Below are 144,179 nucleotides of genomic sequence, written 5' to 3'. Positions count from 1 at the left end.
TTAACTAGAATTATCTATCTTTAGCTAGGGTTATCAGTCTAACAGAGTTATCAGTCTTTAGCTAAAATTATCAGACTTTACCTAGAGTTAATAGTTGTAAGCTAGTTACCAGCCTAACTAGAGTTATCAGTCTTTAGCTAGAGTTATCGTCTTTAACTAGAGTTATCATTCTTTAACTAGAGTTATCAGTCTAACTAGAGTTATCAGCCTTTGACTAGAGTTATCAGCATTTAACTAGAGTTATCTGTCTACCCATAGTTATCAGTCTAACTAGAGTTATCAGTCTAACCATAGTTATCAGTCTAACTAGAGTTATCCATCTTTAACTAGAGTTATCAGTCTAACTAGAGTTATCAGTCTAACTAGAGTTATCAGTCTTCAGCTAGAGTTATCAGACTTTAACTAGAGTTATCAGTCTAACTATAGTTATCAGTCTTTAGCTAGAGTTATCAGTCTAACTAGAGTTATCAGTCCTTAACTAGAATTATATATATTTAGCTAGGGTTATCAGTCTTACAGAGTTATCATTCTTTAGCTAGAATTATCAGACTTTACCTAGAGTTAATAGTTGTAAGCTAGAGTTACCAGTCTAACTAGAGTTATCAGTCTTTAGCTAGAGTTATCATCTTTAACTAGAGTTATCAGTCTTTAACTAGAGTTATCAGTCTAACTAGAGTGATCAGCCTTTGACTAGAGTTATCAGCATTTGACTAGAGTTATCAGTCTAACCATAGTTATCAGTCTAACTAGAGTTATCCATCTTTAACTAGAGTTATCAGACTTTAACTAGAGTTATCAGTCTAACTAGAATTATCAGTCTAACAAGAGTTATCAGTCTTTAGCTAGAGTTATCAGTCTAACTAGAGTTATCAGTCCTTAACTAGAATTATCTATCTTTAGCTAGGGTTATCAGTCTAACAGAGTTATTAGTCTTTAGCTAGAATTATCAGACTTTACCTAGAGTTAATAGTCCTAAGCTAGTGTTACCAGTCTAACTAGAGTTATCAGTCTTTAGCTAGAGTTATCATCTTTAACTAGAGTTATCAGTCTTTAGCTAGAGTTATCGTCTTTAACTAGACTTATCAGTCTTTAATTAGAGTTATCAGTCTTTAATTATAGTTATCAGTCTAACTAGAGTTATCAGCCTTTGACTAGAGTTATCAGCTTTTAACTAGAGTTATCAGTCTACCCATAGTTATCAGTCTAACTACAGCTATCCGTCTTTAGCTAGAGTTATCAGTCTAACTAGAGCTATCAGCCTTTAACTAGAGTTATCAGTCTAACTAGAGTTATCGTCTTAAACTGAAGTAACCAGCCTTTTACTAAAGTTATCAGCCTTTAACTAGAGTTATCAGTCTGCCCATAGTTATCAGTCTAACTAGAGCTATATGTCTTTAACTAGAGTTATCAGTCTAACTAGAGTTCTCAGTCTTCAGCTAGAGTTATCAGACTTTAACTAGAGTTATCAGTAAACTAGAGTTATCAGTCTTTAGCTAGAGTTATCAGTATAACTAGAGTTATCAGTCTTAAGCTAGAGTTATCAGACTTAAACTAGAGTTATCAGTCTTAAGCTAGAGTTATCATTCTTAAACTAGAGTTATCAGTCTAACAAGAGCTATACGTCTTTAGCTAGAGTTATCAGTATACATAGGGTTACCATTCTAACTAGAGCTGTCCTTCTTTAGCTAGAGGTATCAGTCTTAAGCTAGAGTTATCAGTCTAACCAGTGCTATCTGTCTTTAACTAGTTATCAGTCTTTAGCTAGAGTTATTAGTCAAACTAGAGTTATCAGTCTTTAACTAGAGTTATCAGTCTTTAGCTAGAGTTATCAGTCTTTAGCTAGAGTTATCAGTCTTTAACTAGAGTTATCAGTCTTTAGCTAGAGTTATCAATCTAACTAGAGTTATCAGTCCTTAACTAGAATTATCTATATATAGCTAGGGTTATCAGTCTAACAGCATTATCAGTCTTTAGCTAGAATTATCAGACTTTACCTAGAGTTAATAGTCGTAAGCTAGAGTTACCATTCTAACTTGAGTTATCAGTCTTTAGCTAGAGTTATCATCTTTAACTAGAGTTATCAGTCTTTAGCTAGAGTTATCGTCTTTAACTAGAGTTATCAGTCTTTAATTAGAGTTATCAGTCTTTAATTATAGTTATCAGTCTAACTAGAGTTATCAGCCTTTGACTAGAGTTATCAGCTTTTAACTAGAGTTATCAGTCTACCCATAGTTATCAGTCTAACTACAGCTATCCGTCTTTAGCTAGAGTTATCAGTCTAACTACAGTTATCAGTCTAACTAAAGGTATCAGTCTTTAGCTAGAGTTATCAGTCTTTAGCTAGAGTTATCAGTCTTTAGCTAGAGTTATCAATCTAACTAGAGTTATCAGTCCTTAACTAGAATTATCTATATTTAGCTAGGGTTATCAGTCTAACAGCATTATCAGTCTTTAGCTAGAATTATCAGACTTTACCTAGAGTTAATAGTCGTAAGCTAGAGTTACCAGTCTAACTAGAGTTATCAGTCTTTAGCTAGAGTTATCGTCTTTAACTAGAGCTATCAGTCTTTAACTAGAGTTATCAGTGTAACTAGAGTTATCAGCCTTTGACTGGAGTTATCAGCATTTAACTAGAGTGATCAGTCTAACTAGAGTTATCAGTCTAACCATAGTTATCAGTCTAACTAGAGTTATCCATCTTTAACTAGAGTTATCAGTCTAACTAGAGTTATCAGTCTTCAGCTAGAGTTATCAGACTTTAACTAGAGTTTTCAGTCTAACTAAAGTAATCAGAATTTAGCTCGAGTTATCAGTCGTTAACTAGAATTATCAGTCTAACTAGAATTATCAATCTAAACAAAGTCATTAGTCTAACTAGAGTTATCAGTCTAACTAAAGGTATCAGTCTTTAGCTAGAGTTATCAGTCTTTAGCTAGAGTTATCAGACTAACTAGAGTTGTCAGTCCTTAACTAGAGTATTCTGTCTTTAGCTAGAGTTATCAGTCTTTAACTAGAGTTATCAGTCTTTAGCTAGAGTTATCAGTCTAACTAGAGTTATCAGTCCTTAACTAGAATTATATATCTTTAGCTAGGGTTATCAGTCTAACAGAGTTATCAGTCTTTAGCTAAAATTATCAGACTTTACCTAGAGTTAATAGTTGTAAGCTAGAGTTACCAGTCTAACTAGAGTTATCAGTCTTTAGCTAGAGTTATCATCTTTAACTAAAGTTATCAGTCTAACTAAAGTTATCAGTCTAACTACAGTTATCAGTCTAACTAAAGGTATCAGTCTTTGGGTAGAGTTATCAGTCTAACTTAAGGTATCAGTCTTTAGCTAGAGTTATCAGTCTTTAGCTAGAGTTATCAGACTAACTAGAGTTGTCAGTCCTTAACTAGAGTATTCTGTCTTTAGCTGGAGTTATCAGTCTTTAACTAGAGTTATCAGTCTTTAGCTAGAGTTATCAGTCTAACTAGAGTTATCAGTCCTTAACTAGAATTATCTATCTTTAGCTAGGGTTATCAGTCTAACAGAGTTATCAGTCTTTAGCTAAAATTATCAGACTTTACCTAGAGTTAATAGTTGTAAGCTAGTTACCAGCCTAACTAGAGTTATCAGTCTTTAGCTAGAGTTATCGTCTTTAACTAGAGTTATCATTCTTTAACTAGAGTTATCAGTCTAACTAGAGTTATCAGCCTTTGACTAGAGTTATCAGCATTTAACTAGAGTTATCTGTCTACCCATAGTTATCAGTCTAACTAGAGTTATCAGTCTAACCATAGTTATCAGTCTAACTAGAGTTATCCATCTTTAACTAGAGTTATCAGTCTAACTAGAGTTATCAGTCTAACTAGAGTTATCAGTCTTCAGCTAGAGTTATCAGACTTTAACTAGAGTTATCAGTCTAACTATAGTTATCAGTCTTTAGCTAGAGTTATCAGTCTAACTAGAGTTATCAGTCCTTAACTAGAATTATATATATTTAGCTAGGGTTATCAGTCTTACAGAGTTATCATTCTTTAGCTAGAATTATCAGACTTTACCTAGAGTTAATAGTTGTAAGCTAGAGTTACCAGTCTAACTAGAGTTATCAGTCTTTAGCTAGAGTTATCATCTTTAACTAGAGTTATCAGTCTTTAACTAGAGTTATCAGTCTAACTAGAGTGATCAGCCTTTGACTAGAGTTATCAGCATTTGACTAGAGTTATCAGTCTAACCATAGTTATCAGTCTAACTAGAGTTATCCATCTTTAACTAGAGTTATCAGACTTTAACTAGAGTTATCAGTCTAACTAGAATTATCAGTCTAACAAGAGTTATCAGTCTTTAGCTAGAGTTATCAGTCTAACTAGAGTTATCAGTCCTTAACTAGAATTATCTATCTTTAGCTAGGGTTATCAGTCTAACAGAGTTATTAGTCTTTAGCTAGAATTATCAGACTTTACCTAGAGTTAATAGTCCTAAGCTAGTGTTACCAGTCTAACTAGAGTTATCAGTCTTTAGCTAGAGTTATCATCTTTAACTAGAGTTATCAGTCTTTAGCTAGAGTTATCGTCTTTAACTAGACTTATCAGTCTTTAATTAGAGTTATCAGTCTTTAATTATAGTTATCAGTCTAACTAGAGTTATCAGCCTTTGACTAGAGTTATCAGCTTTTAACTAGAGTTATCAGTCTACCCATAGTTATCAGTCTAACTACAGCTATCCGTCTTTAGCTAGAGTTATCAGTCTAACTAGAGCTATCAGCCTTTAACTAGAGTTATCAGTCTAACTAGAGTTATCGTCTTAAACTGAAGTAACCAGCCTTTTACTAAAGTTATCAGCCTTTAACTAGAGTTATCAGTCTGCCCATAGTTATCAGTCTAACTAGAGCTATATGTCTTTAACTAGAGTTATCAGTCTAACTAGAGTTCTCAGTCTTCAGCTAGAGTTATCAGACTTTAACTAGAGTTATCAGTAAACTAGAGTTATCAGTCTTTAGCTAGAGTTATCAGTATAACTAGAGTTATCAGTCTTAAGCTAGAGTTATCAGACTTAAACTAGAGTTATCAGTCTTAAGCTAGAGTTATCATTCTTAAACTAGAGTTATCAGTCTAACAAGAGCTATACGTCTTTAGCTAGAGTTATCAGTATACATAGGGTTACCATTCTAACTAGAGCTGTCCTTCTTTAGCTAGAGGTATCAGTCTTAAGCTAGAGTTATCAGTCTAACCAGTGCTATCTGTCTTTAACTAGTTATCAGTCTTTAGCTAGAGTTATTAGTCAAACTAGAGTTATCAGTCTTTAACTAGAGTTATCAGTCTTTAGCTAGAGTTATCAGTCTTTAGCTAGAGTTATCAGTCTTTAACTAGAGTTATCAGTCTTTAGCTAGAGTTATCAATCTAACTAGAGTTATCAGTCCTTAACTAGAATTATCTATATATAGCTAGGGTTATCAGTCTAACAGCATTATCAGTCTTTAGCTAGAATTATCAGACTTTACCTAGAGTTAATAGTCGTAAGCTAGAGTTACCATTCTAACTTGAGTTATCAGTCTTTAGCTAGAGTTATTGTCTTTCAAATCAAATCAAATCAAATCAAATTTTATTGGTCACATGCGTCGAATACAACAGGTGCAGACATTACAGTGAAATGCTTACTTACAGCCCTTAACCAACAGTGCATTTATTTTTAACAAAAAAAGTAAAAATAAAACAACAAAAAAAAATATGTTGAGGAAAAAAAAGAGCAGAAGTAAAATAAAGTGACAGTAGGGAGGCTATATATACAGGGGAGTACCGTTGCAGAGTCAATGTGCGGGGGCACCGGCTAGTTGAGGTAGTTGAGGTAATATGTACATGTGGGTAGAGTTAAAGTGACTATGCATAAATAATTAACAGAGTAGCAGCAGCGTAAAAGGGATGGGGTGGGGGGGCAGTGCAAATAGTCCGGGTAGCCATGATTAGCTGTTCAGGAGTCTTATGGCTAGAGTATCAGTCTTTTATCAGTTATCAGTCTTTAACTAGAGTTATCAGTCTAACTAGAGTTATGAGCCTTTGACTAGAGTTATCAGCATTTAACTAGAGTTATCAGTCTAACTAGAGTTATCAGTCTAACCATAGTTATCAGTATAACTAGAGTTATCCATCAATAACTAGAGTTATCAGTCTAACTAGAGTTATCAGTCTTCAGCTAGAGTTATCAGACTTTAACTAGAGTTTTCAGTCTAACTAAAGTAATCAGAATTTAGCTAGAGTTATCAGTCTTTAACTAGAGTTATCAGTCTTTAGCTAGAGTTATCAGTCTAGCTAGAGTTATCAGTCCTTAACTAGAATTATCTATCTTTAGCTAGGGTTATCAGTCTAACAGAGTTATCAGTCTTTAGCTAGAATTATCAGACTTTACCTAGAGTTTATAGTCATAAGCTAGAGTTACCAGTCTAACTAGAGTTATCTGTCTTTAGCTAGAGTTATCATCTTTAACTAGAGTTATCAGTCTTTAACTAGAGTTATCAGTCTTACTAAAGTTATCAGCCTTTGACTAGAGTTATCAGCATTTAACTAGAGTTATCAGTCTAACCATAGTTGTCAGTCTTACTAGAGTTATCCATCTTTAACTAGAGTGATCAGTCTAACTAGAGTTATCAGTCTTCAGCTAGAGTTATCAGACTTTAACTAGAGTTATCAGTCTAACTAAAGTTATCAGTCTAACTAGAGTTATCAGTCTAACTAGAGTTATCAGTCTAACTAAAGTTATCAGTCTAACTACAGTCATCAGTCTAACTAAATCTATCAGTCTTTGGGTAGAGTTATCAGTCTAACTAAATGTATCAGTCTTTAGCTAGAGTTATCAGTCTTTAGCTAGAGTTATCAGACTAACTAGAGTTGTCAGTCCTTAACTAGAGTATTCATCTTTAGCTAGAGTTATCAGTCTTTTAACTAGAGTTATCAGTCTTTAGCTAGAGTTATCAGTCTAACTAGAGTTATCAGTCCTTAACTAGAATTATCTATCTTTAGCTAGAGTTATCAGTCTAACTAGAGTTATCAGTCCTTAACTAGAATTATCTATCTTTAGCTAGGGTTATCAGTCTAACAGAGTTATTAGTCTTTATCTAGAATTATCAGACTTTACCTAGAGTTAATAGTCGTAAGCTAGAGTTACCAGTCTAACTAGAGTTATCAGTCTTTAGCTAGAGTTATCGTCTTTAACTAGAGTTATCAGTCTTTAACTAGAGTTATCAGTCTTTAACTAGAGTTATCAGTCTTTAATTATAATTATCAGTCTAACTAGAGTTATCAGCCTTTGACTAGAGTTATCAGCTTTTAACTAGAGTTATCAGTCTACCCATAGTTATCAGTCTAACTACAGCTATCCGTCTTTAGCTAGAGTTATCAGTCTAACTAGAGCTATCAGCCTTTAACTAGAGTTATCAGTCTAACTAGAGTTATCATCTTAAACTGAAGTAACCAGCCTTTAACTAGAGTTCACAGTCTTCAGCTAGAGTTATCAGACTTTAACTAGAGTTATCAGTCTAACTAGAGTTCTCAGTCTTCAGCTAGAGTTATCAGACTTTAACTAGAGTTATCAGTAAATTAGAGTTATCAGTCTTTAGCTAGAGTTATCAGTATAACTAGAGTTATCAGTCTTAAGCTAGAGTTATCAGACTTAAACTAGAGTTATCAGTCTTAAGCTAGAGTTATCATTCTTAAACTAGAGTTATCAGTCTAACTAGAGTTGTCAGGTGCTGAGGAGGGGACAGGGGAAACGGTGCTGAGGTGGGGACAGGGGAAACGGTGCTGAGGTGGGGACAGGGGAAACAGTGCTGAGGTGGGGACAGGGGAAACAGTGCTGAGGGACAGTCCCATCGCTCCCCCCGTCCCCTCGCTCCCCTCACTCCCCCTATCCCCTCGCTCCCCTCACTCCCCTCCCTCCCCTCACTCCCCCGTCCCCTCGCTCCCCTCCCTCCCCTCGCTCCCCTCCCTCCCCTCAATCCCCTCGCTCCCCCGTCCCCTCGCTCCCCTCCCTCCCCTCGCTCCCCTCCCTCCCCTCGCTCCCCCGTCCCCTCCCTCCCCTCGCTCCCCTCGCTCCCCTCACTCCCCCCCTCCCCTCGCTCCCCTCGCTCCCCCCCTTCCCTCACTCCCCTCACTCCCCCCCTCCCCTCGCTCCCTCGCTCCCCCGTCACCTCGCTCCGATCGCTCCCCTCGCTCCCCTCGCTCCCCCGTCCCCTCGCTCCCCTCGCTCCCCTCGCTCCCCCGTCCCCTCGCTCCCCTCGCTCCCCCCCTCCCCTCGCTCCCCCCTCCCCTCGCTCCCCTCGCTCCCCCCTCCCCTCGCTCCCCCCCTCCCCTCGCTCCCCTCACTCCCCTTTCCCCTCGCTCCCCTCGCTCCCCTCGCTCCCCTCACTCCCCCCCTCCCCTCGCTCCCCTCGCTCCCCCCCTCCCCTCGCTCCCCTCACTCCCCCCCTCCCCTCGCTCCCCCCGTCCCCTCGCTCCCCTCGCTCCCCTCGCTCCCCTCGCTCCCCCCCACCCCTCGCTCCCTCGCTCTCCCCCTCTTCTCGCTCCCCTCGCTCCCCCCCTCCCCTCGCTCCCTCGCTCCCCCATCCCCTCGTTCCCCTCGCTCCCCTCGCTCCCTTCGCTCCCCCATCCCCTCGCTCCCCTCGCTCCCCCCCTCCCCTCGCTCCCCTCGCTACCCCCCTCCCCTCGCTCCATCGCTCCCCCCCTCCCCTCGCTCCCCTCACTCCCCTTTCCCCTCGCTCCCCTCGCTCCCCTCGCTCCCCCCCTCCCCTCGCTCCCCTCGCTCCCCCTCTCCCCTCGCTCCCCTCGCTCCCCCCCTCCCCTCGCTCCCCTCGCTCCCCCGTTCTCTTGCTCCCTTCGCTCCCCCGTCCCCTCGCTCCCCTCGCTCCCCTCGCTCCCCTCACTCCCCCCTCCCCTCGCTCCATCGCTCCCCCCTCCCCTCGCTCCCCTCACTCCCCTCGCTCCCCCGTTCTCTTGCTCCCTTCGCTCCCCCGTCCCTCGCTCCCCTCGCTCCCCTCGCTCCCCTCACTCCCCCCTCCCCTCGCTCCCCTCGCTCCCCCCCTCCCCTCGCTCCCCTCCCTCCCCCCGTCCCCTCGCTCCCCCCGTCCCCTCGCTCCCCCCGTCCCCTCGCTCCCCCCCTCCCCTCGCTCCCCTCGCTATCCCCCTCCCCTCGCTCCCCTCGCTCCCCCGTCCCCTCACTCCCCTCGCTACCCCCCCTCCCCTCGCTCCCCTCGCTACCCCCCTCCCCTCGCTCCCTCGCTCCCCCCGTCCCCCCCCTCCCCTCGCTCCCCTCGCTCCCCCGTCCCCTCGCTCCCCTCGCTCCCCCCCTCCCCTCGCTCCCCCCGTCCCCTCGCTCCCCCCTCCCCTCGCTACCCCCCTCCCTTCGCTCCCCTCGCTCCCCCGTCCCCTCGCTCCCCCCTCCCCTCGCTACCCCCCTCCCTTCGCTCCCCTCGCTCCCCCCTCCCCTCGCTACCCCCCTCCCCTCGCTTCCCCCGTCCCCTCGCTCACCCCCTCCCCTCGCTCCCCTCGCTATCCCCCTCCCCTCGCTCCATCGCTCCCCCCCTCCCCTCGCTCCCCTCGCTACCCCCCTCCCCTCGCTCCCCTCGCTACCCCCCTCCCCTCGCTCCCCTCGCTACCCCCCTCCCCTCGCTCCCCTCGCTACCCCCTCCCCTCGCTCCCTCGCTCCCCCCGTCCCCCCCTCCCCTCGCTCCCCTCGCTACCCCCCTCCCCTCGCTCCCCTCGCTACCCCCCTCCCCTCGCTCCCCTCCCTTCCCTTTTCCCCTCACTCCCCCGTCCCCTCGCTCCCCTCGCTACCCCCCCTCCCCTCGCTACCCCCCTCCCCTCGCTCCCCTCGCTACCCCCCTCCCCTCGCTCCCTCGCTCCCCCCGTCCCCCCCCTCCCCTCGCTCCCCTCGCTACCCCCCATCCCCTCGCTCCCCTCGCTACCCCCGTCCCCTCGCTCCCCTCGCTCCCCCCGTCCCCTCGCTCCCCCCCCTCCCCTCGCTCCCCCCCCTCCCTTCGCTCCCCTCGCTCCCCCCTCCCCTCGCTACCCCCCGTCCCCTCACTCCCCCCCTCCCCTCGCTCCCCTCGCTCCCCCCCTCCCCTCGCTCCCCTTCAGCAATTTGCATTTTTCTACTGGGTCTGACATGTTTTCATTACTGAAGGTGTGGAGATCATGAGAACGCTGCCTTGTTAGTCCTCTCTCCTGGCCCCTGCTCTAATGACTGGTCTTAACAGGGCTGCGTTAGAGAGACACCTCAGGAAGCATTGGAGTGTTCATTTGCATGGTACCAATACAGAAGGATGCTGTGCTGTGAGAGGCTTGACATGAGTGCTGCCACTGCCTGCTTGGCGAGCCCTCCTGTTCCGTTCTTAACTGCACCAGGGCCTGTTCTCGCATTCATTATGGGCCTAAAGCTTGCCTTATCCTCTACTTGGTGCAGGGATGAGTGTTTCTGAAGGCATGGCCATCTGACACTGTTCTAATGAAAAAATAGGATGTTTCTGAAGTTTATGTTGCTCAGAAATGCCTGCTTCATTTCCCCCAGGCTGACACAGGGCAGTGTAATTCCCACCTCCTGGTAGATATTTTATCTTCAGGTTTTGTGGCTCTGTGTGCCGGAGGCTCATCATAAAGATGTATTTATTATTTCATTTATTATCTCTCTGTCTCTCTGCTTGCTCAGCAAAGGGCGAGACTGGACTTTTTTGGCACATTACAAAATTGTGAGATAATAGACCTAGGATACTGTATTGTTTTGGAATGGTGGCTGTCAATATGAGCGTTTAAAACACGACCACAGATCCTCCCTGTGGTCCGCCAGTGTGCTTTGTTAGGGTTGTTTTTGAAGCTGAGGCTACTTGTCAGATTATGCCACATTTCCACTTGACTTTCATAAGCTGTTCACGCTTCAGAAAATGTGGCAATATCTTCTCTCTTGTGCAAAGGCTTTTACATATGTTGTGTTTCTGGAAATTGCTGTCCCAGTTAGAGCAATAATTTTAAAACCAATCCCACAAGGTTATATTAGTATTTATTTTCTACCATGTTTTAGTTTTTGGTTGTTTGTTTTTTTAGTACATAAGAACCGGATGGAATGGGTTTGTACATAAGAACCGGATGGAATGGGTTTGTACATAAGAAGTGGATGGAATGGGTTTGTACATAAGAACCGGATGGAATGGGTTTGTACATAGGAACCGGATGGAATGGGTTTGTACATAGGAACCGGATGGAATGGGTTTGTACATAGGAACCGGATGGAATGGGTTTGTACATAGGAACCGGATGGAATGGGTTTGTACATAAGAAGTGGATGGAATGGGTTTGTACATAAGTACTGGATAGAATGGGTTTGTACATAAGAACCGGATGGAATGGGTTTGTACATAGGAACCGGATGGAATGGGTTTGTACATAAGAAGTGGATGGAATGGGTTTGTACATAAGTACTGGATAGAATGGGTTTGTACATAAGAACCGGATGGAATGGGTTTGTACATAGGAACCGGATGGAATGGGTTTGTACATAGGAACCGGATGGAATGAGTTTGTACATAAGAACCGGATGGAATGGGTTTGTACATAGGAACCGGATGGAATGGGTTTGTACATAGGAACCAGATGGAATGGGTTTGTACATAAGAAGTGGATGGAATGGGTTTGTACATAAGTACTGGATAGAATGGGTTTGTACATAAGAACCGGATGGAATGGGTTTGTACATAGGAACCGGATGGAATGAGTTTGTACATAAGAACCGGATGGAATGGGTTTGTACATAGGAACCGGATGGAATGGGTTTGTACATAAGAAGTGGATGGAATGGGTTTGTACATAAGTACTGGATAGAATGGGTTTGTACATAAGAACCGGATGGAATGGGTTTGTACACAGGAACCGGATGGAATGAGTTTGTACATAAGAACCGGATGGAATGGGTTTGTACATAGGAACCGGATGGAATGTGTTTGTACATAGGAACCGGATGGAATGGGTTTGTACATAAGAAGTGGATGGAATGGGTTTGTACATAAGTACTGGATAGAATGGGTTTGTACATAAGAACCGGATGGAATGGGTTTGTACATAGGAACCGGATGGAATGAGTTTGTACATAAGAACCGGATGGAATGGGTTTGTACATAGGAACCGGATGGAATGGGTTTGTACATAGGAACCGGATGGAATGGGTTTGTACATAAGAAGTGGATGGAATGGGTTTGTACATAAGTACTGGATAGAATGGGTTTGTACATAAGAACCGGATGGAATGGGTTTGTACATAGGAACCGAATGGAATGGGTTTGTACATAGGAACCGGATGGAATGGGTTTGTACATAGGAACCGGATGGAATGGGTTTGTACATAAGAACCGGATGGAATGGGTTTGTACATAGGAACCGAATGGAATGGGTTTGTACATAGGAACCGGATGGAATGGGTTTGTACATAGGAACCGGATGGAATGAGTTTGTACATAAGAACCGGATGGAATGGGTTTGTACATAGGAACCGGATGGAATGGGTTTGTACATAGGAACCGGATGGAATGGGTTTGTACATAAGAAGTGGATGGAATGGGTTTGTACATAAGTACTGGATAGAATGGGTTTGTACATAAGAACCGGATGGAATGGGTTTGTACATAGGAACCGGATGGAATGGGTTTGTACATAGGAACCGGATGGAATGGGTTTGTACATAAGAAGTGGATGGAATGGGTTTGTACATAAGTACTGGATAGAATGGGTTTGTACATAAGAACCGGATGGAATGGGTTTGTACATAAGAACCGGATGGAATGGGTTTGTACATAGGAACCGGATGGAATGGGTTTGTACATAAGAACCGGATGGAATGGGTTTGTACATAGGAACCGGATGGAATGGGTTTGTACATAGGAACCGGATGGAATGAAAATGTGTAAATGCAAAAAGAAAACATTCAAAAGAATAGCATTCACTTTCTGACTTGCTTTCATGCTTTACTACAACTGTCGTGTAATTCAACTGGTGTTACCATCACCAAAGTGTCAATTCCATGAACATTTCCACCCAGTATGATTAAAATCACAAGTCTGTCCGATAGATATTGATGGCCTCTTACTCTGGAATCCAGTTATGGCTTGTGCTTTACACAAAACCCTTTAATAATGTGTTTAATGTGGACAATATCTCTTACACATGGGGCTCTTATAAATGGTTGGTAGGTGTGTCCCTGGCTCAGTGACTGTATCCGTTTGGGGGCGGTCTCTCTTAGGGGAGGATGTAACAAAGCCATGAGAAAAAACCTGGTGTGAGTCCTGCTCAAAGGCACAGATGAGTTCTGACTGGATTAACATTTATTGACCGTTTAAGCTTTTTTATTTTTTTTATTTTATTGCTCCAGGACAAAGATTCAAACTTCATTTCAGTGGCTGTTCCACCAACTGATCACCAATATGCCAACAATAGCCTCACTAATAGACGCTTCATTAAGGATTAGAAAGTCTCTATTACAAAACAAATGAAGCATGCTCTGATCATAACCTGTAGGTCGAACAGCATTACAGCAAAAGTCGAAGCTGTTAGATAGCTGAACAAACTTATTACGGGTTACCGCTGAGCAAAGCGCTTTGGGATTGATTTTACCATAGCTAGGTATGATGATTTATGGAGCGCTTGAGTCAGTACACTGTAACAAGCTGAAGGACACAGGATATCATCTCCGACGTCACTAATATTCAGCCGTTTCCTGAGCTAGCTTATCAAGTACTATCCACTACCTTGGACTATAGAGAAATACAGATGCAGACACAGCTATAGGTCACACTGTTATTATTGTGGTAAATCGTTTGAGTATGTTTCACAGCAGTTTTACACAACAGTCTATATACCAGATTTTGTTGATGCTGTATATGTACTATTTTGATTTAGGTTAAATGTTTATTTATTGTATCATTCTGTTTTTCGTTAATAAACATCTTTAAAGTGCACAATGCCCAGCCCAGTCAGTCTCTCCTCAGTCTTTATGACGCAGGGTCCACCTCACAGGGGCCAGGGTGGTACACTAGAGCCCCCTGTGGGTACATGAAAGTAATACCAGCTAAATTAGATTGCGCAAGGGACCAGGTGCAGACATGTCCCACCTTAATGTTCTTAATTTATTTGGTTTGCATGATTTTTGAACGCTCATGAGAATTATCATTTTTATATGCTAAATTTAGTTAAACCCTTTAAATGTTCATGTGGATACTTATAACAATATACATTTTAAATGTGATGAATGTAATGTTTTCTCTGTTAATAAGCGACATGTGCAATGCAGTTAAACAAAAACGACAGTTAAAAAACGACATTTAAACTCTGTTATTGAGAGTAGACAGATGTGGTAAAAGTTAACAGACTCTTGCAATGTAAGTGTTTCTCATAATGTCTCTGTTCCACCGGAAGATGTAGAGCAGGGGTATCAAACTCATGGAGGGCCTAGTGTCCACAGGTTTTTCGGTTTTCCTTTCAATTAAGGCCTAGACAACCAGGTGAAGTTCCTTACTAATTATTGGCCTTAATTCATCAATCAAGTACAAGGGAGGAGCAAAAACCTGCAGACACTCTGCCTTCCGTGGAATGAGTTTGACACGTGATGTAGAGCTTTCAAGCTGTTAAGGGTTGTCACTCAAATTAGTTCTTACTGCAGGTAATTCAATGACATTTTTTCAGAAATTCTTTGAAGTTATTAGTTTAAATTAGGTCAAATTTAGGTCAAAAACAAACATCACAAAGCAACTCACAAACATGGTTATCTGACATTACAGTCAAGAGAAAGAAATGTGCAACACTTCCTCAAAATCATTTCATTATCAACTTAACTATCATTCCAGATCATCCCATATTATCACTCCTGGAACCAGATTTCCTCTCCTGGAACCCAGATTTGCCCTCCTGGAACCAGATATCCCCTCCTGGAACCAGATATCCTTTCCTGGAACCAGATTTCCTCTCCTGGAACCAGATATCCTCTCCTGGAACCAGATATCCTCTCCTGGAACCAGATTATCCCTCCTGGAACCAGATATCCTCTTCTGGAACCAGATTATCCCTCCTGGAACCAGATATCCTCTTCTGGAACCAGATTATCCCTCCTGGAACAGATTATCCTCCCTGGAACCAGATATCCTCTCCTGGAACCAGATTTCCTCTCCTGGAACCAGATTTCCTCTCCTGGAACCCAGATTATCCCTCCTGGAACCCAGATTCTGTCCATCATCTTCTCCAGCCGAGAGGTCTGACTGGCGGGGCTGGAGCTGGGGCTGGAGCTGGGGCAGGGGCAGGGGCTGGAGCTGGGGCTAGAGCTGGGGCTGGGGCTGGAGCTGGGGCTGGGGCTGGGGCAGGGGCAGGGGCTGGAGCAGGGGCAGGGGCTGGAGCTGGGGCAGGGGCTGGAGCTGGGGCTGGGGCAGGGGCAGGGGCTGGAGCTGGGGCTAGAGCTGGGGCTAGAGCTGGGGCTAGAGCTGGGGCTAGAGCTGGGGCTAGAGCTGGGGCTAGAGCTGGGGCTGGAGCTGGGGCTGGGGCAGGGGCTGGGGCAGGGGCAGGGGCTGGAGCTGGGGCTGGGGCAGGGGCAGGGGCTGGAGCTGGGGCTGGGGCAGGGGCAGGGGCTGGAGCTGGGGCTGGGGCAGGGGCAGGGGCTGGGGCTGGGGCAGGGGCAGGGGTGTGTGGGCGGACACACTGGGTGCTGAGTAATGTGAAGCAGAGAGAGAAACCCCCAGAAAGAGACAGGCCATAGACGGAGGCAGGCGTTCCTGCTGTGACTTGGCGCACCCCACCGGACAGCTGGAGACTCAGGGAGCAGAGACGCTGCCAAACATGCCTGACGGAGCAGGGGGTTGCTGGGGCTGCAGGGCGAGGCCCAGGGTGGTTCCCATACCTGCAGCTGATCAACAGCCCAACATCTGTCATTTAATACACTTACAGTAAGTAAAGGGGGATCACACACACACACATAATTTAGGAAATATGCTTGAGCTCTGTTCTTTCAAGGTGGATTAGAGTTCTTACTGGAGTGATAGTATTATAAACAATATGAATAACAGCAGTAAATCTCCTTTTGCACTGTGGAAATGATTAATGTGTAAGGAAATGCAGATAATATGGGCAAGTATGATGACGGAGATGCTTTAAGCAAGTATGATGATGGAGATGCTTTAGGCAAGCATGATGATGGAGATGCTTTAGGCAAGCATGATGATGGAGATGCTTTAGGCAAGCATGATGATGGAGATGCTTTAAGCAAGTATGATGATGGAGATGCTTTAAGCAAGTATGATGATGGAGATGCTTTAGGCAAGCATGATGATGGAGATGCTTTAGGCAAGCATGATGATGGAGATGCTTTAAGGAAGTATGATGATGGAGATGCTTTAAGCAAGTATGATGATGGAGATGCTTTAAAACCAAACTGAGAGCAAGTAAAATAATCACATAAATGATATATAAGCTTCTCAAATGGAACAAACATGTTTACTCTTATACATTATTCATGATGCAGGTATTATCATATCTTATCTTGAAAAGGGAAATGGCATATTTTGCTGGTATGGCAGCATTTCTGAATTTCTCATATTACCTTGACGGTGAGACCTGACATACAGTATATGCAGATTAGAGAAAAGTGCTGCAATTTTCAGTGGGAAGCTCAACTCACTCATGGTGCTGTGGGATTGCAGGCTGTCCACCATCATCCTACTCTGGATAGATTATCCTATTAGAAATAATGTCATGTTAATATTCTGAATTTTGAACGACACGCTATGAAATGTGGCGTCACTTCTACTCCTCCGCTCTCTCAGGCTTTCTTCTTGATTCATCAGTTCCAGGGCCTTTTTACAACTCTGACAGCGTGCTCGGTCTGGTGATAAATAACTCTGGACAGATTTAAAACATGAGGCTCAAGTGCAAATGATCTATGCAGACCTGGTTAATAACGAGATCTCTGGTTAAAGATCTGATCTCAGCGTGATCATCATCTTTCAACCAGTCTGCATGTTTACCTACGAGACAGGGATCCTGAGACCCCCTCTGCCTAACATATGTAAAGCCTGGATTTTTGTGCCTTTAATAACCTTTTATTAGGGAGCTGACATCATGATTAAGCTTACCCCAGACACACACAATGAGGTAGTCAATTAGCCTCAGCCAGTCGCATTCACGATGAAGGAATATACACTATATATACAAAAGTATGTGGACACCCCTTCAAATTAGTGTATTCGGCTATTTCAGCCACACAGGTGTATAAAATCGAGCGCACCGCCATGCAATCTCCATAGACAAACATTGGCAGTAGAATGGCCTTACGGAAGAGCTCAGTGACTTTCAACGTGGCACCGTCATAGGATGCCACCTTTCCAACAAGTCAGTTCGTCAAATTTCTGCCCTGCAACTGTAAGTGCTGTTATTGTGAAGCGGAAACGTCTAGGAGCAACAACGTGAAGTGGTAGGGCACACAAGCTCACAGAGCGGGACCGCCAAGTGCTGAAGCGTGCAGCGCATAAAAATAATCTGTCCTCGATTGCAACACTCATTACCGAGTTCCAAACTGCCTCTGGAAGCAACGTCAGCACAATAACTGTTCATCGGGAGCTTCATGAAATGGGTTTCCATGGCCGAGCAGCCGCACAAAAGCCTAAGATCACCATGTGCAATGCCAAGCGTCGGCTGGAGTGGTGTAAAGCTCGCCGCCATTGGACTGTGGAGCAGTGGAAATGTCTTCTCTGGAGTGATGAATCACGCTTCACCATCTGACAGTCCGACGGATTAATCTGGGTTTGGTGGATGCCAAGAGAACGCTACCTGCCCGAATGCATAGTGCCAACTGTAAAGTTTGGAATAATGGTCTGGGGCTGTTTTTCATGGTTCGGACTAGGCCCCTTAGTTCCAGTGAAGGGAAGTCTTAATGCTACAGCATACAATGACATTCTAGACGATTCCAACTTTGTGTCAACAGTTTGGGGAAGGCCCTGTCCTGTTTCAGCATAACAATGCCCCCATGCACAAAGCGAGGTCCATACAGAAATGGTTTGTCGAGATCGGTGTGGAAGAACTTGACTGGCCTACACAGAGCCCTGACCTCAACCCCATTGAACACCTTTGGGATTAATTGGAATGCTGACTGCGAGCCAGGCCTAAACGCCAAACATCAGTGCCCGACCTCACTAATGCTCTTGTGGCTGAATGGAAGCAAGTCCCCGCAGCAATGTTCCAACATCTAGTGGAAAGCCTTCCCAGAAGAGTGGAGGCTGTTATAGCAGCAAAGGGGGGACCAACTCCATATTAATGCCCATGATTTTGGAGTGAGATGTTCGACAAGCAGGTGTCCAAAGATTTCACTTTAAAGAGGACTGAGATCGGTTCTTTTAAAGAGGACTGTATGTGAAAACACCCTTCGATGTTCATGGGTAGATTTGATTGACATAATTCATATCATCATTAGACCAGGTGAACAGTCAGATATGGTCCCTGGTTCTGAATAAACAAGCCACATTGAATGTCTTTATCCATCCCCCTGTCAATCACTGTGATTATCAAAACTAACAATACTGACATTTTAGGGAAATTAATTATATATTTTTATTCAATTAAAAATGTGTTGGTAGCAACTATGGCCATGATGAATAGCTGGATGGTCCATTTCCTTGCTCCCGTTCTTACTAATCTTTCCTGACAACTTAAATATTGCCTACCTGGTCATTTGCTCTACAATAATTGTTACTGTGCGATTTCCCCTGCTTTTAACAAAGATTTTAAACCCCCTCCGTAGGTGACAGAATGCAATTACAAACATGTCGTGCCCCACCGTCACTGTCCATCAGCAACTGTTTCCATTAAGGGAAAATAGGCTTAAACAGATTCTACAAACATTAGCAGAGAATACAACTTTAATTAAAAAGATATGAAGGCATTTTATTGATTAACGACATCGGTAATTAAAGTGTACGGCGGACATTTCTTTTCCTGGCTTGCTGTTTTGTTCCTCCTCAGAGATCCCTAATTGTTGCAGCCCTGTTTATGGATAACTGTGTTCGATGAATACAGATGCGCCTGTTTGGAGAGCGGGCAGCAGCACTGATGGAGCGATCATACACCAGGTTCAGACAGGAACAGCTAATGCTGCTCCATCCACTGGAACGCCATGTTTCACAGCCACCCCCGGGTGCACACTCAGGCAAACTAATATTTCCACAACCCCGTAACAACTCCCTATAAACAACTCTATCACATCACTAGAGCTCTCTGATCTCGGTTCAGCACTTAAACCTTAATTATAAGACTGATTGTTCAGGCTATATTCATTTCCCTGGTAATCCTTCAGTGATTGTGACTTTGTGTTCAATAGCGGGCTTATCCTTTAATTAAAATGATTATGAACCTTTAAAATTGAGCCATGTGGGATTACACCCTCACATGTTAGTGTCAAATCACTGAAAACAAGCTGAGATCGTGCCTCAGAACAGCCAGCCTTATGCCACACCCCCTCGGGCCTTATGCCACACCCCCTCGGGCCTTATGCCACACCCCCTCGGGCCTTATACCACACCCCCTCGGGCATTATGCCACACCCCCTCGGGCCTTATACCACACCCCCTCGGGCCTTATACCACACACCCCCTCTGGCCTTATACCACACCCCCTCGGGCCTTATACCACACCCCCTCGGGCCTTTTACCACACCCCCTCTGGCCTTATGCCACACCCCCTCGGGCCTTATGCCACACCCCCTCTGGCCTTATGCCACACCCCCTCGGGCCTTATGCCACACCCCCTCGGGCCTTATGCCACACCCCCTCGGGCCTTATGCCACACCCCCTCGGGCCTTATGTCACACCCCCTCGGGCCTTAATTATAATACAGACGATAGAATGTTAGCAGTAGCAAGGCTTTGTGACCTTTCACCCCAGGACAGTAGGTTGAAAGTCAGCCAAAGAGGAACGTGTGTAAGGACAAGGGCGGATGGCTGGAGCCACTGTACAATCATGTGTGGAGCGAGAGGACACAGGGACAGCCCTGTCAACTTTCACTCAACCTCCTCCAACACCGGACCAATAGGGACAGCCCTGTCAACTTTCACTCAACCTCCTCCAACACCGGACCAATAGGGACAGCCCTGTCAACTTTCACTCAACCTCCTCCAACACCGGACCAATAGGGACAGCCCTGTCAACTTTCACTCAACCTCCTCCAACACCGGACCAATAGGGACAGCCCTGTCAACTTTCACTCAACCTCCTCCAACACCGGACCAATAGGGACAGCCCTGTCAACTTTCACTCAACCTCCTCCAACACCGGACCAATAGGGACAGCCCTGTCAACTTTCACTCAACCTCCTCCAACACCGGACCAATAGGGACAGCCCTGTCAACTTTCACTCAACCTCCTCCAACACCGGACCAATAGGGACAGCCCTGTCAACTTTCACTCAACCTCCTCCAACACCGGACCAATAGGGACAGCCCTGTCAACTTTCACTCAACCTCCTCCAACACCGGACCAATAGGGACAGCCCTGTCAACTTTCACTCAACCTCCTCCAACACCGGACCAATAGGGACAGCCCTGTCAACTTTCACTCAACCTCCTCCAACACCCGGACCAATAGGGGAATATATTAAAGAACTGCATTATTTCGATAAAGAATGTCATGTTGTTGTATTTATGCAATGTCATATCCTCTACTTTGATCGCATCGTACCTGCCTCAATAAACCTATGAATAGCAATTGTATTTGAACAGTTAAAAACATTTGACATTTTCTGCTGAGGGACAGGGATCCTGAAACCCAAAGTCTGAGTCAAGCAGTAATTGGATTGTATTTAAGAGCAGTTTACCCATGCCAAAGTCACACTGCATTATCAAGAGCAAGTCTTCATTTGGACGTCCTAATTAGTTAATTAGTTGGTGGTTAAAGACAATATGAGCGCCTCATCAATCTCTCTATCTCTAAATATAAGTATTAGGGGATCGTTGTGGTGTGAATCATTAGAATACTGATGACTAAGGGAATTCTGTGAGGATGACAAGCTTGCTAGTGACACCCTACAACACACACACACTCACACTGAAAAGCCTGCTAGTGACACCCTACAACACACACACACTCACACTGAAAAGCCTGCTAGTGACACCCTACAACACACTCACACTGAAAAGCCTGCTAGTGACACCCTACAACACACTCATACTGAAAAGCCTGCTAGTGACACCCTACAACACACTCACACTGAAAAGCCTGCTAGTGACACCCTACAACACACACACACTCACACTGAAAAGCTTGCTAGTGACACCCTACAACACACTCACACTCACACTGAAAAGCCTGCTAGTGACACCCTACAACACACTCACACTGAAAAGCCTGCTAGTGACACCCTACAACACACACACACTCACACTGAAAAGCCTGCTAGTGACACCCTACAACACACTCACACTCACACTGAAAAGCTTGCTAGTGACACCCTACAACACACTCACACTGAAAAGCCTGCTAGTGACACCCTACAACACACACATACTCACTCTGAAAAGCCTGCTAGTGACACCCTACAACACACTCACACTGAAAAGCCTGCTAGTGACACCCTACAACACACACACACTCACACTGAAAAGCCTGCTAGTGACACCCTACAACACACACACACTCACTCTGAAAAGCCTGCTAGTGACACCCTACAACACACACTCCATAGAACAGCAATTGGAAACGCCAACATGGGTGACATTCTGTGACAAGTTATACTCATATATGTTATTTTGACATAGTAGTTGTAAGTTTCAGGATGAGAGATCTGCCAGTGACATAGTATTTGAGAGTAACTGTTGCAGGAGAGAGAGAACGATGCAGTGATTCCTTTAAAAATAACCAGAGGACATTGCATTTCAGTACTGTATACACAATATGTAGCGGTAATGTAGAGATACTGTAAAGATACTGTAGAGATACTGTAGAGGTAATGTAAAGATACTGTAGAGGTAATGTAGAGATACTGTAGAGATACTGTAGTGATACTGTAGAGGTAATGTAGAGATGCTGTAGAGATACTGTAGAGGTAATGTAGAGATACTGTAGAGATACTGTAGAGGTAATGTAGAGATACTGCAGAGGTAATTTAGAGATACTGTAGAGGTAATGTAGAGATACTGTAGAGGTACTGTAGAGATAATGTAGAGATAATGTAGATGTAATGGAGAGATACTGTAGAGATACTGTAGAGGTAATGTAGAGATACTGTAGAGGTAATGTAGAAATACTGTGGAGATACTGTTGAGATACTGTAGCGGTACTGTAGAGATACTGTAGAGGTAATGTAGAGATACTAATCTATTAAAGTGTAACGTTTACCAGCATAAATGGACTGTAAACGCTTTAGAACATAACACCCCGTTCCTCCCAAAAGGAGAAGGGGTTAATAATGTAAAAGGTTCAATCCGTGTCAAAACAAATTGTGGCCACTAAAGGAATACATTTTTGACATTTGACCTTTATCTAGAGAGAGTTCACTGACCCCGGCTATCATGTCATTCACACAGGATAAATAGCTTAAGCCACGCCCCCTTCACTTTTATGACAAGGGAGGGGAGTTTTGGATCAGGCCCCGATGTCCAACGAACCATCAAATGTATTGATGTCCCCATAGGCTTGTTATTCAGAACCACAAGTCAATAGCAAGCTGTGACAATGGAGTGATTCCAATTTCCGATGGTACAGTATTTGTGCAGTGGGGGTTCCTTTAGAGTGGTCTTTATCTTTTAATACAATAGATGCTGATCTAATTCATTATTTTTTAAGTAAAAGCATGGCAAGTCTTGAAGGCTGGTAGACTAATACTGTACATCTATATGATTGATAGATGCTCTGTGTTTATTTCAAATCACTCCAACCATGTTAGGTGTTACAGTTTGTAATATATTTAGCTATGAATGCTACACCATATTTACAAACAAATATATGGGGGATTGGAAATTATGCAGACAATTACATTGATGGAAGCTACAATATATCTGCAATATTAAAGCTGATCTACCCAAAAAAAATTTTTTAAATGCTACTCCAGGGACTGAGGATCTATCTCCACATCATGACTCCACAAGGAAATGCCACAGGGTCAACAGCATTCTGAAAGGAAACAGATCAGACACCAATGCACAGAAACAGACCAAAAATAACCCCAAGCTTGTCATCACCTCACTCAAGGAACTTAAGCTAAGAAAGTATGACACCTGCATTTGACAGATCTCATCCAGAAGCCAAAGAATAGTGAGCCGGTCAAGCTGAGGATTCCCTCCAAGCATCTGAGATGACTATCTCCACCTCGGAGAGGGGCTGTTCTGTTATCCTAGAGAGAGGAATCATGAGTACAATACTGACTTTAGATTACAGCAATAGCTGCTGCTCGTGCTGTCTCAGATAAAACACAAAGATCAGGCCTGGATTAGGAGAAAGCCACTGAACACAGTCCTCTCTCCTGCAACGCTCATACTGAACCCCTAGATCTCACACTAAGCCCCCCCCCCCCCCCCCCTGGAAATGTAATACAAAGACATTACACTTCCAGCTAATTTGGGTTTCAAAGCTGACATTGATTGGAAAACTGAGAAAAGTATCCAAAGATGGGATGATATCTTTGTGGGTAGGGCTCTGGAGAAACACATGAGTAAGATGGTGGAATAGAAGTGCATTACCTCCCTGATGACAGAGACTCATGTTGGGTCAGGAAACAGACAAACCCCCCCAAAGCCTTGTAAATGGGCTTTCCTTTTCATGTCAGTTAAACACCATGCGTGATGATCTGGGAAGCCTTGTCTCAGCGCTCTGGGAAGAGTAGTGCAGGAGATGACTGCAGTGATAAATGATGGTGTAGACAGTCTCGAGTGACGAAAGAACTGGTACACAATCTGCATGCGTTCCTCCATCCTCCTCCATCCTCCTCCATCCAGGCTCCATCCTTCTCCATACAGGCTCCATCCTCCTCCATCCTAATCCATCCAGGCGCCATCCTCCTCCATCCTTCTCCATACAGGCTCCATCCTCATCCATCCTAATCCATCCAGGCGCCATCCTCCTCCATCCTCCTCCATCCAGGCTCCATTCTCCTCCATCCTAATCCATCCAGGCTCCATCCTTCTCCATACAGGCTCCATCCTCCTCCATCCTAATCCATCCAGGCGCCATCCTCCTCCATCCACGCTCCATCCTCCTCCATCCTCCTTCATCCAAGCTCCAACTTCTTCCATCCACCTACATCCAGGCTCCATCCTCCTCCATCCTCCTCCATCCTCCTCCATCCAGGCTCCATCCTCCTCCATCCTCCTTCATCCAGGCTCCATCCTCCTCCATCCTCCTCCATCCTAATCCATCCAGGCTCCATCCTCATCCATCCTCCTCCATCCAGGTTCCATCCTCCTCCATCCAGGCTCCATCCTCCATCTAGGCTCCATCCTCCATTATCCTCCTCCCTCCAGGCTCCATCCTCCTCCATCATCCTCCTCCACCCAGGCTTCATCCTCCATTATCCTCCTCCATCCTCCTCCATCTAGGCTCCATCCTCCATTATCCTCCTCCATCCTCCTCCATCCAGGCTCCATCCTCCTCCATCCTCCTCCTCCATCCAGGCTCCATCTTCCTCCATCCAGGCTCCATCCTCCTCCATCCAGGCTCTATCCTCCTCTATCTTAATCCATCCAGGCTCCATCCTCCTCCATCCTCCTACATCCAGGCTCCATCCTCTACAACATTCGGAGAGTACGACCCTGCCTTACACAGGAAGCGGCACAGGTCCTGGTCCAGGCGCTTGTCATCTCCCGTCTGGACTACTGCAACTCGCTGTTGGCTGGCCTCCCTGCCTGTGCCATTAAACCCCTACAACTCATCCAGAATGCCGCAGCCCGTCTGGTGTTCAACCTTCCCAAGTTCTCTCACGTCACCCCCCTCCTCCGCACACTCCACTGGCTTCCAGTTGAAGCTCGCATCCGCTACAAGACCATGGTGCTTGCCTATGGAGCAGTGAGGGGAACGGCACCTCTGTACCTTCAGGCTCTGATCAGTCCCCACACCCAAACGAGGGTATTGCGCTCATCCACCTCTGGCCTGCTGGCTCCCCTTCCTCTGCGGAAGCATAGTTCCCGCTCAGCCCAGTCAAAACTGTTCGCTGCTATGGCACCCCAATGGTGGAACAAGCTCCCTCACGACGCCAAGACAGCGGAGTCACTCACCACCTTCCGGAGACATTTGAAACCCCACCTCTTTAAGGAATACCTGGGATAGGATAAAGGAATCCTTCTACCCCCCCCCCCCCCCCCCCAATTGTAAAGTGGTTATCCCACTGGCTATAGGGTGAACGCACCAATTTGTGAGTCGCTCTGGCTAAGAGCGTCTGCTAAATGACGTTAATGTGCCCTTGAGCAAGGCACTTAACCCTAATTGCTCCTGTAAGTCGCTCTGGATAAGAGCGTCTGCTAAATGACTAAAATGTAAATGTAATCCTCCTCCATCCTCCTCCTCCATCCAGGCTCCATCTTCCTCCATCCAGGCTCGATCCTCCTCTATCTTAATCCATCCAGGCTCCATCCTCCTCCATCCAGGCTCCATCCTCCTCCATCCTCCTACATCCAGGCTCCATCCTCCTCCATCCTCCTCCATCCTAATCCATCCAGGCTCCATCCTCCTCCATCCAGGCTCCATCCTCCTCCATCCCCTCCATCCTCCTCCATCCTAATCCATCCAGGCTCCATCCTCCTCCATCCAGGCTCCATCCTCCATTATCCAGGCTCCATCCTCCTCCATCCAGGCTCCTTCCTCCTCCATCCAGGCTCCATCCTTCTCCATCATCCTCCTCCACTTAGGCTCCATCCTCTTCCATCCTACTCCATCCAGGCTGTATTTTCCTCCACCCAGGCTCCATCATCTTCCATCCTCCTCCATCCAGGCTCCATTTTCCTCCATCCAGGCTCCATTTTCCTCCATCCAGGCTCCATCCTCCTCCATCCAGGCTCCTTCCTCCTCCATCCAGGCTCCTTCCTCCTCCATCCAGGCTCCATCCTCCTCCATCCAGGCTCCATCCTCCTCTATCCAGGCTCCATCCTCCATCCTCCTCCATCCAGACTCCATCCTCCATCCTCCTCCATCCAGGCACCAACCTCCTCCTTAATCCTCATCCATACAGGCTCCATCCTCCTCCCTCCTCCATTTAGGCTCCAACCTCCTCCATCCAGGCTCCAACCTCCTCCATCCAGTCTCCATCGTCCTCCATCGTCCTCCATATTCCTCTATCAAGGCTCCAACCTTCTCCTCCCTCCTCCTCCATCCAGGCTCCATCCTCCTCCTCCAGGCTCCATCCTCATCCATCCTCCTCCATCATCCTCCATCATCCTTCTCCATCCAGGCTCCAACCTCCTCCTCCCTCCTCCATTTAGGCTCCATCCTCCTTCATCCAGGCTCCATCCTCCTCCATCCAGGCTCCATCATCCTCCTCCATCCAGGCTCCATCCTCCTCCCTCCTCCTCCATCCAGGCTCCAACCTCCTCCATCCAGGCTCCAACCTCCTCCATCCAGGCTCCAACCTCCTCCATCCAGGCTCCATCATTATGTGTAATTGGAACTCATGGCGATGTTCTTCCACAGAGCCGTTGTTTAGGAATGAGGCCGCTTAAAGCCACTTCTGATAAGTCACAGAGAAAGGTTTCCAAGCTGAATATTACATGTGATAGGGTATGGAGCAATCTGCACAGGCACAAGTATTGGTGATTGTAACTGTGTGGAGTAAAAGCTGTATAGTAACATCAAGTATCTAGCTATCAGTCCAATGTGCCTGTCTGATGTTGACTAAATGACTAAAATGTAAAATGTAAAAAAAAAAAAATGATGTTGTTTGTCTGACGTTGACAGGGAACTGGAGACTCAGTGTGTGTAACATACCCACTTATTTAAAGGTATATATTGACATGCATATACAGGCTGTTATTGACAGCTGTCTGTAGAATCTGCAGTGTGTTCCATTATTGTAAACACAGTAGTTAACATTCACAGGGAGAGCTATCCGGCCTGTCAGTCTCTGATTACAGTGCTGCTCATTAGTTATAATGGGGATAACTAATGCAGGCTTGTGTAATGAGGGGAAGAACAGACCCATGCATCCTATTAGTCACCATACCGAACGTTCACTGCAACACGGTAATTCACAGTCAGTCAGTCAGCCAGAGGCAGGGACTGCCACAACAACACTTGGCAGTAAGTCAGTCAGCCAGAGGCAGGGACTGCCACAACAACACCTGGCAGTAAGTCAGTCAGCCAGAGGCAGGGACTGCCACAACAACACCTGGCAGTAAGTCAGTCAGCCAGAGGCAGGGACTGCCACAACAACACCTGGCAGTAAATCAGTCAGCCAGAGGCAGGGACTGCCACAACAACACTTGGCAGTAAATCAGTCAGTCAGAGGCACGGACTGCCACAACAACACTTGGCAGCAAATCAGTCAGTCAGAGGCAGGGACTGCCACAACAACACTTGGCAGTAAATCAGTCAGTCAGAGGCAGGGACTGCCACAACAACACCTGGCAGTAAGTCAGTCAGCCAGAGGCAGGGACTGCCACAACAACACCTGGCAGTAAGTCAGTCAGCCAGAGGCAGGGACTGCCACAACAACACCTGGCAGTAAGTCAGTCAGCCAGAGGCAGGGACTGCCACAACAACACCTGGCAGTAAATCAGTCAGCCAGAGGCAGGGACTGCCACAACAACACTTGGCAGTAAATCAGTCAGCCAGAGGCATGGACTGCCACAACAACACTTGGCAGCAAATCAGTCAGTCAGAGGCAGGGACTGCCACAACAACACTTGGCAGTAAATCAGTCAGTCAGAGGCAGGGACTGCCACAACAACACTTGGCAGGAAGTCAGTCAGCCAGAGGCAGGGACTGCCACAACAACACTTGGCAGTAAGTCAGTCATAGGGCAGGGACTGCCACAACAACACCTGGCAGTAAGTCAGTCAGCCAGAGGCAGGGACTGCCACAACAACACTTGGCAGTAAATCAGTCAGTCAGAGGCAGGGACTGCCACAACAACACTTGGCAGTAAGTCAGTCAGCCAGAGGCAAGGACTGCCACAACAACACTTGGAAGTAAGTCAGTCATAGGGCAGGGACTGCCACAACAACACTTGGCAGTAAGTCAGTCATAGGGCAGGGACTGCCACAACAACACTTGGCAGTAAATCAGTCAGTCAGAGGCAGGGACTGCCACAACAACACTTGGCAGTAAGTCAGTCAGCTGTACACTAACAACTATACATTAACAACTATACACTAACAACTATACACTAACAACTATACACTAACAACTATACACTAACAACTCTACACTAACAACTATACACTAACAACTCTACACTAACAACTATACACTAACAACTCTACACTAACAACTATACACTAACAACTATACACTAACAACTCTACACTAACAACTATACACTAACAACTCTACACTAACAACTATACACTAACAACAATACACTAACAACTATACACTAACAACTATACACTAACAACTCTACACTAACAACTATACACTAACAACTCTACACTAACAACTATACACTAACAACTCTACACTAACAACTATACACTAACAACTATACACTAACAACTATACACTCAACTAGAATGCATAGAATCCTGACATTTCATAATTTATGTTTCCAGGCCAATTCAACCCACGGCGGCAGTAATAGCAGTCACATTCTATAGATACAGACCTCGATACTGATATTCACTTTAATATGAAACTAATCATTTTCTGCTTTTTTGAAAATTAAACCTGGTGTAAATGATGTGTTAAGAACTACCTGGTGCTCTATTTTGTCACTATGGTGTTAGTAGGATGCCACCGATGACTGGGTGAGAAACTGTTGCCTCTTTAGCTATCAATTAAATTCCCTTTTTAGGGGAGCATTCTCATATTTCCAAGTCTAATAAATCATTACATATCAGACATGGTGTGGATTCCTATTTTTTTTTAAACAGGACTGTATCGGAATGCATCATAAATATGAAAGGAAATAAATTGAGACACTTAATAAAACTGAAGATTTGTTACGCTGCTACGAGGAAAGGTGATTCTGACAATCAGAAATGATGATGATAGAAGAATTGCTGTTTAATTTTCTTGGGTGAGCTTTCACCACAACCATAACTCTGCAGCAGAACAGACATGTCCCATTTGGCATGCAATTAATAACCAGGGGCTGCTGTGAGATTTGGCTATTATTTCTACAATGTTGCATGATTGTAAAAAGCACCTTTCCAGCAGTACGATTGCATTCATTTATATCTTGTTATTTCTTAAATGCTTTTCCATGCCTTTTTAATTTAAACAGAGTGAAAGAACATTTCTGCACTGCCATCAGTAACCCGATTTGAAAAAGAAAGCAGTTATTTGAGGGGTTGAATGCAGGGATAACTTCACATTCATCGCCTGCGCCTATCCATTACATGCTGCAATCTTCACTGTTGATTGTGCCTGTCGTGAAAGCGGTAATTGATTATGACACTATTATAAATTGACAGTTGTGAGAACACCATCGCGTTCGTGAGAGTGTCCCCTTTCAATGTAGTGGTCACACCAGTTTGTAGGCCAAACCGTGCGGCGCTACATACGTTTTCGTGAGAAGACCAATTTTCGTGGATGTCTCATGGTCTGACAAACACCACTGTAGCTCGGCCACCTTCCACCGCAGATGCAGAAGGCCGACAGAGATCTCTAGGTTAAACTGACGGATTTTGATGGGGATTTTTTTTTTATGTTACTTCGATTGTTTTTGATGTACTTGTATTTTGGACCATTGTTAATTATCTTAATGACTACTTTAAACGTCTTCTTCTCTAGAACTGCTGGTCCAATCTTTTTCAAGACTCCAGCAGTTCTGGAGAAGAAGACGTTTAAAGTAGTCATTAAAAGATAATTAACAATGGTCCAAAATACAAGAACATCAAAAATATTGCATGATCTGTTTGATTTTGAGTTCTGATATTTGCCAAACGTGGTCAGGAGTACAGAAGTAGCTCGTTTTAGGGCAATGAGGCCAATCTGTCCTGATGGTGGCACTATGGGGCCATGTCATGGAGGCTTGCAGCTATATTCTTTTCTTTGTTTTTCTCATAATATGCCAGGGTGGTGGCAGAACAGGTGTACATGACTGTATGTGTTGGCAAATGCTTGGATTTTTATAGTGTATTTTTTAATTGGCCACATGCTGCCTTTTGGATTATTGAGGAGTGGCTTTCCAGGTTCTTTCGTCATTGGCCAAAACAACGTGACTAGATCTAACTGAGAGAAAAGTTGTGTGTTGTAAATCAATGCTGCCAGCTGTGGCTGTTTGCCTGAGCTCATATCTTGGGAAAGAACGTTAATGCGTATTAATGTAGCAACGGTCATCAAAATTGTTAAAAGGTTTTAAGAACAATTCTAATAAATGCAACAGTTGGAAAACTTATTACATTTTTATAATCCATCAGAGTTCAGGGATTTTGGTAGGAATTCAGGTATTACATGTATTGTCAAATGTTTCTATAATTTTCTTAGAATGCACTTGTACAGTATATACATTTTCTAACTGTATCAGGTATACTTTTTTATATGTTTTTTTATACATGGTTCATTTGCATAAATACACTGGGTGTATTTTTATACATAAACACATTAACATAAAGGGGTGGAACAAGGATGCAACCACAAAACACTTGCTCTGTCTAGGCCTACCTGCACTCACCTGCACTGTCTAGACTGCCTCATTAATTACTGTTGTCACGTTCTGTCGCATAATTCAACAAGTGTGTCAATAGCAGGATACCCTCTGATTAAAAATCAACACACTTGGCTCTAGATTACACCTATCTAAATGTATACCATAGCATTGTTGAATACTCCTTCCTGATTGGCTTGAAGGGCATTCTAGAGCGTGCATTATTTCCCTATAACGCACAGTATATTTGCACGGTAGAATTCAATGGCTATAGTTCTTACATTTTCTATGTTTGAGCTGCTTCTGAAAGCAAAAATTGAATTGAAAACATTATTAGTATTGTTGAATTCGATTTTCAAACTAGGATTGATGATTTGGTTAGCTAAACTAGCAAGTCTGGATAAGAGCGTCTGCTAAATGACGAAAATGTAAATGTAAATGTAAGTCTGTTTGTTTGGTTACCAAGGCAACCACTGTCGCTATCTAGTATACTTGCTACAGTAGCTACTTCAGCCGTTGTTGAACACATTTATACCCACAAATGAACACATTTAAATGTGTTAAATTATATGCCATGGTATAAAGGGGCAATCACCTCGGGGCGCTATGCATTCCCTGGAATATAATGCAACTCTATGGAAGGTCTGTTCCACTTTGCTAGCGCCTCTTGGAAGACACCTTCCACGTCGTTCATTATTTTCCATAGAATGCATAGCCCCTCGTTGATTATCCCTTACATACTTTATATTGTTTGCGAGATCAGACATAATATCACTATAATCAGTCTGTGTTCATTTTCAGAAGTTGCTTTAATTTCAGCTAATTTGAAAACATTGCAACTGTATTAAATTACTTCATTAGATTCCACAAAAAATGAACACGCATCAAAATCTGATATAAGTGTCAAGACGGTGCTTTAAATCCCAGACAAAGCTATAGCGTTCTTAGAAATGCAACGCAAAGACAATGTATTCCATTGAGCCCATTTCAGCCATTACCAGGGGTGTGTTTCACAGGTCATCACAAACATTTCTGAGGTCTTAACATAAATACAAAAAATGACAGGCACAAGCAAGCAGTGGTGTAAAGTACTTAAGTAAAAATACTTTAAAGTACTACTTAAGTAGTTTTTTTGGGTATCTGTAATTTACTTTACTATTTATATTTTTCACTACTTTTACTTTTACTTCACTACATTCCTAAAGAAAATAATGTACTTTTTACTCCTTACATTTTCCCTAACACCCAAAAGTACATTTTGAATGCTTAGCAGGACAGGACAGGAAAATTGTCAAATTCACGCACTTATCAAGAGAACATTCCTGGTCATCCCTACTGCCTATGATCTGGTGGACACACATGCTTCGTTTGTAAATGATGTCTGAGTGTTGGAGCTTGCCCCTGGCTATCCGTCAATAAAAAAAAAAAAGAACATTGTGCCATCTTGTTTACATAATACAAGGAATTAGAAATAATTTATACTTGTACTTTTTATATACTTATGTATATTTTAGCAATTACATTTACTTTTGATACTTAAGTATATTTAAAACAAAATACTTTTAGGCTTTTACTCAAGTAGTATTTTACTGGGTGACTTTCACTTCGACTTGAGTCATGTTCTATTAAAGTATTTTTACTTTTACTCAAGGTTGACAATTGGGTACTTTTTCCACCACAGCAAGCAAGAGTATAAAATAGTCACAGGAGTAAAATGAAAGCAATCAATCCAGCGAGATTTCAATGACAAGTGGATTGTGCACCCCTCAAACACAGGAAATAGATGGCTGAAAAAACCTGATCCTCAGGTGGGCGGGGCATGCAGGTTGCTAATTAATGGAGCCTATAAAAGCAACTAATTGAGCATTCCGGAACATGCTGAGTTGGGCATCTGCTACTGACATTGTGCAGCTCCAGACCTCCACCAGGATACCTTTATTAGCTCTCTGAACTGGGCTGTAGGTCAGGTCATTAAAGGCAGGAAGGGCTTGTGCACTAAATATTGAGGAGCTATTTGCAGGGATCTTTGGTGAAAAGGTTTTCCTAAGGAAGCATTTGATAATGGAGTGGCCCTTCAAAGCTAATCCCAGTTTAAAACCATATAATTGAGCACGATAAATTCCAACCATATGCTTCCTCTTAAAATCAACATTGTTATGAATGAGTGCCACTGTGTGTTAAGAAGACCTATGCTTGTCATGAAAAAACTCACACTTGACTCATTCACACCGACAATGGCTTGAATGCTAAAATATGTGTATCTTCCTACTAACTACACAAATTGATAAAAACATTTAAGCCATAACTTTGTATCTCTATTTTGAGTACAGACCCTTGACATTACCGCATGTTAACTACCCCCCCCCCCCCCCCCCAAAAAAAAAAAAACTGCAAAGAAAATACATCTTTCAATGCAGTTTTCTTCAACCTGTACCACATATTATCTGTCCATCAATAGACTTCTCCATATGCCTGCACCCTGCCTGCTCCAACAGTCTCCCTGCTCTCTGTCTGTTTGGGAAACTGCATGCACAGAGCCTTTCTCAGGTACCCCAAAGTGGTGAACAAAAAAGGTCAAGCACATTCCATTACGGTGGCCAACTCCTGGCCAGTTATTAAAGAACCATAAGCGCTTTGATTGTAAATCTCAGTGACCTTGAAGACACCAGCGGAAGCACACATCTGTAAACCAATCGTCGCACGGCTGCCCGTGTCAGCCACGCTCCCTCACAGCCGCTGACTGCCACTGGTGATGGAGAGGTAAAGAGGGAGTAGATAGAGGGGGATGGAGGTAAAGAGGGAGGAGATAGAGGGGGATGGAGGTAAAGAGGGAGGAGATAGAGGGGGATGGAGGTAAAGAGGGAGGAGATAGAGGGGATGGAGGTAAAGAGGGAGGAGATAGAGGGGGATGGAGGTAAAGAGGGAGGAGATAGAGGGGGACGGCGGTAAAGAGGGAGGAGATAGAGGGGGATGGAGGTAAAGAGGGAGGAGATAGAGGAGGATGGAGGTAAAGAGGGAGGAGATAGAGGGGATGGAGGTAAAGAGGGAGGAGTTAGAGGGGGATGGAGGTAAAGAGGGAGGAGATAGAGGGGGATGGAGGTAAAGAGGGAGGAGATAGAGGGGGATGGAGGTAAAGAGGGAGGAGATAGAGGGGATGGAGGTAAAGAGGGAGGAGATAGAGGGGGATGGAGGTAAAGAGGGAGGAGTTAGAGGGGGATGGTGGTAAAGAGGGAGGAGATAGAGGGGGATGGAGGTAAAGAGGGAGGAGATAGAGGGGATGGAGGTAAAGAGGGAGGAGATAGAGGGGATGGAGGTAAAGAGGGAGGAGTTAGAGGGGGATGGAGGTAAAGAGGGAGGAGATAGAGGGGGATGGAGGTAAAGAGGGAGGAGATAGAGGGGGATGGAGGTAAAGAGGGAGGAGATAGAGGGGATGGAGGTAAAGAGGGAGGAGTTAGAGGGGGATGGAGGTAAAGAGGGAGGAGATAGAGGGGGATGGAGGTAAAGAGGGAGGAGTTAGAGGGGGATGGAGGTAAAGAGGGAGGAGTTAGAGGGGGATGGAGGTAAAGAGGGAGGAGATGGAGGGGGATGGAGGTAAAGAGGGAGGAGATAGAGGGGGATGGAGGTAAAGAGGGAGGAGATAGAGGGGGATGGAGGTAAAGAGGGAGGAGATAGAGGGGGATGGAGGTAAAGAGGGAGGAGATAGAGGGGGATGGAGGTAAAGAGGGAGGAGATAGAGGGGGATGGAGGTAAAGAGGGAGGAAACAGAGGGGGATGGAGGTAAAGAGGGAGGAGATAGAGGGGGATGGAGGTAAAGAGGGACGAGATAGAGGGGGATTGAGGTAAAGAGGGAGGAGATAGAGGGGGATGGAGGTAAAGAGGGAGGAGACAGAGGGGGATGGAGGTAAAGAGGGAGGAGATAGAGGGGGATGGAGGTAAAGAGGGAGGAGATAGAGGGGGATGGAGGTAAAGAGGGAGGAGACAGAGGGGGATGGAGGTAAAGAGGGAGGAGATAGAGGGGGATGGAGGTAAAGAGGGAGGAAACAGAGGGGGATGGAGGTAAAGAGGGACGAGATAGAGGGGGATGGAGGTAAAGAGGGAGGAAACAGAGGGGGATGGAGGTAAAGAGGGAGGAGATAGAGGGGGATGGAGGTAAAGAGGGACGAGATAGAGGGGGATGGAGGTAAAGAGGGAGGAGACAGAGGGGGATGGAGGTAAAGAGGGAGGAGACAGAGGGGGATGGAGGTAAAGAGGGAGGAGATAGAGGGGGATGGAGGTAAAGAGGGAGGAGATAGAGGGGGATGGAGGTAAAGAGGGAGGAGATAGAGGGGATGGAGGTAAAGAGGGAGGAGATAGAGGGGGATGGAGGTAAAGAGGGAGGAGTTATAGGGGGATGGTGGTAAAGAGGGAGGAGATAGAGGGGGATGGAGGTAAAGAGGGAGGAGATAGAGGGGATGGAGGTAAAGAGGGAGGAGTTAGAGGGGGATGGAGGTAAAGAGGGAGGAGATAGAGGGGGATGGAGGTAAAGAGGGAGGAGATAGAGGGGGATGGAGGTAAAGAGGGAGGAGATAGAGGGGATGGAGGTAAAGAGGGAGGAGTTAGAGGGGGATGGAGGTAAAGAGGGAGGAGATAGAGGGGGATGGAGGTAAAGAGGGAGGAGATAGAGGGGGATGGAGGTAAAGAGGGAGGAGTTAGAGGGGGATGGAGGTAAAGAGGGAGGAGATGGAGGGGGATGGAGGTAAAGAGGGAGGAGATAGAGGGGGATGGAGGTAAAGAGGGAGGAGATAGAGGGGATGGAGGTAAAGAGGGAGGAGATAGAGGGGATGGAGGTAAAGAGGGAGGAGATAGAGGGGGATGGAGGTAAAGAGGGAGGAGATAGAGGGGGATGGAGGTAAAGAGGGAGGAGATAGAGGGGGACGGCGGTAAAGAGGGAGGAGATAGAGGGGGATGGAGGTAAAGAGGGAGGAGATAGAGGAGGGTGGAGGTAAAGAGGGAGGAGATAGAGGGGATGGAGGTAAAGAGGGAGGAGTTAGAGGGGGATGGAGGTAAAGAGGGAGGAGATAGAGGGGGATGGAGGTAAAGAGGGAGGAGATAGAGGGGGATGGAGGTAAAGAGGGAGGAGATAGAGGGGATGGAGGTAAAGAGGGAGGAGATAGAGGGGGTTGGAGGTAAAGAGGGAGGAGTTAGAGGGGGATGGTGGTAAAGAGGGAGGAGATAGAGGGGGATGGAGGTAAAGAGGGAGGAGATAGAGGGGATGGAGGTAAAGAGGGAGGAGATAGAGGGGATGGAGGTAAAGAGGGAGGAGTTAGAGGGGGATGGAGGTAAAGAGGGAGGAGATAGATGGGGATGGAGGTAAAGAGGGAGGAGATAGAGGGGGATGGAGGTAAAGAGGGAGGAGATAGAGGGGATGGAGGTAAAGAGGGAGGAGTTAGAGGGGGATGGAGGTAAAGAGGGAGGAGATAGAGGGGGATGGAGGTAAAGAGGGAGGAGATAGAGGGGGATGGAGGTAAAGAGGGAGGAGTTAGAGGGGGATGGAGGTAAAGAGGGAGGAGATGGAGGGGGATGGAGGTAAAGAGGGAGGAAATAGAGGGGGATGGAGGTAAAGAGGGAGGAGATGGAGGGGGATGGAGGTAAAGAGGGAGGAGATAGAGGGGGATGGAGGTAAAGAGGGAGGAGATAGAGGGGGATGGAGGTAAAGAGGGAGGAGATAGAGGGGGATGGAGGTAAAGAGGGAGGAGATAGAGGGGGATGGAGGTAAAGAGGGAGGAAACAGAGGGGGATGGAGGTAAAGAGGGAGGAGATAGAGGGGGATGGAGGTAAAGAGGGACGAGATAGAGGGGGATTGAGGTAAAGAGGGAGGAGATAGAGGGGGATGGAGGTAAAGAGGGAGGAGACAGAGGGGGATGGAGGTAAAGAGGGAGGAGATAGAGGGGGATGGAGGTAAAGAGGGAGGAGATAGAGGGGGATGGAGGTAAAGAGGGAGGAGACAGAGGGGGATGGAGGTAAAGAGGGAGGAGATAGAGGGGGATGGAGGTAAAGAGGGAGGAAACAGAGGGGGATGGAGGTAAAGAGGGACGAGATAGAGGGGGATGGAGGTAAAGAGGGAGGAAACAGAGGGGGATGGAGGTAAAGAGGGAGGAGATAGAGGGGGATGGAGGTAAAGAGGGACGAGATAGAGGGGGATGGAGGTAAAGAGGGAGGAGATAGAGGGGGATGGAGGTAAAGAGGGAGGAGACAGAGGGGGATGGAGGTAAAGAGGGAGGAGATAGAGGGGGATGGAGGTAAAGAGGGAGGAGATAGAGGGGGATGGAGGTAAAGAGGGAGGAGATAGAGGGGGATGGAGGTAAAGAGGGAGGAGTTAGAGGGGGATGGAGGTAAAGAGGGAGGAGATAGAGGGGGATGCGTGTTTGTCATCTTTATAAGAGTCTACCTATTGTTGTTGTTCCATGTCATATTGATCAGAATACAGGTCAATGTATCCTATATTTGTGCAATTAGGTGCATGATTCCCCCACCACTCTACCTCTTTTACACTGCCGATCCATCCTCAATACTAAAAGTCTGCTCTGAAGAAAATAATGGAGTGTTTAATGTGAATGAGAATTTTGAACGTTGAGCATTTAGATTCCAGCTACAATACGATTTTGTATTCATTAATACATTGGAATGATGTCTGTGGAAGCAAGCAAAAGGATCAACTATTTTACAGCAACCCTTCTGTCTCAAGCTACACTGAGTGAACAAAAAATTAGGAACGCCTGCTCTTTCAATGACATAGACTGACAAGGTGAGTCCAGGTGAAAGCTATGATCCCTTATTGATGTCACTTGTTAAATCCACTTCAATCAGCGTAGATGAAGGGGAGGAGACAGGTTAAAGAAGGATATTTAAGCATTGAGACAATTGAGACATGGATTGTGTATGTGTGCCATTCAGCTATTCCCATTTTATTGCTTCTCTGTTTATGTAGTTGGTGCAAATGCTTTGTGTCGTAATGTAGAACCTCCAAGCAGAGTGAGGTTCAACCAACCTTGCCCCTCCCTGTTCACTCTCACAGCAGACAGTAGGCTACAGGTAGGTGTCCAACATGGTCTCAGACCATTTCATATGATTCTGTACGTAAATCCTTGACACCCCATTTAGTATGATATGTTACGTTTCATATGGTATGTATTAATTTGTGGATGTCCATCACCCATTTCGTATGATATGTTACGAATTACAATTTGTATAATGTGTTACAAATTTGCATAATGTATGATATGTTATAAATTCCAGCTAGGTGCCTAGGTGGCTAACGTTAGCTAACTGGCTAACGTTAGCTAGGCTAGGGGTTAGGGTTAAGGGTTAGGGTTAAGGTTAGGGTTACATTTAGGAGTTAGGTTAAAGGGTTAAGGTTAGGGTTAGGGGAAGGGTTAGCTAAAAGGGTTAAGGTTAGGGGAAGGGTTAGGTTTAGGGTTAGGGGAAGAGTTGACTAACATGCTAAGTAGTTGAAAAGTTACTATTTAGCTAAAATGCTGAAGTTGTACGTTATGAGATTCGAACTAGCAACCTTTGTGTTGCTAGATATTTGCATTATATGTTTTTCCTTAAGTAACAATCTGTCTTATGTAACCATACCAAACGTAACATATCATACTAATTTGAGTGTCCCGGAATTTACATTTACTATGTTACGTCTACTCTATGAGACCGGGCTGGGGTGCCTGCTTGTAGAGTTGTTACAGACCAGTCAGGATGATGATACTGCAAGCCTGAACACTTCTTATCTCAATCCAATGGCCCTGCTTACCAGCAGCACAAAGATCACTGTTATTATGGATTTGTGGAGAAAATCTATTTTGTGAATACTAATGTACTTCAAATCTTTGCATTCTCTGAGCTGCACCATCAAGAGCATCCTGACTGGTTGCATCACCGCCTGGTATGGCAACTGCTCGGCCTCCGACCGCAAGGCACTACAGAGGGTAGTGCGTACGGCCCAGTACATCACTGGGGCCAAGCTTCCTGCCATCCTGGACCTCTATACCAGGCGGTGTCAGAGGAAGGCCCTAAAAATTATCAAACACTCCAGCCACCCTAGTCATAGACCATTCTCTCTGCTACCACACGGCAAGCTGTACCGGAGCGCCAAGTCTAGGTCAAAAAGGCTTCTTAACAGCTTCTACCCCCAAGCCATAACACTTCTGAACAGCTAATCATGGCTACCAAGACTATTTGCATTGCCCCCACACCCATGATTCACCTAATTATATTTTGAAGGAGGAAACAAAGTACTTTAAGCATATGTTTTCGTTTCAGTCGCCTCCATCTCCTCTAACTGAAGCAAATTGTAGAGATGTTTTTTCTATTGATAATGTAAAATTAACAGCCATGCAGAAAGACTCATGTGAAGGTGAAATTACAGAGGAGGAACTTCTGGATGCAATTAAAGACTTTAAGTCCGGGAAAACTCCAGGGTTGGATGGCATACCAGTCAAGGTATACCAAACCTTTTTGATGTACTCAGAGGACCGTTATTAGCATGTTTTAACCACTCCTATGTAAATGGTAGATTTTCAGACACTCAAGAAGAAAGTCTGATTTCATTATTACTGAAACAGGATACAAGTGGAAAATATAAAGATCCAGTCCATTAAAAAAATTGGAGGCCCCTTACACTTCAGTGTTGTGATGGCAGCCTCGGGAACTGCCGTTCTGCTGCCAACAAGGCAGAGTTCATCTCAGCCTATGCTACCCTCCAGTCCCTCGACTTCTTGGCGCTGACGGAAACATGGATTACCACTGAAAGCACTACTACTCCTGCTGCTCTCTCCTCGTCTGACCATGTGTTCTCGCATACCCCGAGAGCATCTGGTCAGTGGGGTGGTGGCACAGGAATCCTCATCTCTCCCAAGTGGACATTCTCAATTTTTCCCCTGACCCATCTGTCTATCTCCTCATTTGAATTCCATGCTGTCACAGTCACTAGCCCATTTAAGCTTAATATCCTTGTCATCTATCCAGGTTCCCTTGGAGAGTTCATCAATGAGCTTGACGCCTTGATAAGTTCCTTTCCTGAGGATGGCTCACCCCTCACAGTTCTGGGGGATTTCAACCTCCCTACGTCTACATTTGACTCATTTCTCTCTGCCTCCTTCTTTCCACTCCTCTCCTCTTTTGACCGCACCCTCTCACCGTCCCCCCCTACTCACAAGGCAGGCAATATGCTTGACCTCATCTTTACTAGATGCTGTTGTTCTACTAATCTCACTGCAACTCCCCTCCAAGTCTCCGACCACTACTTTGTATCCTTTTCTCTCTCCCTCTCCTCCAACACTACTCACTCTGCCCCTACACAGATGGTAATGCGCCGTCGCAACCTTCGCTCTCTCTCTCCCGCTACTCTCTCCTCTTCCATCCTATCATCTCTTCCCTCTGCTCAATCCTTCTCCCTCCAATCTCCTGATTCTGCCTCCTCAACCCTCCTCTCCTCCCTTTCTGCATCCTTTGACTCTCTATGTCCCCTATCCTCCCGGCCGGCTCGGTCCTCCCCTCCAGCTCCGTGGCTTGATGACTCATTGCGAGCTCACAGAACAGAGCTCCGGGCAGCTGAGCGGAAATGGAAGAAAACTAGACTCCCTGTGGACCTGGCATCTTTTCACTCCCTCCTCTCTACATTTTCTTCCTCTGTTTCTGCTGCTAAGGCCACTTTCTATCACTCTAAATTCCAAGCATCTGCCTCTAACCCTAGGAAGCTCTTTGCCACATTCTCCTCCCTGCTGAATCCTCCTCCCCCCCCCTCCTCCTCCCTCTCTGTGGATGACTTCGTCAACCATTTTGAAAAGAAGGTTGACGACATCCGATCCTCGTTTGTTAAGTCAAATGACACTGCTGGTCCTGCTCACACTGCCCTACCCTATGCTTTGACTTCTTTCTCCCCTCTCTCTCCAGATAAAATCTTGCGACTTGTGACGGCAGGCCGCCCAACAACCTGCCCGCTTGACCCTATCCCCTCCTCTCTTCTCCAGACCATCTCCGGTGACCTTCTCCCTTACCTCACCTCGCTGATCAACTCATCCTTGACCGCTGGCTATGTCCCTTCCGTCTTCAAGAGAGCGAGAGTTGCACCCCTTCTCAAAAAACCAACACTCGATCCCTCTGATGTCAACAACTACAGACCAGTATCCCTTCTTTCTTTTCTCTCCAAAACTATTGAGCGTGCCGTCTTTAGCCAACTCTCTTGCTATCTCTCTCAGAATGACCTTCTTGATCCAAACCAGTCAGGTTTCAAGACTGGTCATTCAACTGAGACTGCTCTTCTCTGTGTCACGGAGACTCTCCGCACTGCTAAAGCTAACTCTCTCTCCTCTACTCTTGTCCTTCTAGACCTGTCTGCTGCCTTTGATACTGTGAACCATCAGATCCTCCTCTCCACCCTCTCTGAGCTGGGCATCTCCGGCGCGGCTCACTCTTGGATTGCGTCCTACCTGACCGGTCGCTCCTACCAAGTGGCGTGGCGAGAAGCTGTCTCCGCACCACGTGCTCTCACCACTGGTGTCCCCCAGGGCTCAGTTCTAGGCCCTCTCCTATTCTCGCTATACACCAAGTCACTTGGCTCTGCCATATCCTCACATGGCCTCTCCTATCATTGCTACGCTGACGACACACAACTAATCTTCTCCTTTCCCCCTTCTGATAACCAGGTGGCGAATCGCATCTCTGCATGTCTGGCAGACATATCAGTATGGATGACGGATCACCACCTCAAGCTGAACCTTGGCAAGACGGAGCTGCTCTTCCTCCCGGGGAAGGACTGCCTGTTCCATGATCTCGCCATCACGGTTGACAACTCCGTTGTGTCCTCCTCCCAGAGTGCGAAGAGCCTTGGCGTGACCCTGGACAACACCCTGTCGTTCTCCGCTAACATCAAGGCGGTGACCCGATCCTGTAGGTTCATGCTCTACAACATTCGGAGAGTACGACCCTGCCTTACACAGGAAGCGGCACAGGTTCTAATCCAGGCACTTGTCATCTCCCGTCTGGATTACTGCAACTCGCTGTTGGCTGGGCTCCCTGCCTGTGCCATTAAACCCCCACAACTCATCCAGAATGCCGCAGCCCGTCTGGTGTTCAACCTTCCCAAGTTATCTCACGTCACCCCGCTCCTCCGCACACTCCACTGGCTTCCAGTTGAAGCTCGCATCTGCTACAAGACCATGGTGCTTGCCTACGGAGCTGTGAGGGGAACGGCACCTCCGTACCTTCAGGCTCTGATCAGTCCCTACACCCAAACGAGGGCACTGCGTTCATCCACCTCTGGCCTGCTGGCTCCCCTTCCTCTGCGGAAGCATAGTTCCCGCTCAGCCCAGTCAAAACTGTTCGCTGCTCTGGCACCCCAATGGTGGAACAAGCTCCCTCACGACGCCAGGACAGCGGAGTCACTCACCACCTTCTGGAGACATTTGAAACCACACCTCTTTAAGGAATACCTGGGATAGGATAAAGTAATCCTTCTACCCCCCCCCCCCCCCCCCCCCAAAAAAAAAAAAAAATAATAATAATAATAATTGTAAAGTGGTTATCCCACTGGCTATAAGGTGAATGCACCTATTTGTAGTCGCTCTGGATAAGAGCGTCTGCTAAATGACGTAAATGTAAATGTGATGCAAAAATTCTAGCAAAATGTATAGCGCATAGAATTAAAAAGGTATTGTCGGACATTATTCATTCTAATCAGACAGGTTTTTTACATGGGCGATACATTGGAGATAATATAAGGCAAGTACTGGAAACAATAGAACACTATGAAAAATCTGGGAAACCAGGCCTACTATTCATAGCAGACTTCGAAAAGGCATTTGATAAAGTACGACTGGGGTTTATATATAAATGCCTGGAGCATTTCAATTTTGGAGAATCTCTTATAAAATGGGTTAAAATCATGTATAGTAACCCTAGGTGTAAAATAGTAAATAATGGCTATTTCTCAGAAAGTTTTAAACTGTCAAGAGGAGTGAAACAAGGTTGTCCACTATCAGCATGTCTATTTATTATGGCCATCGAGATGTTAGCTATTAAAATCAGATCCAACAATAATATCAAGGGATTAGAAATCCAGGGCTTAAAGGTGTCATTGTACGCTGATGATTCATGTTTTCTTTTAAATCCACAACTTGAATCCCTCCACAGCCTCATAGAGGATCTAGAGACATGTTCTAACCTCTCTGGATTACAACCAAATTATGATAAATGTACTATTGGATCACTAAAAAATAAAAAATTTACATTACCATGTAGTTTACCAATAAAATGGTCTGATGGTGATGTGGATATACTCGGAATACATATCCCAAATGAAATAAATGATCTCACTCCAATACATTTTTATAGAAAGTTTGCAAAAATAGATAAGATCTTGCTACCATGGAAAGGTAAATACCTGTCAATTTGTGGAAAAATCACCCTGATTAACTCTTTAGTATTATCCCAGTTTACCTATTTGCTTATGGTCTTGCCTACGCCTAGCGAACAGTTTTTTAAATTATATGAGAAAAAAAGATTCCATTTTATTTGGAACGGCAAGCCAGACAAAATTAAACGGGCCTATTTATATAATGAATATGAATTCGGAGGACAGAAATTATTAAATATTAAAGCATTAGACCTATCACTAAAAGCTTCAGTCATACAAAAGTTATACTTAAATCCGAACTGGTTCTCTAGCAAATTAGTAAGATTGTCTCACCCAATGTTCAAGAATGGCCTTTTTCCCTTTATTCAGATTACAACCTCTCACTTTAAGTTATTTGAAAAGGAAATAATCTCCCAAATATCACTATTTCTAAAACAAGCCATAGAAAGTTGGTTGCAATTTCAATTTAATCCTCCAGAAACGACAGAACAAATAATACAACAAATATTGTGTTAAACTCAAATATACTAATTGATAAAAAACATTTTTTTTCGTAAATGATATTATCGGTAGGACTGGTGGAGACTTACGTCTCACATGCAGCTAACAAAAACATATGGAAATGTCTGCTCTACTCAGAATTACAACCAAATAATTGCAGCATTACTGCAAAAATGGAAAATGAAAGTGGAAGGGGAAAAAAGTAATGAACTTGTCTGTCGGCCTTGCATTAAAGAATATAATTGGTTAAAGAAAATTGTGATAAATAAAAAAGTATACCAGTTTCATTTAAGGACCAAAGGATTGACAGCCATCCCATATAGATTGCAAAATAGTTGGGAAGAGATTTTTGACGTACCGATTCCATAGCATAGTGTTTATGAATTGATACGCAAAACGACGCCGGATTCAAAACTTAGAATTTTTCTATTTAAATTATTATATAAAATTCTTGCTACCAATAGAATGTTATTTATATTGGGGATACAATCTTCCCAGCTCTGCAGATTTTGCTTCGAAGAGACAGAATCATTAGGTCATTTGTTTTGGTACTGTCCATTTGTAGCTTGTTTTTGGACACAGGTCCAGGAATGGCTAAAGGATTGCAATATTTACCTGGAGCTAACCCTGCAGATAGCACTACTGGGTGATGTGAAAAGTCATAGTCAATCGATCAACATAATAATACTTTTAGCAAAAAAAATTATATTCAATTTACGATCTGTAGAAACAATGAGAATAGAAAGGTTCAGAACTTTTGTAAAACATCACAGTACAGTTGAAAAAGATATGGCAAATAGAAATCCAATATGGATGGTATTAAGAGATAGATGGGAGGTGTTGAATGGAGCTGAAGGATGGGACAAATAACAACAACTAATAACAACAAGATAACTAATGTAAAGCATACTGTGTCCATAATAAGTCTGTAGGTTATAGGTTGAGAGTTTTTGTGAAAGAGCACAGTTAGAAAAATATGGCATATAGAAGCAAACCAGATGGACATCATGAAAATGATCGGAGGAAGTTCAGGAGTAAAAACAAACAAAATATAATTATTGTAGAATTTGACTGTGTCCATAAAATGTATATAGTATGTATGGGCTGAAAGTAGAGGCCTAAGCGTTGTTGTTCACTAGTTTACTCCAATTGGGGAAGGGGTGGTAGGGTTGGAAAGTAATGAAGGGAAATATAATTTTAAAGAGGATGTGTGTGTGTATGGATGTATGTATATATATGTATGTATGTATACATATGTGTGTGTATGTATGTGTATATGTGTATGTGTATGTGTGTATATATATATGTGTGTATGTGTATATATATATATATATATATATATATATATATATATATATATATATATATATATATATATATATATATATATATATATATATATATATGCGAGAGAAAAAAAATATATGGGGGATTGGAAGTGATGCAGACAATTACCTTGATGGAAGTTACAATCTATCTGAAATATTAAAGCTGATCTACCCCCTAAAAAAAAAAAGGGAAAAAAAGACTCCAGCCACCCTAGTCATGTTTATTATTTATGCATAGTCACTTTAACTCTACCCACATGTACATATGACCTCAATTACCTCGACTAGCCGGTGCTCCTGCACATTGACTCTGCACCGGGACCACCCTGTATATAGCCTCCCTACTGTTCTTTTATTTTACTTATTTGCTATTTGTTATTTTGTTTTACTTATCTTTTTTCTTTTTTACTGCATTGTTGGTTAAGGGCTTGTAAGTAAGCATTTCACTGTAATGTCTACACCTGTTGTATTCAGTGCATGTGGCAAATAAAATTAGATTTGATTTGAGAAAGCATATCTATTGGATATTTTAAGATGATTTCCAGCTGTATCACTGAGCTGCCTGTCCCCCTCCCACAGTACCATGGATTATTGGACCGGCTGCTTGAAGGCCATCTAGAAGACAGCCCTTAAAATGATAAAGTAGATAGTGAACATGCCATTTCAGATGAACATGAGTTTGGTGGTAAAGAAGATGATAGTAACCAATAAGGGTTTGTTAGTAAACCACAGATAAACTCCAGTTCCCATGGCCTTGTCAGACATATGAGTGGGTCTATAAACACTATATTTGTGCATCCAGAGCTAGAGATTAGCATGGAGCCATCAGCAGAAGCAGCGCTGCCTGCAGTCCTTCCTTCTCTGGCCTGCCTCCGCTGTCAGGGCGCCTCGCCTCCTCCCAGTAATCAGGAGCTCCGGCGAGGAGCTGTAAAAATCATTTTACCCTCTCCTTAACAACAACAAAAACAACACGCACACACCCTCGGCTGAGGTGGCCACATTTCTGAGGGCCTCTGACAGGACGTGCTGAAGGCACAAATTGTCATTCATAAAGGTTAAGAGGGGGTCAATGCCTTTTATTATGAGTCTGAGTGCATCCAGCTTGATGGGGCCGGCATGCAAATGGCATGTCTCTGAGGGTTCTATGCAACACCACGGGGAGAGCAGTACGTACCTTGTTGGACGAGGGAGGAGTCAGGAGTCAGGGCAGGGACTGGGCAGTACGTACCTTGTTGGACGAGGGAGGAGTCAGGAGTCAGGGCAGAGACTGGGCTTTCTTCACCTTACACAGCCCCCCCCCTCCCCTGTTAATTAGACACTAGGACAGTGACCTGTCTGTCTAGCTGTTGCAATTACTACATTGCTAAATGTTCCTACTTCAAAATCCTATGCTTTTGGCTGTATAGCATACATAGTATTGTATGTATCATGTAGCCTATACATGATTGAAATATGAGTTTACAACAAAAAACATTGTGCACACGTTGTCAATTCATTCTGTTGCCTTGTAAAGAAGGGATATAGTCCTAAATACCACGTGCATCGAATACATTAAATACAATTGGAATATGGCCTATTTATTGCCTTACCTCCATAACTTACTACATTCGCACACACTGTATATATATTTTCTGTTGTATTTTTGACTTTATGTTTTGTTTTACCCCATATGTAACTCTGTGTTGTTGTTTTTATCGCACTGCTTTGCTTTATCTTGGCCAGGTCGCAGTTGTAAATGAGAACTTGTTCTCAACTGGCTTACCTGGTTAAATAAGGTGAAATAAAAAAATAAAAAAAATGTATGGAATATTAAATTCAGTCAATAGTGGATATGATCATGTAAAAATGATGACAGCATGACAGTGAGAACGAAGCGTACGAAATTCCTCTAGTGAATTGAAGTCCTCTTGACTGCTGATAACAAAGGGCTACGATCACAGACATCACATTAGTCTCAATTGCACTCTCTGCTGGACTTGAATCCCACTGACTACATTCAGGGACAAGGGACTGCAATGATACACCAGAGGACATGTTTTTAATGTGTAACACTATGGTGCATGACACTGTGATAAATGATGTAATGATGATGACATCAAATCCCTTAAATAGAAATACTTTAGCTTCAATATAGAATGTATTATATGCTATAGACATGACATGTAACATGATATGACTGTCAACATGATCCTACATTTCAGGTTGTTGAACTGATTATAACAAAAAAAAATGAACCTATGTCCTTCTATTCCACATGGAAAGCTTGTGTTCAATATACCAGAACACATCTAAATGTAATTAGATCAACGTCCCTTTGGTAGATCAGAATACACTGAAGCTCAGTGCTAGTCTGTGTAAATAAAGACATTCTTATTTAATCTGAACTATATGGATCCTACAGTGACTGTTGATTCTGTTATTTCCAATAAGGGCGTCGGAGGTTCATGTGCTACATGAGTAACACTGGTTCTACTCATGAGATCAAGAGGCTATGATTATGACTTCAACAAAATAGTTACAATTTCGCATTAACACTGGAATGATAGACGTGCAAAAGATGATGTGCAAATAGAGATACTGGGGTGCAAATTAGCAAAATAAATAACAATATGGGGATGAGGTAGTTGGGTGGGCTAATTTCAGAATGGCTGTGTACAGGTGCAGTGATCGGTAAGGTGCTCTGACAACTGATGCTTAAAGTTAGTGAGGGAGATTACCTCATACCCTGGTACATTGACTCGGTACTGGTACTCCATGTATAGTCTTGTTATTGTTTTCATTGTGCTACTATTTCCTTTTTTATTTAGAAAATATTTATCTTACTTTTAAACTCTGCAATGTTGGGAATGGGCTCGTTAATAAGCATTTCACTGTAAAGTCTACACCTGTTGTATACGGCACATGTGACCAATAAAACATGATTTGATTTAATGTGCACAACAATTAGTGCCAATTGCCTGTTGCCTAATTCAGCATATACTGTAAAGCACAGGAGGTTGGCGTCACCTTAATTGGGGAGGACGGGCCATGGTAATGTCCGGAGCAGAGTAGGTGGAACGGTATCAACAACATCAATCACATTGGTTTCCATGTGTTTGATGCCATTCCATTTGCTTTATCTTGGCCAGGTCGCAGTTGTAAATGAGAACTTGTTCTCAACTGGCTTACCTGGTTAAATAAAGGTGAAATAAATAAATAAAATAAATATAAATAAATTTGCTCCATTCCAGCCATTAATATGAGCCGTCCTCCTCTCAGCAGCTAATTAAAAGTATCCCTAAATAATCCCATCAATGATAGCCTAGTCCTGTCAATATCAACCATTCAATCATATTTGTGTCTAATGCTGATATTCTCTAAGCCAGACGTTCTGAGGAAAATAAGTTGATTCTTCCTCTGTTTGTGCTATTTCTTTCGATTATAATGTATTGTTTTAATATTTAGACTAGACAATAGGCAGACCTATTAAAATGGGTTGGCCTCTACATAAAAGCCCTACATAAGTTTCATTAATGGAGCTCCCGATTATTTTCATGGTAAATTAACTAGAACAATCTTTATCGATGACAATTACATGTACAGGGTTTCATTCATGGTTTCTTTAGGTGACATTCGAAAATTGATCTGGTTTAATAAAGTTATAGTGAAATGACCTTGCGTTGTGCTGTATCGCATTAGTGGAAACCAAGACTGTTCTCAGGGCAAGTCTGCCGGTTTTGACTAGCAGAAGTGACTTTTTGCAGCAGGTTAGGAGAATTAACATGACAGAGTAGGATAATTACCGTAGCAGATTAGTAGAATTAGCTAAAATGTTAAAATTGCACCGGAAGCGACTCGAACATATCTAGCTACAACCAGGCCTGCCCTGGGAACAGTCTTGTTTTCCACTAATGCGATGCCGCTTTCATTTGTCGCAAAATCTTCATCCGGGAATCTGTAAACGCCGATTTGCGCGGTCGCAGTACTGTACGAAAGATTTTTTATAACTAACCCAAGATAGACCACAGCCTGTCGTTTCCAATGGGAGCAAACGAATCATAGTGGGCAGAACAAGCAAGGAGGTGGGCAGAGCCAAGCACGAACTAGTGAGATCCTATTGGCGCGTTCTTCCATTTATTTGCATATTTCCTGTAGGGAACGCCTAGTCTGTGCGTGTGCAATAACTCAATTCGCCCTTGCACTCCTAAACAACGCACTTTTTTGGGCAAAGGGTAAGTATACAAAGTTTATAAAACGCAGTCCACTCTGTTTGTTACATAATCTAGTTTTGAAAACAGAAAACTCTATGGAGATCAAATGTTTAATCGATGAGAAAATGAGCTGAATGTCGGCCAAAATCCATCTCGCTCCATCTTCTCCCACTGCCGGCCACTGGGCTTCCTCTCATCACCATATTTGGTATTGAGTGGAAACCCCCCAACCGGATGCTTCACATTTATATATACGGGGAAATATCTGGCTCGTTGTTCTATCTGTGACTGCTGTGGTTCGACCTTCTGCAGTCGGTAAGTGTCTGAAGGGGGGCTATCTAAGAATTGTCCGCTGTAAATCCTTGTTAATCCTTCTTTAAAACAACACGTAGCACAATACAAGTGAGGGGTGCATATTGTACGGATTATTGTGTGCATTGGGCTGTCATTATTTTTACGGTCGTGCGTTTACAAACCTATTGACCTTATATCTGTCTTGTTGCAGAAAGACCCGGGCTTCAATCAAATTTGACCGACCAGGATAAAACAGACTCAATTGAAAATGTACGCCTGTGCAAAGTTCGTCTCCACGCCGGCTCTGGTGAGTTATTTTCCTCAATATGGTTAACCATGTTTATCTTACATCTGAAATCATATTCTCCGGTTGTATTCGGATGGGCCTGTGTTGAACTTGAATGGAACTGTCTGGCAAGGGTATTGGCTAACTAGCCAACGAACTTTAAATGGCTAACAGTAGCAAGTAAGCTTAGGTTTATGATTATGTAAGTGACATTATTTTAGTTTCCTAGCTGTTTGTGCACATTCGAGACTAGACCCTGAACCGGAGTTAGCTAGCCAGCTTGTTAGCTATAGCCTAACGTTAATTAGCTATGAATAAGGTCAACATGACACTTGGCTTGCTTCAGCATCCAAGTCTATCTGTAACGTTAATTTACCTAGTTAGTGACTTAACTAACTAGTTAACTCTCCGGCCTGCTTTTTTTCTTGAGCTGTCGCCTTCCATTTTGGGGTTTGGAGCTCTCTGCCCAAGGTCATGTTTTACTTTATTAGAAACATTGCATGTTCAGGTAAAACATGCAACATGTCTAACAGGTTGTTTTACTGGTAAGGTAACTGTTTATGACATTAGCTTGTGCAAAGTGCACTCAGAAGGTGAGAGGAGTGGTGTTTTATCCTTGTACTGTTACCAGGTGGTGTTGAGGAATGACATGAATCTTAAATGCTTTTTGATGACTAAGCAGCTATGTTGGAATGAACAAGTTGTAATGTGTTGTTGTGGGTATGCATGTCTTGGTACAGCTCTATGATATTCCCACAACCTCAATGACAGTGGCTCGCTACTGTCAAGGTGCCTCCCACAGGCCATGGTGCACTTGTGCTACCTTTCACAAGGGGAACCATAACACTTAGGCGTCTACTTGTCTTGAACTTTTTCTGTATTTCCTTCAAGATCTCCCAATAAATATATATATATATATATATATATATATATTATTTTATTTTTTCACTCAGTTATGTCATTTGTCCCTGCTGCAGGTCCGTGCTGGTTCCCGGGCCCTTTACAGACCCCTGTCTGCCTGTATGATGTCCAGGCCCGAGGTCAACACAGAGGTGAGGAAAGACTGTCTTCTTGCAGTAGAGTAGGCTTTATGCTCTTCACTGTTGAATATAACTCAAGGTTTTCAGTCCCGCTAATGGTCATTGATGTAGGAGTGCTTTTCCCATCACTAAGAAGAGGCACGTTTTTTTGTTTTTCAGAACAATGTAGCCGTCATGCCACAGAGCCCCTTCACCCAAGTAGCACTGAGAGGCTTCCAGACCAGTGCTGTGAGCAGGGACATTGACACAGCCGCCAAATTCATTGGCGCTGGAGCAGCCACAGTCGGAGTGGCTGGATCCGGTGCTGGAATTGGAACAGTGTTTGGAAGTCTCATTATTGGATATGCCAGGTAAGTACACTTCTACAAAATAGATGACTAGATGTGTGCTTGTCAATGTCAGCTTTCAGGAAAAACTATGATTCAAAGCTGACTTTTTACATAGAAATGGTTTTGTGTTGTTTTGCAGGAACCCATCTCTGAAGCAGCAGCTGTTCTCCTACGCTATCCTGGGATTCGCCCTGTCTGAAGCCATGGGTCTATTCTGTTTGATGGTTGCTTTCTTAATCTTGTTTGCTATGTAACACATCTACTGTCCATAGAAACACTAATTACAGATGTGACTACATATTTTATTGTGGCTACCAAAAAACGTTACGTGTTGGTGTCATGGAAATGTATATTTTCAAGTCTGTCAGACAGTCAAAATAACCAAAAACATGTTTTGTAAAAATGTAAGAAATTACATAATTAAAATGCATGTATTTGACTATTTACAATATGGCAGTACGTTTTCTGTTTCGGAATCATGTTTCACCACAATCAAGAAGACGACTAGCTTCTGTTGAATGTCACCATGGGATTATACAAAGGAACTGCTTAATTTACTGTAAATCAGTCTGCTGCATTTGCCATTTTTCCAATGCATCATATGTTCACTTCTGTGGGTCCACATTGACGCTTTCGTTGGTTCAAGTGCAGTTCTATAGAAGTATGTAAGTAGGCAGCAAGTGAGCGCTTGCTTTTGTAAATGGCATTAAATAAATCTAGACAAATTTGATGGTGCTAAATAGTGGTCACTGGTCCAGTTTATTTGGGATGCTCTCTGAATGAAGGTGCGTAGTCTGTCAAAAAGCCTGCAGGTCTTGAAATGATTCACTTGACAATTGTACATTAGTGTTGGGTCCACGCTAAGCTTGCATAATGTTGGCTTATCCCTTAGTGACATATTCTAGAGCTTTAAGACACTTAAGAACACCAGATCCAACACATTGCCAAATCAGATGAGTCCCAGAAGAAATGGATCCATAGTGCAACGATTTCAAAAGATAATTCCAACATTCTCATACAAATGCCATAATAGATCACAGCATTTGTAAAAGGAATATGTGTGTAGTTCCTGGAGATGGGTCACCCTTCATACCCAGGCTCCTGGTCGTCACATTTTCAAGACCTCGGGTTGTGTTCATTTGGCACAGAACAGAAAACATTTAGAAACTGAGTATGGTACTACCTGATCTTGTCCAATAAGATTTCTCCTTTTCGCTTTCAGTTCGGAGATGTTTTGCCCTTTGTGTTTACCTGTGTTCCAGTGGAGGTAATTTCTCCATCCCACAGATCATTATAATACCATTTACCTTTTGTCACCTGGCTTTCCCTACCCTGGGCAGTATGTAGGCGACTTCTGTAATCAATACTCACTGTTCTGGTTGGATTCATTTCCCACTGCCTTCAACTGTGGTTGTAGTTTGTTCTACCAAAGACCGAAGAACCCCCTGTTCACCTGGACTCCCATGTCGATCGTTCCTTTACTCACCAAGCACTTCATACAAGATTGGATGCTCTAATAATCTGGACACCTTTATGTGTGTGAGCTTTATGGCATTTTTTTGTTTCGTTGTGGTTGTCTGGCATTGACCCAGCACACTATCCACCACATCTATGCTGTCATATCCACATAAGGTCGTTGGAATTATCACAGCATTTCTTCTCATGACTAGCTATAAAGATAATTGAAATCGAGTATATTCTCAAATGTATTGTGAACAGATTTTTCTGCATTTATATAAAATTGCTGTTGCTGTCTGTAGTGAATAACTTACACGGAAGAGATACTGCTCTCGCGAGAGTTGCACAGACGAGGGATTTCGATACCAAGGGTTGCGCCGGTGGGTAAGTGTCCACAAACTCAAGGCGATTGTACACAAAGATATCGCACGTGTACCGATTTCTTGGCATTAGTTGGGATTTAAGCGTTAAGAAAAATGTGTCTGATAAATGCACATCCTTCCTGTATTAACATGAGTAAATATAGCTACGGTACTATGCTTGCAGATGCTAAGTTACCCTGACTGAAGGCGGTGTGGATAGGACTAGCAAGCAAGCTAGTTGGTGATGCTGAGGAGGGGTGTGTAAACAAAACCACGCACATTGTGTTGTTAGCTTGCGCTGAATTTATTTCAACAATTCAAAATGATTGGGTTTCAACAGTTTTTTTTCTGAATAAGCGCACTATGGCGTTGAGTGTCATCTTTCATAATTCGAGTTTCCCACTAACCATTTTGATAGAGATCTTTTTTCTATGACCAGCAATGTCTCTCACTCATCCTCCTGATTGAAAAATACCATGCATTTATTTACAAGAGAGGCAGTTGCCAACTTGCCATCAATAAGCTTTGTCCCCAAGATAAAATCTTTGAAAGAGCCTATAAGGTGATGATAATTGATCTGGGATGTTCTACCTACTAAAGTGCCAATCATAATTTTTTATTCCAGGTATAAAAGGAATTCCTAAATATGAGTGATGACAAACCGTTCTTATGTTCTGCTGTTGGGTGTGGTCAGGTATGTTTTTAAAAAAGTCCCTGTGGTTTGCTTTGTGGTTATATATGAAAAGTGCAGTGTGTAAATGATATATGTATCATCTTTCCATAGCGATTTACAAATGAAGACCATTTGGCTGTCCACAAACACAAGCACGAGATGACACTAAAGTTTGGTCCAGCAAGAGACAACAGTGTCATAGTGGCCGGTAAGCACTACAAGAGGCATCAAATCAATTACTAAGTGGCAGTGGTGGAAAAAGTACCCAATTGTCATACTTGAGTAAAAGTAAAAGATACCTTAATAGAAAGTTAATCAATAAAAATGAAATTCACCCAGTAAAATACTACTTGAGTAAAAGTCTAAATGTATTTGAGTTTAAATATACTTAAGTTTCAAAAGTAAATGTAATTGCTAAAATATACTTAAGTATCAAAAGTAAAATTATAAATTATTTCAAATTCCTTATATTAGGCAAAGCAGAAGGCACCATTTTCTTGTATTTTTATTAATGGATAGCCAGGGGCACATCAACACTCAGACATTATTTACAAAATATGCATTTGTGTTTAGTGAGTCTGCCAGACCATAGGCAGTAGGGTTGACTACGTGTTCTCTTGATAAGTCCATGAATTTCACAATTTTCCTCTCCTGCTAAGCGTTCAAAATGTAACGTGTACTTTGGGTTGTCAAGGAAAATGTAAGGAGTAAAAAGTACAATATTTTCTTTAGGAATGTAGTGAAGTAAAAGTTGTCAAAAATATAAATAGTAAAGTAAAGTACAGATACCCTCAAAAAACAACTTAAGTAGTACTTTAAAGTATTTTTACTTAAGTACTTTACACCACTGCTAAGTGATAGTATTCGTTCAAGTGATGTGTGAGAGAGATTGCCTTCTGTTGCAGACCAAACGCCAACACCTACACGCTTTTTGAAGAACTGTGAGGAAGTTGGACTCTTCAACGAGCTTACCAGTCCTTTGGTGCATGACTTCAAAAGAGCTGCTGTGTATGACATCAAAAAGGTGACTAGTTACTAGTCAGTAGTTCTATCAAGAATAACGCTCTTTACATTCGTAGCACAGTTTGCATCAGATTTGATCTTATCTGATCTGTTGGCATTTGTTTCTGACGTGTAGATGCCCTTGGATTTGTCACCTCTTGCCACACCGATGATCATACGAAACAAAATTGAGGACCACTCAGTTGTGGCAGCACATCGGGACAGCCCTCTGCCCCATCCGGAATCTACAACAAGTGATGACAAGGTAAGGAATTTGGTATACTTCATACAGTGATATCCAGGTGAATTAGTTTATATAAATGTAGGCTAGATCCTAGTTTTAGTGTCTAGATCCTAGTTTTCAATATTAGTTACTTGTGACACAGGCATCCGTTGTCTGTAGGGCAATTAATAATAATAATAATAATAATAATAATATGCCATTTAGCAGATGCTTTTATCCAAAGCGACTTACAGTCTTATGTGCATACATTTTTACGTATGGGTGGTCCCGGGGATCGAACCCACTACCCTGGCGTTACAAGCGCCATGCTCTACCAATTGAGCTACAGAGGACCACAATTCTAGGTCTTGACATACAGTGGGGAGAACAAGTATTTGATACACTGCCGATTTTGCAGGTTTTCCTACTTACAAAGCATGTACAAAAATCCAGAAAATCACATTGTATGATTTTTAAGTAATTAATTTGCATTTTATTGCATGACATAAGTATTTGATACATCAGAAAAGCAGAACTTAGTATTTGGTACAGAAACCTTTGTTTGCAATTACAGAGATCATACGTTTTCTGTAGGTCTTGACCAGGTTTGCACACACTGCAGCAGGGATTTTGGCCCACTCCTCAATACAGACCTTCTCCAGATCCTTCAGGTTTTGGGGCTGTCGCTGGGCAATACGGACTTTCAGCTCCCTCCAAAGATTTTCTATTGGGTTCAGGTCTGGAGACTGGCTAGACCACTCCAGGACCTTGAGATGCTTCTTACGGAGCCACTCCTTAGTTGCCCTGGCTGTGTGTTTCGGGTCGTTGTCATGCTGGAAGACCCAGCCACGACCCATCTTCAATGCTCTTACTGAGGGAAGGAGGTTGTTGGCCAAGATCTCGCGATACATGGCCCCATCCATCCTCCCCACAATACGGTGCAGTCGTCCTGTCCCCTTTGCAGAAAAGCATCCACAAAGAATGATGTTTCCACCTCCATGCTTCACGGTTGGGATGGTGTTCTTGGGGTTGTACTCATCCTTCTTCTTCCTCCAAACACGGCGAGTGGAGTTTAGACCAAAAAGCTATATTTTTGTCTCATCAGACCACATGACCTTCTCCCATTCCTCCTCTGGATCATCCAGATGGTCATTGGCAAACTTCAGACATGCCTGGACATGCGCTGGCTTGAGCAGGGGGACCTTGCGTGCGCTGCAGGATTTTAATCCATGACGGCGTAGTGTGTTACTAATGGTTTTCTTTGAGACTGTGGTCCCAGCTCTCTTCAGGTCATTGACCAGGTCCTGCCGTGTAGTTCTGGGCTGATCCCTCACCTTCCTCATGATCATTGATGCCCCACGAGGTGAGATCTTGCATGGAGCCCCAGACCGAGGGTGATTGACCGTCATCTTGAACTTCTTCCATTTTCTAATAATTGCGCCAACAGTTGTTGCCTTCTCACCAAGCTGCTTGCCTATTGTCCTGTAGCCCATCCCAGCCTTGTGCAGGTCTACAATTTTATCCCTGATGTCCTTACACAGCTCTCTGGTCTTGGCCATTGTGGAGAGGTTGGAGTCTGTTTGATTGAGTGTGTGGACAGGTGTCATTTATACAGGTAACGAGTTCAAACAGGTGCAGTTAATACAGGTAATGAGTGGAGAACAGGAGGGCTTCTTAAAGAAAAACTAACAGGTCTGTGAGAGCCGGAATTCTTACTGGTTGGTAGGTGATCAAATACTTATGTCATGCAATAAAATGCAAATTATTTACTTAAAAATCATACAATGTGATTTTCTGGATTTTTGTTTTAGATTCCGTCTCTCACAGTTGAAGTGTACCTATGATAAAAATTACAGACCTCTACATGCTTTGTAAGTAGGAAAACCTGCAAAATCGGCAGTGTATCAAATAATTGTTCTCCCCACTGTACATTTTGACATTTTATAAACAACTATTGTCTCACCTTTTTAATATCCAGGGTTATATTAAACCTTCAACAGTTTGATTTAATTTAGAACAGTGTTACTTGAATGTTGAGCAACACTGCAGATGTGATTACTGAAAAAAAGTTGTCTTTGCTACCATGTAGGCTAACTAGACAGACGTGCTGCCATAATTATGGTCATACAGTATCCATGAACCCCCGTTGAATGGCTTATCAGAGATGTTGCTCAACAACATTGCAATAAGCTCCGAGTGAATTGTTCTCCAAAATGACCACCCAGTGTAACGGAGTTGATCTACTGTTTAAAATATTTTGTCATCGCAGCATGAGATTTACCCACTTACGGTCATTTGCAGCACCTTTGAATAGTTTATTCACAGACTAACCACTTTTACTAGGAGCTTTGTCTTTTGTTGAATAGTCTCACTGTAAGGCTTCATCCGATGAAACACTGATTTTCTTCCACTCTGCTTTGATTGATGGTTTCACTCCTTCATAAAAATAAGACAATACTGCCAGAACTGTACAAATGGTTTGGATAAAGAAATCACATTGGGCTATATTTTGTACACCAGACCCATAATAACTAGTCTATTATCAGTTAGTAATCTATCTTTTAATCTGTATTACAGGAATTAGACAAATCCAGGGCATTGTTTCGTAGTTGAAATCTAGAGAATGGTTTTCATTGAGCTACTAATGCAGCCAAGGTCTCGTATGATGTTTTCAGGAGGTATCTTTGCAGCCGACCTCACTGCCGACCTCTACTATAGTCCATCCTCCATCCCTCCACGTCCCCAATGTACTCCTAGCAACCTCAGATGCTAGTGTTGTTATACAGCAAGCTCTCCCATCGCCAACGTCTAGCTCTGTAATTACCCAAGCCCCATCCACTAATAGGCCAATAGTGTAAGTAACTCAAAAATGTAACTTTATTTTGTAGATTTTTATTTTTATTTTTTACATTTTTTGTTTTAGCTTGAATTATTTTTGTGCTATTATGTCTTTATGATATTGCATTTCATGGTCAGATGGTTCATCGAAAAGTATAATCTTTGGTTTGTTGTCATTGACCAATACTGGTACCTTATTGTATTAACACAAATCCATCTAATTAGGCTGTTAAGTTACATGATGTTCCTTTGATTGCCTGTTAAGTTATTAAAAAAAAAAAATGTTGTAGTGTAAAGTGTATGATAATGTTCTTAAATTATATATTCTTTTAAAACTACATAATTGCTATTTGTTGTGTAACCCATAGTGTTTCTTCTCTCCAGTCCAGTCTCTGGCACGTTCCCTGTAATCTTTCAGCTGCCTAATGGACAGACTCTGCCCATCGCTATCCCAGCAACCATCGCATCCAGTCTGCACATACCAACCGCCATTCCTGTAAGTATTGCAAGTCATGCTTTATGGCGTTCCGTTGTGTATTTTGAATGTATGGAATTCCAACGAGCTGCACAATCACTCAGGCACATTTCCACTGGGCCAATACCCAGGCTCCAGGAGTTAATGTCATGTATCACCACTCTGCCCCTAGAGGCTCACTATTTACTGCTTTGGCACTAGTGTCTTTGGCATGTGTTGCATAGGCAGGTGACGATGGGTGAACTAATGTGCCTTTTAGAAGAGAGCAGCTGTATGTTACCATGGCAAAGACCGTGAGTAGGCCAAACGGTGACTTGGCCCCATCCAGAGTGCCTCACTGCCATTTGTCCTTGTACAATTTGAATCACCACACTTGACTTCTGGCAGACTGGATGGACTATGCCTGATGTTTGTCGCAATCAATTAACATGGTGGTCTGGATATTACGTTTCAGTGTCCCTTGAGGACATTAGTTAATATATCCATATTAGAGGTGCTATAGAAGTCTCTCTGTCCCTAGTTCCCCCAGAGCCACGTCTCTTTGTCCCTAGTTCCCCCAGAGCCACGTCTCTCTGTCCCTAGTTCCCCCAGAGCCACGTCTCTCTGTCCCTAGTTCCCCCAGAGCCACGTCTCTCTGTCCCTAGTTCCCCCAGAGCCACGTCTCCCAGTCCCTAGTTCCGCCAGAGCCACGTCTCCCAGTCCCTAGTCTGTGGGGAGCTGCTGATGAAAAAGGAAGAGAAGAGATCTCACTGCTGGGCCTCCTCTTCTCTCCCTCCTTTCATCCACAATTGTCTCTCTTTTTCCTTTCATCTCATTGTCAGGAGATGGTAGAATAGTCCCAGCTCTGGCCTTCAAGCTCGTCTCTCTCCACCCTTCTCCTTTTGCTCAGCCCCTTTGTCAATGCTCTCAACACAGACAGGCAGGAGGTCATTAGCGTACATGGGGCATCTCCATGTGCTCTCAACACAGACAGGCAGGAGGTCATTAGCGTACATGGGGCATCTCCATGTGCTCTCAACACAGACAGGCAGGAGGTCATTAGCGTACATGGGGCATCTCCATGTGCTCTCCACACAGACAGGCAGGAGGTCATTAGCGTACATGGGGCATCTCCATGTGCTCTCCACACAGGCAGGCAGGAGCTCATTTGCGTGCATGGGGCATCTCCATGTGCTCTCCACACAGACAGGCAGGAGCTCATTTGCGTGCATGGGGCATCTCCATGTGCTCTCCACACAGTAGCAGGCCATCCAGTCTAATTTACATTTTAGTCATTTAGCAGACGCTCTTATCCAGAGCGACTTACAGTTAGTGAATACATCATTTTTTTTAATACTGGCCCCCCGTGGGAATCGAACCCACAACCCTGGCGTTGCAAACGCCATGCTCTATCAACTGAGCTACATCCCTGCCGGCCATTCCCTCCCCTACCCTGGACGACGCTGGGCCAATTGTGCGCCGCCCATGAGTCTCCCGGTCGCGGCCGGCTGCGACAGAGCCTGGATTCGAACCAGGATCTCTAGTGGCACAGTTAGCACTGCGATGCAGTGCCTTAGACCACTGCGCCACTCAGGAGCACACACTAATGAGGCTGAGATATGAGGAAAACTCTGAGCGTACAACGCTGTGTGTGTGAACATTGGGAGGGGATGGGGAAGGAGACTGATTCTCCTTGTGCTGGTCTCTGTGTGTGTGTGTCTGTGCGGTCAGCTTGTCAGACCCATCACCATAGTGCCTAACGTCCCCGGGATCCCTGGACCCCCCTCGCCACAAGCCGTCCAATCAGAAGCTAAGCTGGTAATGTTTCACTCGTATACCTAACATCAAGTGTTCCGTGCACATGTCTGCATGCCCCAAACTTCCTCAAATGTATAATATCAAATGTATCCACAAAATAATGTTATGTACTCTACATTTACAGTACAGACAATGGTGGTGAATACTGTAGGCTAATTCCACCTCAAAATGTAGTGTCTCTAGTCTCTGGCCCTGTGTATTAGTAGTGTCTCTAGTCTCTGGCCCTGTGTATTAGTAGTGTCTCTAGTCTCTGGCCCTGTGTATTAGTAGTGTCTCTAGTCTCTGGCCCTGTGTATTAGTAGTGTCTCCAGTCTCTGGACCTGTGTATTAGTAGTGTCTCTGGCCCTGTGTATTAGTAGTGTCTCTGGCCCTGTGTATTAGTAGTGTCTCTAGTCTCTGGCCCTGTGTATTAGTAGTGTCTCCAGTCTCTGGCCCTGTGTATTAGTAGTGTCTCTAGTCTCTGGCCCTGTGTATTAGTAGTGTCTCTAGTCTCTGGCCCTGTGTATTAGTAGTGTCTCTAGTCTCTGGCCCTGTGTATTAGTAGTGTCTCTAGTCTCTGGCCCTGTGTATTAGTAGTGTCTCTAGTCTCTGGCCCTGTGTATTAGTAGTGTCTCTAGTCTCTGGCCCTGTGTATTAGTAGTGTCTCTAGTCTCTGGCCCTGTGTATTAGTAGTGTCTCTAGTCTCTGGCCCTGTGTATTAGTAGTGTCTCTGGCCCTGTGTATTAGTAGTGTCTCTAGTCTCTGGCCCTGTGTATTAGTAGTGTCTCCAGTCTCTGGCCCTGTGTATTAGTAGTGTCTCCAGTCTCTGGCCCTGTGTATTAGTAGTGTCTCTAGTCTCTGGCCCTGTGTATTAGTAGTGTCTCCAGTGTCTGGCCCTGTGTATTAGTAGTGTCTCCAGTCTCTGGCCCTGTGTATTAGTAGTGTCTCTGGCCCTGTGTATTAGTAGTGTCTCTAGTCTCTGGCCCTGTGTATTAGTAGTGTCTCTAGTCTCTGGCCCTGTGTATTAGTAGTGTCTCCAGTCTCTGGCCCTGTGTATTAGTAGTGTCTCTGGCCCTGTGTATTAGTAGTGTCTCTAGTCTCTGGCCCTGTGTATTAGTAGTGTCTCCAGTCTCTGGCCCTGTGTATTAGTAGTGTCTCTGGCCCTGTGTATTAGTAGTGTCTCTGGCCCTGTGTATTAGTAGTGTCTCTAGTCTCTGGCCCTGTGTATTAGTAGTGTCTCTGGCCCTGTGTATTAGTAGTGTCTCTGGCCCTGTGTATTAGTAGTGTCTCTGGCCCTGTGTATTAGTAGTGTCTCTGGCCCTGTGTATTAGTAGTGTCTCTGGCCCTGTGTATTAGTAGTGTCTCTGGCCCTGTGTATTAGTAGTGTCTCTAGTCTCTGGCCCTGTGTATTAGTAGTGTCTCTAGTCTCTGGCCCTGTGTATTAGTAGTGTCTCCAGTCTCTGGCCCTGTGTATTAGTAGTGTCTCTAGTCTCTGGCCCTGTGTATTAGTAGTGTCTCTAGTCTCTGGCCCTGTGTATTAGTAGTGTCTCTAGTCTCTGGCCCTGTGTATTAGTAGTGTCTCTAGTCTCTGGCCCTGTGTATTAGTAGTGTCTCTAGTCTCTGGCCCTGTGTATTAGTAGTGTCTCCAGTCTCTGGCCCTGTGTATTAGTAGTGTCTCCAGTCTCTGGCCCTGTGTATTAGTAGTGTCTCTGGCCCTGTGTATTAGTAGTGTCTCTAGTCTCTGGCCCTGTGTATTAGTAGTGTCTCTGGCCCTGTGTATTAGTAGTGTCTCTGGCCCTGTGTATTAGTAGTGTCTCTAGTCTCTGGCCCTGTGTATTAGTAGTGTCTCTGGCCCTGTGTATTAGTAGTGTCTCCAGTGTCTGGCCCTGTGTATTAGTAGTGTCTCTAGTCTCTGGCCCTATGTATTAGTAGTGTCTCTAGTCTCTGGCCCTGTGTATTAGTAGTGTCTCTAGTCTCTGGCCCTGTGTATTAGTAGTGTCTCTGGCCCTGTGTATTAGTAGTGTCTCCAGTCTCTGGCCCTGTGTATTAGTAGTGTCTCTTGCCCTGTGTATTAGTAGTGTCTCTGGCCCTGTGTATTAGTAGTGTCTCTAGTCTCTGGCCCTGTGTATTAGTAGTGTCTCCAGTCTCTGGCCCTGTGTATTAGTAGTGTCTCTGGCCCTGTGTATTAGTAGTGTCTCTGGCCCTGTGTATTAGTAGTGTCTCTAGTCTCTGGCCCTGTGTATTAGTAGTGTCTCCAGTCTCTGGTCCTGTGTATTAGTAGTGTCTCTAGTCTCTGGCCCTGTGTATTAGTAGTTTCTCTAGTCTCTGGCCCTGTGTATTAGTAGTGTCTCTAGTCTCTGGCCCTGTGTATTAGTAGTGTCTCTAGTCTCTGGCCCTGTGTATTAGTAGTGTCTCTAGTCTCTGGCCCTGTGTATTAGTAGTGTCTCTAGTCTCTGGCCCTGTGTATTAGTAGTGTCTCTAGTCTCTGGCCCTGTGTATTAGTAGTGTCTCCAGTCTCTGGCCCTGTGTATTAGTAGTGTCTCTGGCCCTGTGTATTAGTAGTGTCTCCAGTCTCTGGCCCTGGGTATTAGTAGTGTCTCTGGCCCTGTGTATTAGTAGTGTCTCTAGTCTCTGGCCCTGTGTATTAGTAGTGTCTCTAGTCTCTGGCCCTATATATTAGTAGTGTCTCTAGCCCTGTGTATTAGTAGTGTCTCTGGCCCTGTGTATTAGTAGCGTCTCTAGTCTCTGGCCCTGTGTATTAGTAGTGTCTCTGGTCTCTGGCCCTGTGTATTAGTAGTTCTCTGGCCCTGTGTATTAGTAGTGTCTCTGGCCCTGTGTATTAGTAGTGTCTCCAGTCTCTGGCCCTGTGTATTAGTAGTGTCTCTGGCCCTGTGTATTAGTAGTGTCTCCAGTGTCTGGCCCTGTGTATTAGTAGTGTCTCTGGCCCTGTGTATTAGTAGTGTCTCTTGTCTCTGGCCCTGTGTATTAGTAGTGTCTCCAGTCTCTGGCCCTGTGTATTAGTAGTGTCTCCAGTCTCTGGCCCTATGTATTAGTAGTGTCTCCAGTGTCTGGCCCTGTGTATTAGTAGTGTCTCCAGTCTCTGGCCCTGTGTATTAGTAGTGTCTCTGGCCCTGTGTATTAGTAGTGTCTCCAGTCTCTGGCCCTGTGTATTAGTAGTGTCTCCAGTCTCTGGCCCTGTGTATTAGTAGTGTCTCTAGTCTCTGGCCCTGTGTATTAGTAGTGTCTCCAGTCTCTGGCCCTGTGTATTAGTAGTGTCTCCAGTCTCTGGCCCTGTGTATTAGTAGTGTCTCTGGCCCTGTGTATTAGTAGTGTCTCTAGTCTCTGGCCCTGTTTATTAGTAGTGTCTCTGGCCCTGTGTATTAGTAGTGTCTCTAGTCTCTGGCCCTGTGTATTAGTAGTGTCTCCAGTCTCTGGCCCTGTGTATTAGTAGTGTCTCTGGCCCTGTGTATTAGTAGTGTCTCTAGTCTCTGGCCCTGTGTATTAGTAGTGTCTCCAGTCTCTGGCCCTGTGTATTAGTAGTGTCTCTGGCCCTGTGTATTAGTAGTGTCTCTAGTCTCTGGCCCTGTGTATTAGTAGTGTCTCCAGTCTCTGGCCCTGTGTATTAGTAGTGTCTCTAGTCTCTGGCCCTGTGTATTAGTAGTGTCTCTAGTCTCTGGCCCTGTGTATTAGTAGTGTCTCTAGTCTCTGGCCCTGTGTATTAGTAGTGTCTCTAGTCTCTGGCCCTGTGTATTAGTAGTGTCTCTAGTCTCTGGCCCTGTGTATTAGTAGTGTCTCTGGCCCTGTGTATTAGTAGTGTCTCTAGTCTCTGGCCCTGTGTATTAGTAGTGTCTCCAGTCTCTGGCCCTGTGTATTAGTAGTGTCTCCAGTCTCTGGCCCTGTGTATTAGTAGTGTCTCTAGTCTCTGGCCCTGTGTATTAGTAGTGTCTCCAGTCTCTGGCCCTGTGTATTAGTAGTGTCTCTGGCCCTGTGTATTAGTAGTGTCTCCAGTCTCTGGCCCTGTGTATTAGTAGTGTCTCCAGTCTCTGGCCCTGGGTATTAGTAGTGTCTCTGGCCCTTTGTATTAGTAGTGTCTCTAGTCTCTGGACCTGTGTATTAGTAGTGTCTCTAGTCTCTGGCCCTGTGTATTAGTAGTGTCTCTAGCCCTGTGTATTAGTAGTGTCTCTGGCCCTGTGTATTAGTAGTGTCTCTAGTCTCTGGCCCTGTGTATTAGTAGTGTCTATAGTCTCTGGCCCTGTGTATTAGTAGTGTCTCCAGTCTCTGGCCCTGTGTATTAGTAGTGTATCTAGTCTCTGGCCCTGTGTATTAGTAGTGTCTCTAGCCATGTGTATTAGTAGTGTCTCTGGCCCTGTGTATTAGTAGTGTCTCTGGCCCTGTGTATTAGTAGTGTCTCTGGCCCTGTGTATTAGTAGTGTCTCTGGCCCTGTGTATTAGTAGTGTCTCCAGTCTCTGGCCCTGTATATTAGTGTCTCTAGTCTCTGGCCCTGTGTATTAGTAGTGTCTCCAGTCTCTGGCCCTGTGTATTAGTAGTGTCTCTGGCCCTGTGTATTAGTAGTGTCTCTGGCCCTGTGTATTAGTAGTGTCTCTGGCCCTGTGTATTAGTAGTGTCTCCAGTCTCTAGCCCTGTGTATTAGTAGTGTCTCCAGTCTCTGTCCCTGTGTATTAGTAGTGTCTCTAGTCTCTGGCCCTGTTTATTAGTAGTGTCTCTGGCCCTGTGTATTAGTAGTGTCTCTGGCCCTGTGTATTAGTAGTGTCTCTAGTCTCTGGCCCTGTGTATTAGTAGTGTCTCTAGTCTCTGGCCCTGTGTATTTGTAGTGTCTCTAGTCTCTGGCCCTGTGTATTAGTAGTGTCTCTGGCCCTGTGTATTAGTAGTGTCTCTAGTCTCTGGCCCTGTGTATTAGTAGTGTCTCCAGTCTCTGGCCCTGTGTATTAGTAGTGTCTCCAGTCTCTGGCCCTGTGTATTAGTAGTGTCTCTAGTCTCTGGCCCTGTGTATTAGTAGTGTCTCCAGTGTCTGGCCCTGTGTATTAGTAGTGTCTCCAGTCTCTGGCCCTGTGTATTAGTAGTGTCTCTGGCCCTGTGTATTAGTAGTGTCTCTAGTCTCTGGCCCTGTGTATTAGTAGTGTCTCTAGTCTCTGGCCCTGTGTATTAGTAGTGTCTCTGGCCGTGTGTATTAGTAGTGTCTCTAGTCTCTGGCCCTGTGTATTAGTAGTGTCTCTGGCCCTGTGTATTAGTAGTGTCTCTAGTCTCTGGCCCTGTGTATTAGTAGTGTCTCTAGTCTCTGGCCCTGTGTATTAGTAGTGTCTCTGGCCCTGTGTATTAGTAGTGTCTCTGGCCCTGTGTATTAGTAGTGTCTCTAGTCTCTGGCCCTGTGTATTAGTAGTGTCTCTAGTCTCTGGCCCTGTGTATTAGTAGTGTCTCTAGTCTCTGGCCCTGTGTATTAGTAGTGTCTCCAGTCTCTGGCCCTGTGTATTAGTAGTGTCTCTAGTCTTTGGCCCTGTGTATTAGTAGTGTCTCTAGTCTCTGGCCCTGTGTATTAATAGTGTCTCTAGTCTCTGGCCCTGTGTATTAGTAGTGTCTCTAGTCTCTGGCCCTGTGTATTAGTAGTGTCTCTAGTCTCTGGCCCTGTGTATTAGTAGTGTCTCCAGTCTCTGGCCCTGTGTATTAGTAGTGTCTCTAGTCTCTGGCCCTGTGTATTAGTAGTGTCTCTGGCCCTGTGTATTAGTAGTGTCTCCAGTGTCTGGCCCTGTGTATTAGTAGTGTCTCTAGTCTCTGGCCCTGTGTATTAGTAGTGTCTCTAGTCTCTGGCCCTGTGTATTAGTAGTGTCTCTAGTCTCTGGCCCTGTGTATTAGTAGTGTCTCCAGTGTCTGGCCCTGTGTATTAGTAGTGTCTCCAGTCTCTGGCCCTGTGTATTAGTAGTGTCTCTAGTCTCTGGCCCTGTGTATTAGTAGTGTCTCTAGTCTCTGGCCCTGTGTATTAGTAGTGTCTCTAGTCTCTGGCCCTGTGTATTAGTAGTGTCTCTGGCCCTGTGTATTAGTAGTGTCTCCAGTCTCTGGCCCTGTGTATTAGTAGTGTCTCTGGCCCTGTGTATTAGTAGTGTCTCCAGTGTCTGGCCCTGTGTATTAGTAGTGTCTCTGGCCCTGTGTATTAGTAGTGTCTCTTGTCTCTGGCCCTGTGTATTAGTGTCTCCAGTCTCTGGCCCTGTGTATTAGTAGTGTCTCCAGTCTCTGGCCCTGTGTATTAGTAGTGTCTCCAGTGTCTGGCCCTGTGTATTAGTAGTGTCTCCAGTCTCTGGCCCTGTGTATTAGTAGTGTCTCTGGCCCTGTGTATTAGTAGTGTCTCTAGCCCTGTGTATTAGTAGTGTCTCTGGCCCTGTGTATTAGTAGTGTCTCCAGTCTCTGGCCCTGTGTATTAGTAGTGTCTCTGGCCCTGAGTATTAGTAGTGTCTCTGGCCCTGTGTATTAGTAGTGTCTCTTGTCTCTGGCCCTGTGTATTAGTAGTGTCTCTGGCCCTGTGTATTAGTAGTGTCTCTAGTCTCTGGCCCTGTTTATTAGTAGTGTCTCTAGTCTCTGGCCCTGTGTATTAGTAGTGTCTCTGGCCCTGTGTATTAGTAGTGTCTCCAGTCTCTGGCCCTTTGTATTAGTAGTGTCTCTAGTCTCTGGCCCTGTGTATTAGTAGTGTCTCCAGTCTCTGGCCCTGTGTATTAGTAGTGTCTCCAGTCTCTGGCCCTGTGTATTAGTAGTGTCTCTAGTCTCTGGCCCTGTGTATTAGTAGTGTCTCCAGTCTCTGGCCCTGTGTATTAGTAGTGTCTCTAGTCTCTGGCCCTGTGTATTAGTAGTGTCTCCAGTCTCTGTCCCTGTGTATTAGTAGTGTCTCTGGCCCTGTGTATTAGTAGTGTCTCTGGCCCTGTGTATTAGTAGTGTCTCCAGTCTCTGGCCCTGTGTATTAGTAGTGTCTCTGGCCCTGTGTATTAGTAGTGTCTCTAGTCTCTGGCCCTGTGTATTAGTAGTGTCTCTAGTCTCTGGCCCTGTGTATTAGTAGTGTCTCCAGTCTCTGTCCCTGTGTATTAGTAGTGTCTCTAGTCTCTGGCCCTGTGTATTAGTAGTGTCTCTAATCTCTGTCCCTGTGTATTAGTAGTGTCTCCAGTTTCTGGCCCTGTGTATTAGTAGTGTCTCTGGCCCTGTGTATTAGTAGTGTATCCAGTCTCTGGCCCTGTGTATTAGTAGTGTCTCCAGTCTCTGGCCCTGTGTATTAGTAGTGTCTCTGGCCCTGTGTATTAGTAGTGTCTCTGGCCCTGTGTATTAGTAGTGTCTCTGGCCCTGTGTATTAGTAGTGTCTCCAGTCTCTGGCCCTGTGTATTAGTAGTGTCTCCAGTCTCTAGCCCTGTGTATTAGTAGGTTCTCCAGTCTCTGGCCCTGTGTATTAGTAGTGTCTCTGGCCCTGTGTATTAGTAGTGTCTCCAGTCTCTGGCCCTGTGTATTAGTAGTGTCTCTGGCCCTGTGTATTAGTAGTGTCTCCAGTCTCTGGCCCTGTATATTAGTAGTGTCTCTAGTCTCTGGCCCTGTGTATTAGTAGTGTCTCTGGCCTTGTGTATTAGTAGTATTTCCAGTCTCTGGCCCTGTGTATTAGTAGTGTCTCTAGTCTCTGGCCCTGTGTATTAGTAGTGTCCCTGGCCCTGTGTATTAGTAGTGTCTCTGGCCCTGTGTATTAGTAGTGTCTCTGGCCCTGTGTATTAGTAGTGTCTCTGGCCCTGTGTATTAGTAGTGTCTCCAGTCTCTGGCCCTGTGTATTAGTAGTGTCTCTAGTCTCTGGCCCTGTGTATTAGTAGTGTCTCCAGTCTCTGGCCCTGTGTATTAGTAGTGTCTCCAGTCTCTGGCCCTGTGTATTAGTAGTGTCTCTAGTCTCTGGCCCTGTGTATTAGTAGTGTCTCTGGCCCTGTGTATTAGTAGTGTCTCTAGTCTCTGGCCCTGTGTATTAGTAGTGTCTCTGGCCCTGTGTATTAGTAGTGTCTCTAGTCTCTGGCCCTGTGTATTAGTAGTGTCTCTGGCCCTGTGTATTAGTAGTGTCTCTAGTCTCTGGCCCTGTGTATTAGTAGTGTCTCCAGTCTCTGGCCCTGTGTATTAGTAGTGTCTCTGGCCCTGTTTATTAGTAGTGTCTCCAGTCTCTGGCCCTGTGTATTAGTAGTGTCTCCAGTCTCTGGCCCTGTGTATTAGTAGTGTCTCTGGCCCTGTGTATTAGTAGTGTCTCTGGCCCTGTGTATTAGTAGTGTCTCTGGCACTGTTTATTAGTAGTGTCTCCAGTCTCTGGCCCTGTGTATTAGTAGTTTCTCTGGCCCTGTGTATTAGTAGTGTCTCTAGTCTCTGGCCCTGTGTATTAGTAGTGACTCTAGTCTCTGGCCCTGTGCATTAGTGGTGTCTCTAGTCTCTGGCCCTGTGTATTAGTAGTGTCTCTGGCCCTGTGTATTAGTAGTGTCTCTGGCCCTGTGTATTAGTAGTGTCTCTAGGCTCTGGCCCTGTGTATTAGTAGTGTCCCTGGCCCTGTGTATTAGTAGTGTCTCCAGTCTCTGGCCCTGTGTATTAGTAGTGTCCCATGTCCCTGTGTATTAGTAGTGTCTCTGGCCCTGTGTATTACTAGTTTCTCAAGTCTCTGGCCCTGTGTATTAGTGGTGTCTCTAGTCTCTGGCCCTGTGTATTAGTAGTGTATCTAGTCTCTGGCCCTGTGTATTAGTAGTGTCTCCAGTCTCTGGCCCTGTGTATTAGTAGTGTCTCTAGTCTCTGGCCCTGTGTATTAGTAGTGTCTCTGGCCCTGTGTATTAGTAGTGTCTCTGGCCCTGTGTATTGGTAGTGTCTCCAGTCTCTGGCCCTGTGTATTAGTAGTGTCTCTGGCCCTGTGTATTAGTAGTGTCTCTAGTCTCTGGCCCTGTGTATTAGTAGTGACTCTAGTCTCTGGCCCTGTGTATTAGTAGTGTCTCTAGTCTCTGGCCCTGTGTATTAGTTGTGTCTCTGGCCCTGTGTATTAGTAGTGTCTCTGGCCCTGTGTATTAGTAGTGTCTCTGGCCCTGTGTATTAGTAGTGTCTCCAGTCTCTGGCCCTGTATATTAGTAGTGTCTCTGGCCGTGTGTATTAGTAGTGTCTCTAGTCTCTGGCCCTGTGTATTAGTAGTGTCTCTAGTCTCTGGCCCTGTGTATTAGTAGTGTCTCTAGTCTCTGGCCCTGTGTATTAGTAGTGTCTCTGGCCGTGTGTATTAGTAGTGTCTCTAGCCTCTGGCCCTGTGTATTAGTAGTGTCTCTAGTCTCTGGCCCTGTGTATTAGTAGTGTCTCTGGCCGTGTGTATTAGTAGTGTCTCTAGCCTCTGGCCCTGTGTATTAGTAGTGTCTCCAGTCTCTGGCCCTGTGTATTAGTAGTGTATCTAGTGTCTGGCCCTGTGTATTAGTAGTGTCTCCAGTCTCTGGCCCTGTGTATTAGTAGTGTCTCTGGCCCTGTGTATTAGTAGTGTCTCCAGTCTCTGGCCCTGTGTATTAGTAGTGTCTCTGGCCCTGTGTATTAGTAGTTTCTCCAGTCTCTGGCCCTGTGTATTAGTAGTGTCTCTAGTCTCTGGCCCTGTGTATTAGTAGTGTCTCTGGCCCTGTGTATTAGTAGTGTCTCCAGTCTCTGGCCCTGTGTATTAGTAGTGTCTCTAGTCTCTGGCCCTGTGTATTAGTAGTGTATCCAGTCTCTGGCCCTGTGTATTAGTAGTGTCTCTAGTCTCTGGCCCTGTGTATTAGTAGTGTCTCTGGCCGTGTGTATTAGTAGTGTCTCTAGTCTCTGGCCCTGTGTATTAGTAGTGTCTCCAGTCTCTGGCCCTGTGTATTAGTAGTGTATCCAGTCTCTGGCCCTGTGTATTAGTAGTGTCTCTGGCCCTGTGTATTAGTAGTGTCTCTGGCCCTGTGTATTAGTAGTGTCTCCAGTCTCTGGCCCTGTGTATTAGTGGTGTCTCTAGTCTCTGGCCCTGTGTATTAGTAGTGACTCTAGTCTCTGGCCCTGTGTATTAGTAGTGTCTCTAGCCCTGTGTATTAGTAGTGTCTCTAGTCTCTGGCCCTGTGTATTAGTAGTGTCTCTAGTCTCTGGCCCTGTGTATTAGTAGTGTCTCTGGCCCTGTGTATTAGTAGTGTCTCTGGCCCTGTGTATTAGTAGTGTCTCTGGCCCTGTGTATTAGTAGTGTCTCTGGCCCTGTGTATTAGTAGTGTCTCTGGCCCTGTGTATTAGTAGTGTCTCTGGCCCTGTGTATTAGTAGTGTCTCTGGCCGTGTGTATTAGTAGTGTCTCTAGTCTCTGGCCCTGTGTATTAGTAGTGTCTCCAGTCTCTGGCCCTGTGTATTAGTAGTGTCTCCAGTCTCTGGCCCTGTGTATTAGTAGTGTCTCCAGTCTCTGGCCCTGTGTATTAGTAGTGTCTCCAGTCTCTGGCCCTGTGTATTAGTAGTGTCTCCAGTCTCTGGCCCTGTGTATTAGTAGTGTCTCTGGCCCTGTGTATTAGTAGTGTCTCTAGCCTCTGGCCCTGTGTATTAGTAGTGTCTCCAGTCTCTGGCCCTGTGTATTAGTAGTGTCTCCAGTCTCTGGCCCTGTGTATTAGTAGTGTCTCCAGTCTCTGGCCCTGTGTATTAGTAGTGTCTCCAGTCTCTGGCCCTGTGTATTAGTAGTGTCTCCAGTCTCTGGCCCTGTGTATTAGTAGTGTCTCTGGCCCTGTGTATTAGTAGTGTCTCTAGTCTCTGGCCCTGTGTATTAGTAGTGTCTCTAGTCTCTGGCCCTGTGTATTAGTAGTGTCTCTAGTCTCTGGCCCTGTGTATTAGTAGTGTCTCCAGTCTCTGGCCCTGTGTATTAGTAGTGTCTCCAGTCTCTGGCCCTGTGTATTAGTAGTGTCTCCAGTCTCTGGCCCTGTGTATTAGTAGTGTCTCTGGCCCTGTGTATTAGTAGTGTCTCTAGTCTCTGGCCCTGTGTATTAGTAGTGTCTCTAGTCTCTGGCCCTGTGTATTAGTAGTGTCTCTAGTCTCTGGCCCTGTGTATTAGTAGTGTCTCTAGTCTCTGGCCCTGTGTATTAGTAGTGTCTCCAGTCTCTGGCCCTGTGTATTAGTAGTGTCTCTGGCCCTGTGTATTAGTAGTGTCTCTGGCCCTGTGTATTAGTAGTGTCTCTGGCCCTGTGTATTAGTAGTGTCTCCAGTCTCTGGCCCTGTGTATTAGTAGTGTCTCTAGTCTCTGGCCCTGTGTATTAGTAGTGTCTCTAGTCTCTGGCCCTGTGTATTAGTAGTGTCTCTAGTCTCTGGCCCTGTGTATTAGTAGTGTCTCTAGTCTCTGGCCCTGTGTATTAGTAGTGTCTCCAGTCTCTGGCCCTGTGTATTAGTAGTGTCTCCAGTCTCTGGCCCTGTGTATTAGTAGTGTCTCCAGTCTCTGGCCCTGTGTATTAGTAGTGTCTCCAGTCTCTGGCCCTGTGTATTAGTAGTGTCTCCAGTCTCTGGCCCTGTGTATTAGTAGTGTCTCTAGTCTCTCATTCATCTATGAACATAGTCATGATTCTCATATCCATGTAGTTTTGGTTTCAACTCAAACATAAGATCTCTACATTGCAGAAAGGTTTTATCTCGTGTCTCGTGTTCTTTTCTCCCCCTAGAAGCTGAGAGCCGTAGTGAGCCAGCAGCTCCCTCAGGTAACCAATGAAGATGCTGGTGTTGTCCAGAGCAGTGCTGTGACCCACATTGCAGCCCTGGCTCCAGCCTTGACCCCTTCCCCTGGTCCAGCCACATCACCTGCCCCTCCCCCGGTCCCGCCTGAGGAACCCAGCCCCCAGCCCCTCCAGCAGCCTGCCACCTCCACCACTGAGACGCCTGTGAGTACAATACCACAACTGGCCATCAGAGGGGGCTATGCTTACTTCGGCCATTCCACAACTACAGTCATTGAAGTACTTGTATCAGTGTATAGTATTACCTTGACGAATTCTACATGATTTCACTCTATATCAGTGGTTCCCAAACTGTGGGGCACAGGAACTCCTGCTCTATGCAACCCTCTGTGATTGAGGGTTTGTTTTTCCGTGATGTTGTTGTCTGTTAAAGAGCTTTGATAGTTTGGTTGTGATGTTTGCTGCTCTTTCTGTTCCCTATGGTGTCCAAGACGCCCCCTGCCCAGCACACCCCGATCACAGGGGGCCGGCGGCGCAGAGCCACCAGCGAGGACCCGGACGAGAAGAGGCGCAAGTTCCTGGAACGCAACCGAGCAGCGGCGTCCCGCTGCAGACAGAAGAGGAAGGTCTGGTTGTCTTCACTGGAGAAGAAGGCTGAGGACCTCAACTCTATGAACGGACAACTACAGGTATACTCCCAGTCGGTATTAGACAGAGGTGAGACCAAGTCACTATTATTAGAGTTTCAATCAAGTCACAAGGTCCAAGTCTCGAGTCAAGTCCAAGTCGTGCATTTAAAGAGCGAGTCGAGTCACACGTTTTTTCAAGTCAAGTCTCAAGTCTAGTAAAAAAAATAAAAATAAAGGATACATGCAACGACTTGTTCAACTACAGATGTTTGTCTATTTATTGAGGCTACCAGACAGCCCTTTTCATGATTTTAGTCTACAACACATTTTGATTATGTAATTGTTAAATAGGGGAACTTGTAGCATTCATAAGGGCATGAAATCAGCAGAAGTCAAGGCAGGTTGACGTGCTCAGAGTGTAGATTTATTTACAGGTCTTGGTGATCTAATGGTGAAAGAGCCAAATCATTCATAATATATAAGTAGATTTACCAAATATACACGGGCAATAGCCCAAAAGAAATATCCTCTGTATCAGGCTTAACCTGTCCTATCTGAACGGACACAGGTAGAGGGAAAGACTGCACAGCCTCCCCTTGAGAAACCAAATGGAATCTGTCAGGAGCTCGACAGGTACATATCAGCACTTGGCCCTTCCCAGGACCAAACAATTACCCAATTGGCAATTACAACCAATAAACTGGTTCTACAATGTAAAAGGCAATTTCAAAATCCATTGGTACATTCGTCTTAATCAGATTTAACGATTATTAATTATATTTCATCACCATTCATAAAACAACAATCATTTTCTCTTATTCATGTACTGACTCCAAAGCGTGACGCGGAGGCCACGTAATCTATTTCTATGCGCACTGAGTTGCCTGCGCTCCTATTTCTCACAACCAGTAGCAACCCGCATGCCCCGCCCACCTGAGGATCTGTCTTTTTCAGCAATCTATTTCCTGTGTTTGAGGGGTGCAAAATCCACTTGTCACTTAAATCTCGCTTAATTGATTGCTTTCATTTTACTCCTGCAACTCTTTTATACTCTTGCTTGTGCCTGTCGTTTTTTTTCTTCCCATTAACGTTACGACCTCAGAAATGTTTGTAATGACCTGTCAAACACACCCCTGGTAATGGCTGAAATGGGCTCAATGGAATACACTAGCTGTGTTCGAATACCCATACTAACATACTGTATACGAATACTTAATGAGTATATACTATATACTAATAGTTCGTTTTAGTATACTGTAAACAAACAGTTTCCTTTCAAATTGAGCCTACTAGAGCTTCGCCTGTCTAACAGAAGTTGATGCTGTTGCTATGCAACCTCTTGCTAGCTTGTTAGCATAACAAATTACTAGCTACACATTTTACGACTTCGGGTGTGTTTCGTAAATTCAATCTGGAGTGGCAGAGTGCGCTCTGGTCGTTCGTAAAATTAGAGCATTGTCCGTTCGTAAAATTCAGAGTGTTTCGCTCTCGGCGCGTTCACACTGGACGCTCTGGCCGAGGAGTAGGGTTGACCCGAGCGTTCTGACCTTACAACAGCAGTCAAGCACCCAAGCTAACTGGCTAACTTGTTAGCTACTTCCTCACTATGACCATTTAACTCACCCTAGCAGAGCTGGTTAGGCTGTTTTCATGTTATCCAGAGCGTTGGTGACTAACTGTGCTTCTGGCAACAATTTAATTACGATTTTCTGCCGACGTTTTAGTGACACCGGTCATATTCAACGGGTGTTGAGTGTTCGTAAATTATTCTGCGCTCTGGTACACTCAGACGAGAGTGCTCTGAAATCGGAGTAGATAGAATGAGCGAATTTACGAAAGCACCCGAATGTCCATTGAGAATGCACAACGACTATACCACTTAGCTAAGCTAAGAATGACGGGAATAATCAAGTCAATAAATGTTGGATAGTTAGTTAGATAGCATATAGTTAATATACTGGCAAGTTCGATGTATTAGTAGCCAACTAACAACGTTACTTAGATTGCTAGCTAACACACCGGTACATACTGCTGTAATGATATGCTATGCGGTTCGTAAGGATAGCGTAGCTAACAAATTGTCAGCCAACATGACGTGTAACGTAACTTATTTGAAAAGTCATTACTTTACTACATTGCTCAACATTTTCTTAACATTTGTCATAATTAAAGCAATTAATTTGTATCCGTTCTCGTCGGACTTCGGCTGCATATTTTCAACCATTTTCTTCAAATCGGAAAATGTTGTGAAGCCACACCCATTTTTGGAAGAATTGCCTTATGGGCCCTAAAAGCACGGAAATATTGTCCACTGCTTGTATACTTCGTATTTTGGCGAATGTAGTACGACATCCGGGAACTTTTGGCATACTAACTATATCCATACTATGACCAATAAGCATACTACATACTCAATTTACGTCACAAATAGTGTATTCGAGTATTCGACAGTCGTGAAGAGGGCACGACAAAACCTAAGGAGACTGAAAGGAGACTGAAAAGATTTGGCTTGGGTCCTCAGATCCTCAAAAGGTTCTACAGCTGCACCATCGAGAGCATCCTGACTGGTTGCATCACTGCCTGGTATGGCAACTGTTCGGCCTCCGACCGCAAGGCACTACAGAGAATAATGCGTACGGCCCAGTACATCACTGGGGCCAAGCTTCCTGCCATCCAGGACCTCTATACCAGGCGGTGTCAGAGGAAGGCCCTAAAAATGGTCAAAGACTCCAGCCACCCTAGTCATAGACTGTTCTCTCTGCTACCCCTCTTTTACGCTACTGCTACTCTCTGTTTATTATCTATGTATAGTCACTTTAATAACTCTACCTACATGGGCATATTACCCCAATTACCTCGACTAACCGGTGCCCCCGCACATTGACTCTGTACCGGTACCCCCTGTATATAGCCTCGCTATTGTTATTTTTACTGCTGCTCTTTAATTATTTGTTACTTTTATTTCGTATTATTTTATATTGTATTTTTTTGTGGTATTCTTTCTTAAAACTGCATTGTTGGTTAAGGGCTTGTAAGTAAGCATTTCATTGTAAGGTCTGTTGTATTCGGCGTATGTGACAAATAGAATTTGATTTGATTTGAACACAGCTATTGTCTTTCCGTTTTATCTACAAGAACGGTTAAGTAACGGTAACGGCGTCTGATTTAACGCATCGCAAGAAAGAGAATAAATACTTTATTTTAATGGGTGTCATTTTTGGGGTGGAATTTTAAAAAGTAATAATTGAATACAGTTGAAATGTTTGCAAATTAGTTGCGCTGAAATGAAAGCAACTTCCGAAAATTAACACTGGGATTATAGTGATATTATTTCTGATCTCGCAAACAATGTAAAATATGTTTAGATAGGTGTAATCTAGAGCCAAGCGTGTTGGTTTTTAATCAGAGGGTATCCTGCTATTGATACACTTGTTGAATTATGCAACAGAACGTGACAACAGTAATTAATGAGGCAGTCTAGACAGTGCAGGTGAGTGCAGGTAGGCCTAGACAGAGTATGTTTTTGTAGCACATATGCAAATACATTCACACAAATGAAGCACATATAATTTCCTTTATTTTTACACAGAATATGAAGGAAATACCTGATTACATTAGAAAATGTATATGAGTGCATTCTAAGAAAATATAGTTACATTTTACAATAGATTGTATACCTGAATTCCCACCAAAATCCTTGAACGGCATTTATTATTTGTCCGTGCCAGGAAAATGTTTTCTGTGCTGTAATTCAGTCTCCACTGCCTTTGGTGCCTCTGGTGCCTCTTCGCACACAGTAATAATACATTTTAACAACAAATTCCAAATGCTTCATCAGTAAATTATCAATTTCAAGCAATTGTTACATACTAAAAGAGCAGTATGCTAGTAATTGATGCCCCATTGCTGGTGAGCTTACAAAGTAAACAGTTAATATTCTTGAACACCAAACCATTTTTTGGAGATGCATATTTATTTGTGTCAATCCACTCTCCCTGCAATTTGACGTTTGCGCTGCATCCGATCCAATAGCTGTACGGCAAATCAGCAGTCTGTTCGCTAGCGAACCCCACCCTGTGTTGATTTGACAGTTTTCTGGTCCAATCAGAGGGCCGAGTGTGTGTTTTCATTAGCCAATCTGTTGCATGTTTTCTTTTGCAAGGGCGATGCTGCGACTATCGTCTCTGGCTGCGTGGAGAGTAACCCACAGAGTGACTAAACTTTACAAAAGCCTGACCAGGTCATTTCAAGTCATCAGTCTCAAGTCAAAAGCCAAGTTCCAAGTTGTTTTTATTTTCTATCAAGTCGAGTCTCAATTCATCAACTTTGTGGGCTGGAGTCAGACTCAAGCAATAATGTCCATCTGCAGACTGCGGTAACTACATGCCGTGCACACTGCCATTTGATGCTCTGGCCCACACTCCAGCACAGTAGGTGGCGGTAATGCACCAACGTTGGATGCCAACCGCCGAAAAAAACGCCAATGAAGGAGGCTGCTAGCTAGCTAGGGGACACCGGTACACAGTGTCCTTTGCCCCCACCTGCCGAGCGCTGCTTTCCTGCAGTTCTGTTAACGTTACGGTGAGGGAATTACAGTGTCTTCAGAAAGTATTCAATCACACCCCTTGACTTTTTCAAAATGTTGTTGTGTTACAACCTGAATTTAAAATTTTACATTTACATTTGAGTAATTTAGCAGACGCTCTTATCCAGAGCGACTTACAGTTAGTGCATACATTTTCATACTGGCCCCCCTGTGGGAAACGAACCCACAACCCTGGCGTTGCAAGCGCCATGCTCTACCAACTGAGCTACAGGGGACTGCCCCTAAAATGGATTCAATTGAGATTTTTGGTCACTGGCCTACACACAATACCCCATAATAAGTTGAATTATGTTTTTAACAAATTAATAAAAAATGAAAAGCTTACATGTCTTGAGTCAATGGGTGTTCAACCCCTTTGTTATAGCAAGCCTAAATAAGTTCAGGAGTAAAAATGTGCTTAACAATTCACATAATAAGTTGCATGGACTTACTCTGTGTGCAATGATAGTGTTTAACATGATTGTTGAATGACTACTCTGTACCCCACACATACAATTATCCCTAAGGTCCCTCAGTGGAGCAGTGCATTTCAAACACAGATTCAACAATAAGACCAGGGAGGTTTTGAATTTCCCTTTGAGCATGGTGAAGTTATTAATTACACTTTTGTATATATTCTTTTTAAAGAATTTTCTTTTACAATTTAGTACAAAACAAAAACACACAACAAAATAACAAAAAACTGCTGCCAGACATATGAAATGAAGTATTGCTTAAGCAAGACATGGGACAAGAATAGAGCAACAATGAACAGGTACAACAACAATAAGCATTCCTAGTCAGTGTTCACAATCAAGTCCCTGTCCCAAAGGTCCAGAAATTGACCCTAAATCTTGAGAAATCTGCTGGAGGAGTTAGTCCTGAAAAAAAACAAATATTTTCTAAGTTAATGGTGTTAATCATTTCAGTTTGCCATCTACGGAAGCAAGGGGGGGGGGGGGGTGACTTCCATTCTGGATAATGTTTTTTTGCAGCCACCATTCCAAACACCATACACTGTTGTTCCTCATAGGACGATCTTAGAGCAGCCAAAGAGAGCGAGTTCTGGGTCAGGTTCAATGGCCCTCTCATGTACCTTTTGAGGACCAATCAAAGATGTTCCTCCAGGCATCCCGAGTGGCGCAGCAGTCTAAGGCACTGCGGTGCTTGAGGCGTCACTACAGATCCGGGTTCGATCCCGGGCTGTGTCGCAGCCGACCGCGACCAGGAGACCCAATGAGGCGGCGCACAATTGGCCCAGCGTCGTCCGGGTTAGGGGAGGGTTTGGTCGGCTGTGATGTCCTTGTCCCATCGCGCTCTAGCGACTCCTTGTGGCGGCCGGGCGCATGCACGCTGACTTCGGTCGCCAGCTGTACAGTGTTTCCGGGTTAAGCTGGCAGTCTTGTCAAGAAGCAGTGCGGCTTGGCGTGGTCGTGTTTCGAGAGGACGCATGGCTCTCGACCTTCGCCTCTCCCGAGTCCGTACGGGAGTTGCAGCGATGGGACAAGACTGTAAAAAAAACTACCAATGGGATATCACGAAAAAGGGTTGTAAAAAGTACCCAAATAAAATAATACATGTGATCTTTTGAAACAGGTCCTATAGGCTACGCCAGAGGTATTTGCCACTTTAGTTGTGAATAATGCAAAGCTTAGAATGTCTTAGAAATCAAAACGTATATGGGCTGCATGATGCCACTATGGGCTATTGATGATTTGAGAAAGTAGCAAAAAAAAAGCTTGCGCTTTGTTCCTTGCCTCAGGCTGCACACATCTCATCAAGTGATCATATTATCACCCATCAGACTATTCTCAATTTAATATTGTCTTTACTAATACTGTATGTTAAAATTGTTAAGATTTAGAATGGCCCATTATCAAATGGGCAGGAACAGGGCCAGGGGGAAAAAACAGGTACAAGGCCAAATAAAAACATTTTTTATTTTTTTTAAACACGTCATCCGCCTATGCACTCCAATAGCGAATGGAAGCCGCTTTCCCGCCTGTTGTTCGTTCGGGTAGGCTACTCTCTCTGGTTATTTCACTCCACACATCAACCACTGTTTGAGGAGCATGCAGCCTCTCCGCGACAGGTGATATTCCGACCAAACTCTGTATGCCACGGGCTCTCCAACCCTGTTCCTGCAGCTACCCAGTGGTTAATTTGGGAAACCATGTGAAATCTGTTCGGAAACATCAAAAGTAACACGTTTTCACAACAAAACATATTTAATTAAACTGTTGACATCTCCTCTCCCTGTAAAGTGTTGACAGCTAATCTCCCTGTAAAGTGTTGACAGCTCCTCTCCCTGTAAAGTGTTGACAGCTAATCTCCCTGTAAAGTGTTGACAGCTAATCTCCCTGTAAAGTGTTGACAGCTCCTCTCCCTGTAAAGTGTTGACAGCTAATATCCCTGTAAAGTGTTGACAGCTAATCTCCCTGTAAAGTGTTGACAGCTAATCTCCCTGTAAAGTGTTGACAGCTCCTCTCCCTGTAAAGTGTTGACAGCTAATCTCCCTGTAAAGTGTTGACAGCTAATCTCCCTGTAAAGTGTTGACAGCTCCTCTCCCTGTAAAGTGTTGACAGCTCCTCTCCCTGTAAAGTGTTGACAGCTCCTCTCCCTGTAAAGTGTTGACAGCTAATCTCCCTGTAAAGTGTTGACAGCTCCATTCTCTGCTTGAGAAAGTAATGAAGGAGAGGGGGGAGGAGAAACGCACATTGGTAGCTAAAGGTAGCATATTGTTAGTAATTTAATTACATTTAAAAATGAATTATTAAATTATAAAAAAATGCAAAAATACAAATACAAATTCACTATAACTCTGTAAGCCATACTGCACAATCAATGGACCAACAGCATCACCTAGGGATGGCTATACCTAAGCCCATACTTTCTCTCCCAGACTCAGGAATATAAACTTTGGAGTAGCATAAGAGAACCAGTCCATCCAGTATGCATAATAATACAGTCCACACTCAAAGGTAATTACTAGAATTTGTTTAATTTTGGAAAATAGGCTAGACCAATTAAGATCAGTTTTTTGTATGTTTTTTCTGCGGTGCGTAATATGCGGTAGCATATGTATTTAAATAAAATTAAATTGTATTTGTCACATGTCCTTAACCAACAATGCAGTTCAAGAAATAGAGTTAAGAAAATATTTACTAAATTAAAAATTAAATTAAAAATTAACACAATAAAATAACTATAACGAGGCTATATCCCATAGGGCGGCGCACAATTGGCCCAGCGTCGTCCGGGTTTGGCCGGGGTAGGCCGTCATTGTAAATAAGAATGTGTTCTTAACTGACTTGCCTAGTTAAATAAAGGTTAAATAAAAAAAAATATATATATATACAGGGGGTACCGGTACCGAGTCAATGTGCGGGGTTACAGGTTAGTCCAGGTAATTTGTACATGTACAGTGACTTGCGAAAGTATTCACCCCCCTTGGCATTTTTCCTGTTTTGTTGCCTTACAACCTGGAATTAAAATAGATTTTTTGGGGGGTTTGTATCATTTGATTTACACAACATGCCTACCACTTTGAAGATGCAAAATATTTTTTTTTGTGAAACAAACAAGAAATAAGACAAAAAAACAGAACTTGATCGTGCATAACTGTTCACCCCCCCCCCCTCCTTCAATTCTGACCAGTTTCCCAGTCCCTATCGATGAAAAACATCCCCACAGCATGATGCTGCCACCACCATGCTTCACTCTGGGGATTGTGTTCTCGGGGTGATGATAGGTGTTGGGTTTGCGCCAGACATAGCATTTTCCTTGATGGCCAAAAAGCTCAATTTTAGTCTCATCTGACCAGAGTACCTTCTTCCATATGTTTGGGGAGTCTCCCACATGGCTTTTGGCGAACACCAAACGTGTTTGCTTATTTCTTTAAGCAATGGCTTTTTTCTGGCCACTCTTCCGTAAAGCCCAGCTCTGTGGAGTGTACGGCTTAAAGTGGTCCTATGGATAGATACTCCAATCTCCACTGTGGAGCTTTGCAGCTCCTTCAGGGTTATCTTTGGTCTCTTTGTTGCCTCTGATTAATGCCCTCCTTGCCTGGTCCGTGAGTTTTGGTGGGCGGCCCTCTCTTGGCAGGTTTGTTGTGGTGCCATATTCTTTCAATTTTTAAATAATGGATTTAATGGTGCTCCGTAGGATGTTCAAAGTTTCTGATATTTTTTTGTAACCCAACCCTGATCTGTACTTCTCCACAACTTTGTCCCTGACCTGTTTGGAGAGCTCCTTGGTCTTCATGGTGCCGCTTGCTTGGTGGTCCCCTTTGCTTAGTGGTGTTGCAGACTCTGGGGCCTTTCAGAACAGGTGTGTATATATACTGAGATCATGTGACAGATCATGTGACACCTAGATTGCACACAGGTGGACTTTATGTAACTAATTATGTGACTTCTGAAGGTAATTGGTTGCACCAGAACTTATTTAGGGGCTTCATAGCAAAGGGGGTGAATACATATGCACGCACCACTTTTCCGTTATTTATTTGTTAGTATTTTTTGAAACAAGTTATTTATTTTTTATTTCACTTCACCAATTTGGACTATTTTGTCCATTACATGAAATCCAGTCTTATGGCTTGGGGGTAGACGCTGTTATGGAGGAGGAGGATAGCAGGAGGATAGCATTATTGTCAGATTTGCCAAATGGAGGGCGAGGGAGAGCTTTGTACGTGTCTCTGTGTGTGAAGTAAAGGTGGTCTAGAGTTTTTTTTCCTCTGGTTGCACATGTGACATGCTGGTAGAAATTAGATAAAAGTGAGGAGCCCATGGAGCAGGACTAGGACCTCAGCATCCATCTGACTATTTAGAACATCTGTCCTCAAGTCACCGGTTGTTTTTGAATTAATCATCACCTCAGAAAGCGCTGTCCGTTTCCTTGTTAGGCTTTGAAACAACATCCACAAAGACCGTGTTTTCCACTCAGTTTCAACCTGTTGTTGAACGTCTTTCTTCAAATTGATCAATCACAGTGAGGTGAGTTTTAAAAGCACAATACTGTTTTGATGATAAGGGTTTGATGTGATTTTCAATTGCATTGATGTCAGAGTGGTTAGAGGGACAATAGAGCCCTGAGTACCAGGCCATTAGGACCTGATGGTTAGAGGGACAGTAGAGCCCAGAGTACCAGGCCATTAGGACCTGATGGTTAGAGGGACAATAGAGCCTGAGTACCAGGCCATTAGGACCTGATGGTTAGAGGGACAATAGAGCCTGAGTACCAGGCCATTAGGACCTGATGGTTAGAGGGACAATAGAGCCTGAGTACCAGGCCATTAGGACCTGATGGTTAGAGGGACAATAGAGCCCTGAGTACCAGGCCATTAGGACCTGATGGTTAGAGGGACAATAGAGCCCTGAGTACCGACCTGATGGCCATTAGCGAGTTGGAAACTGCCAACGGATAAAAGGAGATTACCGTGACTCAACGGTCAAGTGGAATTTTACTGCGGTCATGACTCATGACTGCCGGTGTGGCGGTAATACGGTCACCGCAACAGCCCTAGTAACAACAGCCCTAGTAACAACAGCCCTACATAGGTATGCTTGTAATCATTAAGGACTGGGGAGTTTTTCAGGATAACAAAGAAACAGAATGGACACAAGCACAGGCAAAATCCTAGAGGAAAACCTGGTTCAGTCTGCTTTCCACCAGACAATGGTAGATGAATTCACCTTTCAGCAGGACAATGACCTAAAACACAAGGCCAAATCTACACCGGAGAAGACAGTGATTGTTCCTGAGTGGCCGAGTTAAGAGTTTTGACTTTAATCTACTTGAAATCTATGGCAAGACCTGAAAATGGTTGTCTAGCAATGATCAACAACCAATTTGACAGAGCTTGAATCATTTTTTTTATAGCTGCCAAAGGTGCTTCTACAAAGTATTGACTCAAGGCTGTGAATACTTATGTAAATTAATTATGTCTGTACTTAACTTTCAATTTATTTGCTAAAATTTCTAAAAACATATTTTTCACTTTGTCATTATGGGTAATTGTGTGTAGATGGGTGAGATTTAAAAATTATATTTTATCCATTTTAAATTCAGGCTGTAACACAACAAAATGTGGAATAAGTCAAGGGGTATGAATACTTTCTGAAGGCAACTGTCCCACAATTTCCCCCTCTCCCCTGAATAGCCTGAAGCCACAGAGATCTACTCACTACGTGCATTACAAAATGGATCTGGATTTTTGACCCGGTTTGATGTACATTGTAAAACACAGCAGCTTTTCAGCATAGATTTCGGTTTCTGTATAATAAAAAATCAACAGAGAAGTTGGCTTTTTTAAAAATGGGGGTCAATGGGGAAGATGGATTGTTTTCCCCCAAGGTGGGCGTGGTCTAGGGGAATTCCTTCTTATGACTTGAATATTGACTGGGAGTACATGTACCTCACCGCTAACCCTCCATAACCCTCCATATAGTTACTGAGTATATACAGAATGTACCTTACATTTACATTTTAGTCATTTAGCAGACACTCTTATCCAGAGCGACTTACAGTTAGTGAATACATCTTTTTTTTATACTGGCCCCCCGTGGGAATCAAACCCACAACCCTGGCGTTGCAAACGCCATGCTCTATCAACTGAGCTACATCCCTGACCTCTAACCCTTCATAACCCTCAATATATACTGAACAAAAATATAAACGCAACGATTTCAACGATGTTACTGAGTTACAGTTCATATAACCAAATCCGTCTATTGAAATAAATTCATTAGGCCCTAATCTATGGATTTCACATGACTGGCAATACAGATATGCATCAGAAAACGAGTCAGTATCTGGTGTGACCACCATTTGCTTCATGCAGCGTGACACATCTCCTTGGCATAAAGTTCATCAGGCTGTTGATTGTGGCCTGTGGAATGTTCTCCCACTCCTCTTCAGTGGCTGCGGGAATTGGAACACGCTGTCGTACACGTCGATCCAGAGCATCCCAAACATGCTCAATGGGTGATGTCTGGTGAGTATGCAGGCCATGGAAGAACTGGGACATTTTCAGCTTCCAGGAATTGTGTTGCTGAAACATGAGGTGATGGCTGCGGATGAATGGCAAGACAAAGGGCCTCAGGATCTCATCACGGTATCTCTGTGCGTTCAAATTGCCATCGATAAAATGCAACTGTCCGTAGCTTATGCCTGCCCATACCATAACCCCACCGCCACCATGGGTTACTCTGTTCACAGCGTTGACATCAGCAAACCACTCGCCCACACGACGCCATACACGCTGTCCACCATCTACTCGGTACAGTTGAAACCGTGAAGAGCACAGTTCTCCAGCGTGCCAGTGGCCATCGAAGGTGAGCATTTGTCCACTGAAGTCGGTTACGACGCCGAACTGCAGTCAGGTCAAGACCCCTGTGAGGACAACGAGCATGCAGATGAGCTTCTCTGAGACGGTTTCTGACAGTTTGTCCAGACCTTCTTCAGTTGTGCAAACCCACAGTTTCAATAGCTGCCCGTGTGGCTGATCTCAGACAATCCCGCAGGTGAAGAAGCCGGAGGTGGAGGTCCTGGGCTGGCGTGGTTACACATGGTCTGCGGTTGTGAGGCCGGTTGGACGTACTGCCAAATTCTCTAAAATGATGTTGGACGCGGCTTATGGTAGAGAAATTAACATTACATTTTCTGGCAACAACTCTGGTGTACATTCCTGCAGTCAGCATGCCAATTGCAAACTGCCTCAAAACTTGAGACATCTGTGGCATTGTGTTGTGTGACAAAACTGCACATTTTAGAGTGGCCTTTTATTGTCCCCAGCACAAGGTGCACTTGTGTAATGATCATGCTGTTTAATCAGCTTCTTGATATGTCACACCTGTCAGGTGGATGGATTATCTTGGCAAAGGAGAAATGCTCACTAACAGGGATGTAAACAAATTTGAGAGAAATAAGCTTTTTGTGCTTATGGAACATTTCTGGGATCTTTTATTTCAGCTCATGAAACATGGGACCAACACTTTACATGTTGCATTTATATTTTTGTTCAGTGTTATGTTGTTGTATAGTGGTATTAAACACTTTGTATTGTAGGTATCAGTGGTGTAAAGACTTTAAGTAAAAATACTTTAAAGTACTACTTAAGTATTTTTTTTGGTATCTGTACTTTACTATTCATATTTTTCACAACTTTTACTTTTACTTCACTACATTCCTGATGATAATGGTGTACATTTTACTCCATACATTTTCCCTGACACCCAAAAGTACTCGTTACATTTTAAATGCTTAGCAGGACAGGAAAATTGTTTAAGTCACACACTTATCAAGAGAACATCCCTGGTCATCGCTACTGCCTCTGATCTGGCGAACTCACTAAACACATGCTTCATTTGTAAATTATGTCTGAGAGTTGGAGCGTGCCCCTGGCTATCCGTAAATAAATAGAAAACTAGAAAATGTGGCCATCTGCTTTGCTTAATATAAGGAATTTGAAATGATTTATACTTGTACTTTTACTTTTGATACTTAAGTATATTTTATCAATACATTTACTTTTACTACATAAGTATATTTAAAACTAAATACTTTTAGACTTTTACTCAAGTGGTATTCTACTGGGTGACTTTCACTTTTACTTGAGTCATTTTCTATTAAGGTATCTTTACTTCTACTCAAGTATGACAATTGGGTACTTTTTCCACCACTGGTAGATATGTAGTGGTGTAATAATGTTATATGACGTACCATTTTATTTATAATGTTTTGTGTGATGTAAGTGTCTTAATGTGTTTGGACCCTAAGAAGAGTAGCTGCTGCCTTGGCAGAACTGATGGGGATCTCTAATAAAAACAAATACCTGCACTGGAGGGCTGATGTTCTAAACTAAAGTATTCAGACCCTTTACTCGGTACTTTGTTGAAGCACCTTTGGCAGCGATTACAGCCTCGAGTCTTCTTGGGTATGACGCTACAAGCTTGGCACACCTGTATTTGGGGAGTTTCTCCCATTCTTCTCTGCAGATCCTCTCAAGCTCTGTCAGGTTGGATGGGGAGCGTCGCTGCATTTTCAGGTCTCTCCAGAGATGTTTGATCGGGTTCAAGTCCAGGCTCTGGCTGGGCCAATCAAGGACATTCAGAGACTTGTCCTGAAGCCAGTCCTGCGTTGTCTTGGCTGTGTGCTTTGGGTCATTGTCCTGTTGGAAGGTGAAACTTTGCCCCAGTCTAAGGTCCTGAGTGCTCTGGAGCAGGTTTTCATCAAGGATGTCTCTGTACTTTTCTCTGTTCATCTTTCCTTCGATCCTGACTAGTCTCCCAGTCCCTGCCACTGAAAAACATCCCCACAGCATGATGCTGCCACCACCATGCTTCACCGTAGGAATGGTGCCAGGTTTCCTCAAAACGTGATGCTTGGCATTCAGGCCAAAGAGTTCAACCTTGGTTTCATCAGACCAGAGAATCTTGTTTCTCATGGTCTGAAAGTCCTTTAGGTGCCTTTTGGCAAACTCCAAGCGGGCTGTCATGTGCCTTTTACTGAGGAGTGGCTTCCGTCTGGCCACTCTACCATAAAGGCCTAATTGGTGGAGTGCTGCAGAGATGGTTGTCCTTCTGGAAGGTTCTCTCATCTCCACAGAGGAACTCTGGAGCTCTGTCAGAGTGACCATCGGGTTCTTGGTCACCTCCCTGACCAAGGCCCTTCTCCCCTGATCGCTCAGTTTGGCCGGGCGGCCAGCTCTAGGAAGAGTCTTGGTGGTTCTAAACTTCTTCCATTTAAGAATGATGGAGGCCACTGTGTTCTTGGGGACCTTCAATGCTGCAGACATTTTTTGGTGCCCTTCCCCAGATCTGTGCCTCGACACAATCCTGTCTCGGAGCTCTACGGACAATTCCTTCGACCTCATGGCTTGGTTTTTGCTCTGACATGCACTGTCAACTGTGGGAACTTATATAGACAGGTGTGTGCCTTTCCAAATCATGTCCGATCAATTGAATTTACCACAAGTGGACTCCAATCAAGTTGTAGAAACATCTCAAGGATGATCAATGGAAACAGGATGCACCTGAGCTCAATTTCTAGTCTCGTAGCAAAGGGTCGGAATACTTATGTAGATAAGGTATTTCAGTTTTTTATTTGTAATACATTTGCAAAAAATTCAAAAAACCTGTTTTCGGTTTGTCATTATGGGGTATTGTGTGTAGATTGATGAGGGAAAAAAAACTATTTTATCAATTTTAGAATAAGGGTGTAACGTAACAAAATGTGGAAAAAGTCAAGGGGTCTGAATACTTTCCTAATGCACTGTATGTCTGTATGAGGGTGTTCGGCAGTCAGGTCTCCAAAGTGGCCATTTTATTGATTGTGTGTTGTCTGTTTCCCTCTGGCAGAATGAAGTCACCCTGCTGAGAAATGAAGTGGCTCAGCTGAAGCATCTTCTTCTGGCTCATAAAGATTGCCCTGTAACCGCCATGCAGAAGAAATCAGCCTATCACAGTGAGTAATGTTCCATTTCCCTCACCACGGGGCCGCCCCACAAAATACATCCAAAACGAGCCCTGCTAACCGCTCGCCAGAGGGACACGTCTCGCTCATCGCCTAGCCCAACACTTCCAGAGCAAGGGACACATTAGACCGTTCTCCCTTTGACAAACTTCCGAGAAGTTGAGCTATTCATATGCCTTTTTGTATCCAGGTGTTTTGAGGTGTCATTTCAAGTCATAATGTTTTTAAATGTGGTTTACCTTCACCATTATGGAAGCCTACATGCAGAGGAAAGGCATCGAAAAGATACACATTAAAGCTCCAAGCTTTACGTTTTTATTCTTTTAATGATGCCTTTTTTGAAATGTGCAAATCTGTGCATCGTGTCTGCCATATGCAGCCTCTTCATTTCAATTCGCTGTTGTCGGTAGAACGGGCTGCTGGGATGCAATGGTTGACTCGCTTTGCCCAGCAGTGGCTGTTCCTCAGGTGCTTGTTTTAAAACGTAATGGCTGCCAGGTTTCACCCAGTCACTCCGGCACTTCATTAAGAACAGGCTAATACTTTTTCATTTCCACCATTTCAGCCCCATTTGCCTCTCCGTATTTTAGAATCTAGATTTTTGTCAGTTCAGCTTTGAGCTCATACCTCACCATCTCTCTTAAATATGCAGAACGTGTACACAGAGCCACGTCTCAGCAGTGCTCAGGAGTCTGCCGCTGACGTGTGTTGACAACGATTGCCTCCAAAAAATGAGTCCATTATAGCTGAGAGGAGAGCTTGACTAGACCGTGGAGCTTTCTCAATGAGAGGTGCCGCAGCCACGAGGTCCACTGTTCATTATACATTCCTGTTGTTAACCATAGCTGACACGCCTCATGCTTATTATGAGACTAATGGATGAATGGCTCCCAGGCTGTATTGACCTGTCACAGACAGGGATCATTTGGTTGTCTGGATTGTTTTGATTACGATTTGCAGATGAGTTGGGTCATCTTTCTCAGGTATATAGAATTTCCCCCCAGCTTCTTAGACCTCTGTGAAGGATGATCACTTGCACCCCGTTGATACAGTGGAGAAAATACAGCCTAGACTCATTCTGTTACTTTACGGAAGCATTCTATTTTTGAAAGGTGAGGTTAAGGTAGATGACATCAGCCTGTACATACTATACTATGCTGTCAATACTGTGACAACAAAAGGCAGCTTGCTCCATCTGTCTGGTAACATGTTTCATTATCCAGGCCCAGGCTCCCAGTATCCTCCATCTCTGTCTGGTAACATGTTTCATTATCCATCCCCAGGCTCCCAGTATCCTCCATCTCTGGTAACATGTTTCATTATCCATCCCCAGGCTCCCAGTATCCTCCATCTCTGGTAACATGTTTCATTATCCATCCCCAGGCTCCCAGTATCCTCCATCTCTGGTAACATGTTTCATTATCCAGCCCCAGGCTCTCAGTATCTTCCATCTCTGGTAATATGTTTCATTATCCATCCCCAGGCTCCCAGTATCCTCCATCTCTGGTAACATGTTTCATTATCCATCCCCAGGCTCTCAGTATCTTCCATCTCTGGTAATATGTTTCATTATCCATCCCCAGGCTCCCAGTATCCTCCATCTCTGTCTGGTAACATGTTTCATTATCCATCCCCAGGCTCTCAGTATCCTCCATCTCTGGTAACATGTTTCATTATCCATCCCCAGGCTCCCAGTATCCTCCATCTCTGTCTGGTAACATGTTTCATTATCCATCCCCAGGCTCCCAGTATCCTCCATCTCTGTCTGGTAACATGTTTCATTATCCAGGCCCAGGCTCCCAGTATCCTCCATCTCTGTCTGGTAACATGTTTCATTATCCATCCCCAGGCTCCCAGTATCCTCCATCTCTGTCTGGTAACATGTTTCATTATCCATCCCCAGGCTCCCAGTATCCTCCATCTCTGTCTGGTAACATGTTTCATTATCCATCCCCAGGCTCCCAGTATCCTCCATCTCTGGTAACATGTTTCATTATCCATCCCCAGGCTCCCAGTATCCTCCATCTCTGGTAACATGTTTCATTATCCAGCCCCAGGCTCCCAGTATCCTCCATCTCTGGTAACATGTTTCATTATCCAGGCCCAGGCTCCCAGTATCCTCCATCTCTGTCTGGTAACATGTTTCATTATCCATCCCCAGGCTCCCAGTATCCTCCATCTCTGGTAACATGTTTCATTATCCAGGCCCAGGCTCTCAGTATCCTCCATCTCTGTCTGGTAACATGTTTCATTATCCAGCCCCAGGCTCAGGCTCACAGCTACAGCAGGTGGGAGGAAATTACCATACAAACATACAAGGCCATGCTTCGTCTTGGCACACCAAACTGTCCATCTGCTTCTGTTAGAAACCACACAGAGCTGTCCATCTGCTTCTGCTAAAAGCCACATCAGAAATTAAGAGAAAGAAAGGCTGCTTAGGGGAACCAGTAAAGCTGCGTATGCCGCTCCTGTGCTTAATGCCATTAGGAGTAATAATACACAATGGAATATGGAACAAAAAGACCAGGCTGATTTACTCTGGGATCAGCCTTATGATTTACTCTGGGATCAACCTAATGATTTACTCTGGGATCAACCTTAGGATTTACTCTGGGATCAACCTTAGGATTTACTCTGGGATCAACCTTAGGATTTACTCTGGGATCAACCTTAGGATTTACTCTGGGTCAGCCTTAGGATTTACTCTGGGATCAACCTTAGGATTTACTCTGGGATCAGCCTTTCTGGTAGTTGACTGGTAAACTTTTAAAGTGTCCTGTAATATACCCTGTATTTGCAACCCTACTCCTGATCCTGTTTTGGAATATCAGCATAGTGTTGTGAATATAGACTATGCATTTTGATGAATTGAGTGTTGTACTTTAACAAGCACTATTGCTGCAGTAGATGTACTGAATAAAACATGTGATGATCAAACCACAATAACCATAATAGGCTTTTTGAGACACACTGTGGCTCAGTGTGCGCGTGTGTGTGTTTGCAGCGTCTGAGAAGGAGGATAGCTGTGAGGAGATGTCAGTCCCGGACAGCCTTCAGAGCGAGGTCATCCAGCACAGCTCCGTCAGCACATCCAACGGAGTCAGCTCCTCCTCCACGACCCCTGCTGCCTCCGCCCCTGCTTCGGCCCACGTCCCAACCACAGCAGACCAGAGCACGGAGGAAGGTCAGCCCCAGGGGGGTGGTTCCCTGTTCACCGCCCAGACTCAGCCCTCGGGAAGCTGATCACCGCCACCGCACCACAGGCAGTGGCCCACCCTCACTGGGGAAAGGAACTCTCACTCAGCTTCACTTTGGACTATACTGTCTCTGTCCACTGTTTCCTTTCTGTTTCTTTTGACTTTTAAAGTTTAAACTATGAATTTTTAATGGTGAGCGAGCGTTGCGCCTTTTCCTGTCTTTTTATTTTGTTGAAATTCAATGTTCCTGAAAAACTCAACACGATATTTTGAAATGCAATATTCCTGAAAAACACAACACGATAGTTTGAAATGCAATATTCCTGAAAAACACAACACGATAGTTTGAAATGCAATGTTCCTGAAAACACAACACAATAGTTTGAAATGCAATGTTCTTGACAACACAACACGATAGTTTGAAATGCAATGTTCCTGAAAACAACACGATAGTTTGAAATGCAATGTTCCTGAAAACACAACACAATAGTTTGAAATGCAATGTTCCTGAAAAACACAACACGATAGTTTGAAATGCAATGTTCCTGAAAAACACAACACGATAGTTTGAAATGCAATGTTCCTGAAAAACACAACACGATAGTTTGAAATGCAATGTTCCTGAAAAACACAACACGATAGTTTGAAATGCAATGTTCCTGAAAACACAACACGATAGTTTGAAATGCAATGTTCCTGAAAAACACAACACGATAGTTTGAAATGCAATGTTCCTGAAAAACACAACACGATAGTTTGAAATGCAATGTTCCTGAAAAACACAACACGATAGTTTGAAATGCAATGTTCCTGAAAAACACAACACGATAGTTTGAAATGCAATGTTCCTGAAAAACACAACACGATAGTTTGAAATACAATGTTCCTGAAAAACACAACACGATAGTTTGAAATGCAATGTTCCTGAAAACAACACGATAGTTTCAAATGCAATATTCCTGAAAACAACACAATAATTTGTATGAAATTGACAAATATAACAGAGAAGACAGTACATTAGAAAATGGAACTGATTGTCTTATTCCCACTCTTGTATGTGTTTTATTTATTGACTGTGTACACGTCCTTTTTGTTTTGGACCTCTGTGAGCTATGGAGTTCTAATGATTGAATCAGTGCATTGTCAATGAGACTTTACCAAAGTGTGTTGTGGCTCACTTGGAAAGTATTTGTTTTTAATGTCCTTTTATGAGTATCTTTATCTATCTGTATCTCATGAAGAGACATAAGAAACCGTCACTTTTATTGTTTTTTTGCTTCATAACGAAAGATTAGGGTTCACCTTTGTAGTGTTTGACTGTTCACATGAGAAGTACTGGCAGCTTTTAGAGGTAGATTTTAAATACCTGTCTCATTACAAAACTTCAATGGTTCAATTAGATTTTAACTGACAACCTTTTTGTGAGTAGTTTGGCTGCATCTGGCTGTAGCATAATGTGGTTTGAATGATTCCTCCACGTGTAAAATAGTCTTCTTCGGGGGGAGCTTGGGTAGAATTCTGTGTGTATTCTTTTACCAACATTCCATCTGTAGTCTGATTGTTCCATGAAGCAGTGATTGTACGAATGCGGTACATTTTACATGACACAAACATGTTGATGTTGACTTAACCATGTGCCATTAATGTTAATTATCACACAGGGAGTTCCCATGTACGTAATTGCTTGGTATAGAGATATCATGCTTCTGAATAATGTTTCTGCTTACTAAGTGACTGTCTATTGCTTTCATGTTTGACCCTGAACACTCTTGAGGAAATATTACTCAAATATTACAGTTACTCCTTAAGATAAGAATATGACACTTTTAGGAAACATTATAAATAACATTATTACTGATACACTCGGGCTCCCGAGTGGCGCAGCGGTCTAAGGCACTGCATCTCAGTGCTCGAGGCGTCACTACAGACCCCCCCTGGTTCGATTCCAGGCTGTATCACAACCCGGCCGTGATTGGGAGTCCCATAGGGCGGCGCACCATTGGCCCAGCGTCGTCCGTCGTTGGCCGGTGTAGGCCATCACTGTAAAGAAGAATTGGTTCTTAACTGACTTGCCTAGTTAAATAAAGGTTAAATAAAAATAAATTGGGATCTTTCCAGATGTCATGACATTTTTTGATAGAATAGTTTTAATATTTTATTAGAGTCCTAATAAGGACTTAATTTTTTATCAATGAAAGAGGAACCTTTATTGGCCTGCAACCTAAAACTAAGGCTCTGTATGTCTTTATGTAGTACAGTACCTTTAAAAACATTGAACGTGTGAATAGAATCACTTACTGCCGCGCCAGAAACCTAATGAGGAATCCAGGATGTATGTTTTTTAAGTTGAGCTAATACTGCTTTTAAGCATAGTGACAAATTAGAAAAATTATTGTAGGTTGCAAATGTCACCATTATTTTTGAATCAAATTGTATTTTCTCTGTATTGGCTTACTACTGTGTAGTTTGATGAGACACTACTGCGTCGTTTTATTCAGATTTTTATCATTTATCGGACGCTGGAGAGACTTACAGTAGTGAGTGCATCCATTTATCATATTTTTTATTTATTTTTTGTACTGGTCCCCCATGGGAATCGAACCCACAACCATGGCGTTGTGGGCACTATGCCCAGATATAATCTATTCCTCTTTATTGAACTTGTTTTGTACTGTCACTATTGTGTGCTCTCTGTGTGATTAAATAATTATCTGAGAGAATTAAACTGATATTAAATTATGTCTCAGTCTAAGAAGTAACATTGAACATGTTTCACCTTGAGTTGTAAAGGTTTGTCCATTGTTTTACCTCTGCTTAAGTACTTAAAGGGTGTGTGATATTGTGTTGGCAGTAAACTTGTAACTTGTGAAAGCCAAGTAAAGTATTATAAATGAATAAGATGTAATAAATATTTTAATATCTCTTTAAATCCATTTTTGCCTCCTAGGTTTTTCTGTATTGATGACATAGAACCAGTTTGGAGTGCAGACTAGATGATTTCTTCTTTCTGACTCAAAAGTGTTCTTTCTTTTGACCATATCACCATTTCATTATTTGCTTGTTTATTGTAAGGTGGAAGGACAGGAGTTGAGAACAAAGATCTAACATCTGAAGGAAGGCAAGCCCCTGCTCCACCACCAGGAGGTGTACCGGCACAAGGAGTGATTGAGGAGGGGTGACCCGGTAGCAGGTCTACAGTCAGCCATTGGAGGTGTGACAGGCAGAGATGTCAAGCAGGGAACCATTGAATTATCTGTATACAACCAGTTGGAGTGCAGACTATATAGTTGCTTTCTTTGGACCATATCAACATTTCATAATTTGCTCCTTTAGTGTAAGTAACTGCTGGCTGACAGTAGTCTGTGTAAGTTTGTTGTGTTGCATTCTGCCACCTGGTGGATATTTGGGTAATTACGTTTACTATGGGTCAGTGAATACAGAAAAACCTGCAACAAACCCCCTCAAAACATACAGTGAAATATATGTTTCAGTGACACATATAACAGATAATACAATTGTTTTTGAACCATCCAAATCACATACAGTATGTAATAAACGTATAATATGATAATGAAGGGTAATTGCAACCCAAGTATGGTAACATGTAGATAATAATAATATGCCATTTAGCAGACGCTTTTATCCAAAGCGACTTACATTCATGTGCGCATACATTTTTTACGTATGGGTGGTCCCGGGGATCGAACCCACTATCCTGGCGTTACAAGCGCCGTGCTCTACCAGCTGAGCTACAGATTGTTTAGTGTGCAGGTCTATGGCTTCAACCTCATCCAGCTGATAGGTGCCAGTTTGGGAACTGTTTGAATCCCAGAGCTGCCATCAGACATTGGTATCCCAGCACAGGAGTAGCCACAAGGATCCGACTCTCGTTCATTTCTCTCGAGTCGGGAACGGTGCTGTGCTGGAATGTGGACAGCCGGTGCCTGGCAAGGTATATGGCTAGGAAAATGTCGTTGTACTCCTAATCATCCTGAAATGATGAAAGGTGAATCGAGAAGATTGAAATACTGCTCGTTTTTAATTAAACTGTCATTTTTGTCAGCATGCTAGGCTAGCTAATGCTAAAGCAACCCATTGGATTCAACAACAATTCCGGTAGCTACTCACCCCAACGCTAGGCGTCGCATTTTCATGGAATACAATGGGCTGCTATAGCATTAGCTAGCCTAGCATGCTGGCGAAAACGGACTACACTTTCCACACATACAAAATAGGGTGTTGAGGGCCGTAGGTCATTTGACGTTGATGAACCAACAATCTAGCTCTTGTATCAAACTTGGTCACACATTACTGTTTTGTCAAAGCTATTCGCTGCTCTGGCACCCCAATGATAGAACAAGCTCCCCCACGACGCCAGGACAGCGGAGACCACCTTCTGGAGACACTTGAAACCCTACCTCTTTAAGAAATACCTGGAATAGTATAAAGTCATCCTTCGCCCCCCCCCCAAAAACAAAAGTGGTTGTCCCAATTTGTAAGTCGCTCTGGATAAGAGCGTCTGCTAAATGATGTAAATGTCTGTCGGCTTTCTCCATTCAATGACAGCAGAGCTGGAGGTGACCGTCCTGTGCTAATATGTTGATGACCACCTGATTGTACTGTGTGTGCATGCATCGTTGACGGTGATGTCCTTAGCAGGGGAAGATTTGGCTGGAGTTGAGCTTTACACTGGTATTGATGCGATGGGTTTTGTTTCCAATATTCCAACTGCTGATTGCTTTGGGTATTGCTGTGACTGAAACGTTGTGTGTATTTTTGATGATCACGACAAGAGTAGCAGTCTGGTTCTCCCCTCTGCCTGTATTTCCTCCCTGTTGACAATGTTTAGCTCTGACAGCCATGTCTTGCTTTGGAACTGACATGGGGGAGTGCATCACTGCACATGCTGTCAGGGCTCTGGATCAATGCACTGCTTATTGACATATTAGTCATTTAGCAGACGCTCTTATCCAGAGCGACTTACAGTTAGTGAGTGCATACATTATTATTATTTTTCATACTGGCCCCCCGTGGGAATCAAACCCACAACCCTGGCGTTGCAAACGCCATGCTCTACCAACTGAGCTACATCCCCTGCCGGCCATTCCCTCCCCTACCCTGGACGACGCTGGGCCAATTGTGCGCCGCCCCATGGGTGCTTATGGCATCCAAGTAGTGCCCTCTCAGGGTTTCAGGTTTGGAGCACCTCACAGAAACACTGAGACGTCCGTTTCTGCTCGTCTCATCTTTTTAGGCAAAATATCCTGCAGTTGCAGTCCCATGGGTTCTCATCCAAGTTGAAATATGACAGCCGAAGGCTACTTTCCAGTGCCCTTGGACTAAAGTGGGAGAGTGTTGCGGTTCAGTTTCAGAACCCTTAGATGTGTTGAACCCAAAAAAGCAGAATCATTGATCGAGGAGACCAAATTGTCACTGAAGTCAATTTCCCTGATGCGAGTACAGAGACTGAAAGCATGCTTCCTGATTTTCAAGATAAGATTTCCATTCAGCCTAAAATCCAAAATGCTAGATAGAGTAAAGAGCCACATTTTAAAACATGTTTACTGCAGTGTTACAGAGAGGACAGGGATTGCTTTCAGTATGCACAGTGGCCAGAGGATGGCAGTGTAATTCAAAATCTGTGACAGAGGGATAACCTGACTTACTCTACAAATGTGGGATCTTAATTTGAGCAATCTTGCTACAGCAGGAAAATAATCATGCAGCAACAAGACATTTGAATTATAATTAATGGAAAAATAATTGTAGGGGTTGATACATTTTTCGTTAGCAAATCAAGTCTTACATTTTAAAGTGGAAATTACAAACTTTAGAAGCCTTTTTAAACCTTAACTACACTGCAAGTTTGCATTTCCTGCTAAAATTCTCAGCAAATAAGGGTGTCAAATTAAGATCCTACATCTGTATATGATAGAGGTAGGGCTCTTCTATAAAGTCAATTTAAAATCGGAACTTTCGGTTTAAGGTGTTTCCTGTGCAAACTGAGAAGAGACCATCTGTCTGAATAATCACAAGAGACTCAATGATTATAAGGGTTTTATTATGGGTCAAAAATCAAAATAAAAGCCATGCACGAAAAAAGGACAATTGAAACTTTTCTAAAATCCACTCTACCAACCAATCCTTTTCACACTAAATGTATTTCATCTGCAGCCACACTCATCCACCACCATGTCCTGGTAGTGACGTAGGACTACGTTGTCGTTGTTGTCGTAGTAGAGCATGGAGACCGGTGACAGGCGGATGGGTACGCAGCAGGGCTGGGGTGTGCCGCGGGGGTCCAGGGAGTGCACCAGTGTCTGCAGGATGGCGTGGTTGGTGCCGTTCAGGCTCTCGCTCAGTGGGAACGGGCACTCTCCGTGGCAGTAGTTGGCCAGGTAGCCCTGCGGAGCGATGATCCAGTCCTGCCAGCCCACATCCTTGAAGTCGATGTAGAGGCGGCGGGGCTTACACACGTTGCTGGGAGTCACCGGGAGGTAGACGGCGCTCCTCTTCTGCCGAGAGCGGCACTGGAGCGGGTTCAGGGATACAGCCACCAGTGAGGCATGGAAATCTGGGAGGGTTACGGTCGGCCCAAACGGGACGGCGTTCGCCAGGTTCTGGGCCATGAAGATGTCCGTGGTCAGGGTGTGGACTGGATGTGGCTGCAGCTCCAGCACCAGTCCGTAGTTATGACCCGGTTTACGCCAGTTCTCTGCCAGCGCCGTGAGGTCCAGGGTGAGGGATCCGGGCTCTGGTTCCAGCTGCACCGACTGGGACAGCACCAGCCTGCGGTTGGCCTCGTGGCTCGCTCCCCTCAGGGTCGCACGCAGCACCTTGTACAGGGATACGCTGAGCGCCTGTGGGCCCAGGACGAACCTTGGTGTGCGGAACATGTCCCACTGAAACTTGATTTCCAGCTGCGCCAGAGAGAGCTGCTCCACAGGCTGCAGGACGGACATGTTGAAGAACAGATGTTTCTCCACACAGCCGTGGCAGCTGCCGCTCCAGCCTGACACCAGTCTACCTGAAGAGGACAGACAAAAAAAAAAAGACATTAAGTTCACACTCTAGAAGTAGGACCTACGTTTCATTTTACAACTTAATTTGCATTGTGAGTCAGTAGCCTATAGGCAATAAACAGACCAAATGTTCTGACTTTGTCCACCTCGTTTCTCTTTCATTGGTAAATTTTGGCCCCAAAACAGGAAGTGAATGAACTCCAGATGCAATTGTTTTGAAAAAAAAAAACAGTACCTCTTAAATATAAAAAATATTTTTAAAAAATGGATTGTGTATGCCTATGTAGCTCAATAATTACTCTTAAACTGTAATTCTGATAATATTTTAAAACCAGATATTCCTCCGTCATCCACTGATCGTACATTTTTTACATTTTACATTTTAGTCATTTAGCAGACGCTCTTATCCAGAGCGACTTACAGTTAGTGAATACATTTTTTTAAATTATACTGGCCCCCCATGGGAATCGAACCCACAACCCTGGCGTTGCAAACGCCATGCTCTATCAACTGAGCTACATCCCTGCCAGCCATTCCCTCCCCTACCCTGGACGACACTGGGCCAATTGTGCGCCGCCCATGAGTCTCCCGGTCGCGGCCGGCTGCGACAGAGCCTGGATTCGAACCAGGATCTCTAGTGGCACAGTTAGCACTGCGATGCAGTGCCTTAGACCACTGCGCCACTCAGGAGCTCGTAAAGGGGCAATCTGCATTTCCAACAATAACAAAGTGTATACCCGCCACCTTTTAGGTAAACAGCTGAGGGATGTGGCTTTGGAAATGTAGCCTAACCACTCAAATTCATACAGACCTACGGATGCAATGAAGGCCCATCCAAGATATCAAAATGATAGCCTGAAAACATGGTTAAAAACTACAGTGGTTTACAACAGAAACATTTTGGCAAACAGAGTAAGACTAGCTTATGTTTTGGTGGAGTACAACCGTTTAACTAAACTCATGGGCTTTATTTATAAGTTATATTCTTCAAGAATCAATGAGTAGCCTTAATATCGTTCATTTAAAAAAATGGAAGTAGTAATCGCAGATTGACCCTTTTAACCACACAGAACGAAGTCCTATGGGGGAGATGCACGATGGAAGGAGAGCCAGAAATAAAGCTCACCTTGGTCCTGCACAAATCGAACAATGTTCCCGCGAACTCCATACTCGGATACCATGCACGGGTCGCTTTCGTGGGTGTCGTTGTCCCGGGTGCTGGTACTTTTGAACATCCTCCACAACACGGAGGGAACGCGGCGGTGTGCTGACGGCTTCGGCCGAGCGGAGAGGCCCAACGAATTTAAAAACAAGCGCTCCTGAGTCTTCAAATCTTCTCCATTTCCTAAAGCAGACGCACTAATGGATAAAATAGCAAAGGCTAAAATAACCAAAGTCTCCATTCTTTGCGTTTGACCTGGACCTAGGCTTTACTACAAACGAACTAGCCTACACTACCGCGTGTTATACTTTTCTTTCTCGTTCTGTCCCACATTTGCTTGTGAATTTAAAAGTCCCTGCGTGACGGGTGTGTGATTGATCGTCGGCGCTGATTGATTGGCAGATTAGCGTGCTTCCCGGATGGTTTCTACCGACACCTAGGTGCGAGACTGCATAGACAAGCTATGCTAATGAGGAACTAGCTCAAAGATAAAGAGCATTTCATTAAAATCTACAAAAGTTACCTTCAAGTTAGCCTGCCTCAATTATTCCCGCTTTTCTTGAGTTTCTATCACTATGACAGAGAGTGAAAATATTTTTTTTTTCTTCTGCTGTCTCTATCCAAATTAATCTCTGAGGATCTTGACACGAACTGTCTCCAGATGTGATGTTGCATATTTCTAGGGACACTAGGTCTGTTTCTTGCCACTGATGGGTGCCTGCTCTTTGGGCTTCTAGGCCAGGTTTACCAAATTGGGTGCAGGGATCCAATGGCAATCATTCAGATATGATTTCCTGCATCAGTTAACAAGACCATGGCAATGGCTGCCTCCTCTGGGCCAGAGACAAACTGGTCGTAGACCAAACAAACCACTTCTTATCAACAGTGATGTGAGTTATTTAACTCCCTACAGATTTGTGAAATATTATCAACAGTGAGTGATATGTTATCTCCAGCAGGGCCATAGCTGTATATGAGTCATTTTTATTAAAAATAAAATAAAATATATATTAGGGACTCAGTCTGGGTCTCAAATTACTGTTCAGAGTTAGAATAGTAGAATGCACAAGGTGCAATTTCAAAACTTGGTTGTGCTTCAGCAGTTTTACTCTTGATATACGTCACTCAATTAGCCCATGTCAGTAAAACATTTTTAGATTGGTAAATGAGTCTAGTTAGTCTAGCCGGCTATCTAAACTTAAGTAGTACTTTAAAGTATTTTTACTTAAAGTCTTTACACCACTGATACCTACAATACAAAGTGTTTAATACCACTATACAACAATATAACACTGAACACAAATATAAATGCAACATGTAAAGTGTTGGTCCCATGTTTCATGAGCTGAAGTAAAATATCTCCGAAATTTTCCATATGCACAAAAAGCTTATTTCTCTCACATTTTGTGCACAAAATTGAGTGATGAGTGGTGCATGGTGGTACAGTGAGGGAAAAAAGTATTTGATCCCCTGCTGATTTTGTACGTTTGCCCACTGACAAAGAAATGATCAGTCTATAATTTTAATGGTAGGTTTATTTGAACAGTGAGAGACAGAATAACAACAAAAAAATCAAAAGAAACGCATGTAAAAAATGTTATGAATTGATTAGCATTTTAATGAGGGAAATAAGTATTTGACCCCCTCTCAATCAGAAAGATATCTGGCTCCCAGGTGTCTTTTATAAAGGTAACGAGCTGAGATTAGGAGCACACTCTTAAAGGTAGTGCTCCTAATTTCAGCTTGTTACCTGTATAAAAGACACCTGTCTACAGAAGCAATCAATCAATCAGATTCCAAACTCTCCACCATGGCCAAGACCAAAGAGCTCTCCAAGGATGTCAGGGACAAGATTGTAGACCTACACAAGGCTGGAATGGGCTACAAGACCATCGCCAAGCAGCTTGGTGAGAAGGTGACAACAGTTGGTGCGATTATTCACAAATGGAAGAAACACAAAATAACTGTCAATCTCCCTCGGCCTGGGGCTCCATGCAAGATCTCACCTCGTGGAGTTGCAATGATCATGAGAGCGTTGAGGAATCAGCCCAGAACTACACAGGAGCATCTTGTCAATGATCTCAAGGCAGCTGGGACCATAGTCACCAAGAAAACAATTGGTAACACACTACGCCGTGAAGGACTGAAATCCTGCAGCGCCCGCAAGGTCCCCCTGCTCAAGAAAGCACATATACAGGCCCGTCTGAAGTTTGCCAATGAACATCTGAATGATTCAGAGAAGAACTGGGTGAAAGTGTTGTGGTCAGATGAGACCAAAATGGAGCTCTTTGGCATCAACTCAACTCGCCGTGTTTGGAGGAGGAGGAATGCTGCCTATGACCCCAAGAACACCATCCCCAGGTCTGGGAGGAGATCCCTCAGGAGACCATCCGCCACCTCATCAGGAGCATGCCCAGGCGTTGTAGGGAGGTCATACAGGCACGTGGAGGCCACACACACTACCGAGCCTAATTTTGACTTGTTTTAAGGACATTACATCAAAGTTGGATCAGCCTGTAGTGTGGTTTTCCACTTTAATTTTGAGGGTGACTCCAAATCCAGACCTCCATGGGTTGATACATTTGATTTCCATTGATCATTTGTGTAATTTTGTTGTCAGCACATTCAACTATGTAAAGAAAAATGTATTTAATAACATTATTTAATTCATTCAGATCTAGGATGTGTTGTTTAAGTGTTCCCTTTATTTTTTTGAGCAGTGTATATACAGTGGGGAGAACAAGTATTTGATACACTGCCGATTTTGCAGGTTTTCCTACTTACAAAGCATGTAGAGGTCTGTAATTTTTATCATAGGTACACTTCAACTGTGAGAGACGGAATCTAAAACTATAATCCAGAAAATCACATTGTATGATTTTTAAGTAATTAATTTGCATTTTATTGCATGACATAAGTATTTGATACATCAGAAAAGCAGAACTTAATATTTGGTACAGAAACCTTTGTTTGCAATTACAGAGATCATACGTTTCCTGTAGGTCTTGACCAGGTTTGCACACACTGCAGCAGGGATTTTGGCCCACTCCTCCATACAGACCTTCTCGAGATCCTTCAGGTTTCGGGGCTGTCGCTGGGCAATACGGACTTTCAGCTCCCTCCAAAGATTTTCTATTGGGTTCAGGTCTGAAGACTGGCTAGGCCACTCCAGGACCTTGAGATGCTTCTTACGGAGCCACTCCTTAGTTGCCCTGGCTGTGTGTTTCGGGTCATTGTCATGCTGGAAGACCCAGCCACGACCCATCTTCAATGCTCTTACTGAGGGAAGGAGGTTGTTGGCCAAGATCTCGCGATACATGGCCCCATCCATCCTCCCCTCAATACGGTGCAGTCGTCCTGTCCCCTTTGCAGAAAAGCATCCCCAAAGAATGATGTTTCCACCTCCATGCTTCACAGTTGGGATGGTGTTCTTGGGGTTGTACTCATCCTTCTTCTTCCTCCAAACACGGCGAGTGGAGTTTAGACCAAAAAGCTCTATTTTTGTCTCATCAGACCACATGACCTTCTCCCATTCCTCCTCTGGATCATCCAGATGGTCATTGGCAAACTTCAGACGGGCCTGGACATGCGCTGGCTTGAGCAGGGGGACCTTGCGTGCGCTGCAGGATTTTAATCCATGACGGCATAGTGTGTAACTAATGATTTTCTTTGAGACTGTGGTCCCAGCTCTCTTCAGGTCATTGACCAGGTCCTGCCGTGTAGTTCTAGGCTGATCCCTCACCTTCCTCATGATCATTGATGCCCCACGAGGTGAGATCTTGCATGGAGCCCCAGACCGAGGGTGATTGACCGTCATCTTGAACTTCTTCCATTTTCTAATAATTGCGCCAACAGTTGTTGCCTTCTCACCAAGCTGCTTGCCTATTGTCCTGTAGCCCATCCCAGCCTTGTGCAGGTCTACAATTTTATCCCTGATGTCCTTATACATCTCTCTGGTCTTGGCCATTGTGGAGAGGTTGGAGTCTGTTTGATTGAGTGTGTGGACAGGTGTCTTTTATACAGGTAACGAGTTCAAACAGGTGCAGTTAATACAGGTAATGAGTGGAGAACAGGAGGACTTCTTAAAGAAAAACTAACAGGTCTGTGAGAGCCGGAATTCTTACTGGTTGGTAGGTGATCAAATACTTATGACATGCAATAAAATGCAAATTAATTACTGAAAAATCATACATTGTGATTTTCTGGATTTTTGTTTTAGATTCACAGTTGAAGTGTACCTATGATAAAAATTACAGACCTCTACATGCTTTGTAAGTAGGAAAACCTGCAAAATCGGCAGTGTATCAAATACTTGTTCTCCCCACTGTATATATATATATATATATATATATATATATAAACATGGGGGATTGGAAGTGATGCAGACAATTACATTGATGGAAGTTACAATCTATCTGCAATATTAAGCTGATCTACAACAACAACAAAAAAAATATATATAAAAAAGACTTGAAGATGGCTGTCTAGCAATGATCAACAACCAACTTGACAGATCTTGAAGAGTTTTAAAAAGAATAATGTGCAAATATTGTAAATTCCAGGTGTGCAAAGCTCTCAGAGACTTACCCAGAAATACTCACAGCTGTAATCGCTGCCAAAGGTGATTCTAACGTGTATAGACTAAGGGGGTTGAATACTTATGTAAATGTCATATTTATGTATTTCATTTTCAATAAAAGGTGACATTCTATAATGTCGCCTCATATGAAAATGTTGATCTCAAATCCAAAATGTTGGAGTAAAGAGACACATTTTAAAACATGCTTACTGCAGTGAAACAGAGAGGACAGGGATTGATTTCAGTGTGTGCAGTGGCCAGAGGATGGCAATGTTATTCAAAATATGTGACTGAGGGATAACCTGACTTAACAAACGTAGGAATCTTAATTTGAGCCAGTTTGCTACAGCAGGAAAATAATCATGAAGCAACAAGACATTTGAATTATGTGGATTATAATTAATGGACTTTTTTTTTGTAGGGGTTGATAAATTTTCCGTTAGGGCAAATTCTGACATTTTAAAGTGGAAATTACAAACTTTAGAATCCTTTTTAAACCTTGAATACACTACAAAATTCTCAGCAATGAAAGAGTAATCAAATGAAGATCCTACATCTGTATATGACAGAGAAGTAAGTCTCTTCTATTAAGTTAATTTAAAATCTGAACTTTCGGTTTAAGGTGAAAAGTGTGCCTGTGCCAAACTGAGAAGAGACCATCTGTCTGAATAATACCAAAGCCAACCATTTACCATCCAACCAACAACCCACTCCATCTTTTATTGTTTAGTGTTGTAGAGATCTGCTGAGAAAAGACATGGAGTCCATCTTTTATTGTTTAGTGTTGTAGAGACCTTCTGAGAAAAGACATGGAGTCCATCTTTTATTGTTTCGTGTTGTAGAGATCTGCTGAGAAACGACATGGAGTCCATCTTTTATTGTTTAGTGTTGTAGAGACCTTCTGAGAAAAGACATGGAGTCCATCTTTTATTGTTTAGTGTTGTAGAGATCTGCTGAGGAACGACATGGAGTCCATCTTTTATTGTTTAGTGTTGTAGAGATCTGCTGAGGAACGACATGGAGTCCATCTTTTATTGTTTAGTGTTGTAGAGACCTTCTGAGAAACGACATGGAGTCCATCTTTTATTTTTTAGTGTTGTAGAGACCTTCTGAGAAACGACATGGAGTCCATCTTTTATTGTTTAGTGTTGTAGAGATCTGCTGAGAAACTACAGGGAATCCATATTTTCACTATCACATTTATCTACAGTGGCCAGATGAGGGCAGTATAACTACATAACAATATGTACAGTGGCCAGATGAAGGCAGTATAACTACATAACAATATGTACAGTGGCCAGATGAAGGCAGTATAACTACATAACAATATGTACAGTGGCCAGATGAAGGCTGTATAACTACAATGTGGGAGATGGACTGTGGGTTTTTGGTGAGAATGGTGAAAGGCGAGAAGGAAACAGGAATGTGTACATAGCTGGGACATACAACAGTTTCTGGGACACACAATTTCTATCAGTCTGTGAGCATACACAGTCACACACGGGTTACTATACTCGGGGCTTTGCTGCATTTTAGTTTTAATACAGAAGTTTGAGGGAGGGCGACATTGCCTTGGCTAAGACCTCAGTATCTCAACAGGGTTTGGCAAAGTGTGTCCTCTCCCTTTTCTGAGACACAGTAGCCAGACATAGATCTTATTCACTGAGCCAAAACACAGTGTGAAGAGGAGGGTGAGGGAGGAAGGAAAGCCTATGTCAAGACATCAGCAGGTTGTGGTGTGCCTAGTTCATCAATCTCTACTGATGTGACTGTGTCCACTCCAGGCTCGGGGCTAGTCCAGCTAGCAGAGCCCACAGTCAGAGTCCATAGTCTGGTCTTAGAACAGCTACTTTGGGTCCCAACCAACCCTGGAGCTCCAGAACAGCGGTGCCCCACAGAGGTCTGGGCCAAGAGGTGGTGGTGGTGACGGTAGTCGGGGTTGACCAACCACCAGGGGGTCACGTAGCATTGATCTCCAGAACGTGGTCATCCGTAGAGGGCAGCACCAGGACCTGGCATCCCTGGCTGTGGTTGAAGACCTGTCCCCGGCTGAAGGGCTCCAGGCGAGGCATGGGGAGACCCCTGGGCTGCTGCTCCCCGCTGCCCACAGAGTGGACACTTCCCCGGCTACGGATGCTAGCCGTGTCCCCCTGGTCGTCCAGAGGCCGGTCCAGCAGGGAGAGGGTGTCGTTCTCTACACAGCCGTCTGTGGACAGAAGGGTAAAGGGGGAGTTAACACCTGACACAATGCATAAAAATAAAAATAAATACATACATTCATGTCAATGGTATATCTGCATGAATATTGAAGTCACATGCACACGTCAAGTTAGGACTTAACCCTGTGAGAGCCAAGCCTCAGTGAGAGGAGGAGAGAGCCTGAAGGACGGAGGTAGGACTCACCTGTATCAGGTTGGCTGGCGGAGTTAGCACTGGGAGGCAGGTACTTAAACACCTTGATGTCAGGGAATGGCAGGTGGCCAGCGAACAGGGGCATCAACTCAACCTGTACCCTGTGGTTGGCATTAGCATCCGCTGGCATGGACACCAGTCCTGAGCTTCTCCCACACACCACCCAGCTACCGCCGCTGTCTGCCACTGGAGGACAATAGAGACGCATTTAATGTGCACACCTCTCACTCTCTCACTCTCTCACTCTCTCACTCTCACACTCTCACACTCTCACACTCTCACACTCTCACACTCTCACACTCTCACACTCTCACACTCTCACACACGACTATAATCCACCACTTGAAGTAAACCCACTTTATGGATTTATGCACACTTACCTTCATACATGAGCTTGGAGGAGCAGACCTCATCGGTCTCTCCATCATTCTCATCATCATCATCATCATCATCATCAGGTTCAGCCAGTCGTGTGATGGACATCTCCAGCCCACAGAGGGAGCCAGAGTGACAGTGTTTTTCACCAGCCGCAGGCGTGATCTCAGCCCTCACGCTGTACAGCGTCTGCAACACAACACACCAGGGTTGGGGTCCATTTGGCAACGCAACACACCAGGGTTGGGGTCCATTTGGAAACAACACACCAGGGTTGGGGTCCATTTGGAAACACAACACACCAGGGTTGGGGTCCATTTGGAAACAACACACCAGGGTTGGGGTCCATTTGGAAACAACACACCAGGGTTGGGGTCCATTTGGAAACAACACACCAGGGTTGGGGTCCATTTGGAAACAACACACCAGGGTTGGGGTCCATTTGGAAACACAACACACCAGGGTTGGGGTCCATTTGGAAACACAACACACCAGGGTTGGGGTCCATTTGGAAACACAACACACCAGGGTTGGGGTCCATTTGGAAACAACACACCAGGGTTGGGGTCCATTTGGAAACAACACACCAGGGTTGGGGTCCATTTGGAAACACAACACACCAGGGTTGGGTCCATTTGGAAACACAACACACCAGGGTTGGGGTCCATTTGGAAACACAACACACCAGGGTTGGGGTCCATTTGGAAACACAACACACCAGGGTTGGGGTCCATTTGGAAACACAACACACCAGGGTTGGGGTCCATTTGGAAACAACACACCAGGGTTGGGGTCCATTTGGAAACACAACACACCAGGGTTGGGGTCCATTTGGAAACAACACACCAGGGTTGGGGTCCATTTGGAATTGAAGGCAGTCAATTCAGCAACTGATTTGAATTTAAAATAAAAATAAAATGGAACAACTTTTGAAATAAATATCTTCTACTTTTCAGTTTACTAAGAAGTGATTGAAAATAGATGCCCTATTATTGAATAGGAGTTCCGGTTTACTTTCTGAATTGACTGACTTTAATTCCAATTTACCCCAACTCTGCAGAACACAGATATAGAGTAGAACACAGTAGAGTAGAACACAGATGTAGAGTAGAACACAGATGTAGAGTAGAACACAGTAGAGTAGAACACAGATGTAGAGTAGAACACAGTAGAGTAGAACACAGATGTAGAGTAGAACACAGTAGAGTAGAACACAGATATAGAGTAGAACACAGTAGAGTAGAACACAGATGTAGAGTAGAACACAGTAGAGTAGAACACAGATGTAGAGTAGAACACAGTAGAGTAGAACACAGATGTAGAGTAGAACACAGATGTAGAGTAGAACACAGATGTAGAGTAGAACACAGATGTAGAGTAGAACACAGTAGAGTAGAACACAGATGTAGAGTAGAACACAGTAGAGTAGAACACAGTAGAGTAGAACACAGATATAGAGTAGAACACAGTAGAGTAGAACACAGTAGAGTAGAACACAGATATAGAGTAGAACACAGTAGAGTAGAACACAGTAGAGTAGAACACAGTAGAGTACAACACAGATATAGAGTAGAACACAGTAATAATAACTCATTAGATTGAGTGGCTTGTATCAGAGTATTAAAGGCCGTAGCCATTTTTATCGCACTATCAAGTCATTTCTTGGTAACAATAAAGATGGTAAAAAAGAAACAAAAATAACTGTTTAGCAAAAAGCTAAAGCAATAATTTTGCTCTGTCTGGGAGTGGTCTGAATGAGGGGCCTAATTGGATGAGCCTAATGGGAGGGATATGTAACCTGAAAACGAGCTGTTATTGGCAGAGAAACTCTGTTATTGGTCTATAACTTATACCGCCTGTTTCCAGGCAAGCCAAAACTACACCCATGCAAACCTGCTGATTAGTAGGTCCTGTGTAGATTGTATTTTCAATCAGAAATGATCATGAAATAACACTGATGAAAATGTTTCACACTTTTACAGTGTTAGTTTCATCAGCTGTTGTACAATACGATACAAAAACACAGGTAAAATATAAATTTTGACTACACTGGGCCTTTAAGCTGATAGGATCAGGTAGGTACCAGGTACATTAGGCTACTCACTGTCACTCTCTCCAGTTGAAACTCGTAGTGGTAGGGTTTGAAGGCTGAGACTTCCTCAGAAGCGGCAGAGAAGCTGGCAGAGAACACACACTGTAGACAGAGTGCCATGTCTTCCTTCCACCTCACATCCCATAGGCAGTACACACTCTGCTGACTGCACACCAACTAGAGAGAGAGAACCACGTGACAAAAGTCAAGATCTTTAAATCTGTGATAAAAATAGGGCTATTGGAATATTGCTGATATTGAGCCTTGTCCGAGCTTATGGCTCTTATGATGGTTCATTGTTAAAGTTACCTGTTGTGCTTTAGTGTTGAGAGACTGCAGCTCCAGAGAGGACTCCTGATGTTTCTCCGTTAGCCTCTGGTCCATCAGGTGAAAGTTCATATCTGACACGTTCTGCAGACACACCTGGATGTACTTCCTGTGGGTCAAGTCAAGGGGTAAGAGGTCAAAAGGTCAGGTCCTTTCAGATCTACAAACAGAAAACCAGCAGTACTCTGGACCTCGTAGGGTAAGATTTGAATACCCCTGGGCTAGGTGTTGTTTTTGTCCCCGGGTTTACCTGTCCCCTGCTGATAGTAGTGAGGGTTTACCTGTCCCCTGCAGAGAGTAGTGAGGGTTTACCTGTCCCCTGCAGAGAGTAGTGAGGGTTTACCTGTCCCCTGCAGAGAGTAGTGAGGGTTTACCTGTCCCCTGCTGATAGTAGTGAGGGTTTACCTGTCCCCTGCTGATAGTAGTGAGGGTTTACCTGTCCCCTGCTGATAGTAGTGAGGGTTTACCTGTCCCCTGCTGATAGTAGTGAGGGTTTACCTGTTCTCTGCTGATAGTAGTGAGGGTTTACCTGTCCCCTGCTGATAGTAGTGAGGGTTTACCTGTCCCCTGCAGAGAGTAGTGAGGGTTTCACCTGTCCCCTGCTGATAGTAGTGAGGGTTTACCTGTTCTCTGCTGATAGTAGTGAGGGTTTACCTGTCCCCTGCTGATAGTAGTGAGGGTTTACCTGTCCCCTGCTGAGAGTAGTGAGGGTTTACCTGTCCCCTGCTGATAGTAGTGAGGGTTTACCTGTCCCCTGCAGAGAGTAGTGAGGGTTTACCTGTCCCCTGCAGAGAGTAGTGAGGGTTTACCTGTCCCCTGCTGATAGTAGTGAGGGTTTACCTGTCCCCTGCTGATAGTAGTGAGGGTTTACCTGTTCTCTGCTGATAGTAGTGAGGGTTTACCTGTCCCCTGCTGATAGTAGTGAGGGTTTACCTGTCCCCTGCAGAGAGTAGTGAGGGTTTACCTGTCCCCTGCTGATAGTAGTGAGGGTTTACCTGTTCTCTGCTGATAGTAGTGAGGGTTTACCTGTCCCCTGCTGATAGTAGTGAGGGTTTACCTGTCCCCTGCTGATAGTAGTGAGGGTTTACCTGTCCCCTGCTGATAGTAGTGAGGGTTTACCTGTCCCCTGCAGAGAGTAGTGAGGGTTTACCTGTTCCCTGCTGACAGTAGTGAGGGTTTACCTGTTCTCTGCTGATAGTAGTGAGGGTTTACCTGTCCCCTGCTGATAGTAGTGAGGGTTTACCTGTCCCCTGCTGAGAGTAGTGAGGGTTTACCTGTCCCCTGCAGAGAGTAGTGAGGGTTTACCTGTTCTCTGCTGATAGTAGTGAGGGTTTACCTGTCCCCTGCAGAGAGTAGTGAGGGTTTACCTGTCCCCTGCAGAGAGTGGTGAGGGTTTACCTGTCCCCTGCTGATAGTAGTGAGGGTTTACCTGTCCCCTGCAGAGAGTAGTGAGGGTTTACCTGTCCCCTGCAGAGAGTAGTGAGGGTTTACCTGTCCCCTGCAGAGAGTAGTGAGGGTTTACCTGTCCCCTGCAGAGAGTAGTGAGGGTTTACCTGTCCCCTGCTGATAGTAGTGAGGGTTTACCTGTCCCCTGCTGATAGTAGTGAGGGTTTACCTGTTCTCTGCTGATAGTAGTGAGGGTTTACCTGTCCCCTGCTGATAGTAGTGAGGGTTTACCTGTCCCCTGCAGAGAGTAGTGAGGGTTTACCTGTCCCCTGCTGATAGTAGTGAGGGTTTACCTGTTCTCTGCTGATAGTAGTGAGGGTTTACCTGTCCCCTGCTGATAGTAGTGAGGGTTTACCTGTCCCCTGCTGAGAGTAGTGAGGGTTTACCTGTCCCCTGCAGAGAGTAGTGAGGGTTTACCTGTCCCCTGCAGAGAGTAGTGAGGGTTTACCTGTCCCCTGCTGATAGTAGTGAGGGTTTACCTGTCCCCTGCTGATAGTAGTGAGGGTTTACCTGTTCTCTGCTGATAGTAGTGAGGGTTTACCTGTCCCCTGCTGATAGTAGTGAGGGTTTACCTGTCCCCTGCAGAGAGTAGTGAGGGTTTACCTGTCCCCTGCTGATAGTAGTGAGGGTTTACCTGTTCTCTGCTGATAGTAGTGAGGGTTTACCTGTCCCCTGCAGATAGTAGTGAGGGTTTACCTGTCCCCTGCTGAGAGTAGTGAGGGTTTACCTGTCCCCTGCAGAGAGTAGTGAGGGTTTACCTGTTCTCTGCAGAGAGTAGTGAGGGTTTACCTGTTCCCTGCTGACAGTAGTGAGGGTTTACCTGTTCCCTGCAGAGAGTAGTGAGGGTTTACCTGTCCCCTGCAGAGAGTAGTGAGGGTTTACCTGTCCCCTGCTGACAGTAGTGAGTGCTTGGCCTTAAAGGGGATGTAGAAGGTGAGTGCTTACCTGTCCCCTGCTGATAGTAGTGAGTGCTTGGCCTTAAAGGGGATGTAGAAGGTGAGTGCTTACTTGTCCCCTGCTGATAGTAGTGAGTGCTTGGCCTTAAAGGGGATGTAGAAGGTGAGGGATATAGTAGTGGAGTAAATGGACCAGGGACAGTCTATGGAGATCTGTGGACAGAGAACAGACAGAGACAATGACTGAAGATGTTACTTCTCTCCATTCAAAATAAGCCATTCAATTCTTTATAAATTAAAGAAAAATAATATTTGATTGACAATGCATAACAAATCCTGAAAGGCATTGAAAGCACTATCTACATTATTTATTTCTGCATTACTATCAACAAGATAATGTATTGTCTGAAACATAGCTCTGTCCTCAGTACCCTCTGGTTGATGGCGGTCATGTGGTTATCGGGGTGGCTGTAGCTCCGGGGCCGGTGGCGTATCTCCCCGTTTGTGAGTCTCTGGTTCCCGGGCCGGTCCGGGCCGGAAGGGATAACACACAGCACCTCCAGCTGGAACTCCAGGGTGTGATAGGGAGGGGTGGGAGGTAGAGAGATACTGGTCACCTTCTCAGACGACTGGACGGACAGAACACTCTCACCCACACGCTCTGCAGAGGGGAGGGGGAGGAAGAGGAAGAGAGATACTCGGTGAGGGATGAGGAAGGATGATTGGTGTGGAACTAAATAGAGAAGCAAGACATGGAAGAGGCAGGAAACTATAGTTAGGGTCAGGAGGTCAACGTAGGGTGCTTTCACATACCCTCTGTATGATCCGGATCCTGGAGCATTTAGTGCCCTGATCCGAGATATAAAGCATGTGTGAAACGCAAACGAACCCTGGCTGAAACGAGTGGCAGGTATTGTGACGCGGCGGCGCAAGTCGCGTGTAACTTTTCGTTCATTGTAAACAAACATCATTCTACATCATGTAGAATATGCGTCTCGCAAATCGCATCCTGAAACTGTTATTTTCAGGGCTTGTGGAAGCAAAACGTATTTTGTAGAATTCTAGAATTTTTTTGGTAGAAACGCTCCAAGATACCGAACCAGGGAACTGAATTTCATATGTGAAAACAACATTTCTCACGATTTCTCTGTTCTGACCTGCAGTGCTGTTGAGGATGGTAGCAGGGCAGGAGGAGGTGGAGAGGATGGCCATGGTGTCCATGTTAGTGAGCTGCAGGGCGTCTCCCTTCTTCACAGTGTAGTGACCTGTCTGCAGCCTGACCTTTGCCCTCTGGGGGAGGCCTGCCAGCAGCTGGTCTGAAACAGAGACAGTGTGTGTTTTTGAAATGGTCCTTTCAAAATGGTATTTTATATTTCCAATACATGACAGTCACCAACAACAACACAAAACATACAATATACAAAAGAAAACACAAATGCATAACACAAAACAACAGCAATGAAATATTTCCGTCATCCTCTTGGTACATCGACTTCAATACAAAACCTAGGAGGCTCATGGTTTACACCCCCTTCCATAGACTTACACAGTAATTATGACTACTTCTGGAGGACGTCCTCCAACCTATCAGAGCTCTTGCAGCATGAACTGACATGTTGTCCACCCAATCAAAGGATCAGAGACGGAATATAGCACTGAAAGCATAAGCTACAGCTAGCTAGTACTGCAGTGCATAACATGTGGTGAGTAGTTGACTCAAAGAGAGAGAAAGACAATAGTTGAACAGTTTTGAACAAATTAATTTCTTCAAAAATGAAGGAGAAGTGAGAGAGAGAGAGCTAGCTATATTTTGTTTAAAAAATAAAAAATAGTTTACCTTTCACTTACTTAGCTAATGCAGCTCATTTAAGCCTACTCAACAACCTGACTCAAACAGAGAGGATTGCTATATATGTTGGCTAGCTAGCTAGCTGGCTAAGGCTATCCAACACGGCAACTCGTCCAAGTCTAGGTAAGCTTTCGGTTTTATTAATTTATTGCCACCCGGGCTAAACTGCTTGCTGTACACTGTAATGCGTGATTGTACACATTGATTGGATTGTGGGTTTACTAAATGCGTTAGTTTTAGTTTGTTGACTATAACGTTAAATATGGTGACAACAATGTAAGCTGTGTAGCGGTTAGCGTTTATGGTATGAAGGTTTGGCTAGGAGAGGTTTTTGCGCCTGGTCACAGACAACTGTTGTGTTGTGCCCTGAAGTCCACAAGCGAAGGGAAAAAGGTGAGAGGAGGAGAGCGCGTAGATGCGAGAAATAATTATACAATGAGCAAAGAGATGATGCTGTTTGGCTGCTATGAAAGTGAACTGTGTGCGGGTGAACAGGGGTGTATTCATTCCGCAGATTCTGTTGCAAAATGTTTCTCAAAGGGATACTTCTGGATTTTGTCAATGAGGCCCTTTATCTACTTCCTGAGAGTGAGCAATGACTGGAAGTCTACGGGTATCTGATTGGCTCACGAAACTACGTCTAACTTCCTTCATATTCGACACACAGACATAAAAATGGTATCCACATGTTCATCTGACTCTGAGGAAGTAGATAAAGGGCCACAATCCCAAAGTTTCCCTTTAAAGGAAGCAAATGGAACGAAACGGGGAGGCACCTACCTAAATTTGAAACTCTTGTTTGAGTGTGTAACGTTTTGCAACTGTTTGGACAAATGATTACACCCCAGATCTGCTGGAGTCAAAATGCAAGCCGAGATCTACCACTAAGATTAATTTTTAAACATTACTTAAAAATGTAAGCCTATGCAACATTAACCAATTAAAAACAGTTTTGTAGCAGTGAGCTTTGTGCAGTAGGCTATAGGTCCAGTACATTATCACTGCATTTTGGCTACGCTTGAATTGCCCTGCCAATGTTGTTCTTCTCAGACTATTTAGAAATTATATTTCAACATGTTAGGTGTATGATCACACTGGTAATAGATCGTTTGTTGTATTACTTGTGGAGGCACAACTGAGTGAGCAGAATCATTTATTTTTATTTATACACAAAAATGTATGCATGCATGACTGTAAGTCGCTTTGGATAAAAGCATCTGCTAAATGGCATATTATTATTATTATTATTTTTTTTTTAACTGGACTAATGGCCTGCATCTGATAGTCAGTCTGAGGTGAGGGAGGGAGCAGCGGTGAGGCTGCCTCTCACCCGACTCACCGTCCCTCCCTCCCTCCCTCCCTCCCTCCACTGAGAAAAGGGGACAGTCTTCCAGCTGATGGCGAAACTCACACTGCATTATTTCTGCCTCATGCACTTATTCATGTTGTTACTTCCTCGATATTAAAAAAAAGACACAAGCCACAAATAATAACAACGCAAGCTTATCGGAACACTTTGCGATACTCATTCATTGCAGCTGCAGTACTGGTTGTAGCGTGAGTGGAAGTAGGGAGAACACACATTTTATGGCTTATAAAGGTGTTGAACAAAGTGTTAACAGTGCTGGATAACAAATTAAACAGGAACATGCTGATAATATCAGCAGCTCTTTGCTGTATTTATTGAGTCTCTCTCTAGTCATGGTTTTAAACGTTTTTAAATCTCACAGTTTCAACTTTGCTGTGCGTTCAAGGTTTCTTTTTCACAGTCTATTGAGTGAGGAAACTGTGCAGACACGGTGATCTGAGCTATCTGATTGGCCAGCGGTATGGCCTGTAGGTGCACTTGATTTGCTCTCTGGGCCTGCCGGGTAGGCGGAGTTCTACCTTCAGATACAGTGGGGAAAAAAAGTATTTAGTCAGCCACCAATTGTGCAAGTTCTCCAACTTAAAAAGATGCGAGAGGCCTGTAATTTTCATCATAGGTACACGTCAACTATGACAGACAAAATGAGGGAAAAAAATCCAGAAAATCACATTGTAGGATTTTTTATGAATTTATTTGCAAATTATGGTGGAAAATAAGTATTTGGTCAATAACAAAAGTTTCTCAATACTTTGTTATATACCCTTTGTTGGCAATGACACAGGTCAAACGTTTTCTGTAAGTCTTCACAAGGTTTTCACACACTGTTGCTGGTATTTTGGCCCATTCCTCCATGCAGATCTCCTCTAGAGCAGTGATGTTTTGGGGCTGTCGCTGGGCAACACAGACTTTCAACTCCCTCCAAAGATTTTCTATGGGGTTGAGATCTGGAGACTGGCTAGGCCACTCCAGGACCTTGAAATGCTTCTTACGAAGCCACTCCTTCGTTGCCCGGGCGGTGTGTTTGGGATCATTGTCATGCTGAAAGACCCAGCCACGTTTCATCTTCAATGCCCTTGCTGATGGAAGGAGGTTTTCACTCAAAATCTCACGATACATGGCCCCATTCATTCTTTCCTTTACACGGATCAGTCGTCCTGGTCCCTTTGCAGAAAAACAGCCCCAAAGCATGATGTTTCCACCCCCATGCTTCACAGTAGGTATGGTGATCTTTGGATGCAACTCAGCATTATTTGTCCTCCAAACATGACGAGATGAGTTTATACCAAAAAGTTATATTTTGGTGTCATCTGACCATATGACATTCTCCCAATCCTCTTCTGGATCATCCAAATGCACTCTAGCAAACTTCAGACGGGCCTAGACATGTACTGGCTTAAGCAGGGGGACACGTCTGGCAATGCAGGATTTGAGTCCCTGGCGGCGTAGTGTGTTACTGATGGTAGGCTTTGTTACTTTGTTCCCAGCTCTCTGCAGGTCATTCACTAGGTCCCCCCGTGTGGTTCTGGGATTTTTGCTCACCGTTCTTGTGATCATTTTGACCCCACGGGGTGAGATCTTGCGTGGAGCCCCAGATCGAGGGAGATTATCAGTGGTCTTGTATGTCTTCCATTTCCTAATAATTGCTCCCACAGTTGATTTCTTCAAACCAAGCTGCTTACCTATTGCAGATTCAGTCTTCCCAGCCTGGTGCAGGTCTACAATTTTGTTTCTGGTGTCCTTTGACAGCTCTTTGGTCTTGGCCATAGTGGAGTTTGGAGTGTGACTGTTTGAGGTTGTGGACAGGTGTCTTTTATACTGATAACAAGTTCAAACAGGTGCCATTAATACAGGTAACGAGTGGAGGACAGAGGAGCCTCTTAAAGAAGAAGTTACAGGTCTGTGAGAGCCAGAAATCTTGCTTGTTTGTATGTGACCAAATACTTATTTTCCACCATAATTTGCAAATAAATTCATTAAAAATCCTACAATGTGATTTTCTGGATTTTTTTTTCTCAATTTGTCTGTCATAGTTGACGTGTACCTATGATGAAAATTACAGGCCTCTCTCATCTTTTTAAGTGGGAGAACTTGCACAATTGGTGGCTGACTAAATACTTTTTTTCCCCACTGTACATGAAATGGTTCAAAATTGGAACAGTTCACCTTCCCGGCGCCAGGGCTGCTGAATCAAGTGCACCTACCGCCAACAGCGCGAAACGAATAAAACAAATAGGAACGCAAGGCTTTATCGTTGTTGTTTTTTACAGAAATGTTTGGTGATCGACCAGGAATGGCTTGGGGATCGACCGGTTGGGTGACCACTGAGCTAGATGCAGCCAAGAGTATGCAAGGCGGTATTGAACGCGTCAATGTCTGTCACCTTGATGACTCCAATTTGTCTCTGGTCCTGTGCACCTACGTTATAAACTTTCAATTGTACGCTATATATGGGCAAATTTGAGTATCATGTTACCTTGAGCTGGGTGAATGGAATATGAATGACAGTCATCCAATATGCTGTAATAGAAATAAGGCCACACTCATTCAAAAATGTATTGTCCTCCCTCATCTTAAACGGCACAGACCGCCACTGGTGTGTGGTAGTACAGGGTGTGATTATACCAGTCATTTGAACTGTGTGTATCATAGACAAAAGTTTGAGTGTTTCAATTAGTAGGTTTTGTTATCTGTTTAAACAAACCTGTTTTATTTTTGTACTTAAAGATTGTATATTGTTTTTTTGTGGTGTGGTTTTCATATAATAATTAGTCATTTAGCAGACGGTCTTATCCAGAGCGACTTACAGGAGCAATTAGGGTTAAGTGCCTTGCTCAAGGGCACAGACAGATTTTTCACCTAGTCGGCTCGGGGATTAGAACCAGCGACCTTTCGGTTACTGGCACAACGCTCTTAACCACTAAGCTACCTGCCGCCCATATCAGCCCCTTGGGCTTCCAACCACACCTGCACACCCTTTTATTAAAATGACTTTTTATCTGTTTTGTTGTCTATCACTTGTTTTCTTTGGCGTAAATAACTAAAACTAAAACTAAATGTGTCAGAGAGAGAGAGAGAGATACCTGTGAGGGGCTCCACGGTGAGCTGGGGCTCCTGAGAATAGACCTCGTACTGGACCAGAGGAGAGATGTGAGGCAGGACAAACTGGACCTGGCCCACTGTGGCACACAGCTGACGCAATGTGTAGGTACCCGGCTCCTGACTCTACACCAGGAGGGGAGAGAGAGAGGGAGAGAAAGAGAGAGAGAGAGAGAAAAGAGTCAATGGACAATCTACAATCTCAAGTGATAATGACGTCCTGTAGTTACACTAACAGCCCTGTACTGTGGAAGAATACAATCACAGCATTATATTAATAGTCTTACTGGCACACTGAAGACAATGCTGTTGTTGCCTGGCAGCAGAGTGACATCACCGCTCATTAGAATCTGTGCCCCGTCATCCACGACAACAGGAACTGGGCTGAGAAGGTTGGGCGTGTCCGGTGACGGGCTGCTGTCATGACGACGCATGACCAGGTGTGTGTTCTTACACACCATGCCGGCGGAGTTGAGCGTACGAGGGTCTGAGGGGCTGCGGTCCTGGATCTCCTCCAGCTCCAGAGAAGGACCAGCAGTGGAAGGGGGCATCCCTGAGGAGTTATCCAGGGGGAAAAGCACCGTCCCTGGGTATGGCCGTCTCTGTGGCCCCCTGGTCTTCCCATTAGTCCCTCCCTGCTCCAGGTTTAAGTGAACACTGACAGACAGCTGCTCCAGAGGCACAGCCACAGGCATCAGGCTGCGCAGACACAACTCCACCTGCAGGGCGGCGCCAGAGTGCACCGTGGCTGTTGCCGGGCGGAACTGCAGCTGCGTGAGCTGGGCGAACAAACTCATACTGAGCGCCACCTTCTGGGCTGCAGAGGGATAAGATGTGAAGGGAGAGAGACAGGGGCACGGGTGAAATATAATAACGTGTCAATGGATGAATCTACATCAGGGCATCCAACCCTAATCTAGCACACCTGATTCTGGTTGATAAGATTAATCTGTGGCACGTTCAGCAGGACGCAACATTCTGGAACTTTCCGAAAGAAATATGTTATGTAGAACAAGCATGCCTCTCTGACATGTAGAATAAGGAATCATGTCAGCTCCAATCAATGGCATTTCTATCTGCAACATTCGAAAACGTTTGGCAACAGAACGAGGCCCAGGTTAGTTAAAACTGGGGTTGGAGCGAAAACCTACAGGACAGGAGGGTAGCTCTCCAGGAACAGGGTTGGACCTAAACCGTGATGACTAACTCAAATAATCTACTATGACTAGCTGCTTACCCTTGCTGTCTGTTGATTGGTTGGCGAAGGTCAGGATCTCCTGACAGAAGTGGATCCTCTCCTCATTGGTCAGATTGGCATCACCTGCCAACAAGGCGCTTGTCTGCAGGTAGCTAAGGGTGGGTTGTCAAGGAAACCGGCAGCCAATGGGCAATGAGAACATGAGCTACGAGGAAGACATTGGTCCTTCATACTACCCTATAGCAGTAAACATCCTTTGCTATTTGTTGTTGGTTTCTATTTGTATTTTTTAAATATTTTTTTATGTGATATGTGTTATGACTGCTGCAAAATGAATTGCCTCTCTGAGGACATCAAAGTTCTCTGAATCTGAGTATAGAAGAAGTGAATGACATTCATTCAAAGTGATCACATAATGGCAACAACTGACATCTTTGGTATTACACTTTTCCACTCATTTACATCCAGTGAAGGTTCCTCTCTAGGTTTCTTCCCAGGTTCCTGCCTTCTAGGCCACATGAGTCTGGTTCCTCTCTAGGTTTCTTCCTAGGTTCCTGCCTCTTAGGGACTTTTTCCTAGCCCCTGTGCTACTGCCTCTGCATTGCTTGCTCTTTGGGGTTTCATTGATTGACTGATTAAAGGATACTTCTCTGTCCTCCCCAGCAGTTTCTGGCACTCAGCCATCTGCTTCCTGGTGTGAGTGACAGGTATGCTCCACCCCTCTGACACGTATGACCTCAGAGCATCCTGCAAGAAGCCCTCCGCCTGCTCAGGGTCACCCTTCCTCCTTATTACACACACACACACACACACACACACACACACACACACACACACACACACACAAAATGAAGTTCCTACAGGTCATGTACTTGACTTGTTGACTGTGCAGAAGCTGGTAGAAAGACATTTCCAGGCAGCAGATTGTTGAGAAGTGGAATGACGACCAACGTCCATCACGGTCTCTTACATGTAGAACTCTGCCAGGCTCTTTCCAACGAGCAGCGCTGACCTCATCCTGCCGATGGCCCTGTACATCTCCACAGCAGCATGAGACAACTCCTGATGGACAGATGGAGGGAGGGAGGGAGGGAGGGAGAGAGGGAGGGGAGGGAGGGAGGGAAGGAGAGGGAGGGAGGGAGGGAGGGAGGGAGGGAGGGAGGGAGGGAGGGAGGGAGGGAGGGAGGGAGGGGAGGTGAGGGAGGGAGGGAGGGGGGGATGGGAGGGAGGGAGGGAGGGAGGGAGGGAGGGAGGGAGGGACGGAGGGAGGTGTGGCACAGGGGGATAAAATTGATGCTGTTTAGTTTTAAGAATCAAGCCGACAGACTTTTTATCTGAAAGACTGTCACCACATACAAACCAACATGTTTCATATCTGAACTTACAAGATAGTGTCTCTCAAACGCCTCCACAGAAGACAGGGCCTCCTTCAGTTTTTTATACGGGCTCTGCAAGCTGTGGACTGAAAGAGAGGAGAGAGAGAGAGAGAAGAGGAGGAGGAGTCCTCTGTACCATTTGGCTCAGAACCCTATCCTCTACCTCATCCCATCTGCTTCATCAATGGCAATGTACTGAGAGCCTATGTCAAGTTAATGTCGTTTCCAATTAAAATGTTTAACGTTTTTATTCCTGCCTATAATTGTTATACTCCCCAATGACACCCTAACCCGCCCCCCCCCCCCCCACCCCTCCCACCCCCTCACCAGTCTCAGGCTTCTCATCCCCCAGTCCAGCCAGCAGGTCCACAGTTCTGTTCAGCTCCAGAGACAGCGGACCCTTCTCTGACACCAGACCACACATATAACCCAGAGACTTCAGCTGGGAAAGAGAGGGAGGGAAGGAAGAGTTGAAGAAATTAAGAAGAAAGAAAAACAATATGAAAAGTTCAAGGGGAGTAGTGATGAGGTATAGTTATAGTAGTTATAATATACAGTGCTTTGCAAAAGTATTCATCCCCCTTGGTGTTTTTCCTATTTTGTTGCATTACAACCTGTAATTGAAATTGATTTTTATTTGGATTTCATGTAATGGACATACACAAAATAGTCCAAATTGGTGAAGTGAAATGAAAAAAATAACTTGCTTCAAAAAATTCAAAAAAATTAATCACGGAAAAGTGGTGCATGCATATGTATTCACCCCCTTTGCTATGAAGCCCCTAAATAAGATCTGGTGCAACCAATTACCTTCAGAAGTTACATAATTAGTTAAATAAAGTCCACCTGTGTGCAATGTAAGTGTCACATATATATATACAGTGGGGAGAACAAGTATTTGATACACTGCCGATTTTGCAGGTTTTCCTACTTACAAAGCATGTAGAGGTCTGTAATTTTTATTATAGGTACACTTCAACTGTGAGAGACGGAATCTAAAACAAAAATCCAGAAAATCACATTGTATGATTTTTAAGTAATTAATTTGCATTTTATTGCATGACATAAGTATTTGATACATCAGAAAAGCAGAACTTAATATTTGGTACAGAAACCTTTGTTTGCAATTACAGAGATCATACGTTTCCTGTAGGTCTTGACCAGGTTTGCACACACTGCAGCAGGGATTTTGGCCCACTCCTCCATACAGACCTTCTCCAGATCCTTCAGGTTTCGGACTTTCAGCTCCCTCCAAAGATTTTCTATTGGGTTCAGGTCTGGAGACTGGCCAGGCCACTCCAGGACCTTGAGATGCTTCTTACTCCTTAATTGCTCTGGCTGTGGAAGACCCAGCCACGACCCATCTTCAATGCTCTTACTGAGGGAAGGAGGTTGTTGGCCAAGATCTCGCGATACATGGCCCCATCCATCCTCCCCTCAATACGGTGCAGTCGTCCTGTCCCCTTTGCAGAAAAGCATCCCCAAAGAATGATGTTTCCACCTCCATGCTTCACGGTTGGGATGGTGTTCTTGGGGTTGTACTCATCTTTCTTCTTCCTCCAAACACGGCGAGTGGAGTTTAGACCAAAAAGCTCTATTTTTGTCTCATCAGACCACATGACCTTCTCCCATTCGTCCTCTGGATCATCCAGATGGTCATTGGCAAACTTCAGACGGGCCTGGACATGCGCTGGCTTGAGCAGGGGGACCTTGCGTGCGCTGCAGGATATTAATCCATGACGGCGTAGTGTGTTACTAATGGTTTCTTTGAGACTGTGGTCCCAGCTTTCTTCAGGTCATTGACCAGGTCCTGCCGTGTAGTTCTGGGCTGATCCCTCACCTTCCTCATGATCATTGATGCCCCACGAGGTGAGATCTTGCATGGAGCCCCAGACCGAGGGTGATTGACCGTCATCTTGAACTTCTTCCATTTTCTAATAATTGCGCCAACAGTTGTTGCCTTCTCACCAAGCTGCTTGCCTATTGTCCTGTAGCCCATCCCAGCCTTGTGCAGGTCTACAATTTTATCCCTGATGTCCTTACACAGCTCTCTGGTCTCTGCCATTGTGGAGAGGTTGGAGTCTGTTTGATTGAGTGTGTGGACAGGTGTCTTTTATACAGGTAACGAGTTCAAACAGGTGCAGTTAATACAGGGAATGAGTGGAGAACAGGAGGGCTTCTTAAAGAAAAACTAACAGGTCTGTGAGAGACGGAATTCTTACTGGTTGGTAGGTGATCAAATACTTATGTCATGCAATAAAATGCAAATTAATTACTTAAAATCATACAATGTGTTTTTCTGGATTTTTGTTTTAGATTCCGTCTCTCACAGTTGAAGTGTACCTATGATAAAAAGTACAGACCTCTACATGCTTTGTAAGTAGGAAAACCTGCAAAATCGGCAGTGTATCAAATACTTGTTCTCTCCACTGTATGTATTCACCCCCTTTGCCATGAAGCCCCTAAATAAGATCTGGTGCAACCAATTACCTTCAGAAGTCACATAATTAGTTAAATAAAGTCCACCTGTGTGCAATGTAAGTGTCACATATATATATATATATATATATATATATATATATATATGTGACATATGTGAATAGTTATGCACGCTCAAGTTCTGTTAAAAATGTGAATAGTTATGCACGCTCAAGTTCTGTTAAAAATGTGTTTTAAAAAATGAATAGTTATGCACGCTCAAGTTCTGTTAAAAATCTGTTTGAAAATTTTTTTTTGCATCTTCAAAGTGGTAGGCATGTTGTGTAAATCAAATGATACAAACCCCCCCCAAAACAATAAATTTTAATTCTAGGTTGTAAGGCAACAAAATAGGAAAAATGCCAAGGGGGGTGAATACTTTCGCAAGCCACTGTAATAGTGTTGTGCTACCTTCAAATCAATCAAATATATTTTATGAAGCCCTTTTTACATCAGCGGGTGTCACAATGTGCTTTACAGATACCCAGCCAAAACACCAAAGAGCAAGCAATGCAGAGGCAGAAGCACAGGGGCTAGGAAACACTCCATAGAAGGCAGGAACCTGGGAAGAAACCTAGAGAGGAACCAGGCTCATATGGCCTAGAAGACAGGAACCTGGGATGAAGCCTAGAGAGGAACCAGGCTCATGTGGCCTAGAAGACAGGAACCTGGGAAGAAACCTAGAGAGGAACCAGACTCATGTGGCCCAGAAGACAGGAACCTGGGAAGAAACCTAGAGAGGAACCAGACTCATGTGGCCTAGAAGACAGGAACCTGGGATGAAGCCTAGAGAGGAACCAGACTCATGTGGCCTAGAAGACAGGGACCTGGGATGAAGCCTACCTTGTCAGTAGCATAGGCCCACAGGCCCACCGTGTGGGAGACATTAGCCTCTAGCTGGGCCTGGTCACAGCAGCCTTCTATACGGTGCAGAACCTCCAAGCAGCTGAGGAAGACCCAGCAGTCTAACGCCCCCTCTAGCATAGACACCTACACAACAACAACAACAACAACAGTTTAGCTAACAGCACACTGCAAATTTGCTTGAAATTTACCCATAGAAAAATACAAAATCTGTGAAAAAGAGAGAGGAGAGGGAAAGAGAGTGAGAGTAACCGTACACCATCCCATCATCACCCAGTAACCGTACCCCATCCCATTACCACCCTATAACCATACCCCATCCCATCACCACCCAGTAACCGTACCCCATCCCATCACCACCCAGTAACCGTACCCCATCATCACCCAGTAACCGTACCCCATCCCATCACCACCCAGTAACCGTACCCCATCACCACCCAGTAACCGTACCCCATCATCACCCTGTAACCATACCCCATCCCATCACCACCCAGTAACCGTACCCCATCATCACCCAGTAACCGTACCCCATCACCACCCAGTAACCGTACCCCATCCCATCACCACCCAGTAACCGTACCCCATCACCACCCAGTAACCGTACCCCATCATCACCCAGTAACCGTACCCCATCCCATCACCAACCAGTAACCGTACCCCATCCCATCACCACCCAGTAACCGTACCCCATCACCACCCAGTAACCGTACCCCATCATCACCCAGTAACCGTACCCCATCCCATCATCACCCAGTAACCGTACCCCATCACCACCCAGTAACCGTACCCCATCACCACCCAGTAACCGTACCCCATCATCACCCTGTAACCATACCCCATCCCATCACCACCCAGTAACCGTACCCCATCATCACCCAGTAACCATACCCCGTCATCACCCAGTAACAATACCCCATCATCACCCTGTAACCATACCCCATCCCATCACCACCCAGTAACAGTACCCCATCCCATCACCACCCAGTAACCGTACCCCATCACCACCCAGTAACCGTACCCCACCCCATCACCACCCAGTAACCGTACCCCATCATCACCCAGTAACCGTACCCCACCCCATCACCACCCTGTAACCGTACCCCATCATCACCCAGTAACCGTACCTCATCATCACCCAGTAACCGTACCCCACCCCATCACCACCCAGTAACCGTACCCCATCATCACCCAGTAACCGTACCCCATCATCACCCAGTAACCGTACCCCATCCCATCACCACCCAGTAACCGTACCCCATCCCATCACCACCCAGTAACCATACCCCATCATCACCCAGTAACCGTACCCCACCCCATCACCACCCAGTAACCGTACCCCATCACCACCCAGTAACCGTACCCCATCCCATCACCACCCAGTAACCGTACCCCATCATCACCCAGTAACCGTACCCCACCCCATCACCACCCAGTAACCGTACCCCATCCCATCACCACCCAGTAACCGTACCCCATCCCATCACCACCCAGTAACCGTACCCCATCATCACCCTGTAACCATACCCCATCCCATCACCACCCAGTAACCATACCCCATCACCACCCAGTAACCGTACCCCATCACCACCCAGTAACCGTACCCCATCCCATCATCACCCAGTAACCGTACCCCATCCCATCACCACCCAGTAACCGTACCCCATCCCATCACCACCCAGTAACCATACCCCATCACCACCCGGTAACCGTACCCCATCATCACCCTGTAACCATACCCCATCCCATCACCACCCAGTAACAGTACCCCATCACCACCCAGTAACCGTACCCCATCATCACCCAGTAACCGTACCCCATCATCACCCAGTAACCGTACCCCATCCCATCACCACCCAGTAACCGTACCCCATCACCACCCAGTAACCGTAACCCATCATCACCCAGTAACCGTACCCCATCCCATCACCACCCAGTAACCGTACCCCATCATCACCCTGTAACCATACCCCATCACCACCCTGTAACCATACCCTATCCCATCACCACCCAGTAACCATACCCCATCACCACCCAGTAACCGTACCCCATCCCATCACCACCCAGTAACCGTACCCCATCATCACCCAGTAACCGTACCCCACCCCATCACCACCCAGTAACCGTACCCCATCCCATCACCACCCAGTAACCGTACCCCATCACCACCCAGTAACCGTACCCCATCCCATCACCACCCAGTAACCATACCCCATCACCACCCAGTAACCGTACCCCATCACCACCCAGTAACCGTACCCCATCATCACCCAGTAACCGTACCCCATCCCATCACCACCCAGTAACCGTACCCCATCCCATCACCACCCAGTAACCGTACCCCATCATCACCCAGTAACCGTACCCCATCCCATCACCACCCAGTAACCGTACCCCATCACCACCCAGTAACCGTTCCCCATCCCATCACCACCCAGTAACCGTACCCCATCTCATCACCACCCAGTAACCGTACCCCATCCCATCACCACCCAGTAACCGTACCCCATCATCACCCAGTAACCGTACCACATCCCATCATCACCCAGTAACCGTACCCCATCATCACCCAGTAACCGTACCCCATCATCACCCTGTAACCATACCCCATCCCATCACCACCCAGTAACCGTACCCCATCCCATCACCACCCAGTAACCGTACCCCATCCCATCACCACCCAGTAACCGTACCCCATCCCATCACCACCCAGTAACCGTACCCCATCTCAACACCACCCAGTAACCGTACCCCATCCCATCACCACCCAGTAACCGTACCCCATCATCACCCAGTAACCGTACCCCATCCCATCACCACCCAGTAACCGTACCCCATCATCACCCAGTAACCGTACCCCATCATCACCCTGTAACCATACCCCATCCCATCACCACCCAGTAACCGTACCCCATCCCATCACCACCCAGTAACCGTACCCCATCACCACCCAGTAACCGTACCCCATCCCATCACCACCCAGTAACCGTACCCCATCCCATCACCACCCAGTAACCGTACCCCATCACCACCCAGTAACCGTACCCCATCACCACCCAGTAACCGTACCCCATCACCACCCAGTAACCATACCCCATCATCACCCTGTAACCGTACCCCATCATCACCCTGTAACCGTACCCCATCCCATCACCACCCAGTAACCGTACCCCATCACCACCCAGTAACCGTACCCCATCACCACCCAGTAACCGTACCCCATCACCACCCAGTAACCGTACCCCATCATCACCCAGTAACCGTACCCCATCATCACCCAGTAACCGTACCCCATCCCATCACCACCCAGTAACCGTACCCCATCCCATCACCACCCAGTAACCGTACCCCATCATCACCCTGTAACCGTACCCCATCCCATCACCACCCAGTAACCGTACCCCATCCCATCACCACCCAGTAACCGTACCCCATCCCATCATCACCCAGTAACCGTACCCCAACCCATCATCACCCAGTAACCGTACACCATTCCATCACCACCCAGTAACCGTACCCCATCACCACCCAGTAACCGTACCCCATCATCACCCAGTAACCGTACCCCATCCCATCATCACCCAGTAACCGTACCCCATCACCACCTAGTAACCGTACCCCATCCCATCATCACCCAGTAACCGTACCCCATCATCACCCAGTAACCGTACCCCATCATCACCCAGTAACCGTACCGCATCACCACCCAGTAACCGTACCCCATCATCACCCAGTAACCGTACCCCATCCCATCATCACCCAGTAACCGTACCCCATCATCACCCAGTAACCGTACCCCATCACCACCCAGTAACCGTACCCCATCATCACCCAGTAACCGTACCCCATCCCATCACCACCCAGTAACCATACCCCATCCCATCATCACCCAGTAACCGTACCCCATCCCATCACCACCCAGTAACCGTACCCCATCATCACCCTGTAACCATACCCCATCACCACCCAGTAACCGTACCCCATCACCACCCGGTAACCGTACCCCATCCCATCACCACCCAGTAACCGTACCCCATCCCATCATCACCCAGTAACCGTACCCCATCACCACCCAGTAACCGTACCCCATCCCATCATCACCCAGTAACCGTACCCCATCCCATCACCACCCAGTAACCGTACCCCATCATCACCCAGTAACGTACCCAATCACCACCCAGTAACCGTACCCCATCCCATCATCACCCAGTAACCGTACCCCATCCCATCACCACCCGGTAACCGTACCCCATCATCACCCAGTAACCGTACCCCATCCCATCACCACCCGGTAACCGTACCCCATCACCACCCAGTAACCGTACCCCATCATCACCCAGTAACCGTACTCCATCCCATCACCACCCAGTAACCGTACCCCATCACCACCCGGTAACCGTACCCCATCACCACCCAGTAACCATACCCCATCACCACCCGGTAACCGTACCCCATCATCACCCAGTAACCGTACCCCATCACCACCCAGTAACCGTACCCCATCACCACCCGGTAACCGTACCCCATCATCACCCAGTAACCGTACCCCATCACCACCCAGTAACCGTACCCCATCCCATCATCACCCAGTAACCGTACCCCATCACCACCCAGTAACCGTACCCCATCCCATCACCACCCGGTAACCGTACCCCATCCCATCACCACCCGGTAACCGTACCCCATCCCATCACCACCCAGTAACCGTACCCCATCCCATCATCACCCAGTAACCGTATCCCATCACAACCCAGTAACCATACCCCATCATCACCCAGTAACCGTACCCCATCCCATCATCACCCAGTAACCGTATCCCATCACCACCCAGTAACCGTACCCCATCACCACCCAGTAACCGTACCCCATCCCATCACCACCCAGTAACCGTACCCCATCACCACCCGGTAACCGTACCCCATCATCACCCAGTAACCGTACCCCATCACCACCCAGTAACCGTACCCCATCCCATCATCACCCAGTAACCGTACCCCATCACCACCCAGTAACCGTACCCCATCATCACCCAGTAACCGTACCCCATCCCATCATCACCCAGTAACCGTACCCCATCACCACCCAGTAACCGTACCCCATCCCATCATCACCCAGTAACCGTATCCCATCACCACCCAGTAACCGTACCCCATCATCACCCAGTAACCGTACCCCATCCCATCACCACCCAGTAACCGTACCCCATCACCACCCGGTAACCGTACCTCCAGCAGGCATAGCTCCTGGACACAGTTCTGCAGCAGCTCCAAGGCTCTCTGTGTGACCTCCCAGGGCCTCTGGAGGAAGATGAGCAGGGTACACTGCCGACAGAACAGGTAGCTGCGTAGCTCCAGCAGGCTAGCTTGGCCGCGCTGGATCCCATCTCTCTTCTCCATGTCTATGGGCTGCCGCAGGAGCAAGCCGGTCCAGCTCTTCACCGGGGAGCAGAAGGATCCCAGCCAGTTGGCCCCATCTACACAAAGACACAGAGACGAGCAGAATAAAAAAAAACTAGATGTTTATTTTAATGTATTGAATCGCTGACTTATAAAGCTTGAGTGATTATTATTTTATTTTTATTTTTATTTTATTAGGATCCCCATTAGCTGTTGCAAAAAACAGCAGCTACTCTTCCTGGGGTCCACACAAAACATGAAACATGACATAATACAGAACATTAATAGATAAGAACAGAACAAGGACAGAACTAAAAAGGCAGACGTGGCCAACATATCAATGCATACACACAAACTATCTAGGTCAGATAGAGGAGAGGCGTTGTGCTGTGAGGTGTTGCTTTATCTGTTTTTTGAAACCAGGTTTGCTGTTTATTTGAGCAATATGAGATGGAATGGAGTTCCATGCAATAATGGCTCTATATAATACTGTACGCTTTCTTGAATTTATTCTGTATTTGGGAACTGTGAAAAGTCCCCTGGTGGCATGTCTGGTGGGGTAAGTGTGTATGTCAGAGCTGTGTGTAAGTTGACTATGCAAAATGTTTGCATTTTCAACACATGAATGTTTCTTATAAAAAGAAGAAGTACTGCAGTCAGTCTCTCCTCTACTGTTAGCCAAGAGAGACTGGCATGCATAGTATTAATATTAGCCCTCTGATTACAATGAAGAGCAAGATGTGCTGCTCTGTGAGAGGGAGAAGTGCTGCTCTGTGAGAGGGAGAAGTGCTGCTCTGTGAGAGGGAGTTTGTGGCTATACATGTATGTGGTCCTTTCGCTCAGTTGGTAGAGCATGGTGCTTGCAACGCCAGGATTGTGGGTTTGATTCCCAGGGCCACCCGTCCGTAAAATGTATGCACGCATGACCGTAAGTCTCTTTGGATAAAAGCGTCCGCTAAATGGGCACATAATATTATATATATTAGATGACTTATAAAGCATGAGTGAGTTTGGGGCTAGACACGTACCTCCAGCCCCGAAGTTAAGGACATACTGAGTGAAGAGCGCATCCAGCTCGTCATACTGGATCAGAGCATCCTCAAACTGCTGCAGCATCTCAAACACAAAGGCCAACTCCTCCTGCACACAACAAAAACACAGATCAGATACACACACACACCACACGTGATCAAACCTACAGCTCAGAAACTGATATAGACTCATATACACACACACAATACATACACATCCTCTTCTTCCTGTATACAACCACATATTCACACCGGAGACATGCTCTCACATGAAACACACACAGACAGACAAGCACGGACCTACCTGTACCATGAAGTAGTCACAGAAGCTCCAACCGGGCTGATTGCGTTTCTCCCGGAGTGTGCGCATGTCATCCTCGAAGCGTCCCAGGTTCTGAGTGAAGGACATCAACAGCAGAGTCCTCAGCTTTAGCAGGAAGGCACTCCACGACTCCTGAGACCTGGACGAGTCCTTTAGAGGGTCTGACAGAACCACACACCTAGGAGGGAGGGAGAGAGAGAGAGAGAGAGAGAGAGAGAGAGAGAGAGAGAGAGAGAGAGAGAGAGAGAGAGAAGGCAGAGATTTCCACCAGTCATTTTGTTCTGATCTGTCAGATCAAATCTGTCTTGTGGCTATTTGTGTTTCTCATTTCCAGCCTCCATTTTGTTTGTATCCTGTGTTGTAATGTGTGTCCATTTTGTTTGTATCTTGTGTTGTAATGTGTGTCCATTTTGTTTGTATCTTGTGTTGTAATGTGTGTCCATTTTGTTTGTATCCTGTGTTGTAATGTGTGTCTCACCGGTCGTTCTGCTTGTTACAGAAGTCATTACGGATCTTGTCCACTAAGGAGGAGCGAGGCAGGATGTTGGTCTTGTTCTTCTTCTTGGCATCGCTGGTCTCCACAACAACGATGACCCAGTCAGCTGACCCGTGGAGCCGCAGGTTGCCCTGCCACCTCATCATGTCGTCCCTCACTGACGCCTTGTACACCTCTGTGTCCTAGAGGGTTTATTGACGGTTCATTATTAATTCATAATGTTGTTTAGAAATCATTTATAAATCAGTTATAACTCATTGGTTAGTCCTTTCTCAACCCCTAATAATAATAATAATAATAATGAGGTATGTTTTGTGTGTTCACTGTTCAGACATTGATACAGACCATCATAAAGTAACTCTCACATTACGAGTCAAATAAACGGTATCTCCAGTCACTTTTCAGGGCATCAAATGCCAGGAAATACTACTGATGCAAACCGCTACAGGAGTCATTAACAGTGGCGGTCAGTGCCGTTTAAGATGAGGGAGGACACATTTTTTTTTCATGAGCATGGCCTTATTTCTATTACAGCATATTGGATGACTCTCATTCATATTCCATTCACCAAGTTCAATGTAACAGCGTTAGGTTTAGGCTACTACATGATACTCGAATTTTCCCTGTACCCATCATGAGGTTGCTACAACCTAGCCTATGAATGAAAGTTTACAACGTAGGTGCACACAGGTCGAGAGACAAATTTGAGGTCACAGGCAGTGACACATGGACAGACAGTCACATTCAATACCGCCTTGCACACTCTTGCCTGCATCTAGCTGATCTAGGTTGTAATCATTAGTCCAACAGTTGCAAACAGTCTCTATTGGACAAATTCAGGTATGTTTATCCCCGTTTTGTACCGTTTGCTTCCGTTTAAGAAAAGTTTTTCAACAGAATCGGCGGAATGAATACACCCCTGATCACACGTAAAACACAGTTTACTTTCATAGCAGCCACGTTGTATTCCTTGTCGCATCTACGCGCTCTCCTCCTCTCACCTCTTCCCTTTCGCTTGTGGACATCAATGCACAACACATCAGCTGTAGGTGGCTTAGTGGTTAAGAGCGTTGTGCCAGTAACCGAAAGGTTGCTGGTTCTAATCCCCGAGCCGACTAGGTGAAAAATCTGTCGATGTGCCCTTGAGCAAGGCACTTAACCCTAATTGCTCCTGTAAGTCGCTCTGGATAAGAGCGTCTGCTAAATTACTAAAATTTAAAATGTCTGTAGGTGACCAGGCGAAAAAACTTTTCCAAACAGCCTACATCGTTGTCACCATATTAGCTAAAGTAACGTCATAGTCAGCATTGCTAATAGAACTAACGCTTTAGTAAACCCACTACAATCATGCAGTAACGTTACAGTGTACTGTCAGTAAGCAGTTTAGAAGTTACACCCGCGAGGCCCCGGTGGCAATAAATTAGTAATACCAAAAGCTTACCATGACTTGGAAGAGTTCCAGTGTTGTGTTGGAAAGTCATAGCCAGCTAGCTAACATAGCAACCCTCTGTTTGAGCAGGGTGTTTCAGTAGGCTCAATTAGCTGCATTTGCTGGCTAAGTAAGTGAAAAGAAATGACAAAATCTCTCTCTCTCGCTCCTCCTTCATTTTGGAATAAATTGATTTGTTAAAAACTGTTCAACTATTGTCTTTCTCTCTCTTTGAGTCAACTACTCACCACATTTTATGCACTGCAGTGCTAGCTAGCTGTAGCTTATGCTTTCAGTACTAGATGACTTCTCTGATCCTTTGATTGGGTGGACAACATGTCAGTTCATGCTGAAAGAGCTCTGATAGGCTGGATAGACGTCCTCCTAAAGTTGTTATAATTACTGTGTAAGTCTATGGAAGGGGGTGAGAACCATGAGCCTCCTAGGTTTTGTATTGAAGTCAATGTACCGAGAGGAGGACGGAAGCTAGCTGTCCTCCGGCTACACCATGGTGCTACCCTACAGAGTGCTGTTGAGGCTACTGTAGACTTTCTTTGCAAAATAGTGCGTTTTAATCAATTATTTTGTGACATGTGATTATTTTTAGTATAGTTTTATCTAAAAAGGATAACTTTTTTTTTATGTTTTACAATTTTAATTTTTATGAAATTCACTGAGGAGGATGGTCCTCTCCTTCCTCCTCTGAGGAGCCTCCTCTGGTCATTGCTATATCGTCCTTCAATGTCCTGGATGAACGCTTGTGAATGACATCTTTAATGAGTCCAACAGCCTTGAGATACTAAAGAACTAAAGAGCTTCTAAAACAAAAGGCTCCCTGCAATAGCTATCCGTTACGCAATGTTTCCTACGTCGGTCACGAGTCGCTGACTGGACCGTTACGCAATGTTTCCTACGTCGGTCACGAGTCGCTGACTGGACTGCACTTCATTAAACAAGTAAACTGCCCTTTTAGTACATCAACCGCTGTTTCTGTTTCCTAAGCACTTTTCCACTGAACTGCTCTCTCCCTCATCCCCCTGAACAAACTGAGGGGCCAGCCAGTTTACACTCATTAGGAGAACAAACAGACAAACAGACACACACACACACACACACACACACACACAAGACACAGACACAGACACAGACACAGACACAGACACAGACACAGACACAGACACAGACACAGACACAGACACAGACACAGACACAGACACACACAGACACACACACACACACACACACACACACACACACACACACACACACACACACACACACACACACACACACACACACACACACACACACACTAAGGAGAATAGTAGAGGAATCCTCCTGGGACTAAACGCAAACAATATGTGGACCAGCTTGAATACACAACATGTAATGTGTTTTGTCTGTCAGCCATCCATCTGCTGCCTGTTCATAGGACCTTGTGCACTAATAATCCACTCTGGATCAAAATCATCTAGATATGGTGGGATGTAACAGACTATGGACAGTAGAATTGATGTGTGTGTGTGTGTGTTTACATGAAACGGGCACGGCACCACTCACACAGCAGTCTGTCCAGTAGATATGGAGGAAAGGGAAGGTGAGGAGAGTTTTGTTTCCCTCTTTAGGGAGGAGCTCCTCTTTGAACTGGACAAAGTTGGCCTCTAGATGGATCATCTTTGGTGCTCGTCCATACGACCTGGAGATTTAAAAAACTATTATGATATAGACGGTCTATAAGGAGTTTATACATTATAATGTGTATACACTGAGATGCTCTTATCTAGCATGGACCATTAAACCAACATATAGGTCGACAAATCCATTCAGCAGTACCAAAAAAAAAAAACGGTTTCAATTAGACCAATTACATCCTGGCACATCTTGTCAACACTCACCTCCTCCACTCCATTGGTTCCCTGGGAAGCTGCTGGGCCAAATGGGTGTAGAGAGATGTGAACAAGGTCTGGTCCCCAGCGCCTGGTGGAGAGAGGGGGGGAGATTAGGGAAGAGGAGGAAGAGGAAAGGAAGGAGGAGAGAGAGAGAGAGAGTGAGCAGAACAGAAAATCCCCTGATACCCAATAAGAGCCTGTCAACACAGGATTATATGTTCATTTAAAATAGCAAGTCGAACTTCAGGACTGGAATTGAATAGCCCTTCCCTACAATCCAGCTCCACACTCAATACGGCCTGCCGGCTGTCACCCCTCTCTCCTAGTGTTCTGTTCCCAGACACATACAGTGGGGGAAAAAAGTATTTAGTCAGCCACCAATTGTGCAAGTTCTCCCACTTAAAAAGATGAGAGAGGCCTGTAATTTTCATCATAGGTACTCGTCAACTATGACAGACAAATTGAGAAAAAAAAATCCAGAAAATCACATTGTAGGATTTTTAATGAATTTATTTGCAAATTATGGTGGAAAATAAGTATTTGGTCACCTACAAACAAGCAAGATTTCTGGCTCTCACAGACCTGTAACTTCTTCTTTAAGAGGCTCCTCTGTCCTCCATTCGTTACCTGTATTAATGGCACCTGTTTGAACTTGTTATCAGTATAAAAGACACCTGTCCACAACCTCAAACAGTCACACTCCAAACTCCACTATGGCCAAGACCAAAGAGCTGTCAAAGGACACCAGAAACAAAATTGTAGACCTGCACCAGGCTGGGAAGACTGAATCTGCAATAGGTAAGCAGCTTGGTTTGAAGAAATCAACTGTGGGAGCAATTATTAGGAAATGGAAGACATACAAGACCACTGATAATCCCCCTCGATATGGGGCTCCATGCAAGATCTCACCCTGTGAAGTCAAAATGATCACAAGAACGGTGAGCAAAAATCCCAGAACTACACGGGGGGACCTAGTGAATGACCTGCAGAGAGCTGGGAACAAAGTAACAAAGCCTACCATCAGTAACACACTATGCCGCCAGGGACTCAAATCCTGCAGTCCCAGACGTGTCCCCCTGCTTAAGCCAGTACATGTCCAGGCCCGTCTGAAGTTTGCTAGAGTGCATTTGGATGATCCAGAAGAGGATTGGGAGAATGTCATATGGTCAGATGAAACCAAAATATAACTTTTTGGTAAAAACTCAACTCGTCGTGTTTGGAGGACAAATAATGCTGAGTTGCATCCAAAGAACACCATACCTACTGTGAAGCATGGGGGTGGAAACATCATGCTTTGGGGCTGTTTTTCTGCAAAGGGACCAGGACGACTGATCCGTGTAAAGGAAAGAATGAATGGGGCCATGTATCGTGAGATTTTGAGTGAAAACCTCCTTCCATCAGCAAGGGCATTGAAGATGAAACGTGGCTGGGTCTTTCAGCATGACAATGATCCCAAACACACCGCCCGGGCAACAAAGGAGTGGCTTTGTAAGAAGCATTTCAAGGTCCTGGAGTGGCCTAGCCAGTCTCCAGATCTCAACCCCATAGAAAATCTGTGGAGGGAGTTGAAAGTCCGTGTTGCCCAGCGACAGCCCCAAAACATCACTGCTCTAGAGGAGATCTGCATGGAGGAATGGGCCAAAATACCAGCAACAGTGTGTGAAAACCTTGTGAAGACTTACAGAAAACGTTTGACCTGTGTCATTGCCAACAAAGGGTATATAACAAAGTATTGAGAAACTTTTGTTATTGACCAAATACTTATTTTCCACCATAATTTGCAAATAAATTCATTAAAAATCCTACAATGTGATTTTCTGGATATTTTTTCTCTCATTTTGTCTGTCATAATTGACGTGTACCTATGATGAAAATTACAGGCCTCTCTCATCTTTTTAAGTGGGAGAACTTGCACAATTGGTGGTTGACTAAATACTTTTTTTCCCCACTGTACACTGCTGAAAAAAAAAAAAGCACAGGTGTTGAAGATACTGACATGACAAAAGGAAGCCCATACCCCACTAGACCCCCAGAACCAACCTTTCCCTGTGTGGTTAAAGGGTGATATGAGGGCAGGTACCCCATACCCCACTAGACCCCCAGAACCAACCTTTCCCTGTGTGGTTAAAGGGTGATATGAGGGCAGGTACCCCATACCCCACTAGACCCCCAGAACCAACCTTTCCCTGTGTGGTTAAAGGGTGATATGAGGGCAGGTACCCCATACCCCACTAGACCCCCAGAACCAACCTTTCCCTGTGTGATTAAAGGGTGAAATGAGGGCAGGTACCCCATACCCCATGAGACCCCCGATTTATGATGGAGTTGAGCGGCGACTAGTGTGGGCGGACTAGTGCTCTGACATCACATAAAATGACGTTTTTTTATTTTTTTTAAACTACTGATTTCAGCACCCAAAGAATACATTTGACATTTTAGTAATTTAGCAGACGCTCTTATCCAGATTGAAGATACTGACATGACAAAAGGAAGCCCATACCCCACTAGACCCCCAGAACCAACCTTTCCCTGTGTGGTTAAAGGGTGATATGAGGGCAGGTACCCCATACCCCACTAGACCCCCAGAACCAACCTTTCCCTGTGTGGTTAAAGGGTGATATGAGGGCAGGTACCCCATACCCCACTAGACCCCCAGAACCAACCTTTCCCTGTGTGGTTAAAGGGTGATATGAGGGCAGGTACCCCATACCCCACTAGACCCCCAGAACCAACCTTTCCCTGTGTGATTAAAGGGTGAAATGAGGGCAGGTACCCCATACCCCATGAGACCCCCAGAACCAACCTTTCTTTCCCTGTGTGGTTATAGGGTGATATGAGGGAAGGTACCCAATATCCCATGAGACCCCCAGAACCAACCTTTATTTCCCTGTGTGGTTATAGGGTGAAATGACAGAAGGTACCCAATCCCCCACCAGACCCCCCAGAACCAAACGTTCCCTGTGTGATTAAGAGTGGCGAGGGAGGGGGGAAAGAGCAACACCTGTTCCGAAATGTGATGATGAGACAAATTCTGTCTCTTGGTAACAGCACTCTTGTTGTAAACTGACTACAGCAAAGCAAAGCCCACTGCTGGGCATTCAGGACTAAGAAACATAGCAAGGCTTGACATAATTAAGCTGTGGGAATATTCTAACACACTGTCCGTACACATGCAAAGGGAGAATGTAGCATTTCCTGGTGAGGCTTCTATTGCTGCTGTTTTGTGTGTCTGTCACAGGCAAACAGCCATTGGACTTCTAATCTAATTGACCTTTCAGTCATACAAACGCTGCAAGTGTGCTGCCCAATAAAGCTGAGACTTTGCCCTTGTGAATAGGGCTGTTCAGGGACCGACGCTGTATAGCTCTACTAGTAAATCCTGTTGTTGCCTCTAATAGTATGTACAGTGGGGGGAAAAAGTATTTAGTCAGCCACCAATTGTGCAAGTTCTCCCACTTAAAAAGATGAGAGAGGCCTGTAATTTTCATCATAGGTACATGTCAACTATGACAGACAAAATGAGAAAATAAAATCCCACATTTTTTTTTTCTTCTCATTTTGTCTGTCATAGTTGACGTGTACCTATGATGAAAATTACAGGCCTCTCTCATCTTTTTAAGTGGGAGAACTTGCACAATTGGTGGCTGACTAAATACTCCCCCGGAGAGAACCGCAGCTCATGAACAGACAGTAGGTTTTCTGGCTATGATGGGAATGGTGACAGCTCTTATCAAGCATACCTCAAAAGGTCATTACATTTCCATTTGAATCACTGACTTACAAAATCAAATCACATTTTATTTGTCACATACACGTGTTTAGCAGGTGTTATTGCGGGTGTAGCGAAATGCTTGTGCTTCTAGCTTATCCTCATCTATTTGTCCCTCAAACGGAGTGTAGTAAACTCGTAGCCGACTAAACTCAACTCCACGATTTATGATGGAGTTGAGCGGCGACTAGTGTGGGCGGACTAGTGCTCTGACATCACATAAAATGACGTTTTTTTATTTTTTTTAAACTACTGATTTCAGCACCCAAAGAATACATTTGACATTTTAGTAATTTAGCAGACGCTCTTATCCAGAGCCACTTACAGTTAGTGAGTGCATACATTTTCATACTGGTCCCCCTGTGGGAAACGAACCCACAACCCTGGCGTTGCAAGCGCCATGCTCTACCAACTGAGCTACACGGGATTACACGAAACAATCAGTCGTTTTTTATTTAAAAAAAACATAATTTCATGTGACGTCCACCCACACTAGTCGCCGCTCAACTTCATAATGGAGTTGAGTTTAATCGGCTGCCAGAAGTATAGTATATTAAGCCCATAGGCTACCAGCCCAGACAGGTCACCTGTGATACAAGTCAGTATTTGACATCCATCCATGTCTGAGGACGTTGGGAGATTACGTGAAAAACCGGCCACTAGGGGCAACAGTGAGCACTGTTGCCTTCAAGTAGGTTTCAGTTTTGCTATGATGTTGTGGATGGTGATGGCTGATGGGCGTCTTTGTCTGGTGCCAAAGGTTGCATGTTCGAATCCAGTGATAGAAAGTAGTTTTTTTGATTTTTGTTTTAAGCCTATCCTAAACCTTAACCATTCGGAGTTAATGCCTAACCTTAAAATTCGGAGTTAATGACTAAACTTAACCTTAAACCGTTTGAAATTTTATGTTTGGAACAACTTCGAAATTTGACTTTTGAGAAACATGGATTAACCTAATTCTGACCTGACTGTGAGAGCTTGTTGACCAGCCAGCCATGGTGGTCCAGGGACAAGCAGGCCAGAGCTTAAAATAAAAATTCTGAGAAGCTCACTTGAAAGGCCAACAGAGGAGTTTCTCCCCACACACACTCACACTGTAGCCTCTGTCTGTACATAGCCTAAAGATTCATTAATTTGTGTGGCCCCCGGCTAAGCTAGATGTTATGTATCCAGTCAGGTGCATTCTTGCGTGATGACAGCAGGTTGCAGAAACTGCATCGCGAGCTGTGTCGTAAGGAGAAGGACAGCAAATATTATCTGTCTCCATTAGCTGATATAGTAGCATAGCCTAATACATATATCATCATAAAATGATAAGGAAAGAAACTGCGATTGAAGATGGTTCAATGGACGTTATCAATTTGTCAGGCGGCGACGGTCACTGTTACTGCAAGAAATGGTGCTGACGTTACAAAGCCAGACCATTATTTAAGGCCACTGATATGCGGCGGCAACTGGCTGACTTGCCCGGAGCTGTGTCAAACTCACAGACCTCGCTACAAATAGCTGTCGGGCTGAATAAAACGACTGCAACATCACCCCACCAACAAAACACTCACATGTCACAATCGGCTTGTTCTCCATTGTGTAAATAATGGGCTTCTCCTCTTGAGGCTCCATCATGGATTCCGATAGTCAGTGGTAGCCCCCCATGTCATGTAAAAATCCGGGTTGTTATTAGTAAATGCTTATGCATGCAGACAGTCGTGGGGTGTAATCATTAGTCCAAACAGTTGCGTTTTGCAACGAAAACGTGAGTTTCTATTGGACAAAGTCAGGTAGGTCACGCCCCGTTTCGTTCCGTTTTCTTCCGTTTAAGAAACGTTTTGCAACAGAATCTTAATGAATACGCCCCTGATGTATCGATGGGGCCGTGTCTACTGGCAGTGTCCCGTTACGCTTCCTGGAACACACCTTCACTCTACTACGTAGCCTATGCGCAATTTAAAGGGAACGCCGCATAGGCTGTTGCAGCACCTGATGTCTCCCTAAGTGAAAATGTATAAATGCCTAACAGAATCCTTTCTCATAGTGAAATTCAACACCAGGTGGTGTTCCTAACTGGAAACATTCAATCAATAACAATCAATCAAATGTACCTTTCAAATAGATTTGTTCAAATATGTGGATGTTTGATTTCAATGACTATTCGGAATGACTAGTTTAAATAACTGTAGTTGGAAATTATTTTCATTTTCACCATTTAAGTAAAGTTATAATGGTGAGGTGGTGGAAAAAATCTGCCGGCAAGATGGAAAACTCTGCTGTTCTGCCCTTGAGCAAGGCAGTTAACCCCCTGGATGTGGATTAAAGCGGCACCCTGCAACTCTCTGATTCAGAGGGGTCGAGTTCAATGTGGAAGGACCATTTCAGTTTAATGCATTCAGGTGTACTGACTAGGTATCCCCCTTTATTTTTTTGATTTGGTATGTCTATCTATGAATGTATTACAGTGACTATCTGCACCCCTCTAGTGGTGTCAAGGTAAAATGGCTATGTTGTCATCGTGGTACATTGGTTAGCACTTTGCAGTCCTGTCAAGGTTGGTGCAGAAAGAGAACAGCTTCTTGTGGTTTTACAGCGCATTTGGAAAGTATTCAGACCCCATGAGTTTTTCCACATTTTGTTACGTTACAGCCTTATTCTAAAATTGATTAAATTATTTTTTTTCCCTCATCAATATACACACAATACCCCATAATGACAAAGTGAAAACAGGTTTTTAGAAATATTTGCAAATGTATAAAAAAAACAAAACATAATTACCTTATTTACATAACTATTCAGGTCCTTTGCTATGAGACTCGAAATTGAGCTCAGGTGCATCCTGTTTCCATTGATCATCCTTGAGATGTTTTTACAACTTCATTGGAGTCAATTTGTGGTAAATTCAATTGATTGGACATTATTTGGAAAGGCACACACCTGTCTATATAAGGTCCCACAGTTGACAGTGCATGTCAGAGCAAAAACCAAGCCATGAGGTTGAAAGAAGTGTCTGTAGAGCTCCAAGACAGGATTGTGTCGAGGCACAGATCTGGGGAAGGGTACCAAAAAAATTCTGCAGCATTGAAGGTCCTCAAGAACACAGTGGCCTCCATCATTCTTAAATGGAAGAAGTTTGGAACCACCAAGACTCTTCCTAGAGCTGGCCGCCCGGCCAAACTGAGCAATCAGGGGAGAAGGGCCTTGGTTAGGGAGCTGACCAAGAACCCGATGGTCACTCTGACAGAGTCCAGAGTTCCTCTGTGGAGATGGGAGAACCTTCCAGAAGGACAACCATTTCTGCAGCACTCCACCAATCAGGCCTTTATGGTAGAGTGGCCAGACGGAAGCCACTCCTTAGTAAAAGGCACATGACAGCCCACTTGGAGTTTGCCAAAAGGCAACTAAAGGACTCTCAGACCATGTGAAACAAGATTCTCTGGTCTGATGAAACCAAGACTGAACTATTTGGCCTGAATGCCAAGCGTCACATCTCGAGGAAACCTGGCACCATCCCTACGGTGAAGCATGGTGGTGGCAGCATCATGCTGTGGGGATGTTTTTCAGCGGCAGGGACTGGGAGACTAGTCAGGATCGAGGGAAAGATGAATGGAGCAAAGTACAGCGGGATCCTTGATGAAAACCTGCTCCAGAGCGCTCAGGACCTCAGACTGAGGCGAAGGTTCACCTTCCAGCAGGACAACGAACCTAAGCACACAGCCAGAGCCCTGATTTGAACCCGATCGAACATCTCTGGAGAGACCTGAAAATAGCTGTGCGGCGATGCTCCCCATCCAGTCTGACAGAGCTTGAGAGGATCTGCAGAGCAGAATGGGAGAAACTCCCCAAATACAGGTGTGCCAAGCTTGTAGCGTCATACCCAATACTTGAGGCTGTAATCGCTGCCAAAGGTGCTTCAACAAAGTACTGAGTAAAGGGTCTGAATACTTATGTAAATGTAATATTTCCGTTTTTTTTTTTTCTTTTTTTTTAAAAATCCATTTTAGAATAAGGCTGTAATGTTACAAAATGTGGAAAAAGTCAAGGGGTCTGAATACTTTCCGAATGAGGTATAGTTGTGTAATATTTTTCAGTCTGCATTTGCCACTGCCCTACTTTCTCTACACACATCTCCATTCTCTCTTTCCCTTGATCCCTACCTGTCATCCTCCCTCCTACCTACTGTTCCACATCTCCATTCTCTCGTTCCCTTGATCCCTACCTGTCATCCTCCCTCCTCCATCCTCCCTCCTCCCTACTGCTCCACATCTTTATCTTCTTATTTTCCCTCCTGGTCTGTCTTTTACTCCTGCCTCACCTTTTTCTACCTCTCCTTTATTCTCTCCATCCTCTACTCCATCTCCTCTCTCCTCTCTCCTCTCTCCATCCTCTACTCCATCTCCTCTCTCCTCTCTCTATCCTCTACTCCATCTCCTCTCTCCTCTCTCCATCCTCTACTCCATCTCCTCTCTCCTCTCTCCATCCTCTACTCCATCTCCTCTCTCCTCTCTCCATCCTCTACTCCATCTCCTCTCTCCATCCTCTACTCCATCTCCTCTCTCCTCTCTCCATCCTCTACTCCATCTCCTCTCTCCTCTCTCAAACCTCTACTCCATCTCCTCTCTCCTCTCTCATCCTCTACTCTATCTCCTCTCTCCTCTCTCCATCCTCTACTCCATCTCATCTCTCCTCTCTCTATCCTCTACTCCATCTCCTCTCTCATCTCTCCATCCTCTACTCCATCTCCTCTCTCCTCTCTCCATCCTCTACTCCATTTCCTCTCTCCTCTCTCCTCTCTCCATCCTCTACTCCATCTCCTCTCTCCTCTCTCCATCCTCTACTCCATCTCCTCTCTCCTCTCTCCATCATCTACTCCATCTCCTCTCTCCTCTCTCCATCCTCTACTCCATCTCCTCTCTCCTCTCTCATCCTCTACTCCATCTCCTCTCTCCTCTCTCCATCCTCTACTCCATCTCCTCTCTCCTCTCTCTATCCTCTACTCCATCTCCTCTCTCATCTCTCCATCCTCTACTCCATCTCCTCTCTCCTCTCTCCATCCTCTACTCCATCTCCTCTCTCCTCTCTACTCTCTCCATCCTCTACTCCATCTCCTCTCTCCTCTCTCCATCCTCTACTCCATCTCCTCTCTCCTCTCTCTATCCTCTACTCCATGTCCTCTCTCCTCTCTCCATCCTCTACTCCATCTCCTCTCTCCTCTCTCCATCCTCTACTCCATCTCCTCTCTCCTCTCTCCATCCTCTACTCCATCTCCTCTCTCCTCTCTCCATCCTCTACTCCATCTCCTCTCTCCTCTCTCCATCCTCTACTCCATCTCCTCTCTCCTCTCTCCATCCTCTACTCCATCTCCTCTCTCCTCTCTCTATCCTCTACTCCATCTCCTCTCTCCTCTCTCCATCCTCTACTCCATCTCCTCTCTCCTCTCTCCATCCTCTACTCCATCTCCTCTCTCCTCTCTCCATCCTCTACTCCATCTCCTCTCTCCTCTCTCTTTCCTCTACTCCATCTCCTCTGTCCTCTCTCTATCCTCTACTCCATCTCCTCTCTCCTCTCTCTATCCTCTACTCCATCTCCTCTCTCATCTCTCCATCCTCTACTCCATCTCCTCTCTCCTCTCTCCATCCTCTACTCCATCTCCTCTCTCCTCTCTCCTCTCTCCATCCTCTACTCCATCTCCTCTCTCCTCTCTCCATCCTCTACTCCATCTCCTCTCTCCTCTCTCCATCCTCTACTCCATCTCCTCTCTCCTCTCTCCATCCTCTACTCCATCTCCTCTCTCCCCTCTCCATCCTCTACTCCATCTCCTCTCTCCTCTCTCATCCTCTACTCCATCTCCTCTCTCCTCTCTCCATCCTCTACTCCATCTCCTCTCTCCTCTCTCTATCCTCTACTCCATCTCCTCTCTCATCTCTCCATCCTCTACTCCATCTCCTCTCTCCTCTCTCCATCCTCTACTCCATCTCCTCTCTCCTCTCTCCTCTCTCCATCCTCTACTCCATCTCCTCTCTCCTCTCTCCATCCTCTACTCCATCTCCTCTCTCCTCTCTCTATCCTCTACTCCATGTCCTCTCTCCTCTCTCCATCCTCTACTCCATCTCCTCTCTCCTCTCTCCATCCTCTACTCCATCTCCTCTCTCCTCTCTCCATCCTCTACTCCATCTCCTCTCTCCTCTCTCCATCCTTTACTCCATCTCCTCTCTCCTCTCTCCATCCTCTACTCCATCTCCTCTCTCCTCTCTCCATCCTCTACTCCATCTCCTCTCTCCTCTCTCTATCCTCTACACCATCTCCTCTCTCCTCTCTCCATCCTCTACTCCATCTCCTCTCTCCTCTCTCCATCCTCTACTCCATCTCCTCTCTCCTCTCTCCATCCTCTACTCCATCTCCTCTCTCCTCTCTCTCTCCTCTACTCCATCTCCTCTGTCCTCTCTCTATCCTCTACTCCATCTCCTCTCTCCTCTCTCTATCCTCTACTCCATCTCCTCTCTCCTCTCTCTATCCTCTACTCCATCTCCTCTCTCCTCTCTCTTTCCTCTACTCCATCTCCTCTCTCCTCTCTCTTTCCTCTACTCCATCTCCTCTCTCCTCTCTCTTTCCTCTACTCCATCTCCTCTCTCCTATCTCTATCCTCTACTCCATCTCCTCTCTCCTCTCTCCATCCTCTACTCCATCTCCTCTCTCCTCTCTCTTTCCTCTACTCCATCTCCTCTCTCCTCTCTCCATCCTCTACTCCATCTCCTCTCTCCTCTCTCCATCCTCTACTCCATCTCCTCTCTCCTCTCTCCATCCTCTACTCCATCTCCTCTCTCCTCTCTCTTTCCTC

At 44.8% G+C, this 144,179-nt stretch overlaps 4 protein-coding genes across 5 annotated transcripts; 2 read left to right on the top strand and 2 right to left on the bottom strand.

The window, feature by feature from the left end:
* The first annotated feature begins 49,430 nt into the window (after nucleotides 1-49,430).
* Nucleotides 49,431-51,861, top strand: LOC311129565 (ATP synthase F(0) complex subunit C2, mitochondrial-like). 2 transcript variants are annotated; one of them, XM_084161896.1, is made up of 5 exons: nucleotides 49,431-49,487; nucleotides 49,678-49,773; nucleotides 50,730-50,804; nucleotides 50,952-51,142; nucleotides 51,261-51,861. In XM_084161896.1, the coding sequence occupies exons 2-5, from the start codon at nucleotides 49,735-49,737 to the stop codon at nucleotides 51,373-51,375; spliced, it is 420 nt and encodes a 139-aa protein (XP_084018022.1). In that variant the 5' UTR covers nucleotides 49,431-49,487; nucleotides 49,678-49,734; the 3' UTR covers nucleotides 51,376-51,861. The 2 variants fall into 2 exon arrangements, with proteins under 2 accessions (XP_084018022.1, XP_084018023.1); XM_084161897.1 differs by having other exon boundaries at nucleotides 49,476-49,574.
* A 1,726-nt stretch (nucleotides 51,862-53,587) lies between these two features.
* LOC311128851 (cyclic AMP-dependent transcription factor ATF-2-like) lies at nucleotides 53,588-90,529 on the top strand (the record flags this gene model as incomplete). The annotated part of the gene is made up of 11 exons (XM_084161071.1): nucleotides 53,588-53,635; nucleotides 53,726-53,822; nucleotides 54,520-54,638; nucleotides 54,753-54,881; nucleotides 57,515-57,693; nucleotides 58,062-58,173; nucleotides 59,863-59,949; nucleotides 71,585-71,800; nucleotides 72,088-72,285; nucleotides 87,172-87,277; nucleotides 90,291-90,529. 11 exons carry the CDS (start codon nucleotides 53,588-53,590, stop codon nucleotides 90,527-90,529), a joined length of 1,530 nt encoding a protein of 509 aa, XP_084017197.1.
* A 6,118-nt stretch (nucleotides 90,530-96,647) lies between these two features.
* Nucleotides 96,648-98,908, bottom strand: gdf3 (growth differentiation factor 3; the record flags this gene model as incomplete). Its single annotated transcript, XM_084160968.1, has 2 exons — nucleotides 96,648-97,510; nucleotides 98,632-98,908. 2 exons carry the CDS (start codon nucleotides 98,906-98,908, stop codon nucleotides 96,648-96,650), a joined length of 1,140 nt encoding a protein of 379 aa, XP_084017094.1.
* A 5,460-nt stretch (nucleotides 98,909-104,368) lies between these two features.
* Nucleotides 104,369-139,013, bottom strand: LOC311130072 (trafficking protein particle complex subunit 10-like). The gene is made up of 23 exons (XM_084162726.1): nucleotides 138,913-139,013; nucleotides 133,591-133,672; nucleotides 133,256-133,391; nucleotides 130,249-130,448; nucleotides 129,753-129,948; nucleotides 129,446-129,557; nucleotides 128,247-128,494; nucleotides 123,004-123,150; nucleotides 120,010-120,124; nucleotides 119,692-119,768; nucleotides 119,277-119,368; nucleotides 118,953-119,093; nucleotides 118,346-118,458; nucleotides 117,396-117,925; nucleotides 117,093-117,234; nucleotides 111,952-112,110; nucleotides 111,226-111,455; nucleotides 110,907-111,007; nucleotides 108,435-108,561; nucleotides 108,138-108,302; nucleotides 106,039-106,222; nucleotides 105,650-105,844; nucleotides 104,369-105,452 (listed from the first exon to the last, which is right to left on the bottom strand). The coding sequence occupies exons 1-23, from the start codon at nucleotides 138,974-138,976 to the stop codon at nucleotides 105,205-105,207; spliced, it is 3,804 nt and encodes a 1,267-aa protein (XP_084018852.1). The 5' UTR covers nucleotides 138,977-139,013; the 3' UTR covers nucleotides 104,369-105,204.
* Between the last annotated feature and the right edge of the window lie 5,166 nt (nucleotides 139,014-144,179).

The sequence above is a fragment of the Coregonus lavaretus genome (genome assembly GCF_964263955.1).
Source record: "Coregonus lavaretus genome assembly, chromosome: 5".
NCBI lineage: Eukaryota > Metazoa > Chordata > Actinopteri > Salmoniformes > Salmonidae > Coregonus > Coregonus lavaretus.
This window is presented reverse-complemented; position numbering and strand designations above follow the sequence as displayed.

Excerpts from the sequence above, each read along its gene's own strand:
- LOC311129565 (XM_084161896.1), top strand. The coding sequence starts at position 49,735 with ATGTACGCCTGTGCAAAGTTCGTCTCCACGCCGGCTCTG. Across the intron at positions 50,805-50,951 it reads GGCCCGAGGTCAACACAGAG|AACAATGTAGCCGTCATGCC; the intron begins GTGAGGAAAGAC and ends TTTGTTTTTCAG. Across the intron at positions 51,143-51,260 it reads CTCATTATTGGATATGCCAG|GAACCCATCTCTGAAGCAGC; the intron begins GTAAGTACACTT and ends GTTGTTTTGCAG.
- LOC311130072 (XM_084162726.1), bottom strand. The coding sequence starts at position 138,976 with ATGATGGAGCCTCAAGAGGAGAAGCCCATTATTTACACAATGGAGAAC. Across the intron at positions 129,949-130,248 it reads TGTAACAAGCAGAACGACCG|GTGTGTGGTTCTGTCAGACC; the intron begins GTGAGACACACA and ends CCTCCCTCCTAG. Across the intron at positions 112,111-117,092 it reads CACCGTGGAGCCCCTCACAG|ACCAGCTGCTGGCAGGCCTC; the intron begins GTATCTCTCTCT and ends TCTCTGTTTCAG.